At 49.7% G+C, this 118,191-nt stretch overlaps 7 protein-coding genes across 8 annotated transcripts; 5 read left to right on the top strand and 2 right to left on the bottom strand.

Moving 5' to 3' along the window:
- Positions 1-8,920: 8,920 nt before the first annotated feature.
- Positions 8,921-15,786, top strand: TENT5B (terminal nucleotidyltransferase 5B). Its single transcript, XM_081224519.1, has 2 exons — positions 8,921-9,402; positions 13,907-15,786. Exons 1-2 carry the CDS (start codon positions 9,139-9,141, stop codon positions 14,927-14,929), a joined length of 1,287 nt encoding a protein of 428 aa, XP_081080645.1. The 5' UTR covers positions 8,921-9,138; the 3' UTR covers positions 14,930-15,786.
- A 3,155-nt stretch (positions 15,787-18,941) lies between these two features.
- Positions 18,942-25,449, bottom strand: TRNP1 (TMF1 regulated nuclear protein 1). Its single transcript, XM_081225404.1, has 2 exons — positions 24,472-25,449; positions 18,942-19,662 (listed from the first exon to the last, which is right to left on the bottom strand). Exon 1 carries the CDS (start codon positions 25,345-25,347, stop codon positions 24,640-24,642), a length of 708 nt encoding a protein of 235 aa, XP_081081530.1. The 5' UTR covers positions 25,348-25,449; the 3' UTR covers positions 18,942-19,662; positions 24,472-24,639.
- A 24,651-nt stretch (positions 25,450-50,100) lies between these two features.
- KDF1 (keratinocyte differentiation factor 1) lies at positions 50,101-57,951 on the top strand. 2 transcript variants are annotated; one of them, XM_081224241.1, is made up of 4 exons: positions 50,101-50,162; positions 55,146-56,216; positions 56,708-56,782; positions 57,340-57,951. In XM_081224241.1, the coding sequence occupies exons 2-4, from the start codon at positions 55,178-55,180 to the stop codon at positions 57,420-57,422; spliced, it is 1,197 nt and encodes a 398-aa protein (XP_081080367.1). In that variant the 5' UTR covers positions 50,101-50,162; positions 55,146-55,177; the 3' UTR covers positions 57,423-57,951. The 2 variants fall into 2 exon arrangements, with proteins under 2 accessions (XP_081080367.1, XP_081080368.1); XM_081224242.1 differs by having other exon boundaries at positions 50,157-50,223.
- A 2,682-nt stretch (positions 57,952-60,633) lies between these two features.
- Positions 60,634-74,077, bottom strand: NUDC (nuclear distribution C, dynein complex regulator). The gene is made up of 9 exons (XM_081226378.1): positions 73,863-74,077; positions 71,710-71,787; positions 64,211-64,414; positions 64,054-64,119; positions 63,127-63,246; positions 62,853-63,047; positions 61,563-61,646; positions 61,349-61,467; positions 60,634-60,898 (listed from the first exon to the last, which is right to left on the bottom strand). The coding sequence occupies exons 1-9, from the start codon at positions 73,941-73,943 to the stop codon at positions 60,847-60,849; spliced, it is 999 nt and encodes a 332-aa protein (XP_081082504.1). The 5' UTR covers positions 73,944-74,077; the 3' UTR covers positions 60,634-60,846.
- Positions 74,078-84,915: 10,838 nt separating this feature from the next.
- Positions 84,916-86,891, top strand: NR0B2 (nuclear receptor subfamily 0 group B member 2; the record flags this gene model as incomplete). Its single annotated transcript, XM_081225854.1, has 2 exons — positions 84,916-85,456; positions 86,650-86,891. 2 exons carry the CDS (start codon positions 84,916-84,918, stop codon positions 86,889-86,891), a joined length of 783 nt encoding a protein of 260 aa, XP_081081980.1.
- A 9,338-nt stretch (positions 86,892-96,229) lies between these two features.
- GPATCH3 (G-patch domain containing 3) lies at positions 96,230-102,881 on the top strand. The gene is made up of 7 exons (XM_081225280.1): positions 96,230-96,668; positions 98,174-98,577; positions 100,111-100,285; positions 100,620-100,679; positions 101,284-101,405; positions 101,514-101,641; positions 102,143-102,881. Exons 1-7 carry the CDS (start codon positions 96,236-96,238, stop codon positions 102,378-102,380), a joined length of 1,560 nt encoding a protein of 519 aa, XP_081081406.1. The 5' UTR covers positions 96,230-96,235; the 3' UTR covers positions 102,381-102,881.
- Positions 102,882-103,070: 189 nt separating this feature from the next.
- Positions 103,071-116,040, top strand: GPN2 (GPN-loop GTPase 2). Its single transcript, XM_081224133.1, has 5 exons — positions 103,071-103,707; positions 104,294-104,450; positions 107,134-107,294; positions 111,861-111,991; positions 113,492-116,040. Exons 1-5 carry the CDS (start codon positions 103,297-103,299, stop codon positions 113,562-113,564), a joined length of 933 nt encoding a protein of 310 aa, XP_081080259.1. The 5' UTR covers positions 103,071-103,296; the 3' UTR covers positions 113,565-116,040.
- The last annotated feature ends 2,151 nt before the right edge of the window (positions 116,041-118,191 follow it).

Here is a 118,191-nt window from a genome sequence, read left to right on the forward strand (position 1 = left end):
CTACTTCACCAGGCTTCCTTGGCTGGAAACAGGAACCAACTTTCCATGGCCTTGAGGAGGACTCCATTCAAGTCCCTCCTCAGAGATCTGTCTCTAGCCACACTGCACCACGCCCTGCAAGATCAGGTTCTGGAAGAGTGCTCCTTCCTCCTTCCCTCAAGCATCCCTTCACTCGGCCCATGAATATTTATAGACTCCAGGAGCTGGAATACACAGAAAACAAAAACAGACAAAATCTCTGCCCTCCTGGAGCTTCTGTTCCAACAGACGAACAGGCAATAAATAGGTATGATGTGTAGCATGATGTGTAGGTGGTGCTGGGTGCTATGGAAACAATAAAGCAGAGGAGAGGGTGGGGAGGGGAGACTGCCATTCTAATTGGGTAGTTAGGGCTCACTGAGAAAAGGACACACTGAGCAAAAGACCTGGAGGAACTGGGCAGAAGCCATGTGGCCAAGAGGGGATGAGTGTATCAGGCAGATGAAAGCAATTTGCAAAGGCTCTGAGGTGGGAGAGGAGCATCAAGAAGGCCAGTGTACCCGCAGCAGATGAGTGAGGGGAGAGTGGGAGGAGATGGGGGAGGGGTGTCCCATGGAGCCTTGTGGTGAGTGGAGGACTTTGGCTTTTACTCCAAGTGAGATGGAGGCATTAAAATGACATGATCTGACTTGTGTTTTAAAAGGGTTGCTCTGGCTGTTGGGTTGAAACCACACTGTAGGAGACAAGTGCAATAGCAGGGGGGCCAGCAGGGAGGCTCCAATAATCCAGGGGAGGGGGGTGATACCCACGGAGGTGACAGCAAGCTGGGTGGGGGGCAAGATGGGGTCAGAGTCTGCCTGTATTCTGAAGGTAGAGCCAACAAGACTTGCGGACAAATTGGATGTGGGATGTGAGAGGAAAAAGGAATAAAAAATGGCTTCATATGTTCAGCCCAAGAACTGGAAGTTGCCATTTGCTGTGGGAGGAGCAATTCAGTTCAAGAATTCAGTTTTGGGGGCTTCCCTGGTGGCGCAGTAGTTAAGAATCCACCTGCCAATGCGGGGGACACAGGTTCGAGCCCTGGTCCGGGAAGATCCCACATGCCGCAGAGCAACTGAGCCCGTGCGCCACAACTACTGAGCCTGTACTCTAAAGCCCACAAGCCACAACTACTGAGCCAACGTGCTGCATCTACTGAAGCCCGCATGCTCTAGAGCCTGTGCTCCGCAACAAGAGGAGCCACCGCAGTGAGAAGCCAGCGCACCGCCACGAAGAGTAGCCCCTGCTCGCCGCAACTAGAGAAAGCCCGCACGCAGCAACAAAGACCCAACACAGCCAAAAATAATAAATAAATTCTTTTAAAAATTAAAAAAAAAAAGAATTCAGCTTTTGATATTCAAAGTTTGAGGAGACCATAAAGATACATGTAGAGGTGTTGTGTAAAATTAAATAAATGAGCCTGGAGTTCAGGAGAGAGCTCTGGGCTGGAATATATAAATCTGGGATTTGCCAGCACAGAGATGGCATTTAAAGCTTGAAACTGGATGAGATCACCAAGGGAGTGAGTGTAGACAGAAAAGAGAAGAGGGGCTTCCCTGGTGGCGCAGTGGTTGAGAGTCCACCTGCCAATGCAGGGGACACGGGTTCGTGGTCCGGGAAGATCCCACATGCCGCGGAGCGGCTGGGCCCGTGAGCCATGGCCGCTGAGCCTGTGCGTCCGGAGCCTGTGCTCCGCAACGGGAGAGGCCACAACAGTGAGAGGCCCACGTACCGCAAAAAAAAAAGACATATAATAACAAGTGTTGACAAGGATATGGAGAAATTGTAACCCTTATACACCACTGGTGAGAAATGTAAAATGGTGCAGCTGCTCTGGAAACCAGTCTGGCAGTTCCTCAAATGGGTAAACATAAAGTGACCTTATTACCTATGACCAGTAATTCCACTTCTAGATATTTACCCAAGAGAAATGAAAACACATGTCCACACAAAAACTTGTATGCGTACAATACCAAGAGTGGACCCTCATGTAAACTTTGAATGATGATGATGTGTGAATGTAAGTTCATCAGTTGTAACAAATGTACCATTCTGGTGGGATTTTGTTGATAACGGAGGAGACTATGCATATGTGGGGGCAGAGTCTATACAGGAAATCTCTGTACCTTCCTCTCAATTTTGCTGTGAATTTAAAACTGCTCTTTAAAAAGAAAAAAACAGTTAAAAAAAAACTTGTACATGAATATTCATAGCAGTATTCATAATAGCCAAAAGTAGAAACAACTCAAATGTCCATCAGTTGATGAGTGGATAAATAAAATGTGGTATATCCATATATCCATGGCATATTATTTATCAATAAAGAAAAAGTGAAATACTAATACATGCTATAACATAAGTGAACCTTGAAAACATTATGCTAAGTAAAAGAAACCAGTCACAAGAGACCACATATTGTATGATTCCATTTATATGAAATGCCCAGAATAGGGTAATCTATACAGAGGCAGAAAGTAGATTAGTGGTTGCCTGTGAGTTGAAGGGGTTGGGGGAAAATGGGGAGTGACTGCTAAAGGGCACAGGGTTTCTTTGGGGGGTGATGAAAATGTTCTAAAATTGATTATGGTGCTGGTTGAACAGCTCTGTCAGTATACCAAGCACCACTGAATTGTACACTTCATATGGGTGAAGTATACGTTAGCCATCATATACTTCACCCGTATAATTCATTAGCTAAATTTTATCTCAGTAAACCTATTTCCAAAAAAAATGTGATGGAGAGTTCCCTGGCGGTTCAGTGGTTAAGACTGGGCACTTTCACTGCTGTGGCCCAGGTCCAATCCCTGGTGGAGGAACTAAGATCCTGCAAGCTGCACGGTGGGGCCAAAACCCCTTGAGAATTGGATTAAGCAACGTGAAGGTCACAGGTGACCTCGACAAAAAGCAGTCTTGGTCTAGCGGTGGGGACAAAAGCCTTATTAAAGTGTGTTCAAGCAAGAAGAGAACAAGCGAAGGTAGCAAATATGAACATTTTCAAAGAGTTCTTCTATACAGATGGGGCCCAACTTATGGTGGTTCAACTTAAAATGGTTCTACTTACAATTTTTCGACTTCACAATGGTGCACAAGCAATACTCATTCAGTAGAAAATGTACTTTGAATTTTGAATTGTAATCTTCTCCTGGGCTAGCGATATTGGGTCTGATACTCTCTTGTGATGCTGTGCAGTGAGCTGCAGCTCCCATTGAACCATATGACCACATCGCATCAAGGGGAAACAACCGATACATTTACACCCATTCTGTCTTTCACTTTCAATACAGTATTCAATAAATTAGATGAGATAATCAACATTTAATTATAAAATAGGCTTTGTGTTAAGTGATTTTGCCCAACTTCAGGCTAATGTTAGTGTACTGAGCACGTTTAAGGTAGGCTAGGCTAAACCTAGTTAACAGTAGGTTACATGTATTAAATGCATTTTCAATTTAGGATATTTTCAGCTTACCATGGGTTTATCAGGATGTAACCCCACTGTAAGTCAAGGAAGATCTATATAGAGAAATGGGGTAGAGGGGATGCAGATGTGAGGTCAAGAGAGGTTTCTTGGTTTTGTTGTGTTTTTTTCTGAGATGCAAAAAATTATGTCTCAAAACTGATTGGAATGAATCAGTAGAGAGGGGGAAATGGCCCAAGCGAAGTCCTTGAGCAGGTGAGAGGCAGGAGATCCGGTGTATGAGTGGAAGGGAAGCACAGAGAGGAGCAAATGGGGTTCATCCAAGGTAGCAGGAGGGAGGGTAAAAGTGAGGCACAGAGCCAGGGATTGGGTAGAGGAGGTGTTGAGAGTCTGCAGAAATTCTCTTTTGATCACTTCTATCTTCTCAGTGAGGTAGGAAGCGAGGTCAAGAGCTGAGGGAGGGTTGGGGGAAGAGCTGTCCGGGATTGAGGGGAGAGGAGAAGGTAAGAAATTGTCTATAGGACCACGGGAGAGTGACAGGACTGGGTCATATGGTAGGATCTCGAGACAGTGCAAAGGGTCCCCTGGAGGAGGGTGGGTGTGACATTAAAGTGAGACCAGTCAGCAGGGTTGTGTGTCTTCCTCAAGCTTCTGCCAACTGTGTGGGTGCAAGTGCAGAGTTGGATTAACCAGGGTGTGGTTTTGCTAGGTGAGAGCAACTTAACAAGAAAAGAGCAAGGGGGTTGAGGGCGTATGCAAGGAAGTAATTATAATTATGGTCCACAGAATCTAAGCTGGTTAAGGAGGAAAGTCAGGACATGAGGGAGGCGAGGAACAGTAGGGGAAAAGGTGGGAAGATCAGTGGATTGAAGTCCTGGTAGATCTGGAACTGATGGAGTCAGGGTTCTAGAGGGAGTGAGCAGAAGAGACAGGAGGTGGTGTCCGAAGGATGGGATACTTGATATTGAAAATACTCAGGGTAGGGGCATAATTGTTGGTAATGACAAAGTCTAGGAAATCACCTTGGCCATGAGGGACTGAGGCAGGGTGGAGGACAAGAACCATGGGAGGAGGGAATGGGTGTTCTCCATAGGGGAGGATTATCTGTGTGTAACTGAACAAACCAAGTCATCCTCAGGGGCAGGACCCTGGGTAGGGCATGGGATTCAGCCAGACCTGGATATGAAGTGCCACTCGCCAACTCATGCTCAAATTAATTAGTTTCTCTGAGCCTCAGTTTTCTCTCGTGCAAAGTGAAAGATGACTCCTATGTCAAAAGATTATGTTCTGAAAATTGAATGAGAAACTGCGTGGAAAGTGCCTGGTGTGAGTCTAGGAACAATGCACTCAGTAATGTGGGCTGATCCCAGGATGCTCCTGCCTCGGGTTCCAGAGCTGAGGGGCCAATGTAGGGACCAAGACTCTCCTGGGACCTCTTCTCCTTTCCCACCACCTTAAATCATAGAAGGTGTGAATGGAAGAGCCTGACTCCTATTTCTCTCCCATTTTACAGAATAGGAAACTGAGGCCCAGATAGGTTAAGTGTGTCACTTATGAGTCAATTATTATACAGAGTAAGTTCCCTTTTAAAATCAGCTGGAGTCAGAATTAAGACGGGAAATTTGTACAGGGGGGAAAAGGCTCATATATAAAATTTGAAAGCCAGTTGGACTCTTCAGGATGTACTTCAGCTGTCATTATCCCCTCCATTCATTGGAACAATTAAAAGTTGGTCTTGGTGAAACTGAAAAACCCTATGAGTTTACCCCTGCTCTTGTCTTCTCTCTCCTCTTCCTACATCCCCAAGTCACACCCGCCTCCAACACTCTCAGGTCCTGTGATTGGTCAAACATTGGACCAATTAGCTTTGGAAATAGAAGTGTCAACAGAAGGGTGATTCGCAGTGCATGAATTTACTAATTGCTCTTCCTAGCCCAGGCAGAAGGAAGGGGAGAGGAAAAGAGATCTCTAAGTTTCCTTCCTTAGAGAACTTAATTCAAGTGTATGGGGTGGGCACAGCACCAGCCCACACTACAAGGCGCTGCCCCTGTGTAGTTCCAGCCCTAGCCAGTCTCCTTGGGGTAAATCCCTTCTGCTTTTTGGACCCCAGTTTCCCCATCTACAAAGTGGGAAGAGAGTAAACAAAATGATTGCCAAAGGGCCTCTCAGCTAAAGCCTTCAGAGTTCTAGGAATATGTAGCTTGACACCTTCTCTGCTGCTCTGGCTGTCCAGGGACAAGCATGGGGAGATAGGGCAGAAGTGAATCCAGCAGACACAATGGAAATGTCACCTCCTTAGGGAGGACTTCCATGATTACACCATCTAATGATGTATATTGATCTCTCTAGTTCTCTTCCCCTCTCTTGCTATATATTTTTCACACTCACATACACCTGTGGCTGCTCTCTCTTCCATTTCCCTGTTTTTTAAATTTATTTATTTATTTATTTACTTATTTACTTATTTATTTATTTATTTATTTAGGCTGTGCCAGGTCTTAGTTGCGGCATGCAGGATCTTTAGTTGTGGCACGTGAACTCTTAGTTGTGGCATGCATGCAGGATCTAGCTCCCCAACCAGGGATCAAACCCAGGCCCCCTGCATTGGGAGGGCACAGTCTTACACACTGGACCACTAGGGAAGTCCCTGTTTTATTTTCTTTTTAGCACTATTCAAAATGTCTTATTTATTTACTTACTTGACTATTGTCTTACTACACTTGAATGTCAGTTCGAGAAGGGCAGGGACCTTGCCTATCATATCCCAGGGCCTAGCCCAGCCCCTGGTACACAGTAGGTGCTTAGTATATCTGTGTTGGTTGATGAATAAATAAATGAATGGATCTTGTGGGTCCATTCATCCAGGGTTATGCCAAGCATGACTCTGTGATCTGTGCCAACTCTTTTAAGAAGAGGAGGGAATTAGGGCTCTGGAGTCAGGAGACCTGGGTTCAAGTCTCACACTGCCAATTAGTAGTTGTATGACCTTAGGCATGTCGCTTGACCTCTCTAAACCTTAGGTTCTTCATCTGTAAGTTGAGGATAATGATGCCACTTCTTGAGATGTATTTTTAGGAATTAGAGATCACATATATAAAGTATCTGGTACATAGTAGGTTATCCAGTAAATGTTAGTTTCCTTTCTTTTCCTTCCTCTGCTGGGGCATGGAAGTGATAGGTCAAGGGTTTGGAGACTCTGGGTTTGGTTGAAGTATATTTTTATCTATTTCTTATCTTTCAAGAGGAGGTAAAACAAAATAGCAAGCAACTGCGCTGAGGACAGTGCAAGAGACTTGCCCGAAGTCACAAAGCCAAGCAGTGGAGCAAACAGCAGGTCCCCACCCTGGGGGCCAGAGGAAGTCCCTGACCCAGATAAGATGGAGGGAAGGAGGGAGGGGACAAGGGCAGGATCTTGCTTGGGCTGGCCTCCAGACAGAGGAAGCAGCTGCTCTAGTCTGAGAGTCAGGCTCCTGGGATCTAGTCCTAGGTCTGTCTGAGACAACCTGGTGACCTTGGAATATAGTTTACCATTTCTAGGTTTTGGTTTCTCTGTCTGTTCATTGGACACATTGCTCCTTGCCCAGCCTACCTTATGGAATGAGGGTGTTAGGAGAATGATATTTAATTAATTGATAGAAGAATGATGTTTAATTTAAAAGAGAATATTGCAGAGATGAATCAGACTCAATTTCTAAAATTTTGCCACAAGCACATATATTTAAAATAAGAAAAAAAGATTAAAAGTAACAATAATAAGCCTCATCCCACTAGGCTCTGTAAAGTGCAAGAGAAAAACACGTAAACGTATTATTTCAATAGAACATATGAAAATGTTTTGCCAACTATAAATAATCAAATCAAATTTTTATAATTTTTTTTTTTTTTTTTTTTGCGGTACGCGGGCCTCTCACTGTTGTGGCCTCTCCCGTTGCGGAGCATAGGCTCTGGACGCGCAGGCTCAGCAGCCATGGCTCACAGGCCCAGCCGCTCCGCGGCATGTGGGATCCTCCCAGACCGGGGCATGAACCCATGTCCCCTGCATCGGCAGGCGGACTCTCAACCACTGCGCCACCAGGGAAGCCCAAATCAAATTTTTTTTTTTTTCTTTTTTTGGTGTGTGGGCCTCTCACTGCTGTGGCCTCTCCCGTTGCGGAGCACAGGCTCCGGACGCGCAGGCCCAGCGGCCACGGCTCACGGGCCCAGCCGCTCCGCGGCATATGGGATCCTCCCAGACCGGGGCACGAACCCGTATCCCCTGCATCGGCAGGCGGACTCTCAACCACTGCGCCACCAGGGAGGCCCCCAAATCAAACTTTAAAAAAAAATTTATTGAGCTCCTTCTCTGGAGCAGATGAGGAAACTGGCTTAGAGAGGTTTAGTGACTTGCCCAAGGTCACACAGGACCTAAGAAAGGTAAGAGGCTGGCAGGAAAGACTTCCACCAGCTGCCCAGGAAGCTCCTGCCAGAAGACCAACACCCCAGTTCCAGCTTCCCTCCAACCTCCAGCCCCGTGAAGGCCCTGGGTCTGCTCAAGTGTAGTGGAAAGAGCATGCGCCCACAGATTCTATAGCGCAGATTCAGCACCAGGGCCCCGTCTCACCTACTGTGTGACCTTGAGAGAGTCAGGCCCCTTCTCTGAGCAGGTTTCCTCACCCCTAAACCAAAACATTAACGCTGGCCAGGCAGTGATGTACTCAAGAGAGTACATTTAAAAAGTGTTATGCTTCCCTGGTGGCGCAGTGGTTAAGAATCCGCCTGCCAGTGCAGGGGACATGGGTTCGAGCCCTGGTCCGGAAAGATCCCACACATCGCGGGGCAATTAAGCCTGTGCGCCACAACTACTGAGCCTGCGCTCTAGACCCCGCGAGCCACAACTACTGAAGCCACTGCAATGAGAAGACCGCGCACCGCAACGAAGACCTACGCAGCCAAAAATAAATAAATTAAAATTTTTTAAAGACGCTATTTCCAAATAAAGTCACATTAAAAAAAAAAAAAGTATCTACCACAGTATACAAGTTTGTTACCTTTTCTCAACTCTGGAAGATTGCCAGAGAGCAGGAGGGGCACTGTGTGGAGTTGAAAAAGTGGCACAATCTCTCTGGGCTTCTGAAAATAGCGTATGACCAGCACCAGGCCGGGTGATTTCGAAATTCCTTCCAGCGGGGGTGGGGGGGATCTTAGTGGTCCGACTCCACTACAAACTCCACAGGTCACTTCCCTCACGTCTGCCCCTGGAGGGCGCAGTCCCTTTAAATTCAGGCCCTGCCTTCTGCCCGGGCCAATCACGGAGAACAGAAGTTCTTTAAGGACCAAAGGAGGGAATTCTGCCGGAGAAGGTGGGCGGGGCAGGGGCGTGCCTTCCAGCCAATCGGAATCTTCCTGGTGACCAGTGACTCACGTGCAAAGCTCTGCTGACCAATGGTAGGAGCGTCGAGAGGCGGGGCGGTTCCCGCTGTGTGACAGCAGCCGGGACCAATGGGCGTGTCGCCCGCGGCCTATAAGAGTCGGCTGGGCCCCCAGGCCACAAGCTTTAGGGTCAGTTTTGGTCTTTGCCGTCGGAGGTGTGCCCTGGGTTTGCCTCGCTGTCGCTGCCGTCCGGCCCCGCGCCCTCCGCGTTGGCCTCGGCCCAGCCGCTCTCCCTGCCCTCTTCCCCTTAACCGCCCCCCGGTTTCTGCCGTCGGGGCCCCGGGGCCGGGCTAATGATGCCTTCGGAAAGCGGAGCGGAGAGCCCGGACCGAGCGACTGCACAGGTGGAGACCGCTGCGGCCTCGGTGGTGGCTACGGCCGCCCCGGCAGGCAGCGGCCCCGACCCGGAGGCCGCATCGGCCTCCCTCGGACGGCACCTGAGTGGGCTGAGTTGGCCGCAGGTGAAGCGGCTGGATGCGCTCCTGAGCGAACCGATTCCCATTCATGGGCGCGGCAACTTCCCCACGCTGAGCGTGCAGCCCCGGCAGATCGTGCAGGTGAGAGGCGCTGGGAGGGGATATGGGGCTGAGGCTCTCGTGGCTGGGAGGCTCCCGGAGTCTGTTCGATTTGCTGGAAAGCTAAGAAAACAAGGCTCAGAGAAGGACAGGGGCCGTAACAAAATCGCACGACATTGATGGTAGTCCATACCCTCCTCCCCCTGCACCTCATACTCTCTCCCCACTTGACTTTCCCGTCCCCCGCCCCTTAAGGAGCCCCAATTCCGCTCGGACCATTCACCTAGGCCCTGGCTGGGAGAGGGGCGGGAAATGGGGAGGGACCTGGCCGTGGAGGAAGAACAACCCCGACAACAGATGCCAGGCAGCGCTGGGTGGGTAGATGTACATGCTTGAGTCCAAAATAGTTCTTTTCGTCTCTAAATCGTCATCCCCGGGTCTCACCCTCTACCTCTTCCCTCTCTCAAGGTTCTAGGAGCAGACTGTGTCCTGTGGTCCCACAGCGCATGGCTCAAGAGCCCCCTCGCTAGGTGGGAAAGCTGAGAAATTTCAGCAAGGACTCCCTCCCTCTCAAGTAGGGTTGTGGCAGAAGGAGATTAAGCCCCAGTCCAGACCTGATGCCTGCATGCTGGAGGGCAACATCAGGTGTCCAGTTTAGGTGTTTCTCTCCCTCCCCAAGATTGGAAATGAGGGCCGAATCTCTGGCCCCAAGCCCCACCTCTCTCCTGAGGAGCAGAAGAGAATTCTGGCAACTGTTCTCCTCTTTACAGACTCCCTCTTCCCTTTACCTGACTCTCAACAACCCTAAAATTGCTCTTTCACCTGTTAGCCCAGGCACTGTCATGCCCTGAAATACCAGAAGATGGTAATTATTGTATGCATTTTATAGCTGGGGAAGCTGAGGCCCCAAGACGGGCAGAGAGCTGCCTAAGATTACCTAGAGGGGAAAATCAAACCTAGAGAATCTTGGGTCTTCCCAGGAGCCGGTTACTGCAGGTTCAAGGTTTTCCCACCTCTTCCCCAGTTCCCAAGACTCAACTTCTAGGTGTTAGCAGATAGAAGGAACCAGAATATCTAGCCACAATTCCTGCATATTCCTGCCAGCAGATTGACTTTCTTTCTGGGGAAGTGAACCATGCAAGCCAGGTGAAGCAGGCCACCCCCCTGCTCCTTCTGCCTTAGCTTCCACAGAGGGGGAGTGGTGCTTGCTGGGGGATTACCTCGCCCTCTCTCCCAAGGAATGGGAGGGGGTGGGGACAGATTCCCCAGGGCTGACTCATCAGTGGTGCTCACTGAGGCATTTCTTGGCTGCCCCACTGTCATGGGGTAATTAGGAAACCAGTTGAGGCTTTTCTCCCCTTGACAGTCAGGTCAACCTTGGGGCCCCAAATGCTGTCTCTAGGACTATTGTCCCAGGCATGAACCCAGTGTGGCAATTCACCTCTGCACCATGCAGTGCCCTGGAGGGGAAGTCCCTGCCCCTATCAGTATGGTCCAAACTGCCTTTACTGGTGTCTGCTCTGTGCCAGGCCCTGTTCAGCACACTAGGGGCATAGATGTGACTGGGACCCAGCCTCCCTGCCTTCCAGCCAGGTGGGGGAGACTGCAGGTCAATAGGAGCTGACTCTACAATGTGATAATAGTACAATGTACTACTATCCTAGACTAGGGTCAGAAATATCACAAAACAGGGAGCTGCCGGCTGTGGTGGGGAGGGGGAAGTGGTGACTTCAGAGTTGGACTGGGAGGTTGGACATCTGGCTTCAGGGCCTGGACAGTTGTCAATTCCCTTTGCTGGGCCCAGTGTCCCTATTTGTTCAATGGGGATGGGTTGAACTGCTCTCCAACTCCCCTTCTGCTTCCAGAATCCAAAGGAAACAGGTGCCTTCACCTGGTGTGAAGAAAGTCCATCTCCTGGCAGGAATCTGCAGCTGGCAGCTTCACAAACTATTGGGATATGTGTATGTGTGTGTGTGTGTGTGTGTGTGTGTGTGTGGCAGGGGGGTGGAGGTACTGGTTTTGTGTGGGGGCGTGCTGGTTGTTGATTTTGGGCTTCTCACTAGTGCTGAGTTGTCCAATGGTTCAAGAATTGGAGCCTTTCTCCCTCTCTACCCCCACAAGGTTTTCCTACAGCAGTGATCTGGGCAGTTAGAGATGCTATTCTTGCTTGTCCCCTGGGCTAGAGGGACCACACTCCTGTAGGAGGCCCCCTGCTCATAGCTCTAGGAGGACTGGTTTTAATTAAGTTCAGCCACTTATTGGCTGTGTGACCCTAAACAAGTCCTTTGCCCTCTCTGGGTCCAGAGGATTGAATTAGACTCTGATCTCTCCAGCTGCACCTAGAGGGCCTGCATCAAGTGGCTCTGGATTCAAGTTTTGTAAGCCTGCTGGCTGACAGCACCTATGGTCTCCCTGCAGGTCTCAGCAGCAGCCTGGGAGCAGAGTGGTTTGGGGGAGGGCCTTGGCACAGAAGAAAGGAAGGTGCAGCCACTGCCCCCTCCATGGCTGGAAAGTCTGATTCAGGAGGCTCCAAGCTGCCCTGCAGTCCTTGGGTGTGGCGGTATCTATCTGGGGACTGCCTGCCAAGCTGGCTGTAGTCACACCTGGGAAAGAGACAACAGCTGCTGGCTGGCTGGCTGACACGGCCGGCCCTACGGCCTGACACAGGCGATTTAACAAGGGTACTCCTACCTACTCACCAGGCCAGCTGCCATGCCCTAGGGTGGGCATCAGCCCGGGGGCAGGAACTGGCACTGAGTAAGGCCCAGTCAGCTCTAATGGGACTTGGAGAGGGGGCTGGTCTACTTTGCAGGTCTGCCAGTGTCCTTAGGACAAAGTCTTTGGCCCAGTTCTCCCCTTGGCCTACATGGGCACAGCTGCCAGCTGCCAGAGTGTGGGTTAGAAGTCCCACAGGCTGGACTGCAACAACTGGCCCCTTACTTCCAGCCTCCCCCATCTGCCTGGCCAGTCTTCCCCAACCCCCACCCTCCTGCTCCCTAGCTACTCTGGCCCTGGGCTTCAGTGATTGGAGGGTTGCCCTCACTTTGAAATTTTGAAAGGGAGAGAGGATTAGAACCCTACTTTCTGGCCTCTGCTCCTTCCAAACCCTGGGTTGGTAATGTGGTAGAAAGAAGATAGACTTTGGAGTCAGCCATACCGGGATCACCTCTGGGTGATCTTGGGCAGGTAACTTCACTCCTCAGTTTCCCCATCTATAACTTGGAGATTTTAAAGATCTATTCCCCATAGATTCTGGTAAGAAGGTCCAATGCCTGGCACCCAATAGGTGCCGAGCCAATATTCCTCTTCTCCTGCCCCAGCTGCCTGGCCCCGCAGGTCCCTGATGGCCAGATGTTTCCCCCCACCATAGCCATGATAATACCTTCCCCTAGTCAGGGTCCTCCTCCTGGAAGCTTTCTGGAGGGAGTTGCCCGCCTCAGATTGCCCCACTGCAGCTTGCCTCCTCAGCACTTACGTGCATTCTTTGTAGTAATTCCCTGGGAGGCCAGTAGAGCAGCCTGGTCTGGAGCTGACTTGGCATCAAGGCGGGGTTGCAGAATCGCTCAGGGTAGGAATGCTGCCTGGTCACTTTCGGTGTGTGAAGTACTCTGGGCTGCTGAGAAAACTGAATGTCTGGGTCCAGGGATTTGGACCCATCCCCTCACCCAAGAGCAGAAAGAGTTTGGGTTTCAACTTCCAGCCCTGCCATTTCTGAATGGCTTCCTCTCTGAGCCTTAAGTGTTTTACCACTATAAGCCTCAGTTTCCTCATCTGTAAAATTAGTCTAATATTTGCCTCTCTGTGTCCTTGTAAAGATAAATGAATGTGTCATAGTCAAAAGAGCACGCATGGACTTGAGAATCCAGCTGTCCTGGGTTCTAGTCTCAGCCCGACTACTCTCTGACTTTGGACATGACCTCTCTGTGCCTCAGGTCCCCCATCTGTAAATTGGAGTAATAATACTCAAACAGGATTATTGTGAGCATTAATGTAGTAATGCATGTAAATGGCCAGTTACATTCCCAACACATTTGAGCAGTTTGCATCATGTCTGGCACAAAACGAAGTGTTTTACTTGAAGCTTTAGAGAGGTGGGATTGCATACTGGTTAAGACATGAACTCTGAGTTTAATTCCCAGCTCTGCATTCACCAGCTGTGTGACTTTGGGCAAGTTACTTGGCCCCTCTGTGCTTCCATTTCCCCATCTGTAGAGTGGGAGTAATAATACCCACCTCATAGAGTCACTGTAAGATTTACGTGAGTTTATATCCTAATGTATAAAGTGCTTAGATCAGGACCTGGCATTTAGTAAATTCTATGCACGTATGTGCTTTCATTATTGCTGAGTCATTCCTCCAAACGGGTCACTCTCTAGATTAGGAAATAGAGGCTTAGGCTTAGAGAATTAAATGATTTTCCAAAGGCACAACAGCTGATAAGTGGTCAACAGTGGTTGATGTCACTGTGATTATTACATGGAAGCCCACAGCGGGCCCCAGGGGCCCAGGTTGCTGATACCTGTCCCTCCTGCCATCCCCTCTGCAGGTTGTCCGCAGCAGCCTGGAGGAGCAGGGGCTGCGCGTGCACGGTGTGCGGCTGCACGGCTCGGCCGCCAGCCACGTGCTGCACCCCGAGAGTGGCCTTGGCTACAAGGACCTGGACCTGGTGTTCCGCGTGGACCTGCGCAGTGAGGCGTCTTTCCAGCTGACCAAAGAGGTGGTGCTGGCCTGCCTGCTGGACTTCCTGCCGGCCGGCGTGAGCCGGGCCAAGATCACACCCCTGACACTCAAGGAGGCTTATGTACAGAAGCTGGTGAAAGTGTGCACAGACACGGACCGCTGGAGCCTCATCTCGTTGTCCAACAAGAGCGGTAAGAACGTGGAGCTCAAGTTCGTGGATTCGGTCAGGCGCCAATTCGAGTTTAGCGTAGACTCCTTCCAGATCCTCCTGGACTCCCTGCTGCTCTTCAGCCAGTGCTCCTCCACGCCCATGTCCGAGGCCTTCCACCCCACAGTGACAGGCGAGAGCCTGTACGGGGACTTCGCCGAGGCCCTGGACCACCTGCGGCACCGCGTCATTGCCACACGCAGTCCCGAAGAGATCCGAGGGGGCGGCCTCCTCAAGTACTGCCACCTGCTGGTGCGGGGCTTACGGCCGCGGCCCAGCACCGACGTGAGCGCCCTGCAGCGCTACATGTGCTCCCGCTTCTTCATCGACTTCCCGGACCTGGCGGAGCAGCAGCGCATGCTGGAGCGCTACCTCGAGGCCCACTTCGGCGGGGCTGACTCGGTGCGCCGCTACGCCTGCCTGGTGACGCTGCACCGGGTGGTCAACGAGAGCACAGTGTGCCTCATGAGCCACGAGCGCCGCCAGACGCTGGCCCTCATCGCCACGCTGGCGCTCCAGGCGCTGGCCGAGCAGGGCCCGGCGGCCGCGGCCTGCCTGGCCCGGCGCTCCGCCGTCCCTGACGGGGTCGTGCCCGCCACTGTCGGTTACTACGTGACCCCCGTGCAGCCTCTGCTGTCCCGGGCCCATGCCTCCTATCCCACCTGGCTGCCTTGTAACTGACTCAGACCCTGGCCAGCAAGGACTAGGCCTCTGCAGATGGAGTGGGGCCTCCAGAAGTGCATGGAGAACATGACCAGAGACAGGCAGCCTGTGCCAGGTAGCCCAGCACTGCTGCAGGGTTGGGCCTTAAACTGAACAGACCAGACTCCTCCCCCGAGTGAAGCCCCTGTGGGCTGAAGGCCAAGCTTAGATTCTTGGTAAATGGACCTTTTGGTTATTTGCACTACACTTTTGGACCAGCATGATTGTGGGGTGCAGGGGAAATTCGTCTTGGGGGTCAATTGCCTTCAGGAGACAAAGAATGTTTGGGATGGTAGCTTCAATGCCTATCTCAGGTTGATTTCTGTGGCCTAGAAGGGGTCTTTTTTGGGTCGGGCCAGCCCGCAGTGAAACCAGCAGCCTCCGAGGGCCTGCAGCCCACACAGTGGCTAAAATATGGTATGTTATGGGAACTGTCACTTTGGGTCGGGCTGGGCCACTAACTAGGAGGAGGGAAACTGAAGCATGAGGCAGATACCTAGGTTTGGAAAGGGATAGGTTTAGCTCAGTCCCCTAACACCCCTACCCCAAGCTGTCGGTTGAGGTGTGCGGTGGACAGGAACTAAGCAGCCCGGGGTGGGACACAGCCCATGCCCCTGTCGGGGTACAGCTCCCTTCCCCCATGTGCTGAGGAGTCCTCCTGCCTGGGAGCTTGTTCTCCAGAGGGTGCTGGGTCCAAAGTAGCCACAGTCAAGTGCTCCCACCCCACTGGCCTGGTTACAGGGTCCTTACATGGGGGAGGAGAGCCACGCCCCACTTCCCTTCCCATCCCTCTGTATTTGCTACTATTTAGCACTCTTAACACCTGCCAATAAAGATTGTCTACACTGAACCTAGTACCATGCTTTCTCCTGGGAGAAGGACCTTCCACAGTCTGTGGGATCTGTGGCTGCTTCCCCCAGCCTGAGTCTGGCTTGTATTATGGGAGGGGACATTTGGAGGGCAGGGTCTGAGTCCTGGGCTGTAGCTGGGGAATGCTCCTCCTTCCCCCAACACCAGCCCAGCTTGGCAACTGTCCTAGGAGCCCCTGTCCACATAGGTGTGACTTGCCCCTGGACATCACCTCAGCAAGTCTCTTGCTAAAGAGCAAATATTTCAGTGTTTCCTACCTGGAGTCCTAATGACCCTGGACCTGGCCTCACACTCCAGTGCTCAGGGCTGCTTGACCCCAGCCCTGCTCACCCTTCCCTAACCCTTCCCAGGAAGCAGGTGGAGAACAAGCAGGGTGATTCTGGACTGGAGACCCACCCCCTAGTGGTGGCAGCTAGGACTAGGGGGCTTCTAGGGCCCTCAGAGCCAGAGCCGAGGCTTGGCCTCCTTGCTGGGAAAGGCTCCCTCAATCCTCCAGCTTCCTCTCTCACCCCCTACTGCTGATGGACATACTCTGGCTTGCTCTAAGCAGGTCCCCTAGAGGGGCAGGGACTCTCCTTTCCAAACGCATCTGGGGCCATGCCTGGCTGTCTGGGAGTGAGTGCCAGATGCCAGCCATAAGCTCTCAGGGAGGCTGATGCCTCAGGGCATCAGCTAGTCACAGGCCTGGACGCTGCCCACTGTTCACCCAGCCTCTTTGATCCAAGGATTGCAAAGTCCTTAACATATTCAGCCTCATTAGTGGCCTCTGAAGTGCTGGCTTTGATGGTTCCAGCCAGGGTGGAAAAAACAAGGCCGCAGAGGAGGCCCCTGGTCAGCTGGGTGAGTCCAGCCATCTCACCTGCTCACTGGGTCCCTGCTGGGCTCAGAATGGCTGGAAGGATGAGTGGAAAGGCTTTCTTTGCTTGGTGACTGAAAGCAGCCTCCCACCCCACGCTGGCCATGCCTACCCAAGTAGGGTCCTGGGATGGGGGGACTAAATTTGTCCCAACTCCTGCTTTGGGCATGAGGGGAATGCTCACAGTGTAAGCACACAGGCTTAGCTTGTTGGGGTGGGGAGTGGGGTTCACCTGGACATGCTCGTTTCAGAGGAGAGAGAGCCAGAAAGCCACGGCACACGCATGTGTGCACTGGATTCAGCCCACGTGTGCCAGCCACCCCTCCAGGGGTGGGAACACATCAGCAAACAAAGGACCAAGATCCCTACCCTTGTGAGGATTACATTCTAATGGGGTAGAAAGAAACTAAATTATATAGCCTTAGAAGGTCAGCAATGCCTAAAAATATACATAGCAAGGTAAGGGATTGGAAGTGCTGGGTTTGCAATTTTAAAAAGGGTGAACCTCCTTTAAAGGGTGACATTTGATTGGACAAAGACTTAAAGACAGTGTGAAGCAAGCCATGTGGATGTCTGGGGAAAGAGCATTCTGGGCGGAGGGGACTTGTCAATGTACACATGCTCCTGGCAGGTGTGTCTGGGGAAGGGCACACGCGCCTGACGGTGTTCTGCTGTCAGATGTTGTGCAGGCGCGTGTTCCCCACGAGACGTGGGAGACAGGAGTTTCCCACTAACAACTATCACTTTGCTAAGTGCTCCCCGACCACACCCTCTCAGTGCACCCTCCCAACATCTCCATGAGAGAAGAGCAAGAATTTCCATTTTACAGACAAGGAAACTGATGCCAGAGAGGTCAAAGAGGTTTGTCTGCCCCCAGAGCCATTGCTGTTAACCCCTGCACCATCCTTCCCCTACACTCTGATTTCACATGGATGAGAGTGACAGTATGTCTCCTGTACATACATGTGACAGAGAAAAAGAGTTTGCATTACTGTTTGCCAAGTTTGTACATTTTCTTAATGCAACTGTGACACCAGCCATGGCTTGTGGTGACTATGTCAGAGGCCCGTGTGGCAGCAGGTGTGCCCGGGGGTGTTTGGGAGAGATGTAGTGTTTCAGGGTGTGAAAAAAACACTGACTCAGTGGTTAGCATTGTTCTCTCATGGACAGTTCCTGCAGCCATCTAAGATGCCAGGACAGGAAGGAATCAAGAACTGGGAATCAGAGCCAGAGAGGGGAAGGCTGAGGGAATAAAGACCCATCCCCCATCCCTAACCCCACAGTGCTCTCCAAGCAACAGTCCACTCTCCCCCTGTGACCCGTGGTGGGTGGGGGGCGCTCCAGAGGGGGAAAAAGCCTTGCAGTGACCTTTAGGGAATGGAAGATAATGCCCTCAGGCAGTTGCATGATATGTCGGCCCTTCCAGTCCCACTCTCTGCCCTTCTTCAGGCTCTGTGCCCTTGGGAGGCTGACCTCTACGGACTGTGCATCAATGACCCCCTTGTTCCCTACCTCTCTGTTGGGTTCAGCCAATGAGAGTCCCCAGCAGGAGATACTGGAGGGAGGAGGAGAATAAGGTGTTTATTCCCCCTGCTCTCTTCCCATCAGGTCCCCATGGTTGCCTACATCTCTCAACCAAAGACCACTGCTCCTGTCAGGGGCCCTCTCCACACAGCTGCACTCTCTGGGTCCGTGTGCCCTCCCCTCTCCTCTCCCCTCTTACCCCTTCGGGCCCAGGAGCTGTAATGGCTTCTCCCTGTTGCTAGCCCTGGAGAGCTGCATATACCTTGTTAGTTTCTTAAGCCCAGCCCCCATCTTTGGAAATAGTCCCTTTTTAAGTCTCTGCCCAGTTTGAGGGTGCTGTGTCTCCTGCTGGGAGGCTGAGTGACAGACAGGTCCGTCCATTCACCAGCACGGTCACACACAATCCTCCAGGGATCACCATGCTGCCATGTTATCACAAACGCACTCGCATCCCTTCGTGTCACACAGTCTCACACGTGCATCCCATCCCCTAGTTTCCTCAACACATCCTTATTTGGGGAAGACTCCATAAAGAGGGTCAACTTTGAGCCAGGTCAAGGGAGAAGTCAGTCTACAAATCAGTAAGCAGGCCCAGAGTGCCAAATGAAACTAAACAGAAGCTGCTCAAGGAACTGCCAACTTAAAAGAGCCGTGACAGACACACAAAAAGGAAAGGCGGCAACGCCACTCACAGAGTAAACCTCAAAGCCACGCGTGCTTGTCTCACATCACTGAGATTTATTCAAGGAACTGACTCTATATGCGTTCATTTTGCGGACTCTACAAGTTTTCTGGGTTATGTGTGAGTCAGTGTGGCCCCCTTCCCTCTACCATCAGAATATTTGAATAAATGTGCTCCCTTTTTTCATTTAAAACTTAGAATTATGTTGCCAACACCTCTTCCTGAGAAAGAGGTGTGTCCCCCGGGAGCCAGCAGCCCATTACCTTTCTGAGGGGCCGCAGGCACGTGCCCACCTGGAGAGGGCAAGGACGGTGAATGAGGGGAACTGAGGGATTGCTCAGAGCAATGTTTCCCCTCAAACAGGCCTCCTGGTGCTGTTAGACTGAGAAGCAACAGCATCTCCAAAATGGGGACCCCAGCTGCACTGTGACTTGTTTAAGAATGATGACATTTTTAAAAGAGATCCTTTTCACTTTCACATTGGAAAGCTTTGCTGCACTCTTAAACAATCTGATTGCGTCTCAAGGACTTGTCGTAACATCTTCAGTTGTACAGTGTGAGCCAAAGTCAAATGCAGCATATAGAGAGAAATTAATAGTATCGGCAACTTCCCCAGAATCCAGCCCCTTGCTACTGTGAAGTGAAAGGCTCCTGTGAAGTGAGGAGGGTGCCATGCTTGTGTAGGGTCAATGAGAGGAGTCTTCCTGAAGGAGGTGCCCAGGGAAGGAGCAGAATCCAGGAGTCAGATCCAGAGTCGAGGCTCGGAGGAGCTGGGAGGAGCTGGAAGAATAATTTCAAGAGCTTTAACTGTCTCTCTCCCATAGCCACCCAGTCCCACCCACACCCTTCGACATCTACCTCCTTTAGAGGGGCCATTGTGGAGAGAAGGTGCAGGGGCAATATTTTGGAATCAGGCTCCACTCACTCCCGCCCTGGAAGGGGTGGGGGCTCCTGGGGTGAGCTGCCTTGGGCCTCTGTCCTTGGCTGGGATCCCCACTGGTCTGAGCAGCTAGAATGGAATGTTCCTGGGATAAAAAGCCTGCCCCCTCCTCCACCTCTTCCCTTATGGAGTTCCTCAGGGACTGTCATGGGGGGAGAAGGGGGACTGTTCCAGGGATGCCTGATATGGTGATGCTCTGGAGAAGCAAAGGCCCACACTGCCTGGGGGCTCTGTCCTGGCAGCTTCTCCTGGGCTAGGTAGGTTGGCTCCACCAACCATTTACAGATCTCCTCTATGTGCTAGGCACTTAGTGTGACCTCTCATTTAATACTCAAAAATTATCTCCTCCCTAACTCCCCATAAAACACACACACACACACACACACACACACACACACACACACGAAACTGGCTCAGAGAAGGGAAGTCATTTGCCCAAGGTCTCCCAGCTGAGAAGCTCCAGGTCAGGACTAAATCCCAGGTCTGTCTAGCTCTGTTTTTTTTTTTTTTTCCGGTACGCAGGCCTCTCACTGTTGTGGCCTCTCCGGTTGTGGAGCACAGGCTGCGGACGCACCAGCTCAGCGGCCATGGCTCACAGGCCCAGCCGCTCCGAGGCATGTGGGATCTTCCCGGGCCGGGGCATGAACCCGTGTCCACTGCATCAGCAGGCGGACTCTCAACCACTGCGCCACCAGGGAAGCCCCCTGTCTAGTTCTAAGACAGGACACTTTCTGCCCCACCATGGAGCCTGTCACCCTCTTCCTCTGCCATCCCAGGCTCTTTGTTCTCCTTGGCACCAAACAGGCCAGCCCACGTATGCAGGGAGAGGAGGCAGCCTCCAAGGCAAGCCCAGGCCCTGAGCATCCTTGGCCTGCCCTTGCCTGAAGCCAGGTGTGCTGACTCAGCCTGACTTACCCCCCAAAGCCCAGACAACCAAGCAGGGGAGCCAGCCTCTGGGGGTGTGCCCAGACCTTGGAGGGGTGGCAGAAGATGCCACCTTCTGCCACCCCTCCAATGTCTGATCACATTGATTGTGTCTGATCACAATGTCTGATCAATGTCTGATCTCATCCCTCCCCAGAACCAAGGACCAGGGTTCACTGTACCCAGACTCAAAGGGTGAGTTCAGAAACCCTCATTAGCCTGATAAATGGAGCCCTCATTAGCCTGATAAATGAAAAGCCACATAGCCTAATGTTTAAGGTGTCCCCCACTTAGAGGTTCTGTGTCCTTGGGCAAGTCACCTGCCCCCCCCGACCCTCAGTTTCCTCATCTGTGGAAATGGGGCTAACTCCTACTTTGCAGAGTAGCTGGGAGGACTGAAAGAGATAATGGGTGTAAAGTGCTTAGCACAGTGCCTGGCATAGAGGTGGTGGTTAATATATTATGCCACAACCAAGGAGTCCCTTCCCCCATCACTCCTAGCCAGCGTGCGGTCAAGGTCTAATGTGGGAAGACATAGGCTGGGGATCTCCCAGCTTTCCCAAATACCTCCTCCCATGCTAGCTGTAAAGCAGGGGAGGAGGTAAAGGCTCTGCTTCTCCTTCAGCTCGGAGGAGACTGGGACCCTGGGTTTTTCTCCAGGGACCTGGCTGTTAGGGGAAGGGAGCCTCCTAGAGACTGCCCACTGCAGGCCTGGAGCACTTTAGCTGTGAATTGTCGCTTCAGCCTAATCTCTAGGAAGCCACCTTGATTCCCAGGTGGCGGCGGGGGCGGCGGCAGGATGGGGTGTTCTAATCAATTATCAGTGTAACAAATCTGGGAGGAGTGAAACTACTCTGGGGTTTTACTCAGACGGTGTCGGCCAACAGGGGCAACCTCTCTCTCCAGGAAAGTCTTTCCTGATGGACCTTCCCTCTGAGGTCAGAGGCCCGCCCCTTCTCTAAGTGACCACCAGTACCCACACATTCTGCCAGACCTTTAAAGCTCAAAGCCTGAGAAGCCTGGGCAACAAGAGAAGAGGCTGGCTGGAGGCGGGGACACTGTGGGTTCCCAGCCTGCTCCAGGCCTTGCCCACACGCCCGGAGAAGCAGCCCACACTGCCCTCTGGTGGCGCCGCCCAGCGGCGCCTCACTTGTCAGGGACCAGCCAAGAGAGCGAAAGGGCTCATCCAGGGGAGGGGCAGGGCCTGACTAAAACCCTGACCTGGCCTTCCAGCCCCTCACTTCCCTCAGCTGACATTCCAGATTCACTGGTGGCAATCAATGTCCTCAGGGCACAGATCCCTCAGGATCCCCTGTACTCAGTCCAGTCCCCAGGGCTAGAATGCTGGGCCATCTAGAAAGTGTTCAGGAAGGCACGCAGGGTGGGGATGCAGTATATAACCAGGGGCTACAGTCACTTGTGAAGGCCTAAAAACAGCCCTCCAACATCACCAGGGCAGGCTGCCTAGAACAGGGCTGAGGGACACAAGTCCTTGAAAACAGAGACCCTCTGATTCAGTGCTGCTTCTTGAGGCCCTGGACTGAGCAGAGATCAATGTTTGTTGATTGAGGAGAATATGAAGCCTTCTAGAGGGGCCCTGGGTGCGCCAGACAGTGGTGGGAAGGTGACTTTTATTAATTGGCTGAGGAGTAGTGGAAAGACCACTGAACCAAGAGCTGGGGTTCAAGTCACTGAACACTGTGTGCCCTGGCCGAGGCCCTTAGTGAGAAGCGTGGGACATCTGGAAGTGGAGGGAGGGGACAGAGCTGCCTGTGACACTAGGACCAATCTCCATTTCCTACATATACCACTTTCTCCAGCAAGAGCCATCTCTAATTCCCTACCTGCCCCCCCCACACACACAAAATCAGGACAAAGCTGATTACCAATAAATCCCAGAGAAAGGCAAAATTGTGGTGACACAGAGCACTTTACACCATTAGCTAAAAGCTTCTCTGGACCAAGTGTCCCTCTCCCATGCAACCCAGAAAACAAACAGTCCTGGCTGCAGCCCAGCGCTGAAGCCTGAGCTCCTCACTGTGTCACCTCCAGGGAGTCCTTGTCCTTTCTGGGCCTCTAGATCCCAAATGACCCAAGTAGCTTTGGAAGGTCCTCTCTCTCTCTCTGGGGAGGCCAGAGGATGCCAAGGGCCTCTCACTGCTCTCCCAGTCCACAAGCTCTCAGAGTCTCTGAGACCTCCTCCTGGTCTTCCCTTCCCCAGCTAAGAATGGGTTCAGGAAGTCCTGGCTGTTAGCTGAGAAACCAGGCAAAAAGTTTGGTCTGGGAAGAGGAAGAGCTAGCTGGGGGAAGGACAGGTGAGGGCCCCTGGGTCTCTGCCTTTCAGAGCAGTGCACCTGACCCTGAGGACTCTGGGATTACACCAGATTCCTGTGACTCTTAATTATCTCGTTCTACACCCTTCTCCCCATTCCTAAGCCCTGACATGAGGAGGGACAGCTACATTCAGAGAGGGACTGAGGAAACGGGCCCAAAGACAGGGCAGAGTTGTTCTAGGTCACACGGCAGACAAGCGGACACCAGTTCTATCTAGCCCCTGCCCCTGGACAGCGGAGAGAGACTGCGAGGACACACACAGGCCTAGGACCTAGTTCTGTCCCTAGCTGACCTTGCCACTCCGTAAAATGAGGACTTTAAATCAGCTCCTAGGCTCCGTCAGCAAAAGCAGTGCCTGTTTCTAGGTGTGATATAAGAGAATGAAACATTCTTCCGTGATTTATGGGAAAAGACAGACCTCTGCCCTGTGTTAACCTCACTACAGCCCTTCCAAGAGGTGAAGATACCCACATCACAGACTGATAAGTGAGGCTGTGGTCAACTCAGCCAGTGAGCAGCAAAGCAGCGGCCAGGCCATTCACAGCTGAGTGGGGCAGGGGAATGGGGGGCCTGAAGGGCACGTGGAAAGGAAGAGAAGCAGATCTCCTTTCAGGTCTGGCCCTTTAAGGCCCCACTTTCTAGAATCTAGAAGCCAATGACATACCTGCCCCCCTGGGGCCTGTTAAAGGATGTCACCTGGCTCCATCCCTGGCAGAGCCATCTTAGTGACAGGTTGGGAGGGAGCCCCTAGGAGAGCCGGCAAAGCTTCAGGCAGTCACCAAACACCCCACCCTGGTCATCTGAGTCAGACTGTACTCTTAGCGAAGCTGCATGAGGGCCTGAGAAAAGACCTGTCTCCTAGAAGTGGAAGGTCCTAAGTATAAGTATGATGGGAGCAAATCCGTAGCCTCTCTGGGATTCCATCTCCCCGAATGGGAAACAGGGGCTTAGGAGAGGAGAACTCAGAGGTACATCGCTGTGCCAGCCCCCACCCCATCCTGGGGCCTCATTATTCTGGCCTCCCGAAGGGTAGTGCCAGAAAGCAGCAGCCTCAAGGGCAAGACTCTTCTTACAGCCCCAAGGGACCCAGGAAATGCAGCGCTGGTGGAAGGCGAGGGTGGGGTGCTGCGTCTGTGCAGGAGGCTCCAACGGGTAAAAGTTTGCTGGCAAACCCCTTCTGGGATCTGAGCAGCCTCCACTTGTCCACCTCTGTAATAGGGACTTGGTGCTACTACCACACTCCGCCGGAGGTCTGGGAGTGGCGGCAACAGAAAGCGGACAGCTTTATTAAGGACCCAGCGGACTCCAGAAGCCCTAGGGAAGGAGGTCTGGAGCCCTGCACCGCCCCGCCCCGCCCCGCCCCACGGATGCACCAGCCGCTAAGACCGCACCTCAGTTTAGCCTTCTTTACTGGGCCCTCGGCCCCCCGACTGTCTCCTGGGGTCGGGCAATCTGTCCATCCGCGTCGGTGACGCCGTCCATCCAGCCGGCGTCCACAATCCGTCGGTCGGCACCTCGGCGATGGCCTGTCGGGGTGGCCAGAGGTCCCGGCGCGGAGGTCAGCGCAGGGGGGAGGCGGGGCCGCGGGGCGGGCTCCGGCGGAAGGGTGAATCGGGCTCGGGGCAGTGGCCCCGCCGCAGGCGCCCGGCGCCCCAGGGCACGCAGCCGCCCAGACCGAGCGCAGAGGCAAGCAGCGCGGGCGGGCGACCGCGGCGGCCGCGGCGCGAGCCCTTCTTGAGGCGTGACCCGTGCGCCGCCAGATAGAGCTCGGCCTGCGCCACGCCGCCACCCAGGCGGCCCAGGCTTTCGGCGCGGTGCGCCAGGCGCAGCTCGGCTGCCAGGAAGACGCAGTGCAGCTGCAGCACGCGGCTCTCCAGCTCCGACACCAGGCGCCGGCGGCCCTCCACCTCCAGCAGTCGCCGCCGCGCTTCGGCCAGCTCAAGCGCGCGGCCCCCTGCCGCCGCCGCCGCCGCCGCCGCCGCCGCGCCCGGGCCGCCGCCCGCGCCCCCTGCCGGCCCGGTGCGCCCCGCGCCCCCGCTAGCGCCCTGGCGCCAGCGCTGCAGCTCCTGCCCCTCGGCCGAGCCCGCCGACCCCTGGGCCACTTCGGGCTGCGGTGAGGCCTGAGCCGGGGTCGGGGTCAAGGTCGGAGTTGGGGACGGGGGCTGAGGGGACAATAGGCGCTCCCCGGGCGGCAGCGACGGGGACCCCGGTTCTGCTGACCCTTCCTGGGCCCCCGGGCCGCAGGCGCTGATGCGGCAGCCCGGCATCCCCCGCCCCCCGGCGGTCCGCAGCAGTAGGTCCGCGGGTCTGGCTGGCTGTCCCCCACGCTGGGAAGGACGGATGCCTCAAATCAGAAAGAGACGCGGCCACAGCCCCCACACTAGCGCCAAGGCAGCCGCGGGTGCGTCTTATAGACCATGGGGCGGAGCGAAGGGCAGCACAGCCAATCAAAGACTAACATGCCCTGAACCCTCCTCCCCTGCCCCGCCCCGTCAGGACACTGCCCAAACCCTTCAGGTCCCTGGTCCTTCGACCCAGGCTGCTCTGCTAGGGCATCCAGTCCCTATCCACCTCCTCCAAATTTTGGGTGGAAAGGGGACCGCATCTTCTCTGGCCTGGCCCCTGAGTCATAAGCTCTAGTAGCTAGTGCTTAGAAATCATGGACTCCTGTCCCCACCTGTGGTAGGCTTTTGCCTGAAGCCACACTATGTGACAGTGAAAGCCTGAGACACAACTCAGGAGGCTTGTCTCCTTGCACAGTACCAAACGCTGCCCCTTGGCTGAATCGGCTCTACCTGGTCTCCTGGGCCGCAAACTTCACCAGGACCACCTTCTCCAATCTCCCTGCGGCCATGGAGAGGTTAACACAGAGGGGCGACTGGCCTCCTGGTGGGGATCTGGCAGTGTTGGTTCCTCAAGCCCTTCACTTGCAGAACAAACCTCAGCACTGCTGCTGAGCTTGGCGCGGCTTTCGCAAATCTTGGTGGCCCCCCAGGGGAGCCCCACCCCTCAGTGGGCAAAATTCTTTCCAAGCCCCTGCTCCTGTCTGCTCCTCCCAGTAGGTGCCCCCACACCTATCACACAGAGCGGGAAACAGACCCAGAAGGTGTAGTGGAGCCTTGCCCAAGGTCCGTGGCTCAATCTGGACCGCCGAAAGGGACAAGCTCATCCATTCATGCCCTCTGGGAACTCAGATACCTGGGTCTCCTCACTGTCATTGAGGGGACCCTGCTTAACTGGGACTTTAGTCATACTGGCAGAACGATAGAACTGAGCTCTAGCCATTTTTCCCACAGCGGAAGTGATCTTGCCATACCCCCTCCAAACATTGACCCAGACGCCATGGCACTGCCATCCACTTGAAAGTGCCATCAGAAATGAAAGGGCTCTGTGTTGGGCGGTGGCAGGGTCTGGAGGGCCAGAAACCAGCCGAGACCAGTTGGGAAGAACTGCAGCAGACGGTGGGCTCAGGGGACCTGCCGAAAGTGTGGCCAGTGTGATTACCGCCCCAGGCTGAAGAGGAGGCTGATGGGGGCGCTGCACTGGCTTGATGTGGAGGAGAAGGAGGACTTTGGAGCACACCCCACCCCCACACCACCCCGCCCCACCTCCGCATCATGTTCTCTAAGTGCTTTTAAGTGCCTTAGATTGAGTGATTGGGACTCGTGGGCGAGACAGCTCGGCTCCTGAGAGGCAGCTTAGAAGGGGCTCGGAGAGGACGTTGAGGTCCATGAGGGGGCGTCAAGCTCAGTGAAGGGTAAGGGAGGAGGACTTTGAAGGAGGGAGTGAGGGGGAGGGTGTTCAGTGACGGGAGTAGCGGAGGCTCAGGGCAGGGCGAGGGGAGGGGCTCAGTGAAAGTGATGGGCTCAGCGAGGGGAGAGGGGTTTAGTGGGTACATTGGTGCTAGAGGCTCACAGAGGGAAAAGAAGGGAAATTCAGTGAGGAAGATGGGGTTCAGGGAGTCAGAGGGGCTCAATGGGGATGACGGAATGCCCTGCTGAATGGTTCATCCCTTTGAATGGTCTCCTTTGTGTCATCAAACTTTGTGTCTTTCTCTGTGCAGAAGATCCCTCCCCCATCACCGTGGCGAGATCTACAGGTGTTTTGCCTCCATCAGGCAGATCACTGCTCCCAACTTCTGGGGATGAACCAAGGGGAACAAGACTAGGACTTACGCCCATCTCCCACCATCAGCCAGATCCAGAGAACCAGTCAGATCTGAGTTCAAATCCCACACACACTGCCCATCTGGGTTACCTTGGGCAAGTTGTTTCTCTGAATAGAAGGAGATACTCAACCTATATTTGTTGAATAGATGAACATTCTCTCTCCACAGTACCCCTAAAGGAGGGGCATCAGCAGCCTTTGTTCCTGATGAGAAACCAAAGCCCAGAGAAGTGAAGAGACTCGCTCAAGGTCACACAGCAGATAAGTGGCCAAACAAAGATTCAAACACAGATGTGACCCACCCCAAAGTCATAGCTCACCTCCCTGCTGTTCTCTGATATGTCCCCTGTTCCTATCCTCTATGGCATTTCCCACTAGTCATATATAAATATGTATTTGTTTATAGTTTAGTTACTTAACAGTCTCTCCTTAGACTGGTTTTGCTTAGCATGAGATTCCCTGAAGTTAGATAGAGTGCCTGGCCCCATAAGGCCACTGAAACGATATTTGTTTGAATTGAAAAATAATACAAGGGTAGACAGAGCTAGTTGAGAATAGAGAAGTCCCCTTCTTCATTCATTCATTTATCCATTCATTCTTTATTTCACTCACTCAACAAATTTGATCATTACCTTCTCTGTTGAGCTGGCTGCTAAAGGTACAGCAGTGATCAGATGGGGCCCTGCCCTCAGAGAGCACACAGCCTAGGGAGGACACAGGTGACTGCAGTTCAGTGAGGTATCTCCTGGCATAGGGGAAACACAGTGGCTGTGCGAACGCAGAAGAGACACTGAGCTGGGTGGGGAGGGGATCAGAGAGAGTTCCCTGCAGAAGATGATATTTAAACTGAGACCTGAAGGATGAATCAAAGTGTGAGATGGATGCACAGATGGTGGAGGGACAGGAAGGGAGAAGGATTCAGGGTAGGAACAGCATGAATACAGGATCAGAGGTTAGAGAGCTTTGGCATCTCCCAGCTTCCTTCCCAGCTTCCTTAATTGCCCTGAGCTCCATGCTCCCAAGAATGGGCAGGGGACACAGCCAACCACCTCTTAGGGCACAACCAGCCTGGGAGACACAACATTAGGAATTAGAAAATACACTTTTACTTATTATTATTTTAAAATTTTATTTATTATTTACTTTTGGTTGCATTGGGTCTTCATTGCTGCACACGGGCTTTCTCTAGTTGCAGCGAGCGGGGGCTACTCTTCGTTGCAGTGTGCAGGCTTCTCACTGCAGTGGCTTCTCTTGTTGCGGAGCACGAGCTCTAGGTGTGCGGGCTTCAGTAGTTGTGGCACATGGGCTCAGTAATTGTGGCTCGCAGGCTCTAGAGCACAGGCTCAGTAGTTGTGGCACACGGGCTTAGTTGCTCCATGGCACGTGGGATCTTCCCGGACCAGGGCTCGAACCCGTGTCGCCGGCATTGGCAGGCGGATTCTTAACCACTGTGCCACCAGGGAAGCCCTAGAAAATACACTTTTAAACTCTAATGATTATTCTTTTTTTCTGATCTTCATCAAAGTTATGCATTCCTTTTGTAGGAAAGATAGGAAATAGAGAAAATACTAAAATATAAAAAAAAGAATAGAGAGGAAAGGCATGTGGAATTGGAGAGACTTGAATTTGAATTGAAGCTCAGTTCTTTCCTAGCTGCACAACCCTGAGAAAGGCACTTTTTCTCTGTGAACTTCAGGACCTGAGGAATGGAACCACTAATACTTATGGCACAAAGACATACAAAGATCAAGGATTTGTCCAAGGTCTCACAGCAAGTCATGTCTCTCTGTGGTCTGAGTCAGAGGTCTTGAAAGAGAAGAGGCAGCCCAGGGGGGACCTGGTTTCAGAGTCCTGTCCATTATACACACTCTCCTTCCAGGACAGCAGCCGGCAGAGACAGAACCTTACGGAGGGGATGGCAAGTGCAGCTGTGGCCCAAAGCAGGATCCCCTCCATCAGCTGAGAGTGGAGTGGGGCAGGAGGTCAAGGCTTGAAAAGTCGACTTCTATCCCAGCCTAGAAGATTCAAGGCCTCTGCTCAGAGATCCAACCCCTCCCTTTCAGTCTCTTCCTGGCAACCTGGGCTGGCACCCTCTAGGATGTGATATCAGTTTAATAATTTAGCAGATGCAGACAAAGATAGCAGCTCTGAAAATAACCCAGCTAGGCCCCAGCCTCCATCTCCTCTTTCCTCAGCAGACTCCCCTGCCCTCCCCACAAGGTCTCTGGTTGCCCCACATACCTGTCAGTGCCCCTGCCCACCAGTGGGCACCTGATCCAACACCTCTTCCTTCTTCCAAACTTCTCCTCCCCCTCACCTCTCCTTTCTCTCCATTCTCATATTAAGAGCTTTTATATTAATTAGAGCTTAAAGGAATCTTGGGCTAGAAGTCAGAAAAGTTGAGGGTTTTTTTTTTTTTTTTTTTTTCTGTACGTGGGCCTCTCACTGTTGTGGCCTCTCCCGTTGCGGAGCACAGGCTCCGGACGCGCAGGCTCAGCAGCCATGGCTCACGGGCCCAGCTGCTCCGCGGCATGTGGGATCTTTCCGGACCAGGACACGAACTCGTGTCCCCTGCATCAGCAGGCGGACTCTCAACCACTGCGCCACCAGGGAAGCCCAGAAAAGTTGAGTTTAATTCATCATGTGGACTAGAGCAAGTCCCTTTTCCTTGCTAAGCCTCAGTTCCCACATTTGTCAAATGAGGCCACTGGATCCCTAAATGTGGCATGAACAACATGTCTGGGTGGGGGGAGGACAGCAGCTCAGACAGGGCACTGGATATCTTTCCCAGGAAGGCACAACTGCAGTGTCAGCCATCTCAGTCAACAGCACTGCAACCCATCCTGCTACTCCAACCAGAGAGCTCACAGGTTTTCTTTTTCTTTCTTTTCTTTTAAAATGTCTCTTGTGATGAAAAATTTACCCTGGTTCTTATTCCTAGAATAAAAGGCTGTGACTTGTGTTTACAACGGATGTAGGGCTCTGTTGGTTCCACGTGCTTTTGGTGCTTCAGCACGTTTCTGACAAGTAGGAGTTTTACTTCCCTCTGGAAAGTTGGAAAGAGCAATACCCCTTCCCCCTTGAAGCTTTACTCAAATCACCCCACCTTTATGGGTCTGTTTTCACAGCTCTAAAATGGCCAGGTGTTGAAGGGTAAGAAGGACAAGGTTAGATTCCATGCTCTCTAGATTGTAAGCTTCAAAAGGGGTGAGTTCGAGTCTGCCTTTGTGCATTCATTCAGCAATGTAATTAGGCACATACCATGTACCAGCCACTGTGCAAGGTGCTAGCAGTAAATAAGAAAAGCACAAACCCTATTCCCACAAAGCTTACATTTCAGAAACCAAACTAATTAAATCCCAAGAAATGTGCCATGAAGGAACAATAAAATACCTGCCAATGTTTACCTAACACTTACTCTGTGCCATGTACAGAGTACCTATCCTTTGAGGCATATTATTAACACACCGCATTTTACAGATAAGGAATCTGAAGGACAGAGTGGTTAAGTAAATGCGGCCAAGGCCACATGGTCAAGGAGTGGCCAAGCTAGGATTCAACACCCAGGCAGTCTGCCTCCAGAGCCTGTTTTCAACCACTAGGCCGTAGTGCTTCCCTAGAAATCATGAACAAGGTCTAATCTGGTGACATGACGGGCTTCCCCGGTGGTCCACTGGCTGACTCCACACTCTCAATGCGGGGGGCCCGAGTTCAATCCCTGGTCAGGGAACTAGATCTCACATGCTGCAACTAAGAGTTCGCATGCCGCAAAGAAAGATCCCGCATGCCAAAACAAAGATCCCGCGTGCCACAACAAAGATCCTGCGTGCCGCAACTACGACCTGGCACAGTAAAATAAATAAATGTTTTTTAAAAATCTGGCTACATGATAGAAAGGGGAGTCAAGGAGAGCTTCTCCTTAAGAGGTGACATTTAAGCTGAAACCTGAAAGATGAGCAGGAGTCAGTTATGTGGAATTGAGGAGAGAGATTTCCCAGCAGAATAAATAGTATGGGCAAAGGTCCTGAGACAGAAAGACCAGTGTGTTCAGTGCCTGGTAAGCCAGAAAATGGGGAGAGCTGAGATCAGAGGAGCTGGGTCTGGAGGCCAGGGTGAGGATTTGGGGTTTTACTCTAAGTGCAGAGGAAGCCTTTGAAAGGTTTAAGTGGGGATCAACATGATCTGATTTGATTCTAAAAGGTCATGCTGTTAGCCATGTAGAGAATGAACTGAAAGGCAGCAAGAGGAGGATGAGGGAGACCAGTTAGGAGATTACTGCAGTAATCCAGCTGAGAGAGGATGGAGGCCAGGCCAGGAGTAATGGCAAGAGGTCGGAGGAGAGACGATTTGGATTTTATTTGGAGATGAACTGAGAGGACTTGTGGATGATTAGTCAGGGGGTGAGTGAGGTACCGTTAGGTGGGGTACTCTTGACTGAGATGGGAAAGACCAGGGGAGGAACAGGTTTTGTAGAGAAATCAAGGTCAAGAGGGTTTTTTTCTTTTCCCCCTGCATGATAATTGCTTCAGTACAAAAATAAGAACAAAAGAAGTTGGGACTTCCCTGGTGGCACAGTGGTTAAGAATCTGCCTGCCAATGCAGGGAACACAGTTTCAAGCCCTGGTCCAGGAAGATCCCACATGCTGCGGAGCAACTAAGCCTGTATGCCACCACTACTGAGCCTGCTTTCTAGAGCCTGCGAGCCACAACTACTGAAGCCCACACACCACAGCTACTGAAGCCCGCGCGCCTAGAGCCCGTGCTCCGCAACAAGAGAAGCCACTGCAATGAGAAGCCCATGCACCGCAATGAAGAGTAGCCCCCACTCACCGCAACTAGAGGAAGCCCGTGTACAGCAACGAAGACCCAACGCAGTGAAAATAATAAACAAATAAAATTAAATTTTAAAAAATTTAAAAGAAGAACAAAAGAAGTCTATAGTAATAGCCCATTGTATCTTCCCATTTTTTAGTCTAACTAAGAAAGAGTATACCTTGCAAGGGGTATACATTCAGTTGCAAAGGTGGAAAGAGGACTTCCCTTGCAGTCCAGTGGTTAAGACTCCACACTTCCATTGCAGAGGGCACGGGTTCAATCCCTAGTCGGGGAACTAAGATCCCGCATGCCACACGCACAGCGCGCCCCCCCCCAAAAAACATGGAAAGATTATTTAAAATAATTGACATTAGCACAGCAGCATTCAGATGTTATGGTTTGAGTTACTGTGCACTGGAAAATGAAAGTCTGACTTGTAAAATCGTGCTCTCTGTATCAGTCTGATGCAGAAAAGCAAAACTCAGTTAAAAAAAAAAGTAACACAGAAAGGGAAAAAATATATATTTTACTAGTTAGTAAAGCTCTACACACGTGGAGAATAGGTAAACCTTTGGAAAGAATTTTGTTTTGGATGCCTATTTTGGAAAATCTTTTCTGTTTTTCTTCTCTACTCTCAATCCTCTATTCATAGAATCCTTCACTTCTGACACTTCTGGTCATTAAATGTGTGTGTGTGTGTGTGTGTGTGTGTGTATGTTTTACCGCACCAACCAGTTCTTCAACCCTAGCTGGGTGTCCTGCAATTCAGTGTGATTCGATTCTGACACTAACTTGAGTTAACGCAGACCCCACAGGTTAAGGACCTATTCCCACAAGCCTGCCCTTCACTTCAGACACCAATCATAAGTAGTAGATTCCCCCCAAGTTATCCACAACTTCTGTCTGACTTACCTACAAATCAGAGGTTCCCACGACCCCCTCCTTGGATTCAATAATTTGCCAGAACAGCTGGAAAATTCAGGGAAACACATTTACCAGTTTATTATAAAGGATACAGATGAACAGCCAAATGAAGAGATACGTAGGGTAAGATCTGGAAGGGATCTCTGAGCACAGGAGCTTCTGTCCCATGGAGTTGGGGTGCACCACCTTCCCAGCATGTGGGTATGTTCACCAGCCCAGAAGCTCTCCACACCCTGTACTTTGGGGATTTTTATGGAGGCTTCATCACATGAGCATGATGGATGATTAACTGAATCTCCAGCCCCTCTGCCCTTCCCAGAGGTTGGGGTGGGGGTGGGGCTGAAAGCTCCAAGCTTCTAATCATGGCTCCGTCTCTCTGGTGACCAGCTCCCTTCCTGAAGCTATTCAGGCACCTGCCAACAGTCACCTTGTTAGAACAGAATTTGCTCCCATGACCCAGGAAACTCCGAGGGGTTTAGGAGCTCTGTGTCAGGAACTGGGGGGAGACACCAATATACATATTTTTTCTATTATTTCACAACACCCAAGTTGGATATCCATGATAAGTAGGCAGGTGTATAGAAGCTTCTGGAAGTCAGCAGTGGAGAGTCAGAGCTGGAGACTTGAATTTGGGGAGTCATCCATAGATGGTACTTGAAGCCGTGGGATAAGATGAGTGGCCTTGGGAGAAAGTATTGATGGAGAAGTGGACAGAAGTCTGAGGCACCACATTTAGAAGCCAGGATCATGGGAACGAACCAACAAAGGAGCCTGAGCAGGGATGGTTGTCAATAAAGGGGGGAAACAGAAAAGTGGGTTGAGCAATAAATTGAGATTAAGGAAGCAGTTATGGCAAACACAGACCATTCTTCTGTGTAAGCTTTGTTTTGACAAGCAGACAAATAGAGTGGTAGCTGGCAAGAAAGGGGGTTGAACAGGGGTTCTGTAAGATGGGAGCCGCTAGGAGCACCTTTGTGTGTGATGGGATTGATCTAGTAGAAGGGGAAATGTGGCTGCCTTGCACAAATAAACTCACGTGGGAGATTCTTTTTTTTTTTTTTGGCTGCACTGCCCGGCTTGCAGGATCTTAGATCCCCAACCAGGGATCGAACCCATGCCCCCTGCAGTGGAAGCACGGAGTCTTAACCACTGGACCGCCAGGGAAGTCCCTGCATGGGAGATTCTTAAGACAGCAAGAGAGGATGGGCTGTCCAGCAAGCTCATTCCTACCACAAGCCTTCATTAAGCACTTACTATGTACCAGACACTTCTAAGCACTAGAAATATAGCAGTGATCAAGACAAGTAAGGTCCCTGCCCTCTGAGCACTCTCAATCCAGAGGAAGAGAGAAGGCCATAAAGAATCAAAACAAATAAGATCATTTCAGATTGCATTACATGTATATTTTGAAGGAAGAAAACAGGGTGATATGATAGGGCATAACCCCAGCAATATACTTTAGATAGAGGAGTCTAGGATGTTGGAGTGGGCAGCTGTGGGCTTTGCCTTCCCACCATTATTTGTCCTACTTTTGATAACAGTGCCTTTATATTTTGGGGGGAACCACTTCTCTTATATACTCAGTGCATGTTTCTTGTGGGGCTGACCCCAGCCTATCTCCAGGAATGGGATTATGATCCTGGCCTGGCCAGTGAAACTCAGTACTAGGAAGTTTACTAGAACTATTGAGAAAGAGAAACTTTCTTTGCCCAGGAATTTTTGACCAAGTAGACTATAGACCTGGAGCTGCAGGCAGTCATCTTGCCACCACAAAGGAATTGTGTGCCTGGTGCCTGGCAGGAGAGCCCAGAAACAGAGACCTGATGAGCGTGGAAATCACTTGAGCACCTGATTCCAGCTGTACCTGAAGGTACCCTTGGACTTTTCACTTCAGTGAGACAATAGATTCTCCTGTTTTTCTTAAGCTATTTTGAGCTATTTGAACTTATAATTGAACAAATCCTGATTGATGAAGAAAGCAAAGGAGGGCTTTAGAAGTGCTAGGGAGAAGCAATCCAGGTGGAACGAACAGGAAGTGCAAAGATTCTTTGCAGGATAGTTTGGCGCATTTGGGGAACACAAAGGAGGCAAGTGAAGCTGGAATATAATGAGCTGTGGTAATGGAATGAGATGGGATAGGCCCTCAGGAAGAGAGCTCCATTTCCAGCAAAATGGCAGAAGAGGGGAGCAGAGAAATGCTTCCTCATATATGGCACTTAAAAATGACAGATAAATTTTTTAAATTTTTCTTGTAAAGCATCAGTGAGCTGGCTACAAAGTAAGGGAATTAACAGAGCTCAGAAATGACAAGAAAGGGCAATTCCTCAAGAGTAAATGAGTCTTGTAGCTGGTGTTTGCCCTGAAAGCACCTGTTGAACCCTGAGACCTAGACCAGTCAAAATTTTTAAATTTAACCCACAATAAAACAGTTCACAACATAATCATTTCGTGACATATATAAGACAAATCAGGACTTCCCTGGTGGCACAGTGGTTAAGAATCTGCCTGCCAATACAGGGAAAACGGGTTCAAGCCCTGGTCCGGGAGGATCCCACATGCCACAGAGCAACTAAGCCCGTGCACCACAACTACTGAGCACGCATGCCACAACTACTGAAGCCCGCGCTCCTAGAGCCCGTGCTCTGCAAAAAGAGAAGCCACCGCAATGAGAAACCCGCGCACCGCAACGAAAAGTATCCCCCGCTCAATGCAACTAGAGAAAGCCCACATGCAGCAACTAAGACCCAACACAGCCAAAAATAAAAAACATTCTGCTGTACACCTTAAATTTATACACTGTATGTCAATTATATCTCCATAGAACTGGAAGAAAAAAAGACATTTTTACAACAGAACCCAGGACGCAGACAAAAATTTCACAAGCAATATTCACCCTAATTACATGTGAGGCATGCTGATATTCCTTGGTCTAGTCTATTCCATACTATTCAATTTCCTTTTTTTTAAATACTGCTTTAGTTCCATTAAACAATGGAGTGCTAGGAGCTGAAGATTATTCTATTTGGGGAGGGGAAGCTAAGTTGCAATCAAACTGCAAGTTGCAATCAGGAAACATTCAGAAGAAAGGGACCATTTGGGTTCCCAGCTCCAGCATTTTGTTGGATTTTTCTTTTCTAGGGAGTTAAAGTATGACCATGTTGAGTTTGAAATGTCAATTAGATATTTGAGCAGAAATTTCGAGTGGGCAGTTGACTTTATATGTCTGGGGCTCAGGAGAGAGGGCTGGGTTGCAGGTGTGAATTCTGAGTCATCAGCAGATAGGTAGTATTTAACTGGATGAGATGACCATGGGAGGAGAGAAGGCAGAGGAGAGGCAAGGACAAAGAACTGAGCCTGGGGCACTCAGATGTTAAGCAGCCAGTGAGAAGAATGACCCACAACCTCTACCTTTTTCTTTCTCCTTTTCTCCATCTTGCTGTCAGAAACACAGATGTGGTGGATGCCATCAAGGACCTTAAGACCAGGGCCTCACTCTAGGGATGGTAGAACAGTGAGCTGCTGTGCTGTGTGTGTGTGGGGGGGGGGGTCTGATACTTCCAGCTGAATCTAATTCCTAACTGACACAGGAACAATACTGAGAAACTCCTGGCAAGATTGACCAAGAGAAAAATAAAAAAGAAGGAAGGTGGCACAAATAAACAATGTTAAATTTGAAGAGTGGGACTACAGAACTACAGCTATAGCAGAGATTTAAAAGATAACTGGAGAATATTAGAAACAATTTTATGACAACAAATTTAGAACAAAGGTAAAATAGACAAATCTGTGGAGAAATAAAAATTTATATCAAAAATGATCAAGTAGAGTATGAGAAAGAAAAATTACAGAACAATATTACTTAAGAACATAGATGTCAATGCCCTAAACAAAAAATTAACAAGCTAAATCTAGCAATGTATTTACAATATAATAAACACGGGAATTCCCTGGCAGTCCAGTGGTTAGGACTCAGCACTTTCACTGCTGAGGTCCGGGTTTAATCCCTGGTCGGGGAACTAGTATCCTGCAAGCCACGTGGTGCAACCAAAAAAAATAATAATAACAAAAAAAAATGATAATAAATACATCATGACCAAGATGAGTTTATTCTAGGAAGTTTGATTCAACATTAGAAAATCTACTAGTGTAATTAATCATATTAATGTTAGAGAAGGAAAACCAAGTGAATATTTCAATCTATACAGAAAATGCACCTGATAATTCAACAATTTTTTATGTTAAAAATTCTTAGCAAACTAAAAAAAAGAAAGAAAAAAAATAATTCTCAGCAAACTAGGTATAAAGCACCATTAAGCTGATAAAGTGCCCCCTCCTGGAGGGGAGGGTATCTACATATATTTGGAATTCAATAAAGAAAATGTTTCTTCTCCCCATTTATTCAATCATTTTTGATTTTTTTTTAGTTTTATTGAGATATAATTAACATACAGTTATGTACAAGTTTAAAGCGTACAGCATAAATCAGCTCTCATTATAAAAGAAATTAAAACTTTTTTGTGGACCCCTAAAAGTATTGAGACTCCTAGGTACGATGCTTATTGTGTCCAGTGGATAAATCAGCCCAAATGATTAGCACCATTAAGGGAATGATTAACACTATTTTCAGGATGTTTTTCTCTGGAAGGATGAGGAAAGGGGAGGCCACAGAGGAGGATCATATAGAGAGCTTCAAAAGTACTGAAATGTCCCATTAAACTAGTGGTGTGTGTCTTCATTTTTACTGTTTAAACAATACGTATATTTTATATTTTTATATGTATGTATATATACATGGATATACACACATATATTCTTCTATATGTATATTTCATAGTAAAATTTTTACAATAATATATGTAAGGACCAGGTCATGGGTGGGTGGGTGGGGGGTCTTAAAGACCAGGGTAGGTCCTGGCCGACCACAGGCACATGTAAATTTGCTCTGAATACTTTAATGACCATCTGGCTCAGGATCAAGTCCCTCCTGCTCACTCACAACGAGGGTCCTGCTCTGCCTGTCTGCCATCCCCACCACCACAGGGGTGGCTGGTGGAGGTTCTGGGGATCATCCTCCAGGCTCCAGAAGGACCATTGCATTGGCCTCAGCTGCTCAGCTGTAGGATGCTAAGGAACAAGGACTCTGTTAAGGGACAGATTCCCAGACCCAGGGTCCAGGGGGATGCAAGGGTATGGCTCTGGGACAGAAAACTGCCCAGAGCTTCCAGGGACCACAGTGGGAGGCTCTTTCTCAACCTCTTAGATAAGGGGTGGGAGTGGCAGTTCAGGCTTCCCGATCCTAGGAAATGGATAGATCTAGGCCCTGGATTCAAGGGGACAAGTGGCATTCAGAAGACTGGACCCCACATTGAATGTCCCTTAGATCACCAAAGATTCCATGTGCCAAGCATGGCTGGCACTGAATGGCACAGTCCCTGACCTGATAGGGTCATGCTGGTCAGGTGACCAGGGAGGCCTGGTGACCAGACTGAAGGACGTTGTTCATGTCTGGTTCTGTAACACCTCTGGGCCTTGGCCCAACCCTATGGGCTGTCATGGGTTAAGAGTCCAACAATAATGGAAACTGGATTTCCCGCCAGCCAGATGGAATGAGGGCTCTGAATGGGTTTTTAAAAATAGCCTGTATCTTCCCTACCTGATTGTGGGCACCCATATTCATACCCACTACACCTGCTTCAGCCTTTTTTCTCGCTTCTGTCTCTTTCTGACTCTCTCTAGGTGTGTCTCTATGTTCCTTTCCAGGTCTTTCTCTGATTCTGCCTTCCCCTCCCCCCAGCCTCCCCCCCCCGACCGGCCCCACCTGCTGCAGAGCACTGTGGCTCCAAGGAAAAGAAGCTTTTGCTGTGAGCGCGTCAGATGCCAGGACCTCCCCTCCCACCGCCTCCATCTCCCCCACGCACCCCCTCCTCCTGTATCTGAGGCCTGGCCTCAGCAGCCACTCCCACCACTGCCGCCCCCAGACAAGCTGGGAGGAAGGAACAGCTTGGACGTGGGGCTTGGATGGGGGTCGGCTTGGAGGCAGGGCTGCCTTTCCCTTCTGCAGGGAGGCCAGAGCCCAGCTGGCTCGTGAATTATTGAGCTCCTGTGCTAGTGGCTCTACTTGGCGGAGCGCTGGGACCCGCAGCACCAGCCTAGAAGAGTGGGACAAACTCAAGGTCATTCAGGTTGAAGCAAGACTCTAAGCTCCCAGCCTCCCTCCTATCCCCTCACCTGAGCCCCTAGGGCTAAACCTGGCAACTCCCCACCTTTCTTCACTTTATAGGGAACCCATCCCAGCCCTAGTCAGAGGGAACCCATGCTCTCCCCTGGCCCTGGCCTCTGACCTCCACACAGTTGCCCTCCATCCTTCATCCCTCAGACAGGGGGCCCCTGAGGGTGGGACTCCACAGGAGGGGCCTGAGGGCAAGCCTGCTCAGACTGAGGGCTCCAAGTCTGGGTATGCCCATCCCCAGTCTGTGTCACCACCTCCCTTAATGTCTCCTCACAGGGCTCTACCTTACTTAGGGGAGGTGGTACAAAGCCAGGACCCAGGGAGGGGCACTCCACAGCAGCTCCCATGCCAGCCTCTGGGCACATCCCTGCCAGCTCAAGAGAGAATCCTCCCCTTCCCAACCATCCCTATGATTTCAGCAAGAATTGAACAGTGTGGAAAGAAGCCCAGGATGTGAAGAGCTGGATCTCGGTTGAATGACTTACCCGCTCTGAGTTTCAGTTTGCTCATCCATAAAATGGGAAGAATAATATCTGCAGGTGGTCTTCCCAGAGCCTACTTGTGGGCCTGCTTTCACCTCTTCACTGCCACGGCTAGAAGGCAGCTATAGGGCCCAGGCTGGGGCCTAGTCTGGCCTCTATCTACTCCAGCTCCACTGTCTTGTCTATTTATTTTTCTAGTACTCCTCCATTGGGAACCACTCCTGGAATCCCTCCCCTGAGACCCCAAAATGCCCTGGATTACCTTCCACTGCAGCACTAAGCTGCCACCTCTCACACCGTGTTGGCACCTGTGGGTATGATCTGTCTTCCAAGGTCGCATGCCAAGTCTTACTCCTCTCTGTGTCTGCAGCAGTCAGACCAGGGCAAGGCACAAAGTAGGGGCTTAGTGATGCCTGTTGAGTGAGGGAATGGCCTAGAGGCTTTTCATGTTCTCTACCTTGATTACCACCCCCTCCCCTGCCTCACCATACTTGCCGGGGACTTTGACTGTCCACTGCTGCTGGCTCTCCCAAGCCTACTGTCCTCCTCAGTGGCTCACTTGGGAGATCTGGGGCGGGACACTGCACCACCACCCTACCACTTCCGACAAACCCTGTTCTTTCCCCTCTACCCTTGAATTTCACCCATTTCCTTAAACCACAAACCCAGGGGGTTGTGCTAAACTGTTACTTTGGTGGCCTCCAATGAAGCAGGCCTCCATATATCCATGCCCTTGTGTGTCCCCTCCCATGCTAACTCTGGGCTTGGCTATATGACTTGCTTTGGCCAATGGGATGCCAAGTAGTGTGAAGCAAGCAAAGAGTCAATAAGCACTTGCACAGTGGGTCTAGTCCTCTTGGAAGCCAGGTGCCTCGCTGTGAAGGTCAGCTAGACTTCTTCTTTGTTTGCTTGTTTTTTGAATTTTATGACGAATTTTATTCCAAAGTGGCTCTAGTAGTAAATACCAGAGACATTTATGTAGAGTTTGAATACTGTTTCAGGTAAAGTGAAAATGGATAAAAGCAATATTTCTAGTTAATATGTTTTGAGATAATATGATTTTAAATGTGACTTAAATGTAATAAATATTAATGAACTTATTTACAAACCAGAAACAGACTCACAGACATAGAAAACAAACCCATGGTTACCAAAGGGGAAAGGAGAGGGGGATAAATTAAATAAACAACAAGGTCCCACTGTATAGCACAGGGTACTATATTCAATATCTTGTAATAAACTATAATGGAAAAGAAAAAATGTAATAAATATTTAATATAGAAGTTTTACTATTTTATCTATTTTGAAAGGTTTATGTATTCAGAATCATAGGGGAGTTTTTTTTTTTAAGGAGAACCACTTTATTTTGAGTAGTAAACAAAACTCCATTTATAATAAACAAACCTTCCATCAATTTCTTCACAGTTAGTCCAAAGAACAAAACCTCTGGCTTAATTAGAATTTACATTTAACCTTAAATATTCTAAAATCCATCCATGTCAATTTTGGAATTTTAATCTTGCCTGATACTATGAAATAGAGCAAACCTTGATCGATGGTCAAATTTCTAACTTTTGCTGTTAAGCCACTTTTCTTGACCTTGCTCTTGATTCTGTAACATTCCAAAATGTTCAATGGATTTGTAATAAACTTCCAAGATGAAGGGGAATTTCTTGTTCATTGTTTGCCTGAAATCTTGGCTTGTGTTCTTCTCAAACAAAAAATATGTTCCAAAAAATGCTCACAGTTCAGCTACTAAAACTCCCTTATAGATCTTCTTTGCCAGAGGATCCATAGTATGGGCCATCCTGAGGCACGTACTCGTGGGGCTGTGCATCAGACTTCTGAATGGTGAGAGACCAGGTGAAGAGAGGTCCTGAGAGAGACGATGCCCTCGTGGTAATCGAGCCCCCGCTGCTCCCAGCTGAATGCAGCCGCATAAGCGACACCAGGCAAAACCAGCAGAATTAGCCAGCTGACCCCCGCTGAACCACAGAATTTTTAGAAATAATATATCATTTTAAGCCACTAAGTTTTGGGGTGGTTTATTTCTCAGCAATAGATAACTGAACCAAGGGCCATCCTGAGCCCTCTCTGCCCGTGTCTGGCACATCCGGTCCTGTGGGATCCACATCCAGAATATGTCATGTATCCGACCACTTCTCACCTCATTCCCAGGCACACCCTGGTCCGGGCCACTGTCACTCTCACCTGGATTATTCCCAAAGCCTCCTCACTGGACTCCCTGCCTCCACTCTTACTCTCCGGCAATCATCATACAGGGACCAGGGTGAAGCTTCTGGGGTATTAGTCAGATCAAGTCACCCCCCACACACACTTGAGACCCTCCAGTTACTTCCTATATCACTTAGATTAAAAGACAGACTCTTCAGTGGCCTTTGAGCCCTGTGCAGTCCAGTGCCCGCCACGTCTCCACCCCCGCCACCAGTCACTCTCCCCTTGCTTAATGCGCTCCAGCAATGCTAGCTTCCTTTCTGTTTCTCGAACATGCCAAGCTCATCTCCATCTTGCGTCAGCTCTTTACTCTGCCCAGAAGACTCTTCCTCTAGGTCTTTCTGTCTAAGTCTTCCAGTTCTCAGCTTACACATCCGCATCCCAGAAAGGCTACTTATAGAAGAGGGAACTGAGGCTCGAAGAAGTGAGGTCATTTCCCAAGTACCCACAGTTAGGAAGAGTCTGGGCTGAGTTTTCATCCTAGGTCTATGTAAGCCCCCACTCCAGGGCTCTTTCTGCCACATCAGTGGTTTGGAAGGGTGAAGGTCATGGGCTCCCGAGAAAGGGGAGGGGTTGGAGGGGCTTCCTTCACTTACTCCTCCCACAAACACTCCCAGCCATAGCCCTTGGACCCTGTCCTGAGCTGGGTGCTGGGGACTCAGAGATGAATCAGACCAGACTTTACTCTCCAGGATCTCCTGTCTGGGGAGAGGGAAAGCATCAGAGGAGGGCTCAGACAGCCTTCTGCGGTAACTCAGGGAGACAGCCTTCTAGCTGGGGGCTCTCTGGGAAGGCTTAACAGGGGATGTGAGACTGGCTGGGGGCGGGGGGAGAGAGCCAGAAATTGGGGGTGGTGTTCAGTGGCCAGAGCTGCCTATTCTTCCCTGTGAGGGACCGGGAGACTCAGCATCGGCTATGTGTGTCCAAGCTGCTGTGTGTGTGTGTTGTGTGTGGGTTGTGTTGTGTGTGTATGTGTGTAAGAGAGTGAGGGAGTAGTACTGGAGGTGAGGTAGAGACTAGGCAAGAAAAGGGCTGGGGCTTCCCTGGTGGCGCAGTAGTTGAGAGTCCGCCTGCCGATGCAGAGGACATGGGTTCTTGCCCCGGTCCGGGAAGATCCCACATGCCGCGGAGCGGCTAGGCCCGTGAGCCATGGCCACTGAGCCTGCGCGTCCGGAGCCTGTGCTCCGCAACGGGAGAGGCCACAGCAGGGAGAGGCCTGCGTACCGCAAAAAAAAAAGAGAAGGGCTGAATGAATAGATTTTACTGATGTGGAAACTAAACCCAGAGAGGCTGAGTTGCTGCCCCAGCTCACAAAGCACTAGGTGGTAAAGGCAGGATTTGAACCGAGCCTGTCTTGACACCACCTCCTCCAGGGCCCACTGTTTATTCACTATGTGACCTCAGCTAAAGCTATTCTCTTCAGGAGCCTTATTTCCTCATCAGTAAACTGAAGGAGTTGGATGAAGTTTCTTCCAGCATGAGGAAGCTGCAGAAAATACCTCTACTAGAGCTTAGAACCAAATTCAGAACCAAAGAAGCAGCCACCGGCTCAAGCTGGTACAGGATGGCTTCTCAGCCTGCAGCTCCCTCCAGGCCTAGCAACTGGGTGCCATGCAAACTAAAGCCAGGGAGCCCCAGTAATTTCCCCAGTGTCAGGTGGACCTGGGGTCTCCCTCTCAACAGCCCAACCTAGAGTTCCAGAAGTGCTTATAGCCCAGCTCCTTAGAACTCCAGGGCTCCAACTATACCTCTAACCACATTAGCAGCCCAGTCCAGAGCCCAGCTTACTTGTCCAACATTCCCCAGCATAACTCCAGGACTCCCCTGGTTCTCTCCAGCCTCCAGGAACACCATCCTTTAGCCAATGAAGGAAAGGGGAGAGGCAACTCTGAATGGTCATTGGCCCACTGTTTGACAAATATAGACAGACTGACCAATCAGAAGAGCCAAAACAGCCTCAACTTCCATGTTCCAATTCTGTTCATCCTCCACCATTCTATTCCCACAGGGTTCCCTTTCAGGTGGTTCCATTCCATTCATTCCATTCAGAATTCCAGGAAATTATATCTGGGAAAGAGAGGTATGGTAAGTAGAATTAGAGCTGATTACAGAAGAGAATTCTTGAGGGGAGAATTCCCCCATTCTGCTGGGGCCTGGGGCATTCTCCAGAGCCCAGTTTCAGTGGTATCCAGAGGAGCCACTGCAAAGAGCTCAGGCTCTGAACAGAAAGAACTTGGGCTCAGTTCTGGGCTCTGCCCCTTAACTAGTTATGTGAACTTGGGCAAGAGGCTTAAATCTCTGAACCTCTGTTTTCTTAGCTATAAAATAAGGATTTGGGGCTTCCCTGGTGGCGCAGTGGTTGAGAGTCCACCTGCCGATGCAGGGGACACAGGCTCGTGCCCTGGTCCGGGAAGATCCCACATGCCGCAGAGCAACTGGGCTCGTGAGCCATGGCCGCTGAGCCTGCGTGTCCAGAGCCTGTGCTCCGCAACGGGAGAGGCCACAACAGTGAGAGGCCCGCATACCGCTGAAAATAAATAAATAAATAAAATAAGGATTTGGGATCTATATTCACTGAGTTATTGTGAGGATTAAATGGGAATAAGGCTCATAATATACCTAACACATAGTAGATGCTTGTGGTCAGTCATAGTAATTTGTTCTCCTGCTTATTCTCAGAGGCAGTGGTCTGGCCTCTGAGAATCCTGGCCCCAGAATAGCTGGGGAGGCAGAGAGGGGGCAGGAAGAAGGGGTTAAAATAAAATAGCTGTCATCTAATTACCATGTGCTGGCCTCTGTAGTAATCACCACATGAAACTATTACTACTTTAACATTGTGGACAAGGCGTCTGAGGCACAGAGAAGTTCAATAATGTGGTCAAAGTCACACAGCTAGCAAGTGGCAGAACTGGGACATAAATTCAGGCTCCCTGTCTCCAGAGTTCAAACTCTGAACCACCGTTCTGTCCTCCCTCACACTAATCCCATTTTAGGATGAGAAACGCTGAGGTTCAAAGAGATAAGTTCACACTGCTGCTGAACAGGGGTATATCTAGGACTCCAACTTAGATCCTGTGACTCCGAAGTTCTGGCAATTTCTGCCATTGAGTGCTGCCCCCTAGTGCCCCCTATGGGAGAAGCACACCAGAGGCAAGGAGCACATACCCATGGATCCACACTCCACTGCCCACACTCCCCTGATCCACTGCTTCTCCTCACTCCCAAAGCTGCAGGTCTTATAGCTTCTAAGTATCACTGTGAATGTCATCCATATATACAATCATGATATTTCTTGGCCATCTCACAAATCCTTAAATTCAACAGGTCTAACTCCATGTTTATACTTTTATACCCCAAACCTGCCTTCCCCAGTCATCTCCATCCATCCACTAGCACAAGCCAGAACCCCAGCCATCCTTGACACCTCCCTCTCCCCTTCATTCTTTCACCAGTCCAGGACCCTGAATGGTGGCCGAGGAAGGAGACCAGAAAAGTAAACATCGATCAGAACAGAGCAACAGTGGTGGAAGCAGAGGATCAGGACAATGGCCCCCAATTGTGGCCAAGAGGAAAAACTGAACTCAGGTGGTTAGAAAGGCAGGACTTTCTGCTTAGAAAGAAGCCCAAACACAGCTTTAAGGGCCAGGAGGAGGACACAGTGTTTCTTACTGGGAGCCAGAAGGACTGGGTTCCCACCCAGCTCCTCTACTAACTCACAGTATGGCCTTGGGACCTTGATGTGCCTCAGTTTCCCCATCTGTAAAATGAATATGACCATGGCTACCTCTAGGGCTGTTGTAAGGATCAAATTTAAAGGTGTTTGCTTTGTAAACTGTAAAGAGAAGTGCACAGGAAAGGTGGACTATTATCTGGAAACTTCACTCCAATAGACTTCTCTCCTTTGTTATGCTAAATGCTGGACCCATAAGGTACCTTGTTTTGTTTTCAAAGAATGTCATCAGTTTGGGGGCTTTTTTTTTTTTTGGCCAAGCCAGGATCTTAGTTCCCCCTCCAGGGATTGAACCCAGGCCCTCAGCAGTGAAAACACCAAGTCCTAATCAGTGGACCTCCAGGGAATTCCATTGGGGCTTTTTTTTTTTTTTAATCTTCTCTTTTCTTTTTTTAAATTGATTTATTTTTGGCTGCATTTGGTCTTCATTGCTGTGCGCGGGCTTCAGTAGCTTTGGCACGCGGGCTCAGTAGTTGTGGCTCACAGGCTCTAGAGCACAGGCTCAGTAGTTGTGGCACACGGGCTAAGTTGTTCCACGGCATGTGGGATCTTCCCAGACCAGGGCTCAAACCTGTGTCCCCTGCAGTGGCAGGCAGATTCTTAACCACTGCACCACCAGGGAAGCCCATTGGGGTTTTTTTAAATTGTGGTAAACAAAGAAACAGAAACAACAACCAAAATATATATATATATATATATATATATATATATATATATATATATATATATATATATACAGAAAAATTGCCATTTTGCCCATTTTTAAGTTACAATTCAGTGGCATTAATTACATTCACACTGTTGTGCAACCATCACCATTTTCTACTTCCAAAATTTTTCATCATCCCAAATAGAAACTCTGTACCCATTAAGCAATAACTCCCAATTCCTCCCTCCCTCCAGCCCCTGGAAACCTCTAATCCCTGTCTCTATGAATTTGTTTATTCTGAATATTTAATATAAGTGGAATCACAATATTTGTCCTTCTGTGTCTGGCTTATTTTACTTAGCATGACGTCTTCAAAGTTCATCTATGTTGTAGCATGTATCAGAACTTCATTCGTTTCATGGCTAAATAATACTCCATTGTGCGTATATACCATATTTTGTTTATCCGCTCATCTGTTGATAGACACTTGAGTTTTCCACCATTTGGCTACGGTGAATAGTGCTGCAATGAACACTGGCGTATAAGTACCTGTTTGAGTCCCTGTTTTCAGTTCTATTGGGTATATACCTACACTGTCATCAGTTTTTGACAGTTTTTCAGTATACACTGTGGCAGGGGTATGGGCCCTTGGGAACAAGGCCCAGTGTATTTGAGTGTGGGAGGAAGAAGGGCAGATGAGGAGAGAGGTTTCAGTGTGGCTGTGATTAAAATACCAGCTAACTTGTGCCTTTTGCAAAGTACTCCACAAAACACTCTGGAGGAGGAAATATTATCATCTCCATTTTACAGATGAGAAGGGAAGTGGCTTCTCCAAGGCCCCACAGCTGGTGAGAGGCAGGGGCTCCAGAGAAAGATTCCCTCACACATCAGCAAGTGCAGGCAGAGGTTCAGAGATCATATTTCCCTTCCTTCCCCTTTTTTCTTTTTTTTTCCTTTCTAGACAAAGAAAGTAGTTCTGAGCTGCTTCAATCATCATGTTCCTACTTATTAATCTACAGCATTTTAGGTACTACAGAATCAGAATTTTGTAATGTACTTTTACTAAACATGGTCTGGAAAAAGCAAAACTGTGAAGACAGAAGAAAGATCAGTGGTTGTCAAGGCTGAGACAGTGGGGAGGAACTGATTGCAGAAGGGTTTAGGGAAATTTGGGGGGGTGATGAAATTGGTCTATATTTTGATTTGAGGTGGTGGTTATGCAACTGTATGTATTTTTCAAAACTCACAGAACTGTACCCTAAAAAAGGTAAATTTAACTGTATGTAAATTATTCTGTAATCTTTAAAAAAAAGAATGAATAAATGAATGGGGGAAAACTAAATAAGATTCCAGATGCTTGGATTTTTGCTACCTTGAAAACCTGGCAAGTAACCGTGCCCTTAACTATTTAGTTACAGCATAAGTTGCTATCTTTTTCATGCATTCATCCATTCATGATAAAATGAAAGTCCTTGAATCCAACACAAGAATCAGAACATCACTAAAAATTAAATCTACTTATGGTTCCCCACAATTCCTGACCCCTCCACTACCCCATCCCCAGGCAATCACTATTCTGAATTCTGTGTTCCTCATTCTCTTGCCTTTTTTTTAAAGTTTTTTTTTCACACATAAATTACGTTTAACCTTCTGAATTTGCCCTCTCCCCCTTTTTTTTCGGTTAAAACAGGTCAAAAACAGCAACTTCGGGCTTCTCTGGTGGCACAGTGGTTGAGAGTCTGCCTGCCGATGCAGGGGACATGGGTTCGTGCCCTGGTCCGGGAAGATCCCACATGCCGTGGAGCGGCTGGGCCCATGAGCCATGGCCGCTGAGCCTGCGCGTCCGGAGCCTGTGCTCTGCAACAGGAGAGGCCACAACAGTGAGAGGCCCGCATACCGCTAAAAAAAAAAAAAAAAAACAGCAACTTCATATGGTTCAACCCAATATTATGCCTAAATATAGTACTTCTAGTTGTATTTGAACTTTATGAAAAGGATGCCATTCCACATGCACTCTTCTGGGACTTGCATTTTTTTCACTCAGTATTATATCACCATGATCCAGCCGTACTGCTATTTTTCACTCATTTTCTACTGCTATGTAATTATTCCACGTTTCTTTACCTCCTGTCAATGGCATTTGGATGTTTTCAGTTTTGGGCTACTGTGAACAATGTTTCTACCACCATTCTTGTACATGTCTCTTGGCATATGTGTGAAATTCTTGTGTCTGTAACACAGGAATGTACTTACTGGGTCTTAGGGCACACAGATGTTCAATTGTACACTATGTGACTCACTTTCTGAGCTCCAAATGAAGGTAAAATGGCCACTTGCCCCAGGTGAGAATGTGAACAAGATGTGGTGGGAGGGACTGCCAAGGAGGGTCTCTGGTGGAAATTGAGCATCTACTCTGTGCACATGGCAGGACACCTGTGGAATGAGACAATGGTGTCCTGAGAGGTGAGATAGGGAAGGAAACCCCCCAGTTGCCATGGGAATTAGCTTCCAAGGAGTGTCCCACCCTGGCTGGGCAAGGAGAGGACTAGGCAACTCAAACAGGGCAGACAAAGATACTGTCCTAATTGGCAGTATCTCCATCTAGGCTTAGGAGGTTGTGTATCTTTGGTACACCTGGAGGGAAAGGGGCTAGGCAGTACTGAATTCCTCCCACTTACCAATCCTTACCCCAGTGATCTCTTCCCATATCCTTTATCTCATTTTGCATCCATTATCTTTTTTAATTCTCCCAGTTGGAGAGAGGTACTATTATCTCCACAGATGAGGCTTAGAGAAGGAAGTGTCTTGCCCAAAGTCACACCATTTGGGCCAACTGCCTGAGCAAATAATTTCCCTGTCCTAAGTCTCAGTTTCCTCACCTGTAAAATGGGAATGATAACACCCGAGGTGTTATCCTCAGGTGTAAGGACAAAATAATACTATGCAAGTAAGGGGGTTAGCATGGATCCTGGAGATGTTCCCTAAAAGTCACTTGTTTATTGGTGCTATTGTTGTTATTAAGTTGGTATTAAGGGGAGCAGGAACCCAGAATAATCCGACCCCTGACTCTTGCCACCCAATGATGTTGCCTCTTGCAGAGACCCCATGGGATGCGGTGATCATGGACCATTGTGGCCACATCTGCTGATCTGGGATGTTTCAGGACTGCACAGCCCAGTCTCCTCTTCCACCCGCCCCAGAGCAGAGGCCTCTGTCTTCCTCTGCAGATTTCCTGGAAAAGAGAAGGTGAACTGATCAGAGCAGAGGAACCAGGCCCCCAGTTCTGCCTCAGGACAAACGGAGAAATCAGGTCCCAACGATTCAATCAGTAGAGAATATCTGCTGAGCGCCTAGGATGTGCCAGGTCCTGCTCTGGGCACCCGGGGCATTTGGGAACAAGAGCATACCCTAGTCAGAGGCTAAAGGAGGAGACGGAAGACAAGAAAACAGTGTGCTGAGTATTATGATAAAGAGTACAGAGAAAACCAGACAGGCGTAGGGGTCAGGGAAGGGGTTTCAGGAGACAGGCCCTTTGAGCTTAGCCTTTAAGGCCCGGCAAGTCCTCCGCAGCAGCTCAGAGATTGCTGGGCCCATCTGTCCATTTAATAGAAAAGCAAACTGAGCCCCAGCGTCTGTCCACCTTGCCCGCCACACCTCACTTACCCGGACTAGGCCGAGCACTGCTCTCGCAGTCCGCGGACCGAGGGCCAGAGCCCGGCCGCAGTGCCCGCCCAGCTCCCAGGGCGGGGCCTCGGCCCAGGTGCGCGGCGGAGGCGCTTCGCGGAGGCAGGAAGTGTGTCCCCAGCGGCGACCCGTGCAGCGCTCCCGCGAGACGCTCACCTGCGCCCCAGGTGAGCGGCGAAGGGGGCGGGGGGAGGCGCCGAGCTGGAGGCGGCTCACCTGGCAGGACAGGTAAGCCCCGCGCGGGCCCGAGGGGGCGCGAACCAAGGCGGCATCGGTGTGGACAGACCCCCGAGGCTACGCCCGGGCGAGCGAGGGTCCCGGAGCCGGTTCCATCGGTGCCACCCTCCCACTTCCGGGGTGCGCGGGCCGGGCCCGGCCAGGGAGCGGCCTGAGCGGGCGCCTGGGCTGGGCGGGCAAACTGGGGTGAGGGTGCCGTGTTCGCCCTTAGGGCTGCGCTGGCTTGGGGTGGGAGCTGTGCTTGCCGGGGAGGCGGGGGCGGGAGGGGAGAGGGGGCCGTGCACACCCTGAGGAACAGTGTCGAGAGGCTGGGTCCGCCCGCGGGAAGAGGGCCCCTGCAGCTGGCGAAGCTGGTGCTTGCCCCGAGGGCATCGCTGCTGTAGGGTCTATGCTAGTCCGAGCGGCAGTGCCGGGGTCTGCTTCTCCCTTGCCCCCGGGACTAGGTGCCCGCGGATGCGGGAGTCCCGGGCTGAGCCTTTGGGGCAGGAGATCAAGGGTGCACGGATGCCGGGCACGAGAGCCGACGGCTGTTTCGTGAACAGGGCTGGGGTGCCCCTCTCGGCCGGGTGTGCAAGACTCGAGTGGGTGGGACACAGGCTGGTGCGACCGGTCGTGACCTGAGCACCTTCGGAAGAAGGGGATGGGACGGAGACAGACCTCGGAGTGTGTGTGTTCTCAGGGACTAAGGGGGAGTGGGAGAGCATCAACTAGAAGTTTGAGGGGGGGTGCCCGGGGCCTGGGAGCTTCTGACCCTGAGGAGGATCCCTGCAGTGCCTTGGGACGCCCAGTGACCCAGCCCCTCCCAGGTGCCAGGCACAGCTCTAAGGCCCCTGCGCAGTAAGATCTCATTTAAACCTCAAGGTGGCCCCTGAAGATACTCCTCACTCCCCTTGTTAAAGACGATAAAACTGAGGCCAGGAGTCTTACCCCAGGCCACAACAGGAGCCCCTGCTAAACCAAGAGACGGGTGTTCCTAGGATTTTGGAGGTGGGGACAGCAGCAGTGAGGGGGAGATATAGCCAGGACAAAATGGGCTGCGATTGACTTTAGGAAGGTTTAGGGCCTAGAAAGGAGGGGGAAACTGAAGCCAAGCACTGTCCTTACCCCAGGTCTTGTCCCCCTTTCCTCCATCCCACCCCGCCCCACCCCCCGAGATGTGTGGCACAGAGCAAAGTACAGGGGCTCCAGAGTCTGGCAGACCACAGTACAAATCCAGCTCCATTCCTTTCCAGCTAGGTGTCTCTGGGCAAGTCACTTCACCTCTCTGAGCTTCAGATTCCTGACCTGTAAACTGGAGATATAATACTTACCGAGCAATTGTGAGTGTTAAATAAAGCAAAAGTCCTCTTGAGCTGGAGCCTATTTCTGGCCCATTTGCTGCTGCTTCCTCAGCATTTAGTACAGTGCTGAGCACATGGTAGGTGCTCAGAAAATATATTTGTTGGATGAATTTAATGAATGGTAGCGACTGCTAAAACCTTGGAGGTAGAGGAGGAGAGAGTAACCAAGACCATGAACAATAACCTCTTGTTGTTCTTACAAACCCCAGGTACCCCAGAGCTCAGTGTGGTTCAAACAGTGTAGATGTGCCCACCCTCCTGATCCAAGGGCTGAGCCTGGAAGACTCAGGGCTCTCCCTGTGCAGCCCCTCCTTGGGCACAGGCTCACCCATGGAGCTGGCAGCTGACCACTTTGCCCCCTTCCTCCCAAATAATAGATGGGATGGGGTAGTGGATAAGAGTATGGGCCAGGCCACTTGCATTCAAACAGCTGTGTGGCTTTGGACAACTTAGTTAACCTCTCTGTGCCTCTGTATAACAACAACAATAATACCTACAAGGGTATTATTGTGAGAATTAATTAGTTGAATACATTTAAAGCACTGAGAATAATGTAAGCTTTCAATAATTAACTCTTTCACTAGAAGGCAAACTCCTGGGGTTAGGGAATTTTGTCTGTTTTACCACTTTATCCACGGAATTTAGAAGTGTCTGGCATACATCAGGCTCTCAGTAAATATTCATTAAATGAGTGAATGAATAAATCCATACCCACCCCAACATTGCTCAAACCCAGGCAAAGGTTTTTAACCACTTGCCTCTCTGGATTGTGAGGGACTTTCAAGTCACCTATTACAATTTCAGTTTGCACACCTTTGGAGGGGGACTTCACCTTACTCTCGCCAGACTGCTGCTCCCCCCACTCTGGTCAGCCTGGAGCCTAAGTCCTTTCTCTTTCTACCTAATGGTCCTGGTTCTACCCAGAGGTCACACAGAATGTATCAGTCTCCTGAAGTACTTACTGTACCAACCCTGTTCCAGACACTGATGCAGAAAGGAATCAGACACAGTCCCTGCCCCTCGGGGTCATATAGGCTTATCTTCAAACAATGGGCTCAAAGCCAACTCAGCTGACCAAGAGCCCAGCAGAATGCTGTGGGGAGAGGGGCTCCCATCTGACTTGAGGTTCTGGAGTGTCCTTGGAGAAGGACCGCTGAGTGGGGCTGGGGGAATGGGTTGAAGAGTTGCAGGAATAGTTAACAAATTCCTGTATCCTCCTCATCTGCATTCACCATGGCTAACATTCCCTCCCTTTCTCTGTCTACACACATATACCTTCTGTTTTGGGGGGAACCCTTTGAGGTTAGGTTGCAGACATCATGCTTCTTTACCCCTAAATGCTTCAGTATATGTTGCCTAAGAATAAGAACATTGTCTTATTTAACATTGAATTTAACATTGGAAATTTAACATTGATGTAATGCTATTAAATAATATACAGTCTATTTTTAAATTTTACCAATTATCCAATTTCTCCTTGTGATCACAGGATTCCTTGTGAATCCTGTGATTCAATTCAGGATCACACAGTCCATTAAGTGTCATGTCCCTTAACTTGGGCTTGTCTGATGTTTCTTCATGATTACATTCAGGTTATACATTTTTGGCAGGACTACTCCATAAGCGATGCTGTGTCCTTTTTAGTGCATAGTATCAGGAGACACATCATGTCAGTTTGTCCCATTATTAATAATGTTAACTTTGATCATTTGATTAATGTAGTGTCTGCCAAGTTTCTCCAAATTTGTGTTTTGTTGTTGTTGTTTTAAATTGTCTACTTATGGCTGCCATAAGTAGAAGGGAACAGAGGTGGCCAGAATGGGGGCCTTGACAGTATGTGGGTGAGAGATGGTGGTGGGCCAGTTTAGGGAGGTAGCATTGATTTGCCCAAAGCACATTGCCTATTAGAGCCAGAACTGGGACTAGGATACAGATATCCTGATGCCCAGTCCCAGGTTCCTTTCACATCACCAGTTCTAGGACACTAGTGCCATTAAATCAGGGATAAATAAAAAGTTAAGAGATTAATGTCTCAGAAAATCCAGGCTAACAATAGTAACTCCCCAGCACACCCCTACATGTGATCAAGGACCCTCCCAAGTACATCACTACATAATGTTCCCGCAGGCAGAGTTGTTTACTCCCATGATGCCCCATATATCCTATGCGTTCCAGCTCATGAGCTTTTAAACATCTGTTTTCCCTACAAAACCATGTGTGAATCACAGGAACAGTGCCTATAGTTCATCCATTTTTGGTTCTTCTGTACCTAACACAGGGCCAGGTTCAGTGAAATCTTAGCTCTGAGCTTGCTAGCAACCAAGTCGAAAGGGAAAGAAGATGTATTTTGAGTCTTGGCTTTCTTGTCTAGTCAAAGGAAGCAAAACAGTGCTTGATGTTAAATGTTGATAGGAGCGCAAATCTGAGCCATACTGAAACATTGACCGGGGACCTGTTGATTCCCATGTCTGATTTGAAAGGGAGGGGAAGAAAGGGAAGGTGGTAATGATCAGGTTCTGTAGCAAGTCAATGGAAAGGCATTTGCTGAGCAGACTCAGAGGCTCTGTACTGCTGGGCTTACCAACAGTGGGAAGAAACTCAGGGAGACCGTTGCCCAGAAAGTGAGATCCCAGGAGATTTTTCTTTTTATATGGTAAAATATGCATAAAATTTACCATTTTAATGCTTTAAAGTAATTTTAACGTTATAGTCCTGTGACATTAAACACATTCACACTGTTGTATAACCATCACCACCATCCATCTCTAGAACTTTTTCATCTTCCCAAACTGAAACTCTACCCGTTATATACTAACTTTCCATTCTCCCCCATCTCCAGCAGCTACCATTCTACTTTCTGTCTCTGTGAATTTGACTGTTCTAGATATTTCATGTAAGTGGGACCATACAATATTTGTCCTTTTGTGTCAGGCTTATTTCATGTAGCGTAATGTCTCAAGGCTTATCAATGTTATAGCGTGTATCAGAATTTCATTCATTTTTAGGGCTGAATAATATTCCATTGTGTGTATAGAGCACATTTTGTTTATTCATTCATCCATCAATGAACATTTGCGTTGTTTCCATCTCTGCCTATTGTGAATAATGCTGCTGTGAACATTGGTGTACCAATATCTGTTTGAGTGCCTGTTTTCAATCATTTTGAGTATATACGCAGAAGTGATATTCCTGGATCAGATGGTAATTTTATGTCTAACTTTTCGAGGAAACTCCACACTGTTTTCCACAGCAGCCATACCACTCTATATTCCCACCAGCAATGCACAAGGGTTCCAACTTCTCCATATCTTCTCCAATGCTTGTCATTTCTGTTTTTAATAGTAACCATCCCAATGTGTGTGAAGTCCCAGGAGATTCTGATACATAGTTAGACCACAGAGAGAACTTCCTCTCTGGGGAGCAAGGGGACACTAGACAGGATTCTTGGGCATACTTGGGCCCATCCACATCACAGAGCTCTCAGAAACCAGAAGTCTGAAGCTCCTCAGGTCATAGTGCAGGAGCTCGCCGCTGACCTCTGATCCTGACTCCTTCCTGGCCTCTCCCCCACAGGTGCCTGGCTACGGCAAACCATGCGGTGAGCCATGCCCCGCCCTGGACACCCCCGCCCATCATCTGGGCCCCCACGCTTGGGACCCTGGGAGCGGCCAACGGAGCTATGCCTGGAGACATACGATGAGCCATCCCGGGCCCCACCAAGCCGCCGCACCCGTAGGCCAGACCCCAAGGATCCCGGCCACCATGGACCCGAGAGCCTTACCTTCATCTCTGGCTCTGCTGAGCAGGCTGCTGAGCCCCCAGCCTGCTGCCTGCTCTGGCGACCCTGGGTGTGGGACTGGTGCCGGGCCGCCTTCTGCTTCCGCCGCTGCCGGGATTGCCTCCAGCGCTGTGGAGCCTGTGTGCGGGGCTGCAGCCCCTGCTTGTCCGCTGGGGACTCCCCTGAAGGGGCTGCTGAAGCCAACTGGGTCAAGGAGCACAACGGAGTGCCCCCCAGCCCTGACCGTGCCCCTCCCAGCCGGCGGGATGGCCAGCGGCTCAAGTCGGCCATGGGTAGCAGCTTCAGCTACCCTGACGTCAAGCTCAAAGGCATTCCTGTGTATCCCTACCGCAGCACCACCTCCCCAGCCCTGGACGCGGACTCCTGCTGCAAGGAGCCACTGGCCGACCCCCCACCCATGCGGCACAGCCTGCCCAGCACCCTTGCCAGCAGCCCCCGAGGCTCTGAGGAGTACTACTCCTTCCATGAGTCGGACCTGGACCTGCCCGAGATAGGCAGTGGCTCCATGTCCAGCCGAGAGATCGATGTGCTCATCTTCAAGAAGCTCACAGAGCTGTTCAGTGTACACCAGATCGACGAGCTGGCCAAGTGCACCTCAGACACTGTGTTCCTGGAGAAGACCAGTAAGATATCGGACCTTATCAGCAGCATCACCCAGGACTACCACCTGGATGAGCAGGACGCTGAGGGCCGCCTGGTACGCGGCATCATTCGCATCAGTACCCGAAAGAGCCGTGCCCGCCCGCAGACCACAGAGGGGCGCTCAACCAGAGTGGCTGCCTCTGCTGCCCCTGCCCCTGACAGTGGCCATGAGACCATGGTGGGCTCAGGGCTCAGCCAGGATGGTAGGTGGGGCCCCACAGGGCTGAGGGGCAGAGTAGAGGAGGCTCTGGACAGGGAGGGTTGCACTGGGGTCTTTGGCCACTGTGGGTCCACCCTCAGCCGGTCCCAGCTCTTCCTCCTCCTTTTTCTCCACTCTCCCACATCCCCTAACAGGTTCTTTCTGTCCCCTGCTACCACCTGCCAGAGTAGCTTTCAGGCCCAACCAGCTAGCCTAGTTAACAGGACCCAGGAACCCATGCGAATTTGGATCTCTGACCTGGCCTGGCCTAACCAAAATCCCTACCCACCCACTCATCCCTGCACAGATGGACCGACACACACACACACACACACACACACACTCACACACACACACACTGTTTGTTTTAAACATCGTTTCCCTAGCCCAGCCCAGGGGTGAATGGCCCCTCTCTCAATGGGCTGGGGGCAGAAGTGGGGAATAGGGTTGAAAGGATGTGATAATGACCACTGCCCCTTCGTGTTCCCTCCCTAGAACTCACAGTGCAGATCTCCCAGGAGACGACCGCAGATGCCATCGCCAGGAAGCTGAGGCCTTATGGAGCCCCAGGTTTGGTCCTGACATGAAAGTGTGGAGAGGAGAGGGGACTGCCCTAGCAGCCCCCCACCTGCCCCTCTCCCAGCTTCCTCCTGGGGTGGGTGAGGATGGGATCAGAAAGGGACGAGAAGCCTGAGCAGCCTTATACCCCATCCCAGTCCTGCAAACTGGCTTAAAGGTTCAGCTGGGAGAGATTCAGGGGGATGCCCCTGAACCAGAGGGGAGGGGGGCAGGTGCCCAGAACCTGCATCTAAACCCAGGTCACTGGAGAGGAAAGTGGAGGGCGGGTGAGGGGGGCCATCCATTGGTGCTGAGAAGGCACCATGTGTGGTTTCTACTGCTATCCTCTTGGCTTTTGCAAGCCCCTGGGAGCAGGGTCATTACCCTTTAGAGAGCGAGACTGGGGTTCAGAGAGGTCAAGAAACTGAGTGGATCACCCAGCCAGGATCAGACTGACCCAGGCTCAAGTCCCCCTCTGCTCCTTCTCAGCAGGTTTCTCCCTGCCTGAGGGACTTGCATGAGCCCCTCCCCATCTCTGAGCCTCTGTTTCCTGCTCCCTTTCCCCTCAGGATACCAAGCCAGCCACGACTCATCCTTCCAGGGCACCGACACAGACTCTTCAGGGGCACCCCTGCTCCAGGTCTACTGCTAACCCGCACTGGGCCCAGGGACCGCAACCCCCTTCTGAGAGAAGCACATCTACTGCATGAAGAGAGGGACCAGAACCCTCTTTGTGGGAGGGAGGCCATGAGCCCAGAAGCAGTGCCCACTCTGGCTCCTCCTGCCTTGGCTGACTGGTTCCTGGACCACATGCATTTCACTGGGCCATGGTGCCCACATCCCCCGGGTCCTCCGCTGGCCTGACCCCTGCCTGGGCCTGTTCTTTCCTGCCCACAGTCTTCAGGAAGCCTAGGTCATGGAAAGCAAAGACTGAGGGGTTAACTTCTGGAACTGAATCCTGACTCTGCCCCCATAACATGCTCCCCCTGTAACATACACCCCATAACCAATCATGCAAACCTCCCCCTCCCCAGGACAGCGGGGAGGGAAGGTAACAGCTAAAAGAAGCTTGTCTTAAATGGATTGGGTTTGGGGGCAGGCAGGGCCTCCGGAATTCTGTGGGCAGTGCCCAATCCATGTTACGTTCTGTTGAGCAGTTAGGTTCTCCGCTGATGTTCTACATGCTAACGTGACTATAGTACAAAACTTAATAGACATCTTTCTGCTCATCTTGGCTGTGATACTGTCCTTTCTGTCCCATTTGCCTGACTGCTGCCCGGAGCAGGAGACATCATAGAGTATCCAGCCTGGCTTAGTGTCGTGGGGTTGAGGTCAGAAGGCTAAACTGAGAGCAGTGATGCCCATCTCTCAGGCTCACGGTGAGTTCTAGGAGATAGAGCCAGTCACAGTGTGTGTGCCTGAGAAGGGTTTACCAAGTGGTTTCTGTCATTGTTGAGAGGTCCTTCTAGGCAGAGAGGTCCTTCTAGGCAGGCCTGCCTGGACTCCCTCTGTTGCCCCAATTCACTGCCTGTAGGCTGGCCTGCTTCTGGCCATCCCTGCAGTTTCCCCAAATCCCTGAGCACGTGTCAGCCCACCCCACCTCAGACCTGCTGCTCCCTCCACCTCCCCCTGGTACGGACAGCACTCAGGGTCACTGGTGTCTGCTCAGCACTCCCAGCAACCCAGGAGTGTGTGTGTGGGGGGGGGTCATTCTTCTTTCACAGGTGCTGGCGCTCAGAGGTGTCAAGGAATTTAGTGGGTCATGCAGCTAGTAACTGTGGCTCTGTATCCGGAAGCTGGCCTCTTGGCAGTTGTGCCCCCAAGCTGGCAAGCTGACTTGCTTGGGGTAGAAGCAGGCTCCCCGTTTGGACATCAGAGCCCAGCTGGGTTCAGAAGGATCTTACTTGGCTTCTCCTCGCACACAGGGGTGTGTTTGTTCTCTCAGTGAGACCAGAGCAGGCCCAGCAGCCCAGTCTTGACTGATGCTAAGCTAGGTGTCCAGGATCCCTCACTGCCCCACTTCACCTGCAGCACCCCCCGCCCAGACTTTCTATTGCCCTCATGGGCACCCTTTGGAAAGTGACTGGACAAACTGTACTTGTCTGTTCAGTTTCCTATTGGACACACAGGATGGTCCCTTGTGGCCATGACCACAGGGCCCAGTACCAGTGATAAAACTGGCCCCTTTCCTTAGGCTCTGCTGTCTCTTCCAGGTCAAGGCCTCTGCGATTGAAAATGACCACAGGCCGGGAATTCCCTGGTGGTCCAGTGGTTAGGATTCTGCACTTCTACTGCAGGGGGCATGAGTTCTATCCCTATTCGGGGAACTAAAATCTCATATGCCATGCCACATGGCATGGCCAAAAAAAAAAGAAGGTAAAGAAAATGACCGTGGGACTTCCCTGGTGGCTCAGTGGTTAAGAGTCCGCCTGCCAATGCAGGGGACACAGGTTCAAGCCCTGGTCTGGGAAGATCCCACATGCCGCAGAGCAACTAAGCCCGCACACCACAACTACTGAAGCCTGCACGCCTAGAGCCTGTGCTCCGCAATGAGAAGCCACCGCAATGAGAAGCCCGCACACTGCAACGAAGAGTAGCCCCGCTCGCCGCAACTTGAGAAAGCCCACGCGCAGCAATGAAGACCCAATGCATCCAATAAATAAAAGAAAAAATTACCACAGGGGCTTCCCTGGTGGCGCAGTGGTTGGGAGTCCACCTGCCGATGAAGGGGACACGGGTTCGTGCCCCGGTCCGGGAAGGTCCCACATGCCGCAGAGCAGCTGGGCCCGTGAGCCATGGCCGCTGAGCCTGCGCGTCTGGAGCCTGTGCTCCGCAACGGGAGAGGCCACAACAGTGAGAGGCCCGTGTACGGCAAAAAAAAAAAAAAAAAAAAGATCACAGGACACTGAAGCCCAGGGATATTGCTGGACAGAGTAGGAGAGTGATGCCACAGTCCTTCCATCTTAGCCTTGGCCCAAGAGCACCATTTTCCAAGCTTAGCCTTGGGAACTACTACTGGCATTCCCGGAAAAGAGGGTCTGTAAGTGTGGTAAACAGACAAAGCCAAACACTGCATACCTTCCTTAAGTCTTTAACAAGCTATTCTGAAATGCCAAAAGGACAGACATGCTGTGTTCCAGAAATTCAGGGGTCACCCACGGCCCACAGAGCATAGCACCCTGGCCAAGCCAACCTAGACATTCTTGCTGTAACCATGACCTCTGTGGCACCCTGCACTGTGACCTGTACTCTCCCACCAAAGGGTCAGCTCTGGTGGCTGGATTTAGGCAGAAGGGAACACCTCTCCAGCCCTGGCACTCCCTCAGTGGCTCACTCTGTGAAGCCCTAAAATCTGCAGAGGTCCAGGTCAGAGACACGCAATAGGCTCCACTGGGCTTCACCCTGCCTTCCCGGCCAGATCCCCACCACACACAGAGCCAATCTGAGGCCTGGGCGGTTCCCCAGCCTTTGCTGCTCTCTGCCCCTGGGAAATAGTGTAGTTTTAGAAACACTTGCTCCAAGGCTAGAGGACAGACCCAGTGCTGTGGGAAATTGTCTTAAGAGATGAAAATGGAATCAAGCCGGGCTGGTCTTAAACTTTGCTGAATCATGGGCCCTTCTGAGAATCTGACATATGTTCTGGTCCCTTTAGCCACTTTTGCTCAGAATCATACACAGACTAAAAGACTTGTTTGAATCCCCCATTTAAGTAATGAGAAACTGAGCCCCAGGGAGGGGCAAGGACTTGCCCTAGATCACATGGCAGAACCTGGGCTAGAAGAAAAGCCCCCAGATCCCAGCAGCAGCCATAAGAGCCCTGTCCCCCAGGGAAAGGCCAGAGGGAAGAGAGGACACAGGTGGAATTGGGTAAATAGTTTTAATGTGTAACAGCAGACTAAATGGGACAAAACATCCCCAAGGCCCCAGCCCTTCTCCCATGATGCTCTTAGACCTGTGTGTGGGCCAGCCCCATGCCTGCCCCAGCCCTGAGGCCCACAAGTCCCAGGGAAGGGTGGCAAAGGGAGGTGGGTAGCTGGGAGCTCAGCCCCAGGAGTTCAGGGAGGCAAACACAGGGGCTAGTTGAATTTGGCCTTGGAGAAATCCATCTCTGGATGCTGATCCATGAACCTGGGGAGGGAAAGTAGGAAGAAGGTGAAACAGGCCATCCATCTCCCCCAAATCAGTCCCTTTCTCTTAGCTCCCCACATGAGGTCTAATCTCTTTAGAACTCTGAGCAACTTGGAGCCAGGCCAGGCAGGAGTGGGGCCCCAAGGACTCTCTCTAAGGCCCATTTGAGGACCTGAGGCTGGAAGCTGAGGTGCCAACACTGGCACTGTTTTTCTGTCGGTGACAATGACCGCCTGTTACGCCTTCCTACCCTGAGGTGGCCTTGCCCTCAAGATGACCTGAGCAATTGATTAGGGGAGGCAAGCCAAGGCTATAAAGCCATAAACTTGGCTGGCTCATCCTGGAAGGGGCAGGGCCAGCTCCTGTGTTCCGCTCAGTACACACTCGCTGCTGTCACCCAGGTCCAAGCCCCAGACACCTTCCCCAAACCCCCATCTCTCAGTTGCTCACTTCTTCAGAATCTCCTGTTTCTTCTGCTCATCTGAGGTGGGCAGCCCCATGGACTTCTGTCTCTGGTCGTACATCATCTTCTCCACCATGCTGCGGGTCTCACTGTCCAGGTCTGACAGCTGGGGGACAGGCAGTGACAGGGATGGGTGAAGCTCTGGGGCCACCTAGGCCCCTCACCTCCCAACCGAAGCTCCTCCAACCAGCCAGGGCTCACCTTGGAGTTCTCAGGGTTGATCTTCTTGGTATTGATCTCGGGGTCACTGGACACCAAACGGCTCCACCACTCCATCTTGTTGATCTGAGAGGAAGAGGAGGACCACCGGGGGATGGGTGGTGGCTTGCTCTGTGCCCTGGGAACCACCACCCAACCCTTCCAGAACCAAACTCTCTCTCATCCACATCCTGCACTGGGGACCTGCGAAGGCCTGTACTGGGACCTAGGGTGCCAATGAACAAGACCTCTGCCCTCCCCAGTGGCTGGGGGAGACAGACACGGAGACAGTCACAAATCAGCATGATAACGGAAAGAATAAAGTACAGAGGGAGGACTTCCCTGGTGGCACAGTGGTTAAGAATCCGCCTGCCAATGCAGGGGACACGGGTTCGATCCCTGGTCCGGGAAGATCCACATGCCGCGGAGCAACTAAGCTCATGCACCGCAACTACTGAGCCGGTGCACCACAACTACTGAAGCCCAGGCGCCTGGAGCCTGTGCTCCGCAACAAGAGAAGCCACCGCAATGAAAGAGTAGCCCCCACTGGCCGCAACTAGAGAAGGCCCGTGTGCAGCAACAAAGACCCAGAGCAGCCAATAAATAAATAAATAAATAAATAAAATGTATACCAAAAAAAAAGTACAGAGGGGGATATTCATCCAGAGTGGAGGGAGAGGTCAGAGCAATACATGGAAGGGCTAGGCCTTTAAGGACATGCAGTAAGCCACATTAAAAAGCAGAGGAGGACATTCCAGGTGGGAGGTGCAAGGGCACAAAGGCAGCCAAGGCCAGTCAGGTAGGCTGGGTCAGGTGGTATGTGCCATGGGATGCTTTCCTTGGACCCCTGGCACTTTACAGAGACCACATTCATTTACTGGTGTCTGTAATCCCAGCTCTCTGAGGGTGTAAGGGAGGGAACGTAGGCTTCCTCCGGGCAGTTTTCTACGTGTTGTTCACTGTTCTCTCTCTAGCGCTTAGAACAGTCTGTGGCACGTAGTAGGTGTTCAAGGATTTGTTTAATTGAATGCATGTACAAACCTAATGGAAAGGAAAAGGCTTTGGTACTAAGGACCGTTCCAATCCCAACTCCACCTCCTCCTAGAGGCAAAAGCCTGGGCAAATCTCTGAGCTACCCTTTTCCTGACTCTAAAACTAGACAGACCTACTTTAAAAGTCTCGTTGTGGGGATTAAAAAAGGTATGTCCATCAGGCCCCCAGCACAGTCTCCGAGTTCATGAGCACCCCCCTCTCCCTCTCACAACACAGGCCAGGAGGTGGGGCCTCTCGCACCTTCTCCAGATGCACCGTCACCACCTTGCCATCCTCGATGAGCCACGAGCTCTCCTCCACCTTCACCTCGTTGTAAAGCTCCCCGTCCACGATCGCCGGCTGCCCCTTGAGCCCCACCCGGAGGCGCCTCCGCTGGATGTCCACCACCACGTCCTTCCCCTTCAGCCGGAAGTTCACGTGGAAGGGCACTGCCAGCTGCACGGGGCAGGAGCAGTCAGGAGAGGCCCCAGGCTGGCTCCCTCACCTCAGCCCCAGCCCCAGCCCCTGCACTCACGTCCAGCTCCGACAGGGTCTGGGTCCAGCGGTAATTGGGCAGGTCCGCCCCATTGCCGAAATTGGGCTTCAGCTTCCCTTTGTCCTTCTCGTCCTCCTCCTCCTCAGCCTCCTCAGCCTCCTGCTCACAGTTGGGGTGCTCGGCTGCTTACCTGACAGACCCAGACTGAACCCCACTGGGCCAGGGCCAGGGCTGGCACTGGGCATACAGCCACAGAACAGTACAGACCTGGTCCCTGCCCAGTCCACGGCCCACTAGGAGCCAGAGGTAAAACCTGTTCTGATCTCTGCCTGAGCTCAGACTGCTAGACCATGTGACAGCTCGGGGACGGTGACAGTCAGAGATGGACCCATGGGACCCACCTAGCTGGCAGTTCAAGCCAAAGGACTTAGGAAGAAAGCCCAGCACAGAACAGGTCATAAGGTGGCCATCAGGAGGACTGTTCTAAAATAAAACCAGGCTGACAAAAAATGATCAACTTCCTTTTTCTGTGTCTCTAGGGTTGAGACCCTAGTCTCAGACCAGAACCTCTGCAAAGCCAAATGAGTGCCCCAAGGATTATTTGGGAAGCTGGACTCAAGTCAATGGGAGGAGCCCCGAGGGGAACATGCCCCAGGTGTGTCAGAGTAATCCACCATGAAGGGCCAGGCTGGGCCCACGGACCCAAGCCCACCCAAATGGTGCCTGTACAGGAACTGCCCTCCCTGGCTCTTGGGCTTTCCTGCCAAGGCTTAAAGCCAGCGGGTTTTGGTTTTTTTTTAACCCACTTTGGTCCAGTGTGGAATCTTGAAGTATGGGGAGGATTCCCAAAGCTAAGGAGGGGTGGGATGGGGAAGGGGAAGGCTTTACAGAGAAAGGGAAAGGCTGAAGAGTCCCCGGAAGTTCCCAAGCCCCCTGCTAGTCCTGAGCAGCCCCAGTCCATCTCACCTGCTTCCCTGGTGAGCCGAGACTGCCATTCTTGAGCTGGGCTTCATGATTCTCTGCATCCTTTTTCTGTGGCAAAGGGCAAAACATTTGGCAAGAGGGTACCCACTTCTAGTGCCAATGGGGATCAGGGGGGCAGGGGAGAGAAGCCGACTCCTACTTGGTCAATTTCCAGCTGCAGCCTCTCAGCCTCCTCATCAGTCAGTTCCTTGATCTGGGGCCCAGAGGTCTCTGACTTGGCCTCCTTGGCCAGCCTGGCTGCCCGCTCCGCTTTCTCCCGCCGCTCAGTCTCCTGCCGAGCTCTCTTCTCCCGCCTGGCCTTCTGTGCCAGCTGGTTGTGGTGGTTGAAGGTCTGTGTGATAAGCTGAGGAAGGAAGAGAAGGCAATGAGGCATCAGGGGACAGGACATGTCCCAAGACGTGAGGCTAGTCCTATCTCTATTTGCTGAGTGCCTGGGCAAGGCACTGCACTCAGGACCTCAGTTTCCACATCTACAAAATGGGATTTAATACATACCTATATCACTGAGTTGTAATAAGAATACCTGCAAAGAATCTGCTTCAATAAACAGCGACCACTTTTAAAAAAAAACAAAAAAAACAAGGCAGTCCAGGGACTAAGACCCAACACTGAAGTTGGACAACCTGCATTCTAATCCAGGCTTTGTCACGCACTAGCTATTGTATTTTTGGCAAATTACTTAACCTGTCAAGAGCTTCAGATTCCTTATCAGCAAGGATGAGTCCCTACCTCACAGGGATGTTGTGCAGACCAAATGATAAGTGCTCTGAAAAGTCCTTCATTATGGGTGTGAAGCTTTTAGAAGCAGAACTCCAGCCTCAGCCCCTCTGAGAAGCTTTTCCCCAGCTCTCGGGCCATGGAGACCTTTCTTGAGGGAAAAGGTAGTCTCCTCCTCTCCTCAGCCTGCAAGCTATCCATTTCAAATCCTGCCTCTCCCATGAGACCTTCCCAGGATGCTTCCAATGCACATCCTGCTAGCTGGTCTTCCTGTCTCCCGAGAGCAACCCCAATACTGGTGCCACCTGTCTGGCTCTGTGGCCTTGAACAAGTAAACAACTTTGACACTTTCTAAGCCCCAGTTTCATCAGCTCTCATGACATGTGTCACCTGGCTGAGGCTAACTCAGTGTCAGCTGGTGGAGGGTGGGGAGAAGCACCTTCTCTGCTATGAAAATACAATGGGAGAAATGGTTCTACCTCATGTTTTACACCAGCAGCTCTCAGAGTGTGCTCCCCTGACCCACAGCAACAGCGTCACCCAGAATTTGTTAGAAATGCTAAATCTCAGGCCCCACTCTAGACCTACTGCATCAGAAATTCTGGGGCTATGGCCCAGCAATCTGTATTTTTAACAAGCCCTCCTGGCCAATTCTCGTGCATACGTGAGAGTCACACCTACATCTGAGATCCTGGTCTACTCCTACCTGTGTGACCCTGAGGTCATCTCTCTGTGCTTCTATCTTATTATTTCTAAAAACAGTCTTACACAGCTATTCTTTGCCTATAGGGTCCTTGCCCCTACTCCCAGGTTGCCTGGCAAACTCCTACTCATCCTCCAGGACCAGCTCAAGTGTCTCTTGAATTTCACCTCTTCACCTTTGGCAGGCTCAGGAATTTACCCAACTTAGGAAACCCAACTCTGTGTCAACCCACACACCTGGAGGAGGCCTCACAGGGCACCCACCACATGATCAGCGGTCAACAAACCATCTTTCAAGAATCTCTGAGCCATGGCTGGAGGGAGAAAGGGATCTGCAAGAGCTGAGGGGAATCACGTGGGGCTCAGGGTCACCGGAGTCAGCATGGGCTCCCAGATCTAGGGTTCTGCCAAATGCCCTGTGGCCTCTCATTCATTTGAGGCCAGTTCCTCCTCTTACCCTCAAACCTCCAACCTCACGCCACACTGCAGTAGCTCCACGCTCTTCAAGGTTAAAGGGTACCAAAAGAACCCCCAAACCAAATGGGTTAACAAAATGAGGTGTGTGTAAGAAAGAAATGAGCCACCTGAAGGCCATCCTGCTATCAACAGAAGGGATCAGTCATGGCACAATTACGCCAGCAGAGGCTGTTCCACCACAGGGCCTTGGTCCCAAGTCCCTAATCAGGACCTTGAACTCAAGCCATTTGCCAATGAGTGGCTAAGGGGAGGCAGGAGCAGGGCCATCCCCTCTTCCAGCTCCAGTGAATCATGTTACGTCCATTCATCCTGTCCTTTCCTAGCTCCTGGAGGTTAGATGAGGGCAGAGCTGAACCACCAGGCACAGTCAAGGCCAATCACAGCAGCCTCTGACCCCTCCTCCCAGTCTCCTCCCACCAGCTTTACCCAGGCCCAGCCCCAGGTAGAGACCCCTGGGAGCGTGTAGCCTACGCAGAAGTACCAACTGGCAGGCTGTCAGAGCCAAGCTTCTGTCACTGGGCACATCTTTGGGAACCACAGACCAGCAGAGTGGGGAAGCGGTGAGGAGGGTTGGGCCAGTTCTAAAAGATAGCCCCAGACTGCTCAGTGGGCATACCTGAACACAGCGCTCCCTGACCTAGGCTGGGTGATAGGGGAGCAAAGGGTGGTTCCCACCAGCCTGGCCGGGAGACCCCAGAGGGAAATTTAAGCTAAATCCAAAGGCATGAGGTCCTGAACCTGACCATAGGGCGGGGGGACACATCTGAGGGAGAAGACACACTCCTGTTCTAGAACTTCATATAAATGGAATCATTCAATATGTGCTCTTATCTGTCTTCCTTTAAAAGGCTGAATAATATTATATTATGCGTATATATGACATTTTGTTTATTCATCCATCAATGAACGCTTGGGTTGCTTCCACTTCTTGGCTATCATGAACAGTGTTGCTATGGGTGTACAAATCTCTCTTCAAGACCCTACTCTCAATTTTGGGGGGTATACACCCAGAAGTGGGATTGCTGGATCATATGATAGTTCTATTTTTAATTTTTTGAGGAACCGCCATACAGTTTTCCACAGCAGCTGCACCATTTTACATTCCCACCAACAGTGCACCAGAGTTCCAATTTCTCCACATCCTTGCCAACACTTGTGGTGTGTTTTCTGGGGTTTTTGATAGAAGCCATCCTAATGGGTGTGAGGTGATGACATCTCATTGTGATTTTGATTTGACTTTCTCTAATGATTAGTGATGTTGAACATTTTTTATAATAAAAAGGTTTTAAACAGCTATGATAATTCACTTTTACCAGCGATGTCTGAAGAGTACCCATTTTTCCACATCCCTGTAAGCAATTTTTAAAAAATATTTGTCAGGGCTTCCCTGGTGGCGCAGTGGTTGAGAATCTGCCTGCCAATGCAGGGAACATGGGTTCGAGCCCTGGTCTGGGAAGATCCCACATGCCGCGGAGCAACTAGCCCCGTGAGCCACAATTACTGAGCCTGCGCGTCTAGAGCCTGTGCTCTGCAACAAGAGAGGCCGCGATAGTGAGAGGCCTGCGCACCGCGATGAGGAGTGGCCCCCACTTGCCACAACTAGAGAAAGCCCTCGTACAGAAACGAAGAGCCAACACAGCCATAAATAAATAAATAAATAAAATTTAAAGAAAAAAAAGTTTAAAAAAAAAAAAAAAAAAAATATTTGTCAGTTTGACCAGAAAAAAAAGGGCATCTCACTGTTTCTTTCTCCTACATTTCCTTGATTACTACTGAATTTAGGCATCTTTTCACATGTTCTTCATGGAATTGCCCGTTTTTCTGTTTATCCTTTTCTTGTCAATTTACAAGAGTACCTGCATATTAAATCGGCTATTAAATTTTATCTGTCCTCTGCAATGCATCTTTTCCAGATCTATTGCTTTTCAACTGACTTCATATGTCATTACGTCTTTTGCCACACGTGTTCTATGTTTGAAGAAGCAAACAGCTACCTTTTATTCTGTAGCTTCCAGGTTTCTATCCTTGCAAGGTCTCCTCCACACAAGGTTATACATAGTTTCCCAGCTCTCCTTACTAAGCCCTTCTTTTTTTTTTTCTTTTTTTTTTTTGCGGTACGCAGGCCTCTCACTGTTGTGGCCTCTCCCGTTGCGGAGCACAGGCTCCGGATGCGCAGGCTCAGCGGCCATGGCTCACGGGCCCAGCCGCTCTGCGGCATGTGGGATCTTCCCAGACGGGGGCACGAACCCGTATCTCCTGCATCGGCAGGCGGACTCTCAACCACTGCGCCACCAGGGAAGCCCCCTTACTAAGCTCTTCTTGATCTGCAATTTATTTTTAGATATGAGTAAAACAGATGGTACAGTATAGTACACGTTTTGGTTTTTTACCAGTAGCCAGTTGTAGCAGCATGAATTATTAAATCATCCTTTGCCTACTGAACTGAATTACCTACCTTACTGGACACATCTTAAATCCTCATGCGTGCTAGACTTTTTCTGGATTCTCTATTCTGCTTCACTAGTCCATTCATCTCTTCCTATGTCAATAACATACTGATTAGATCATTATGGCTTTATCCGAATCCATAATGCCGAGCCCCGAAGCTATAAAAACTAAAAGTAGGGCTTCCCTGGTGGCACAGTGGTTGAGAGTCCGCCTGCCGATGCAGGGGACGCGGGTTCATGCCCCGGTCCGGGGGGATCCCGCATGCCGCGGAGCGGCTGGGCCCGCGAGCCATAGCCGCTGAGCCTGCGCGTCCGGAGCCTGTGCTCCGCAACGGGAGAGGCCACAGCAGTGAGAGGCCCGCGTACCACAAAAAAAAAAAAAACAACTAGAAGTATTTTTGTATTTCTCTAAGTTTGTAGCATGAAGGTATTTACAGTCATTTACAGTGGGAGTCATATCTCCCACTTGGTATAAATATTGATACACATTTCTCTGTAGAAATATTAATGTTTCATTACATGATGCTGCTCCTGACCCCTGGACTGGGGTACTGTACGTAATGTACAGTATACACACTGTATTGCCTCCTAAAATCCAATGAATTCTAAATCCCAAAACACATCTGGCCCCAAGAGGTCCAAAAAAGGGTCTGTGAACTTGTATCCTCATGTGCCAGCCACACTACATGACCTCTTTTTATCCTTAAAACAGCCCTGTGAGGGAAAGATTATCCCCTCTTCCAGGGAAGAAAAATGAGGCTCAGAAAGTGATTCACCCAACACCACAAAGCTGTCAAGCAGGAAGAGGGGGAGACTAGGATTCACTCACATCTGCCTATAGCTCCAGAGAACATGTTCTTAACCAACGCACTTGGAGATGATGCATCTGGTGGCCCGGTGCACAGTAGGTCCCCAATACAAAGAAGTTACTGGTGTTACAAATGGAGACCAGGCAGGAAAGCTAGGCTGGTTTCTGCCTGCCTGAGAGTCGGACCAACCTCCTGGGAAAGAGCTGACTCTAAGGGAACAAAGAGCCGAGGAGCACAACAAGGTCTAAGAGGGACCAGCAGGTATCCAATACACAGCAGTGACACCATCATCCCCGTGACACCTCTGAGACACCACTTCTCAATATTATTCATCTTTCTCCCTTCTGCCTGCTATCTTACTCATCCTTCACACCTCAGGCACCTCTTCCTCATCAAGTCTTCCTTGAGCCCCCAACCTAGGTTAGTCCCCATTTTATGCTCCCAGGACTTCCGCCCTAACACCCGTCACTTCTTCATTGTCTTTTTTTTGGGGGGAGGGGGTGGTTTGTAAGGGGGCTACACTGTGAGATCCATGAAAACAAAGACCATTGTCTGTATTCACCTCTATAATCTCGAAGGGTTTGTCACAGTAGCTAACACAGGCAAAGTGTTAAGTGCTCAATAAACATTAGTTTACAAATGAATGAATGCGGATATTACAAGGTCGTGGCCCACAGAAAAATGGGAGGTACTAGTGCTAATACAGAAAGAGCATTTGAGCCACAAAGGGTCCTACAGGTCAGTGAGTCCACCTTCTCCCATTTTACAGATGTGAAGATTAAAAGGACCAGAGAATTGGTGGGAAATCAACCGGGCCACACAGCTAGACCAAGAACCCAGGACTGCTACTCCAGGCCAAAGTGTCTATAACAGAGTAGCCTCAGAGCATCAAGACACATTATCAAGCATTTCAGCTTGTTAGAACCCTGAAGCCACAGAAAGCAGTTTGCAAAATATCTCCTTCTTGTTATTGTGTCTCTTAAATTTAAGTGAAAACAAATATCAAGGTTATAAAAATCACGGTTCAGTGAGGTGACATGATTTACCAATCTTCAAAAATATAATCACAACCTAAGGAATTAGAAGATGTTCAAGGTATCAGAACCCATACCACAAAACACAATTCTCAGGAATCACCTCACACCAGTCAGGATGGTCATCATCAAAAAGTCTACAAATAATAAATGCTGGAGAGGGGGTGGAGAAAAGGGAACCCTCCTACACTGTTGGTGGGAATGTAAATTGATACAGCCACTATGGAGAACAGTATGGAGGTTCCTTAAAAAACTAAAAATAGAGCTACCATATGATCCTACAATCCCACTCCTGGGCATATATCCAGAGAAAAACATGGTCTTCAAGGATACATGCACCTCAATGTTCATTGCAGAACTGTTTACAATAGCCAGACATGGAAGCAACCTAAATGTCCATCAACAGATGAATGGATAAAGAAGATGTGGTGTACACACACACACACACAGAGGAATATTACTCAGCCATAAAAAAGAATGAAATAATGCCATTTGCAACACCATGGATGGACCTAGAGATTATCACACTAAGTGAAGTTAGTCAGAAAGATAAATATATGATATCATTTATATGTGGAATCTTAAAAAATGATACAAATGAATTTATTTACAAAACAGAAATAGACTCATGGACACAGAAAATAAACTTATGGTTACCAAAGGGGAAAGGCGAAGAGGGATAATCCAGGAGTTTCGAATTAACAGATACACACTGCTGTATATAAAACAGATGTTTAAAAAACAAGGACCTACTGTATAGCACAGGGAACTATATTCAGTATCTTGTGATAACCTATAATGGAAAAGAATCTTAAAAAGTATATATATATATATATATATCTGTGTGTGTGTGTGTGTGTATCTATCTATTTCTGACTCACTTTTCTGTTCACCTGAAACTAACACAAGATTGTAAATCAACTATTTCAATTTAAAAAAAGAAAATTTTTAAACCCTGCAATTCTCAAATCCTTTAACTTTTGCTTACAGCATCTGGGAAGACTGGGATAGCCGGCTTTGAGTTTTCCTATATCTCTGTCTTCTAAGCTCAATTTCTAACATTTGCCTACTCTCATCTCCCAGCTAGGTAATTAGATAAAACCTCAATGGAAAAGGAACCAAAAAGCATGGTGTCAGGGGCAGAAGGCAGTTTTACAACAGACTCTGGCTCCAATCCTGGGTCTCCCATAACTCAGACCAATTTCCTCACTTGTAAATGGGGATAGTAACATCTGCCCCTCTCAAACTTCTAGAGGGCCATGGGGATAGGGTAGATAAAGCACTTGGCAAGGAGAGGGGCTTCAATAAATGACAGCTTGCTTCCCTTCCCCGACTCTTTGCCCTTGGCATTTTACTTCTGCTATAGGTTATTATTATGCCAAAGGAAGGTCAAGTAAGCTCTTCTTCTGGAGAAACAGAGCTGCCCAAGGGACAGTGGTCCCCAACACTCACCTTCTCTGCCATCCCTTCTTCTCCTCCAACGAAAAAGTCTGTTTTGCGTCGAAGGAAGCTGAAGAAAGTGTTCACGAGCTGAAAGAAGACAAAGACCAAAGCTGTAGAGATGCCATACTGGGAGCCCCTCACCTACACAGAAGCTAACTTCCTTAGTCTAGAAGGGAACGTGGCACTGGACTGTTTCACCCTGAGCCTCCCAAATGAGAGAACCGGCCCTGACTTAGTCACTTCTGCCAGGAAGCCTAGCCTAACCTTACCTAGATCACCTGAAAGGCAGATTTCTCATTTCTTGTCTGCATGTGTATATGTGTTCCACATTTTTTGTGGTGCTAGAAGCAGCCTGAGGATATCGGACACTCCTCTGCATCCAGGGCTTGAAACGCCTGGGATCCAGCTTTCCTCTCCACAAAATAAAAAGCCCATCCAGAGTGGCACTGGCTGAGTTACTAGGGCAGAGCTAGAAGGAGGGGAACAAATGAAGCCACTTCAAAGAAGGTTAAGACCAACTAACTCTGGCTGGGGTATCAGTGTAGCCAAGTCATTTAAGAGCGTTGGTCTGGGTATCAGACTGACATACATTAGCTCTGTGGCCTTGGGAAAGTTTCTTAACTCCATAAAACAGAAACAGCAGCAGGACCTATTTCTAGGGATATAGGTGAGGATCCTCTGTGAGGACCAAAGGAGGTAATGGAGGTGAGGTCCTTAGCAGTGTCTCGCCCAGAGCAAGAGACCCTCTGCGGGAGAGTGAACTCCTCACAAGCAGGCACTGTGAACCATGACTTTGTCTACATCCCCAATGCCTAGCACCAGATCTGACTCAGAGTACATGCTCAATAAAACTTTTGCTGAATGAAAAGCCCTAGTAGTGACCTAAGATTAGCACATATAACTAAGCCTTTTTATTTGCCCAAGTGAGTGGTTCTAAATCTGATGCTAGAATTTATCTCAATGGTTTCAATTCCAGCTTCTAGACACTTTTTCAATTCACTCAGAAACGAACTCACTCCCAAATCCAACTGTGTCAACAATTTAGGGGGGTGGGGTATGGGAGCCTTTCACATCTCCAAATTAATAGCACTCTTCCCACCTCAAAGGGCTTAGGAGTCCTTGGTCACCACAGGCACCTAAATGAGAGAATGGGAATGGAAAGCTCCATGAAAACTTGTCCCCAGAGAAACAGAATCAGAAATGGTCTGTGGAAAGCACACACTGGCCTAAGGATTCTGGTCCCCTCTAGGTTAGGACCCTTTTGGATGATCTTGGGCAAGTTCCTTCAGTTTCTTTATAGAAAGACTGATCTTGATATGCTTTTCTACCTTTTGAACTTTCCATGGTTCAAAAAAACCAACTCTAGAATCCCGACTAGTTGGTCTTTATCCTTCATACACTACGTGTTATTGGGTCTGGTCACTACGCATGAATTATGTTCCTGCACACATCGATCACTCAACAGATACTTGTTGAATGTTCAAGCCTGATTACTGAGAATTCCCCACTGTCCTTCACTTCAAGACACTACTCTCCTACAAATTCAGGAAATAAGGATTCGTAAGCTCTGTCTCAAAGAAAGAAACTGAGGCCTGGAGATGTGGAACGGTCTCAAGTTGGTAGGTGGTGTAGAACGCTTGTGAACACAGGTCTCTTAGTCCCCCATTCATGCCCTAAAAAGACCACGTGCTAATATAACCACCCCACCCCACCCCCACACACACACCGCCCACATTCTTCCGCTCGTTCCAAGTCTTGGTACATGCAAATCTCAATGTCTAGAATAGTTCATCCTAAAGGATGCTCTTCGGGAGCGGCCAGCAGAAAAGAAACGGGGCCAGAAGTATGTGGGAGAATAAGCGGGGGGGGAGCGGGGAGAGATCCCAAGACTCTGGGTCTTTTCCAGGGACGGGTGCAGGGACGCCGGAGCTGCTAAGACAGGAACTACTGAGGGGCCCCGGGGTCCCATGACTGATACGAGTGCAAGACTTGAGGCAAGGAGGCCAGGCCGGAAGCTGGAGTGCAGTAAGAATGTGGGGGGGATCCCAAAGCTCGCGAGGCCCAGGGGTGTATCTCGGCCCTTGAAGCAGAGAAGGACGGAGAGAGCGTGGCTGGGGCACCCCCGGGGGGCCAGGCCGAGCCAACGCCGCACGGGCCGTTACCTCCTGCACGCCGCCCTCGTGCTGCTGCGCCATGGCCAGCAACATGCCGTCGAACCGATCCTCCTCCTGCTCTCCGCCCATCGTGCCGGCCACTAGCCACGCTCCAAAATCTGAGCTCCGCACACGCGTCCCGCGCTCTCCGGTCTTTAGGGTCGCGTCCGGTCCAACCGCTGTAGTCCTCGGCCTTCCGCAGCAGAGCCGGAAACACGCACACGCCCCGCCGCCCAGGCCCCCCCCCCTGCTAGCTCTCTCTTCCGGCCTCTCTTCCGGCCTGCAGCCATTCACCGCGCGGCAAACAGCCCGCTTCGCCGGCCATTGGTCGACTTGCTAAGCCAATCAAAGAGCTCATCAGTGAAGCTGTGGGCGGAGACGAGGGCCCCTGAGTTTGGTGTGAGTTGCTACGGTCACCAGACGCTTTTTATGGAGCCTTCCAGAAAGCCCTAGGTCTAACTCCGGCGGGATTGGAAGCTAAAAAGGCACGAACTTTGTTCCTATGGGAACGACCTCCCAGCTTGTAGGACAGTGAAGCGGAAAGTGTTCTTAGTCATCTCTTCTAACCTAGCTTCAATGAGTCAATTGCGGCCCAGAAAGAAGGGACTTGCCCAAATGACAGACCACCTCCGTCATCATCACATACTCCATACAAATTTGAACGGTCCCCGAGCTTATAAGGGCTCTGTGCTTGGGTTAATGCTCTTCTGCTGAAGTCCTGAAATTTTTTTTTTTTTTTTTTTTTTTTTTTTGGCCCCGAGGCATGCGGGATCTAGTTCCCTGTCCAGGGATCCAACCCCTGCTCCCTGCAGTGGAAGCGTGGAGTTTTAACCGCTGGACTGCCAGGGAAGTCCTCTTAAATTCTTAATAATTTTTGAATAAGAGACTCCACATTGTCATTTTAAACTGGTCCCTGCAAATTATGTGATTAGTGCTTTATTCAACCTTCACTTCAATTAATGTGCGGGACGGGTACCAGCCATCTAAGGCCAACCACTTTACTTTTGTATTGAATTTCATCATCTTAGTCTTTTCAGGGATTCTACTCTTCTTATTATCCTTTTCTAAATCTCCTGCATCACTATCTTCTTTCTTCTGGATCATCCCTTTCAACTTATAAACGCAATTCAATGTCACTTTTTTTAAAATAAATTTATTTATGTATTTACTTTTGGCTGCGTTGGGTCTTCGTTGCTGCGCGTGGGCTTTCTCCAGTTGTGGCGAGTGGGGGCTACCCTTCGTTGAGGTGTGTGTGCTTCTCATTGCAGTGGCTTCTCTTGTTGCAGAGCATGGGCTCTAGGTGCGCGGGCTTCAGTAGTTGTGGCGCACGGGCTTCATTAGTTGTGGCTCGCAGGCTCTAGAGCGCAGGCTCAGTAGTTGTGGTGCACGGGCTTAGTTGCTCCGCGGCATGTGGAATCTTCCTGGACCAGGGCTCAAACCCATGTCCCCTGCATTAGCAGGCGGATTCTTAACCGCTGCGCCACCAGGGAAGCCCGTCACTTCTTTTTTTACTATTCTATGACCCCACTTTCTCCTCCTGCCACCCCAATTTTCAGTTCTCTTTCGCAGCAAAATTTGAAAAGATTGCTTGTTTCTCCACTTCCTCACCTTCCATCTCTTCTTTATTTACTCTAATTAGTCTTTTTTTAATACTCTGACCAAGGTTACAATGACCCACTTATTGCCAAAGCCAGTGGACCACTATTACTTGACTTGACTTAGCTGCATTTGACACAGTTGACCCCTTTTTCCTTCTGGAAATAATTTTCTTTTTCCTTAGGCTTCTGTGATGGACAGAACTGTATTCCCCCCAAATTCCTATGTTGAAACCCTAACTCCCAGTGTGACTGCTTTTGGAGATAGGGCTATTTAAAGAGGTAATGAAGGTTAAGGGAGTTCGTAAGGGTAGGGCCCCTAATCCAATATAACTAGTGTCCTTACTAGAAGAGGAAGTGACCCCAGGGACTCATAAGCAAGCAGAGGAAAGGCCATATGAGGCAGCTATCAGCAAGCCAAAGAGAAAAGGCTCAGGAGAAAGCAAACCTGCCAACACCTTGATCTTGGACTTCCAGCCCTGAGAACTGTAAGAAAATAAATTTCTGTTGTTTATCACTCAGTCTGTAATAGTTTGTTATGGCAGCCCTAGCACACTCATAGAGCCGCCATGTCACCACACTTACCTGGTTTTCTTCCCACCTCACTAACAGTCTTTCACAGTGTCCTGACTTACTCAGATTTATAACTGTTGGGGGCTCTGTCCTTTATCCCCTCCTCTTTTCCTCTATCTATACTTTCTCTGTAGGTGATCTCTCTTTTTTTTTTTTATAATTTGGCTGCATTGGGTCTTAGTGCTAAGATCCCTTAGTACACGGGATCTTTGTTGAGGCATGCAGGATCTTTCATTGTGGCACGCAGGCTCTTCTTTGTGGTGCGCAGGCTTCTCTCTAGTTGTGGCATGTGTGCTCAGTAGTTGTGGCACGCAGGCTTAGTTGCCCTCGGCATTGTAGGTGATCGCATGATGCCTCTGGCCCAGATCTCTCCTGAGCTCCTGGAGAGCCCCACTTGGGTCGATTAACAGATATCTCAAAACTCACATGGCTGGTGATGGATGGTGGTGACGGTTGCACAACAATGTAAATGTACTTAATGCCACTGAACTATAGACCTAAAAATGGTTAAAGTGGTAAGTATAATGTTACGTATATTTTAACACAATAAAAAATGTATAACTTTATGAGACAATCTGAAATTTGAACTCTTAATAGATATTCTATTATATTCAAGAATTATTTTTATTTTTAAAAACCAACATGGCCAACACTGATGCTCCCACACACACACAAATTCCTCCCAAAGTCTTCCCCACTGAGCTAAATGGCCCCTTCAAGGACCAATTTGCAAAAGCCCAAACCTCCACTCATCTACGCATTTGGACGAGCCAACATCTGACCTCATCTAATCCATTAGTAAGTCCTGTTAGCTCTCCCTCCAAAATATATCTTGATTCTGTCTCCTCACCTTGCTGTGTGAAGCAAGATGCTGTTACTACTCCAGTCTAAACCAGCATCATCTCTTGCTTGGCATCTACTCCGACAGCTTCCTCTCTGGTCTCCTTACCTCCTTTCTTGTCACTTTATAGTCCATCCTCCACCCAGCAGCCAGAGCAATTGCTCTTAAGGATAAGCCAGGTCTTGTTATTCCCTTGCTTAAAATTAGCCCTATTGCCATTGCATTCAGGATAAATTCCAAGCTCCCAACCATGGCCTCCGAGGAGCAACAACATCAGGGCCCTGCCCACTTCTCCAGTCTCATCTTGTCCCACACTCCCCTTCACACACCAGGCTCCCTCCTCACTGGCTGCTTTCACTTCCTCAAATGCCCTGTCCTAGTTCCTAGGCCTTTACCAGCAACTCCTTTTCACCCATCAAGTCTCAACCCAAATGCCACTTCCTCCGTGAGGTCTTTACTGACCTTGATATAGAGATTAAGTCTCCATCTCCACCATTTTTGCTTTCAAAGTACCTTGTGCTTATCCTGTGTAATTACTTACCACAATTGAAATATACAGTTAAGAAATTTTGGTTCTAGGGACTTCCCTGGTGGTCCAACGGCTAAGACTCCATGCTCCCAATGCAGGGGGCCCAGGTTCGATCCCTGGTTAGGGAACTAGATCCTACATGCATGCCACAACTAAGAGTTCACATGCTGCAACTAAGACCCGGCGCAGCCAAACAAACAAACAAATAAATAAATAAATATTTTTTAAAAGAAAGAAAGAAATTTTGGTTCTATATCCATCCCCTTTCCCTGGAATATAAACTTCAAGAAAGATAGGAACGGTCTGATTCATCCGAGCATTCAGCTCAGAGCCTCAAATGTAGAACCTCAATAAATATTTGGGGAATGAATAAATGGTCTGTGCCTGATACTGTTGACTCTCGTTATATAACTTTTCAATAAATATTGGTAAAATTTATTTTACAAATTGGTAAAATTTAAGTGCCCAGTACCATACCAAACACTTTATAAACATTATTTGACTTAACATAATGCCCCTATGTTGTTATCCGCATTTGGGGGAGGAGAAAACAGGGCCAGAGAAATGAAGTCATGTGCCCAAGGCCACACAGCTGAAAGGATAGAGCCAGGATTCAAACCCACGCAGCCTGACTCCAGAGCCCACACACTTACCCACTTCTTATCTCAGAGTTCTGCCTCCCTGAATTGGCATTCTGATTTTATAAATCAGATCCAGGTGCTTGTTTGATGTGACTCCCTGCTGAGTGACCTAGGCCTGATCTTGAGGCCTGGTAAATTCACTGAAATAATAAACGTTGCCCAGGAAGGCCTCTTGGTCATAAGTCAGCCTCCCCTAGTCTGACCCCATCTACATTTGAACCCCATCAACAGCAGGTAAGTGCATGATTACACCACCATGTGCTAAGTGCTCTACTGGGGGGGTGAACCTGATGATCTGGGAACTCAGGGAGCAAGCAAATTGTTCTGCCAAAGAGGTGGAGAGGGAAAAACTGTGAAGCCTGTGCTAGACCATAAAGGGTGACCAGGAACTTAGCAAACAGACAGGGTAACAGAAAGACATCCCAGGCACAGCAAACAGCTTGCAGGCACAAAATTGCATGACATGTTCAGAGTATGGAAAGGCATCTAGTCCTGACTCTGCCTCCCAGTTCCAGTCCTTAACCCAGGCCCTCTGCTGCCCAGGGTCTCCCAGCTGCATCCTCAAGTAGTCAGGCCTCTGTACAGAACAAGAGCATACGTGTGCACTGTGGTCATAGGATTGCAAAGCACTTTCATCCACATTGCCTTGTGGGGCGCCCTTTAATTTACAGATGATGCCCAGCCCAATGCCTGACACTGAGCAGTAGGTGCTCAGTTAAGTGTCACTGTTTAGAATGATGATGGTTGTTGTCCCTGTTTGAATAGTAACACCTTCGTCCCATTGTCACATGACGATTAAATGAGATAATTATTGGGAAAGCACTTTGTAAACCATAGAGTGCTGTACAGATGAGAGAGTGTTGTCATGACCTTTTCCTCCAGAAAGCCTTCCAAATTCAAGCTACTCAGCCCCATGGCTCCACTGTAGGGTTCCCGCCCCCCACCGACACAGGCACCCTGGCTCCCCTGTTAGAGCTACTGGGAGCAGGGCTGTCTCTCCCTCCTCAGAATGGGGCCTCCTCAGGGCTGGCCTGTGTCTCCCCATCACACTGAAGGCCCCCAAGAGCCAGGCTTATCTCCTCTATCAGACTAGGGTCTCTGGGGCCTGGCCTGTGTCACCCCAATTAGGTCTGGGGTTCCTAGAGCTGTGTCTTCCTCTTGAGACTGGGGACTCCTGAGGGTTGACCTGTGTCTCTCCCTTCAGATAGAGGGCAGCTGATGGACCATCTTCCCCCAAGAGGCCTCCTACCCCTCTGAGTGAATGGCCCCAGTCAGGCTCCAGGCTGTGGAGATCCCAGCTGAGGTCTTTCCTCACCCTCCAGGGCCTCCAGGGCTGACCCTGGCCTTCAGGCCACACACAGGGCTCAGAAAACACAGTTCCTCATAGTGCAAAAACATGCAAGACTTGAAACCCGGGGGCCCAACTTCCAGACCAGCTTTTCCATGACCCCCAGTGAGGGTTCTCCTCCCTCCTCTGGGTCTCCTCTTCCTCAACTTCTTCCTCAAACTCTTCCTCTAGAAAACAAGGGTGAAAGCAACAACAATAACAATAACAACTGTCCTCTTTTCCAGAGCACTTGCTGTGCCAGGCACTCTGTGTTCTCACAACACCTAAGAAACGCATTATTAGAAGCAGGTTTGCTGTGAAACTAATGAAGCTCAAATTCCAGAACCTTGCATTTGCATCGGCTCTTCCAAGGCAGCAATGTCTTCTTAGGTCCCAGCAATGTCTTCTTAGGGTCAAATACGTGTATATTTTTTTCTTTTTAATTTCCAAAAAATAAAAAATTTAAAGTACAACTAGTCAAGATCACTGTTTTTTCCCACTCTATCCTTCTTCCCAACATGAATTATTCCCAAGACACCTGGAAGTATGCGGGTGGTGGAGGAGAAACAAAGATTTGAATGGAGCAAGAAGCAAATCTGTGCAAAATTTGGGGGCTTCCCTGGTGGCGCAGCGGTTGAGAGTCCGCCTGCCGATGCAGGGGACACGGATTCATGCCCCGGTCCGGGAGGATCCCACATGCCGTGGAGCGGCTGGGCCCGTGGGCCATGGCCGCTGAGCCTGCGTGTCCGGAGCCTGTTCTCCGCAACGGGAGAGGCCACAGCAGTGAGAGGCCCACATACCACCAAAAAAAAAGAAGAAGCAAATCTGTGCAAAATTCTTTCAATCATTCATCACTAAGTTGTCATTTCATATTGACACCAACTCAAAAAGGAAGTTCCCTCCTATAAGGAATAGGCAGTATATGCAATCATAAATGTTCCATGCATGTTTTTCTTTTCCAATAGGCATTACACAATGTAGAATTTATAAAAATTCTGATTACAAACCTACAAGCAGTACTAAAGGTAGCAAATACTGGGTTGGCCAAAAAGTTCATTTGGGTTTTTCTATAAGATGTTACGGAAAAACCCAGATGAACTTTTTGGCCAACCCAATACATCTATGTGTGAAGGGGCATGTTTTACATCTCCTTACTATCAAGAATAAAACTTAAAAAAAATTAACCTTGCAAGAGGAAAGACAGAATCATCTCTCTATTCCCACTGTAGAAATTTATTTTTAAAAATCATTGACAGCTCTACCTCCTTCTCTTCCTTTCTCTTCCTGAAAACGTCCATCCTAAAACTATTGGGTAGAAAGGAACAAGGTAAAAGCACACACCAGTGAAAGATGGCACCACAGTGGCCTCAGCAGGGGCAGGAGGGTGTCCTCAAAGAGCAGCGACCTGGCGTAGAGAGACAGGCCCAGCAGGGTGAAGAAGAAGTCCATGAGTGGGAGGGGCAACCTGACCCGAGGTATCAGAGCCCAAGTTGGGAGAGGAAGGCATCTTACATCAGAGAGGGTTGTGGCGGAGATGGCAGATTGGTTACAAATGGAGGCTTGATCCAACGAGTAAGTAAGTTAAAAATAATGAAAACCAGGGCTTCCCTGGTGGCGCAGTGGTTGAGAATCTGCCCACCAATGCAGGAGACACGGGTTCGAGCCCTGGTCTGGGAAGATCCCACATGCCACGGAGCAGCTGGGCCCGTGAGCCACAGCTACTGAGCCTGCGTGTCTGGAGCCTGTGCTCGGCAACAAGAGAGGCCGCGACAGTGAGAGGCCCGCACACCGCAATGAAGAGTGGCCCCTGCTCGCTGCAACTAGAGAAAGCCCTCGCACAGAAATGAAGACCCAACACAGCAAAAATAAATAAATAAATAAATTTATAAAAAATAATGAAAACCAGATTTCTCAACGTCAGAGAACAGAGGTATAATATAGAAAGGGCGAAAACTAGAATGAATCCCATTATAGTGTATTAAAATTACAGGTAATAGTATGAACTCATGTTTTTCAGTACATATAAATAAACATAGGTATAAATGTGTGTGTGTGTGTGTGTGTGTGTGTGTGTACATTCCCTAACTCTGGGAGGGCTGGGAAGCAGTGGCACCCTAATAGCGATTAATAGATCTTCATTTCTAAATATGATTCTGGTACCCAGATCACGGTTTGTTTGTTTGTTTTTGCGGTACGCGGGCCTCTCACTGTTGTGGCCTCTCCCGTTGCGGAGCACAGGCTCCGGACGTTCAGGCTAAGCGGCCATGGCTCACGGGCCTAGCCGCTCCGCGGCACGTGGGATCATCCCGGACCAGGACACGAACCCGTGTCCCCTGCATCGGCAGGCGGACTCTCAACCACTGCGCCACCAGGGAAGCCCCCAGATCATGGTTTTTAAATACTATTCTCCACTAAAAGATTAAATCAGAGCTACGTGTAGTACTAGTTGATTCCAGGGGCTGGAAAAGTGATATCTTCATATACCAGGAAACAAAGGATGTTCAAAGAGTAGTGGGGGCATGTCAAAAGGACATAGACTCCAGCTTGAAGGGATTCCCATTGGCCAAGTCTGTGACAATCTGAGCATCAAAATAAATAACGATAGTAACAACTACAAGCCACTGAATAAAATAGGAGGCCATGAATTCATAGTTAAATACAAACACACACAAGTACATTCAATGTATGAGGAGGAATGTTTACATAGTTTCAAAGTACCTCCTCAAGAAATATTGATTCAGGGACTTCCCTGGTGGTCCAGTGGCTAAGATTCCTCACTCCCAATGCAGGGGGCCCAGGTTCGATCCCTGATCAGGGAACTAGATCCCACATGCTGCAACTAAAGATCCTGCATGTCACAAGGAAGATCCCGCATGAGCGGCAACAAAGATCCCGCGTACCACAACTAAGACCCAGTGCAGCCAAATAAATAAATAAATAAATATTTAAAAAAAGAAAGAAATACTGATTCATTAAAAAGGGGGAAAGAGTAACCGGTATACAGAAGAGTCTGACAGAAATCCCCTTAATCAAGTGACAAAGTGAACCCTGGGACAAATGGAAATGTGTCCTCCCTGATATATCAGGGTGTATCAAGAACACAACATCACTTCCAGGGACAGTCCTACTAAAGATACATAACCCGAGTCTAATCACAAGAAAGCCACAGACAAACCCCAATTGAAAGCCATGAGACAAAATAACAACTCTTCAAAAGTGTCAAGGTCGTGAAAGGCAAGGACAGGCTAAGGATAGTTTTCCTGACCAGTAGGGGCTAGAGTGACATGGCAGAGAAATGCAATGTGCGATTCTGGACTGAGCCCTTTTACTATAATGATTTCACTGGAGCATTATGTGAAACTTAAAGGCGAAAACTAGAGATTAGATATTAATTTCCTGATGTTCAATGAGATTAGATGTTAACTTCCTGGTTTTATTCAATGTTAATTTCCTGATGATGATTATGTTGTGGTTATGTAGGAAAATGTCCTTGTTTGTAGGAATTACACACTGAAGTATTTGGGGGTGATGGGGGCTCAGGTTGGCAATTTACTTCCAAAGCGTTCAAGGTAAAAAAGAAAGTTCCCTGTACTGTACATGCAACCTTTCAGTGTTTGTGTCAGTTTCAAAATAAATATCATTAACATGTGAAGAGGCGAGCAAAGAGTGTGCAGCTAAAATATGTAGGCAAATATTGTCAGGCAATTGATCAGTAAAAGTACTTTGTTATTCTCCTGGGTTTGTGATGTTTGTACTTCGTACTGATTTGTTTTATAATTTATTAAATGTTCACTTTCACACCTGATTTTCTATTCTTAATGAAAGCCCTACAAAATTGTATCAGCTTCATGCCCTGTAAAACCAATATTCATGAGTGGGCTTTCTTACTACCCTTTTAAAGATGAGAAAACTGAGGCACAGAAATATAAAGTGACTTGCCCAAGGTCTCTCAGTTAAGTGATGAAGAAGAATTTGGACCCAGCCAGTCTGACTGTAGACTCTCCTTCCACAGGATGTTGTGAAGACCCAGTAAGATAAAAGGGCATTAAAGGAACTTTATAAACGTAAGAATGAAGATTATTATGCAATTGTAATTGCATGAAAGATGCGTGCCTGTCTGCTGGGGCCTGTTTGCCTTAGTTCCTTAGTCAGAGGGAAGGAGGAGCAAAGTCCTCCTACTGTATGCCAGAAACTGCTTGGAATTCAACACGTAAGATCTCACTTTGTCCTCAAAGCACCCCTGCAAGCAGGCGTTGCCCCAGATGGAGCTTCTGAGGCCCACAGAGATTTGGGGTTCAGCCCACAGCCACATAACTGAAAAGTGATAGAGCCAGGAGTAGAGGCCAGGGATGGCGATGGCTGCCCAATAGCGTGTTAGCAGAAGGCTTGCCAGGCTGGGCTTGCCGAGGTCTACAGACATAACGCAGCCAAGGACCTTCCCACCAGCTCTGACAACCCATGCCCCAGCATCTGAGACAGATGCCTGGGACAGTGGAGCCATATAGCTGGTGGCAGAGCAACATTTCTTCCCAGATCATAAGTGGGCAACATCCGCAGATCAGGAAGCAGCAGCAAGGCGGGGGCCCAGGTAGTCACCAGCTCTGGCTGCACAACTGGGGCAGTGGGTCCAAGGGAAAAAGCAAGGACTTTGGAGTCAGACTGATGTGGGCTCTGTCTCTTCTTAGTGGTGTGAACTTGGGCAAGTCACTTTACCTCTTTGAGTTTCAAAAAGTAAGAATTGTGCCTCATAAGGAAGCTCTGAATATTAGAGTGGGAAGTGCCTGGCACATAGTAGGCGCTCAGTAAACAGCAGTATTTCATTGTAATTCTGCAAGGGTTTCTCAGCAGATATGGCCCCTCAGGAGCTCCAGGAGTCCAGGCTGGGGAGAAAGAGCTCTTAAGGACCTTATTCGTGCAGGGCCCCCCAGAACTGGAGTCAGAGGAAGGCAGCCTCCTAGACTGCACAGTGGGCAAAGTCCTCCCAGCCCCCCAGGATCCTGGCTTCCTTCCCTGCAGCCTGTTCCTCACCAACAGGAGTAGGGCCCCAAGGTTAGGCAAACAAGTGAGTGATAAGGTGCTTCCAGGCTGGGCCTTGTGTTCAAGGCTTGTCCGGCTCTGGGGCTGGCTTCCTAGCTGAGCGAGAGTCCTGCAGGCACCAATAGGGACACCTGCCATGGCCACCTGCTGATTGTGCACCTGAGGCCTTGGTGCCCTGGTACAGCCTGGGTTAATGACCCTGTTTATCCACTTGAATCATCTGATAAGGGGCAGCAGGGCCAGCAGGCAAGTGACCCTGTGCCCTGCACCCGCTGCTTCATTGACTGAAGTGATATCAGGGCCACGTGGAGCTTCCAAGCCTCCCTCCCCCGCCACTTCCCCACCGGTCCTGCCAGGGTCAGTGTGAGTTTCTTTTTTTTTTTTCAATGAACATGACTTCTGGAGTCAAGGTTGTTGGGCGGTTCCCCCCTCCCTCCCCCATTTGGGGATATAAATAGCACCCACAGCACAAAGCAGAGAGCGGGAGAGCCTGGAGGAAGGAGGAACAGATCCTCAACCATGAGCTCCAGCCAGCCAGGGACCTGCCCATGCCAGGGTGCTGCAGGCCGCCCAACCATTCTGTATGCACTTCTGAGCCCCAGCGTCAGGGACTGGCCCTCTGTGCCCCCAGCCCGTGGCCGCTGCCTGTGCAGGCAGCACCGGCCCGTCCGGCTGTGTACTCCCCATCGCACCTGCCGGGAGGCCTTGGATGTTCTGGCCAAGACGTTGGCCTTCCTCAGGAACCTGCCATCCTTCTGCCAGCTGCCCCCCCAGGATCGGCGAAAGCTGCTGCGGTGCTGCTGGGGCCCCCTCTTCCTGCTTGGGTTGGCCCAAGACACTGTGACCTTCGAGGTGGCTGAGCTCCCAGTTCCCAGCATACTCAAGAAGATCCTGCTGGAGGAGCCCACCAGCGGTGCAGGCAATGGCCAGGTGCCGGATCGGCCCCAGCCCTCACTGGCTGCGGTGCAGTGGCTTCAGTGCTGCCTGGAGTCCTTCTGGAGTCTGGAGCTGGGCCCCAAGGAATATGCCTACCTGAAAGGGACCATCCTCTTCAACCCTGGTGAGCTCCCAGACATTCCTGGATGGGCCAAGGCTGGAGGGGGGCAGGGACCAGCCAGGGACAGCGCCTTCTAAGGGCTTGACATCTGTGATCACTTTGGGTCCTGATTATCACCAAATAGTCATCTCACAAAAGAGGCTCAGAGAGGCTAATTGACTTGGTGAAAGCCACACAGCCAGGTAGGGGCAGAGCAAGAATGGGGACTCAGGTCTATTCATATCAGTATCTAGTCCTTGCCACTCTGCCTAAGAAATTGCCCTGACCCTCAGGGAAGGTGGGAATTGGGAAGGGGAGGGTGGGCAGACACAGCTGTGCCTCAGTCACGCCTTCACGAGCGGACTGCATGGGGAAGTTCTGAAGGTGAAACTCTGTGGGTTCAGAAAGACCACATAGAGAAGAGGAATAAAGATGAAGGGGGGGGGCTTCCCTGGTGGCGCAGTGGTTGAGAGTCCGCCTGCCGATGCAGTGGACACGGGTTCGTGCCCCGGTCCGGGAGGATCCCACATGCCGCGGAGTGGCTGGGCCCGTGAGCCATGGCCGCTGAGCCTGCGCGTCCAGAGCCTGTGCTCCGCAACGGGAGAGGCCACAGCAGTGAGAGGCCCGCGTACCACAAAAAAAAAAAAAAAAAAAGAGGAAGGGGTGTGGGGGAGGAGAGGGAGGAGTCCCCATAAACTTCAGCCGGGAGAGCAACGGATAGAGGAAGTGTTCTTTGTAATCTGGAGAGCATCTAGATGAGAATTCCTCACCAAAGGCCCTCATAGAATGCATTATTATAATTCATTATAATCATAGCGAATACTCATATTACACTTACCATATGTTAGGTCAAGTTCTAAGGCTTTTACATATACTAGCTCATTTAAACCTCAGAACAAGCCTAGGAGATAGGTACTATTATTTATCCCGATTTTACCAATAAGGAAACTGAGGCACAGAGATTGAGTAACTTTGTCCAAGGTCACACAGTTAATAAGTGACAGTGTGGGATTCAAACCCAGGCAGCCTGGGTCTTAACCATTGCTCTATACTGCCTCTCCATAAAGGATGGATAAATGAAGTGATAAATAAATAAATGAAGGAGGTAGTAATGGGGCCTCAAAGGCCAAGCCGGTGGCCTCTGGTCTTGGGCCAGTCTTGCCCCGTGGTGTCAGAGTAGGCTACTCACCAGCCATCTGTGCCTTCTCTGCCCGCAGACGTGCCAGGCCTCCACGCCTCCTCCCACATCGGGCACCTGCAGCAGGAGGCACACCAGGCCCTGTGGGAGGTCCTGGAGCCCTGGTGCCCAGCAGGCCAAAGCCGCCTGGCTCGTGTCCTCCTCACGGCCTCCACCCTCAAGTCCGTTCCACCCAGCCTGCTTGGAGACCTGTTCTTTCACCCTGTCATTGGAGACGTTGACATCGCTGGCCTCCTCGAAGACATGCTTTTGCTGAGGTGACCTGCTCCAGCTCAGGCAGAGACTGGGTGGAGGCTGGCAGCACTGATTCAGCCTGGTTGCTCCCTGGGTGACCCAGTGCTCCCAGAGGCTTCCCATGAGCAGTTGGTCCCGGCCCAGCCAGGTGGGCTATGGGGCCCTCACTCAGCCCCACCCCTTCTTGGCCTTCCTTGGTTTGGACACAGTGCTCCAGCTGTCTGGCCAGCCCTTGGTGGTCCCAGAGCCTCTGGGCCAAGACTCCTATCCCCTCCTGGGATGGGGTTGGAAGTTTCGACTGCTCATTGGGCCAGGAGTCCTATTGACTTTGTACAGAACTGACTTAAGTTATTGGGTTTTGTAATAAAAGGTGTGATACACTTGGAGCCTGACACTGTAGTTTGTACATGTGGAAGGGACCCGTTCACCTCCAGAGCCACCCTGCCCCTGTCAGAGGGAGACCAAGATGAAGGAACTATAAGTGGCACAGAAACCAGACCTCAGGAAACTGGAATTTTAATTTTTCAGAGTGGGATGATGATTTCATTTCTGGGGGTGAGATTTATTTCACGTGGGTCTGAATTCAGGGGGCAGTGTCAGTTCAGGACCCTCTCATGTCCTTGCCTTTATCTTAGGGGGTAGGGAGTGTCTCTCCTTGTCTTCAAATCCCCTGCTGACCCCTCCCTCAGCTCCTGCCCCGTCCTCCCTCTCACCTCAGTGAGAAATGCCAATTACAGCCAATAAGGAAAATGAAGCAGCCCATTTCCAAACTGAAACAGACAGGTTACAGGAATTTCTGCAGTTTGGGGTCATTCACTTCCCCCCATTCCTTCAGCGGACAGAGGAGTCTAGTCCACAGTTCTCCCAATGGGAGGAGGCAAGGGCAATTAGGGCTGGCCTGGCGGCTGCTTGGAAACCAGAACAGACCGAGGCTTAGTTGCCACACCAGCTGTTAAAGTCTGAAACACACTTCCATGACCATTGGCTCATAGCCACTGCCTGGAGTTCCCCTGCATTTCCTTCCACTGCTCCTCTGTGCCGGCCCTTCTCCTGGAATCCATCCCCATGTCCAGCAGCTAGAGGGCAACGCTTGGCATAGCCACGGCTTCCGGGGCTGCTCCATTCAGTGCATGGCTTGTGTCTATTCTGATTAGTCAATGTCTGTGCCTCACTGTTTGTTAAATATTTTGAATATCACTCAGGTCAAGGTCACTGACCTGCAGGGTGGGCAGGAGGGAATGATAACAACACACATGCCTATAGGACCCCCTTTCAGGTCTCCTCCTTTCTCCAGCAATGAGGCCTGTCCCAACCAGGCCCCACCCCCCTCACCACCACAGTTTGGGTTCTTCTCACGGGGGTCCAAGTTAATTATTACTCAAATTAGAGGTCATTCACTCAGGGACAGCAGTCTAGGAGTCATCATCACTCAGACCTTTCCCTAAGGCCACAAAGAAAGGCACCACAACGGAACCGGCCATGTACCCATTATGGGCACCCAGTGCCAGCAGCAAGGGCACCCCTGTCCCTTACCCAATCACCCACTCACCACTCAGACACCCAGAATGAGACAGAATGGCACAGCTCAGACCCCACAACGAAGACACTCACACAACTCAGACCTACAACTCTCTCTCACAGACACACTAAGTTGAACAACTCAGACACGCTTACATAGACCCACAAAACAGACCCTCCATCGGCCCACACACAGCACAGGAATGCACAGCCCAGATACACTCACCCAGCAACATACGGCAAACACATTCACAGAGAGGAGATGTGCCCCCAAGCCAGACGTTCACACCTACACCCCTCCACCCATGGGTGGGACACACCAGAGCATGCTCTCCACCTTCTGTATGTCACAGTAAAAGAAAAAGTGGCCCCCAGCGTAGGGAGACCTGAGTCCGTACACTTCAGGTTCTACCCAGAGGCTGCAACTACAGGCCAAACTGCTCTGTCCAGCATTTAGGGCCTCAATCACTCCCTTTTCCCATGGCGACCCCAATATCCACCCTCCTCTCAGAAAGGCCATGTCCTGCTCAGCGACACCCCCCAGCCAGGACCTAATCATATCCCCAAATAGAGATGTCCTCTAGAGCCCAGGAACAAACCCTGCACCCCTCTACCCTTTCACCCTCCACCAGAAGCCCAGACCCAGACCTCAGTCCCTGACACCTGTCCCTGCCCTGCCCCTCCCACCCCTTGGGCCCATCTCACCTTGCAGACGCATGAGTCAACGCAACGCTTTCAAGAGCAGATGACTCATCTCCCCACAGGAGCCAAATCCTGCAGATTCAGGGATTTGGGGTCATTCTATCTTTTATGTCCCTTCACCAACTGCCCCCGTTAGTTTACTGTTGCTCCTCTCTGAACCTCAGACTGAGTCTTCCTGTCTCTCACCTGCCCTCCCTAAACCTGAGCAGGCATTATAAAGCATTCCTCTCCACTCTCCACCCCAGCCTTTTCCCTCAATTTACCTAATGTTTCCATCATCCAAACAGCTTCCCTATTAGCCTACCTTGTTCCTTTGCAAATTTCTTCCCTACCCCTCCACATGATTGGGGAGCTACACTTCTATTTCTTGTCTGTATCTTTTGAGTCACACCCTGTGCCCTACCCAAGCCTTCTAGAGGAACATAAAGACAAAGTTAGCAAAACTAAAGAGAAAATTATAATACAGTTTTTAAAAATATTTTTATTTATTTATTTGGCTGCACTGGTCTTAGTTGCGGCACAAGGGATCTTTGTTGCCGCATGCGGGCCCTTCATTGCGGCATGTGGGATCTAGTTTCCTGACCAGGGATCGAAACCAGGCCCCCTGCATTGGGAGTGTGGAGTCTTAACCACTGGACCACCAGGGAAGTCCCTATAATACAATATTTTTAAATAAATTTATTTTAGTTATTTATTTGGCTGTGTTAGGTCTTTGTTTCTGTGTGAGGGCTTTCTCTAGTTTTGGCGAGCAGGGGCCACTCTTCACCGCGGTGAGCGGGCCTCTCACTGTCGCGGCCTCTCTTGTTGCGGAGCACAGGCTCCAGATGCGCAGGCTCAGTAGTTGTGGCTCACGGGCCTAGTTGCTCCGCGGCATGTGGGACCTTCCCAGACCAGGGCTCAAACCCGTGTCCCCTGCAATGGCAGGCAGATTCTCAACCACTGCACCACCAGGGAAACCCCTCTTATAATACAATTTAATAAGGGCAATAATGCTTTCTCCATGAGACTGCAGGGTTTCCAAAGGTGGGAGGCTGTCTTCACTATCAGTATCTTAACAGTGGGAACTGTGTCACATCAACCAGAGAGGGTAGAGGAAGAAACAGGCTTAGACAGGGTATGTAAATTATTCAAGGTTTGGACTGATCACCATCTGTGCTGGGATTTGAACTCAGGCTTGTGTGACTGTGGAGGCCGGGGTCTGGCCAGCACAGCCTGGAGTGAGTCATGGCCAAGATCAGGTTGTCTGGAGCCAGCTCAGCCACTGTTTACTGACTGTCTCTCAGCCTGATCCTTGTCCTCAGGCCCAGCCAGGGCTGACACACTAGGAAGCAGGAGAGTGGCTGTGGCTCTGGGTCAGCCTCAGGTACCATTTTATTATCATCATTATTTCTACCTTCATTAGCCAAATCATTGACTGCTGTTGACGGGTGCTGTGCCCTGTGCTGACACACCCTGCCCTTGGTACAGTCACGTAACCTAGAATTTATGATGCCAGCAAAAAGCCAACACCCACTATCCATCCATCCATTCACGCCATTTTCAACATCTTTCTTGATGTCCACTTGTACCAGATCCTGTGCTAGATGCTGAGGAGCACAGAATAAATAAGATACAGTCCCTGCCTTCATTGAACATCCTGTCTATGGCAGAGAGAGACACACAAGTAACTGTAACATGGAGTGATCTGAACTGTGATAGAGGGACATCCAACAGGCAGCAGGGGCTCAGGAGAGGTAGTAATTAAATCTGCCTGGAGATGGGAAAAATGCTTCAGCCAAGTGGTAGCTGCTGTGAGCTAAAAAGATTGAATAGGGAGTTGCCAGGCAAGAGGGAACGATAGGTGCAAAGGCACAGAGGTGTCAGAGTTCAAGGGTGTTTTGCTAACTGCCAGTGGTCTGGGGCAACTGGGTCCCAGGAGACCTAAGAGCAAGAGAGGGTCCTGGAGAGTTGAACAGGGGCCATGTCACAGAACAGGGCAGCAGAGAGAGGCAATCCCAGTGAAACTGGTGGAGGCAACAAGGTTAAGGTCTCGGGGAATCAGGGTTAACAAAGGGGACCATCCATTTCTGGCGGGTCATTCTGGGTAGTTACTAAACAATAACCAGCTAACAATTATGGAGAGCTATGCTCTAAACACGTTATATGGATTATGTTATTTAATTCTTACAACTCTATGCTGGAAGTACTATCATTATCTCCATTTCACAGATGGAGAAACCGAGGCACCAAATTAGGTAACTTGCTCAATGTTACACAGTTAATAGTAGTAGAGTCAGGATTTGGACTCAGCTGGTCTGGATTTAGGGCCTATGCTCTTAAATGCTACGCTATCTTGAGTCTTTAACGGTCAGAGATGATCAAGTGGAGAATAAATAACAGCATCTAGACTCCTTCTCCCCACCTCACTGTAAGGTAGAATGAGAGTGAAAATGTAGTCTTGGGACTTCCCTGGTGGCGCAGCAGTTAAGAATCCACCTGCCGGGCTTCCCTGGTGGCACAGTGGTTGAGAGTCTGCCTGCCAATGCAGGGGACACGGGTTCATGCCCTGGTCCAGGAAGATCCCACATGCCCCAGAGCAGCTAGGCCCGTGAGCCATGCCCACTGAGCCTGCACGTCCGGAGCCTGTGCTCCACAATGGGAGAGGCCACAACAGTGAGAGGCCCGTATACCGCAAAAAAAAAAAAAAAAAAAAAAAGAAAAGAAAAAAGAAACCACCTGCCAATGCAGGGGACAGGGGTTCGACCCCTGGTCTGGGAAGATCCCACATGCCTCGGAGCAACTAAGCCCGTGTGCCGCGACTACGGAGCCTCCGTGCTGCAACTACTGAAGCCCGCGCGCCTAGAGCCCATGCTCTGCAACAAGAGAAGCCACCACAATCAAAAGCTGGTGCACCACAACGCAGAGTAGCCCCCACTCACCACAACTAGAGAAAACCCCCGTGCAGCAACCAAGACCCAACACAGCCAAAAATAATAATGATAAATAAAATATACAACACACAAAAAAAATTTTTTAATGAAGTCTTGGTTACCTTTGGGTTTAAGTTTTTGATGAGAAATCTGGCCTGTTTGTTCCCCCAAGGAAGTGGCCCACTTTCCCTGGAGAGAGTCCCCAGCCACACTCAGCAGCACATCCCCATGTTAGTGCCAGGAATATTCATTCCATCAATGATGATTTACTGATAATCTACTACACACTGAGCATCCTGTGAGTCTTGGAAATTTCATCCCACAAATGGCAATTGTGTGTAGTCATAAGTGCGTAACTTCTTGGGTCATCTAACTGCTTTTCCAGAGCACACCATTTTTATTTCAGTTCACATCATTTGCTACGTAACACTTACTTTTCAATTTTCAGATTTTTAAAAAGATAGCTTTAACTAAACCTTTTCTGTATAATAAACATAAAAGTAGGCAAATCAGACCTGTATAGCTTGGTGAATTATCACAACATGAATACAACCCTGTAACCACCACCCAGCTCAAGAAATAGAGCATTAGCAACACTCCAGAAACCCTCCCCATCATTACCACTCCCTCCTGCCCAAAGGGTATTACTAACCCCTGATTTCCAACATGATAAATGAGAGTGCTTGTCTCAAACTTTATATAAATGGAATTGTATAGCATGTACTCTTTTGTGTTTGTCTTCTTTTACTTGATATTGTATCTGAGATCCAGATATAATCTATGCTCTGTGTAGCAGTAACCCATTCACTTTCATTGTTGTAAAGTATCCCATTACACTACAATTTATTTATCCATTATACTGCTGAGGAACATTTGGTTCATCAAATAATAATGCCAGCATTATTCTTGCACACATTTTTTGGTGCACGGATGTTTGCAGAACTGGTGCTATATGACAAGAATCGGAATTACCGAGTCATAGAACGTGTGCTCAACTTGAGTAGATCTTGCTAGTTTTCTAAAATAGTGTATCACGCTTCCCTGGTGGCGCAGTGGTTGAGAGTCCGCCTGCCGATGCAGCGGACACGGGTTCGTGCCCCGGTCCGGGAAGATCCCACATGTTGCGGAGCAGCTGTGCTTGTGAGCCATGGCCGCTGAGCCTGCGTGTCCGGAGCCTGTGCTCCGCAACGGGAGAGGCCACAACAGTGAGAGGCCCGCGTACCGCAAAAAAATAATAATAATAAATAAAAAATAAAATAAAATAGTGTACCAATCTAAACATCCATCGGCAGGTTTTAAAATCCAGACATAACGTTGTCCCTTTTCACAATTACCCAGATGCTCATTAGAACTGTTTTTGTTTTTTATTTCTTGAATAGGTGGATATTTGTGATCACCACAAAGTAATTACTTGCTTTACTGCTTTTTGAAATATTATTTTCCCTTTTAAGATTTTAAAAATATTGAGTAAAATATGGGACTTCCCTGGTGGTTCAGTGGTTAAGAATCTGCCTTCCAATGAAGGGGACATGGGTTTGATCCCTGGTCAGGGAACTAAGATCCCACATGCCACGAGGCAACTAAGGCCACGTGCCGTAACTACTGAGCCCATGCACTCTGGAGCCCTCGTGCCACAACTAGAGAGAAGCCCGCGCACCACAACGAAAGATCCCGCGTGCTGCAACTAAGACCCAACACAGCCAAAAATAAATTAATTTTTTAAAAAACTTTAAAAATATTGAGTAAAATAAAATATTTATAGAATATATGTAATATATAAAGAGTAACAGTACTGGGAATTCCCTGGCATTCAGTGGTTAGGACCCAGTGCTTTCACTGCCTCGGGCCCAGGTTTAAGGAAAAAAAAAAAAAAGAGTAGCAGTACAAGAATCCTCATCATTGTTTCACAGGTCACTATTACTCATCAACTTTTGACATCTTTCAAAATCTATCACCCAAAGGTAATGACTACCCTGAATTGGGGGTTAATCATTTCTTGATCCCTCCCAAAGGCAGCAAGGCCTCCAACAACCAACCAGCTTTCCCTAAGCACCTACTATGTGAAAGGCGTACAAAGATGAAAAATTAAAATAAGTAGGGAGGGACTTCCCCAGTGGTCCAGTGGCTAAGACTCCACGCTTCCACTGCAGGTTCGATCCCTGGCTGGGGAATTAAGATTCCCACATGCCACAACTAAGAGTTCACATGCTGCAACTGAAGATCCCGCGTGCTGCAACTAAGACCTGGAGCAGCCAAATAAATAAATATTTATAAATAAATAAATAAAATAAAATAAGTAGGAAAAGTCCTCTCATATTTGTGGCTCCCCATTCTCAAGAAAATAACAGGTAATGTCTAAGGAGGGCTTACTGTACGCTAGGCATTTACTGAGGACTTTTATATGCGTGATGACATTAAATTCTCACCACAGTCCTCTAAGGGTAGGGACTATTATTCCTATCCAACAGATGAGGAAATTTAGGTTCAGAGAAGTTAAGTAATTTGCCCCAAGTCACACTGCTAGCTAAGGATCAAATTTCTAAGCCTTGACTTTTTTTTTTTTTTTTTTTTTTGGCAGCGCCACGTGGCTTGCGGGATCTCAAGATTGAACAGGCCCGGCACTGAAAGCCCGGAATCCTAACCACTAGGCCACCAGGGAACTCCCTTTATGATCTTAAAGCATACTTATATGTGTATCCTTAAAAAATGTTGATTTGTATTTTTTGAACGTTATACAAGTGGAATATTCTGTTTTCTGACTTATTTTCACTCAGTATCATATACCTGAAATTATTGGTACTAAATACCAGTTTTTGCTCTTACAAACACTGCAGCTATGAATATTCATACATACTGTCAAATAACAAATCTGGACTTAAGAAGGAGGGCCTTTATTTGAAGTGATTATTGCAAGGAAGGAAAGGAACTACTGAAATAGGGAGAAGAAAGCTATTGCAAAGAGAGACGCTCTAACCATAAGACCTACACATGTCTCAAGGGTTAGGCAAAGAGGTTTTCTTTCATAGGGAGGAGTAAATAAGGCTAGAAAGAACTGGGTGTGAGGAAGTGGGATGACCAGGAATGGCTTATGGCACAGTAGATCAGAGAAGGTTTTACCCTGAACCCAGCCTATTCTCAGGAGGGGCTGTTAAGGAGGGGTTGTGTACAGCTCAAGCTGGGGGAGGGGGACACGGCGCAAAGTTCATGGACCTGGAGGAAGGAGAGAAGCTTAACCAAAGTTTAGTAAACAAGCATTTTGTTCTCATTGTTCTGTGGGGAAAAGCAGTTCATCTAAGCGTTTATGAGGCAAAGAATTGAAATTTGGAGTCTGTGTCTAGCCTTGCCATAGGTAAACAAGGGGGCACCCATGAGTTTTATCTGAGTAATATAAGGAAGGGTGTCTCTTTGCAGTAATTTGGGTTCCTGAACACAAAAGGGTAGGAGGGGTTTCTTAACTTTTTCAGGACCACAGGGCTTGAGCGTTGGTACATCTCCTGATAAACATACGCAAGAATTTCCTTAAAATATGCAACTAGAAGTGGAATGGCTGGGTCAAAAGGTATGTGTAGTTTCACTTTTACAGGGTAATGCCAAATTGTTTTCCAAAGTGGTGGTACCAGTTTACACTTCCAACAGCGTATGGGAGCTCCAGTTGCTCTACATCGTCAGGATTTAAAAGAGGATTTGAGAATTTAACATTTTTTGCCAACCTGGTGGCTAGGAAGTGGGTCTCATTACACTTCCTTGATGATTGAGACTGAGCATCTTTCATTGTTAATTGCATATGTTTCTCTTCTGTGAAGGGTCTTCGGCCCACTTTTCAATTGGATTATCTTTTTCTTACTGATTTGTGAGAGTTCACCAATATGTTTTGATAGCATAAATGGATTTACGACTGAAAAGGCTCTAAACTGATAAAGAATAGCGATTAGGTTTGGGAGATATCCAACAGCTAAAATTCTTAAACACTGCCTCTCCCTCAGGCTTCTGATTTGATCCTCACTAGCGTCTTATGAAAGAGAGCCGTAACCCCAATTCTCAGGTCAGTTTTACCCATCACCACCGGCTTCTGTCTGTGGGAGAGGGACCTAGCGACTTCCTTCCGTGCTTTCCCAGCTCTTGGTTCCACGTCCTCAACCCCGGCGAACTAATCACCGGTTACGCAGTATTTATTGCAGCACCTCAGCGCCCCTCGCAATATCCTCGCGAGTGTTGGTTCCAGCCGATCATGTGACACCCAAGATGGCAGCGTCCAGCGCGGCGGAAGAGGCGGCAGTTTACTTAATAGTGAGCGGTATCCCGTCGGAGTTGCGCTCAGCCCAGCTACGGAGCTACTTTAGCCAGTTCCGGGAACAGTGCGGCTGTGGCTTCCTTTGTTTCCACTACCGGCATCGGCCTGAGCGGGCCCCTCCCCAGACTGCTCCCGACTCTACCCTAACTCCTATCCGCCAGGGTCTCGCCCAGACTTCACTCAACGATGCCCGCACTCTCTCCACTCAGGACTCTGCTCCCGCCCAGACCCGCACCTGCTGCTGCGTCGTCTCGGTACGGGGGCCAACTCAAGCCCAGAGGTTTCTCCGTATGTACTCGGGCCGCCGGTGGCTGGATTCTCAGGGGACTTGGTTATCTGGTCGTTGTTTCATCCGCAGACTTCGGCTACCTACTGAGGCCTCAGGTACGAGTAGGAGAGATAATAGACTGGGACTACTAGAGGCACTGGAACAGAGGCACCGTTCCTGAGGATGGTTGAGGATAAGTCAGGTCTCTCGTTAGGGCTCTTTAGGAGTTTATATCATTTCTGGACAAAGTTTCAGGCTCAACTCGCACGTTAGAAAAACTCGGGGGGAAAAAAAAACAAAGAGGCCTATTCAGATGATCTTTCCAATTTATTAAGTCTATTCCGAGACCCTTTTGATTTTGCACTGACATAGAAGGGGAAAAAGGAAATCAGGTATTGTCTTTGTTGCTCCCCACCCAGTCCTCTGTTGACAAGATGCAAATGAAGAGACAAACTCTTTTCTCTGGACGGCTCCCATTTTCATGGGAAATCACTTTGATAGGGAAACAGGGAGCACAGTGCAGGGCCCTCTAATTTATTCATTCAACAAATCTAGCCTGTATTGCTAGACGTAGTGTGACTCTAGCTGGTATGCAGAGAACAGTTGGACACAGTCTGTGCTTAGAATCCAGAGAGGAAGACAGATTTGTAAAAAGGTAAGTGTCACAGAGATGCCATTCTAATTGTTAACGTTTACTGAGCACTTCCTGTGCACTTACTGGGCACCATTCGAAGTCTTTTCGTTTTCTTATTGACTCCTCACAACAATCCTATAAGGTAGGAGCTATTGTTACCCATTTTATAAGTGAGGAAACTGAAGAATACAGAAGTTATGTTATATTACAAGGTGACAGAGTCACAATACTAACTGGGCATTTTGCTCCAGAGCCTGTGCTCTTTAACACCAACTGTTGTGAGATGACAGAGGAGGGAGAAACCCATTTCCTAGAAGGATTAGGAAATGTGGCTTTGCATCTGGATCTTGAAAGATAAACAGGAGTTGGTGGGAAAGAATGGTGTTCAAAGTAAACGGCATTTGCAAAGACACAGGGATGTGAAAGCCCATGAAATTCTCAGGGCATGTTAAACTGTTTGATGTGATTGGAACACATGGTATGACGTGTGCAGGGGCTGAGGGTTGGTGGCAGTTGAGAATCAAAAGGTCATCAGGGGGGGCTTCCCTGGTGCCGCAGTGGTTGAGAGTCCGCCTGCCGATGCAGGGGACGCGGGTTCGTGCTCCGGTCCGGGAAGATCCCACATTTCGCGGAGCGGCTGGGCCCGTGAGCCATGGCCGCTGAGCCTGCGCGTTCGGAGCCTGTGCTCCTCAACGGGAGAGGCCACAACAGTGAGAGGCCCGTGTACTGCAAAAAAAAAAAAAAAAAAAAAAAAAAAAAAGGTCATCAGGAACCAGATCTGGAAGAAACTTGTGAGCTTAGCCTAGGTGATGAGAAATGGCATGAGATTACTAGGTGGTTCTGGTCAGGGAACAGAGGAAGGGACTCTGGAAAAGTTTGAAAGGGAGAAACAGCATTAGGCTAAAGGATTTAAACCTTGAACAGTTTCTGGCTCAAGTGTTGGAGACTTCTAGGTTTCAAGAGCGATTCTTCTCCCTGCTTCCCAAGGTTTGGACTCCTTTCCCTTCAAGACCCGGAAGGAACTGCAGAGTCGGAAGGCTGAGAGTGAAGCCTTCACACTGGCCGACCTGAAGCAACTGCCAGAGCTGAACCCACCGGTGCTGATGCCCAGTGGGAATGTGGGGACTCCCCTGCGGGTCTTTTTGGAGTTGATCCGGGCCTGCCGTCTACCCCCTCGGATCATCACCCAGCTGCATCTCCAGTTCCCCAAGACAGGTTCCTCCCGGCGCTACGGCAATGTGCCCTTCAAGTATGAGGACTCAGAGACTGTGGAGCAGACAGAACTTGTGTACACAGCCGAAGGTGAGGAGATACCCCAGGGAACCTGCTTGGCAGACGTACCAGCCAACCCCTGTGGAGAGCCAGAGGAAGAAGAGTCACACTCAGATGACGTGAGTACAGAGAGCCACCTTGTCCTTGCTGGCAGCTTAGAGAGGCCAAGGCATTAACAGTACCACCCTTCAATTGTGTATTACCAGAGTTCTAAACCTGGGGTTCTCTGGAGGCTTCCAAAGACTTTGAACTCCCTGACATTGAACGTAAAACTGCATTTGCACGTGCAGGTATACGTGTCTTTGGGAGAGGGGCCAGAGCTTTTATCAAAAGATTCTCAAAGGGGTCTTCTTTTCATTCCTTCAGAAGAAATGTAAGGGTCCCTTTCATTGATGAAATCTACTGACCAAGAGGTAAGATCACCTAAGGAAGCAGAGGCACAGCTGGGATGTGAACCCAGTCCCCTTCCCTGCTTGTCTAACTTCTGTGCTTTCATTATGTGGTTGAGAAGTCGCCTCTGTTTTCTGACCTTGAGTCTGTGGATTGAACACTAGCCTCCACTCTAACTTTATCAATGAAATAGACATTTTTCTACCTCTTTCTCCAAACTTGGTTGTTCATCCGTACAATCAGGAGAGGTGTGATTTGTTGGGAAACTTTTTTTTTGAAATGCATACTCTGGGTAAGAAGTAATTGACCTGTGTCTTCGAAGTTCCCAGCTCAGAGTTGCTAACACATCTGGACCACATCCTTAGTGTGCGGTACTGTCCTGCCTTTTCTCCAGCACCTGCTCTGTAGCAGTGATTCCTGAGACCTCCTGCAGTTTAACTGGGGCAGGAGTCCCCAAGATTTCAAGCCAGGAGTCATTCTATCATTCCACAAGTCCAGTCAAGCGGTTGTAAACACAGGGGCTAGCACAGGATTCCAAAGACATTCTAAGACTCATTTCCTTCCCTCAGAGAGCCTTCAAGCTCCCTGAAGGGAGAGAACCAGCATCTGGAAAGGGGATGTGGTATGGTATGGGTTTGAACGCTGGCTCTGCCCCTCTCTTAGGCAAATCACTTTACTCCTCTAAATCGAGGTTTCCTCACCTGTAGAATGGGAATAATGGTACTAACCTCACAGGGTTGTTGGGGTGATTAAAGGAGCTAAGGTATGTGAAGGGCCTGACACAGTAGGTAGGTTTAGTTCCTGTCCCTTCTTTCTTTGGGACATAATGTAGAAAGGCATAAACAGGGTGTATTGATTAGCAGTGAGAAATTCAGAGACCAGTGAGAGTGCTGTGGGCCTCAGTGTGGGGGACCTCATGTGAGCTGTAGAACTTGAGGAATGAGGAGGATTTAACCAAGGGAAGAGGAGGTGGTGGTGGGAGAGGAGGGCAGATATTCAGGCAGGGAGAACAACATGGCCAAAAGCCAGGGATAAGAGTGAGTCAGGCTTGTGGCGGAAGGGGCCAAGTATGTTGAGAAACGGGGCATGGAGAGATGTTTTGGTCACGACTTAGGGGCCAGAAAGTGCTGCTTCTCAGAGAAACTTGGAGGAAAGGAACTGAGGTCCCATCCATGGGACCTCCTGTGCACTGAGCTGCCCTCCTCGTGGGCCTGAGGTCAGGAAGCTGGACAGGCAGGTCACCTCTCCCCACCTTCTCCCAGGACGACGACCAGGGTGAGGAGTGGGAGCGGCACGAAGCGCTGCATGAGGACGTGACCGGGCAGGAGCGGACCACTGAGCGGCTCTTTGAGGAGGAGATCGAGCTCAAGTGGGAGAAGGGCGGCTCAGGCCTGGTGTTCTACACTGACGCCCAATTCTGGCAGGAAGAGGAAGGAGGTAACACTGGCACCCGGGCAAGGGCAGGGGTGATCCCTGCTGCATTCGCTCAGGTCTCTCTGCTCCACACGGTGGGTTCCCTGGCAGTGAGCCCAACTAAAGGGCTAGGGAAGAGGCTTACGTTGGTCGTGTATGAGAGACCAGCGATCCTTTCTAGGGGTGAGGGATCAGTGGAGTGGAGAGAAAATGCCCTCCTACAAATTCTGCATGATCCCCCTTCAGAGGAGAGATTTGAAGATAAAATCAAAAGCCCCAAGTTCTAGAAAGTCTGATTTAACTCTTGACAGAACTGAGAGTCTTTGGCTTACTCTGCTTGATGCTTTTCTCTCTGCAGACTTTGATGAACAAACAGCCGACGACTGGGATGTGGATATGAGTGTATACTACGATGCAGGTACTGGGCCAGAGGTTGCAGTACTGGGAGGTGGAATGGTGCCCTGGCCTTGCAGTGACACTTTACCAGACTGGCTTAGCAGAGGCTGAGACAGGGCACCAGTTCCCTTGGGGTAGCCCGCTGAGAGGGTTCCTCTCTTAAAACATCGCTAGTTGAGTGCATGTATGTGCTGGTTGTGGGCAGAGCCTTTTTCCTTTCTTTGTGGAGGAAGGACATGTGGCGACAGCCCTCAGGGAGCTCTGGTTGTGATGGGCAGACCCTAGTAGAGTGGGAGGGTCAGGAGTTCGGGCTCTGGTTAAGCATTTAGATTCCGGAGTCGGAAATGACCTAGGGTGGTTGGGGGGTGGGAAGGGGAGACCTGGGTCCTAATTCCTTCTCTCATCTTTTGGCTTTGACTTTTCTGTACTTCAGTTTCCTCATCTGTAAGATGGGACAGCTTGGTTCTTATTCTTGGCGAGCTCCCAGTCTAATGGGAGAAATAATAATACAGTAATAACACACCATAAAAATGAATATTTAAATCTTGTGAGGAGGGCCTAGAAACCTGATTTTCCCCCCTTCTGCTGAGAGAGACCCTTCCACAAATTGGGCTTTACTTCCTCAGATGGTGGAGACAAAGATGCCCGAGACTCTGTCCAGATGCGTCTGGAACGGAGACTCCGTGATGGCCAGGAGGCCGGCTCCGTGATCGGACACCAGGTGGGCACCTTCGAGCGCCACACCAAGGTGAGCACTGTGCCAGCCCGCTGACCCCTCTCTTTTCCTTCTTTACCCTCATTCCCTTCCCCACCCCCACAGGACCCCCATCTCAAGTCTTCTCCCTTCCCTCTGCAGGGCATTGGGCGGAAGGTGATGGAGCGGCAGGGCTGGGCCGAGGGCCAGGGCCTGGGCAGCGGGTGCTCAGGGGTCCCCGAGGCCCTGGATAGTGATGGCCAGCACCCCAGGTGCAAGCGTGGATTGGGGTGAGTATGGGTGAGGGACTTCCCTGGGAGCCTAAGTGAGCCTTTCAGCTGTACCCTCTTCCCTCTGGTTTTGGATTGGGTGCTAGAGATCCCTAGGGAATGAACTTCAAAACAAAATTAGAAGGAAAAAGTATGCCTGGCGCTAATTTTTTCAAGACTGAGTCCTCAGGCTTGACAGGATCATTAATCTCCTGGGGGAGTCATTCCCCCAAGTCTGAGGAGCTCGGACTTGATGATTGCTATTAGAAAGTGACTGTAAGTCACAGAGTGGTGACAGTTGTTCTAAATTTCGTGTACTATTTAAAATGAAAGCAGTATGTGAGGCCTCGGGTTGCTGGCACTGTCAATGGATGGATAAGGGGGCTGGAGAGCAAAGATCCAGATTTAAGTGCTCAGTCTTTGGGACAAACCAGATACGTAGTAGCTATTACCCTGTCCTTTCTCAACCCCTTTACTGCGGTGAGATAGCAGCCCTCTCACTGAGAGCTCTTTTTGATCCAGGTACCATGGAGAGAAGCTCCAGCCATTTGGGCAACCGAAGAGGCCCCGTGGAACTGGCTTAGGGCTCATCTCCACCATCTACGATGAGCCCCTACCCCAGGACCAGGGGGAGTCGCTGCTCCGCCGCCAGCCACCCACCAGCATGAAGTTTCGCACAGATATGGCTTTTGTGAGGGGTTCCAGCTGTGCCTCGGACAGCCCCTCAGAGCCCGAGTGGCAGGTTCAAGGGCTTCCTTAATCAGGATCACTCATAATTGCACAGTGGTGGCCCTCTGCCTGGCCTTATCTCCCACAGAAGCAGAAAGAACTCTGGGAGCAGCAGCCTGCGCGGCTTGTTCAGAACCTGCCTTCTGCCTGTCTACCTCAGGGGCATTTTTACAAAAAGCCCCCTATCCTCCCCTTTGATGATAGGGCTTAATGACTTGTCCTCGGTGGTCTCCTAACCCTAGTCCCTGTTTGGGCTTGCTCCTGTTGCCTCCCCCAGCACCTTGAAAACTGGATTGACTGAGGTTATCGTCACAACCTTCCTGGAGGCAAGGGGAGGGTGGGAGTGGGTTCAGCATGAAGCCCAGAAAGAGGGGAAAAGGGACATGGAAGAGGAGAGGATCTGTGGTTGGAAGAGACGGTCTTGGGGCGGGCCCTCCATCACCTCTACCCTTAACTGGCTGGGACCGGGCAGCGGAGAGTCCGCTGCAGGTGTCCCGGGTCTGCGACCCGACGAGAGAATAAAAAAGTTTACTACCGAATTTCTCTTTCTCTTCTAATTCGGCCGGGAGGAAGGTGGGGAAATCCCCAGAAAAGTAACCGCCCCCTCCCCCAGGCCCCCACGTCCGCCCCACGCACCGACGTCACTACGCCCTTCGGCGCCAAGCTGTGTCGTCGCCGTGTGGGCGGGACTTCCTCTCCCGGCCCTGCTGTTTCCGACGTCGTCCGGAAGTCGGGTACTGGTCCTGTTAGTACCTGGCCATTTGGTCGCCTCACATCGCGCGGGTCCCTGCTCTTCCTCCTTAGGCGACCGCCGGGCATCACCGCCGGCCCCCGACGAAGTGCACGTCGGGGATCCCGTTGCCCTCGGCTCTCGTCTCCGGCTTGGCTCCCGCCCTGCTTCCCTGCAGAGCTTACCTGCTCCGCACGGGGCCGTGTGCCGGCTGCCCATGGCGGGGGCCGCTCCGACCACGGCCTTTGGGCAGGCGGTTATCGGCCCTCCGGGCTCGGGGAAGACCACGTACTGCCTGGGCATGAGTGAGTTCCTGCGCGCGCTGGGCCGGCGTGTGGCGGTGGTGAACCTGGACCCGGCCAATGAGGGGCTGCCGTACGAGTGCGCCGTGGACGTGGGCGAGCTGGTGGGGCTGGGCGACGTGATGGATGCGCTGCAGCTGGGGCCCAACGGCGGCCTGCTGTACTGCATGGAGTACCTGGAGGCCAACCTGGACTGGTTGCGTGCCAAGCTCGACCCCCTCCGCGGCCACTACTTCCTCTTCGACTGCCCTGGCCAAGTGGAGCTCTGCACGCACCACGGAGCCCTGCGCAGCATCTTCTCCCAGATGGCGCAGTGGGACCTCAGGGTGCGTCTGGGGACGGGCAGGCCCATTTTGCAGGTGGAGGAACTGAGACAGGGAGGAGAACAGATGCCACGCCCCCATGTCCCACAGCGAGGTAGGGGCCAAGACGCTTTAGAGTAAAACAGATGTGAGTTCGAATTCTGGCTCTGCCACTGCCACTGCCTCGCTGTGTGGTCCTGGGCAAGTCAGTTTATCTCCCTGAACCTCAGTTTTCTCATCTGTAAAATGGACGTGTCAATACCCAATTTGGGATTATTGGGAGTATGGAAGGGGTTATGTGGAAAGTGGCGTGGTAATTGTTGTTGTGACTTGTGGGCAAAAGAAAATGAAAGAATAGAGTCAGGTGCAGTGGGAATTGAACCAGTTGCCCACTGGGAGGCTCAGTGCAAGGCATCTTGTAGGAAAAGATGCCCCACATCTGGAATAAGGAAATGACTGTGGCTATTAGAATGAAACAGAAGCAGGAAAAAACTAATGGGAAGACTTTCCCTTTGCCCTCAGAAGTCCCCAATCTGATGGGGGAGACACAGGCCCTAATGTTCCCTGCCTCCTCAGGCCACTCTCACCCTGTCTCTTCCTTCCCTCCCAGCTGACTGCTGTCCACCTGGTGGATTCTCACTATTGCACCGACCCTGCCAAGTTCATTTCGGTACTGTGTACCTCCCTGGCCACCATGCTGCATGTGGAGCTGCCCCATGTCAACCTCCTCTCCAAGATGGACCTCATTGAACACTATGGGAAGCTGGGTAAGAGATCCTGTTCTGACAGGCAAAAAGTAGGGCAGCGGCTGGGCTGGAGTGAAGCAGAGATCTCAGCTGAAGGAAGCTGCTTCCAGGGACCATGCATGGCCTGGTGATAGTAGCCACAGTCAGGTCTGACCCCTGCCCATTTATTTTGTGCCACTCTGTGCCAGATACTGTTCTGGGTTTTGGAGACAAGAGAGCTACAGATGGTGATATGTATTATGAAGGAATTAGGAGAAAGTGATGGGATAGTGAGTGGTTGGGAGTGAGGGGAGTGAACAGTACCATCTGAGCTGAGACCAGAATAGTGATAAGGAGCCAGCCAAGGCAGAACTGTTCCTAGGCAGAGGGACCAATAGGGGTCTCTATTTCCCTAATCCTTAAGGAAAGAGTTTTGTTTGTTTGTTGGTGGGTTGGTTTTTTTTTTTTTTTTTGCCATTTCACATGAACCACAATTTTTTTTTTTAAATTATTCTTTTGGCTGCGTTGGGTCTTCTTTGCTGTGCACGGGCTTTCTCTAGTTGCGGCGAGCAGAGGCTACTCCTTGTTGCGGTGCGCGGGCTTCTCATTGCGGTGGCTTCTGTTGTTGCAGAGCACAAGCTCTAGGCATGCGGGTTTCAGTAGTTGCAGCACGCGGGCTCAGTAGTTGTGGCGCACGGGCTTAGTTGCTCTGCAGCATGTGGGATCTTCCCGGACCAGGGATCGAACCCATGTCCCCTGCATTGGCAGGCGGATTCTTAACCACTGCACCACCAGGGAAGTCCTGGGAAAGAGCTTTTTGTGTTCAAGGAAAAGGGGATGGGGAGTGAAGGGAGCCCAGGGTAGCTGAGATAGTGCCCAGGGGAAGGGTGGGCAGGGGCTAGAACCTGTACTGTTGAAACACAGAGGAAAGCCATTGATGAATATGAAGCAAGGGAACACCATGAACTAAAAAGGCCCTTCTGGCTACTTTGTGAATTGAAAGGGGCAAGAATGAAAACAGAGATCCTGTAGGAGGTGTTTGCAGCAGCCCAGGCAGTGGTAGTGGGAATGGAGAGAAGTAGATAGATTCAAAACTTACTCAAGAAGTAGGATTTGCTGGTGGATTGGATATGGAGACAGAGGAATTAAGGATGACTCTCAGGTTTCTGACTGAACCAGTGGACAGATAAAGGTGCCGTTCGTCAAGGTGGGAAAGACTGAGAGAGAAGTAGGCTGGCATGAGGCAGGGGCGTTGCCTAGGGGTCTATGGCCAACATTTTTTTTCCTGAAAAATTAGTGCCCTGCTGACTGGGTCATTAGTTCCCTAAATAGCATCTTCAGCCACAAAGGAACCTAGAGAAGAATAGCTGAAATGACCAGCAGTGAGCAGGAAGGGAGGTTGTAGGGAGAGTGAAGTGTCAGGGCCTTGTCCAGGGAGGGTGACTGGCTGCCTGTTGGGACATGGAAGGATGGGGATAAAAAGCCCCATTTTATCTGTGTCCAGATTTGTGTCTTCCCAAGCCTGTCTCCCCCTTCACAGCCTGCAGCCCAGATGGCCACATGCTGGTCCTCTACACTGCTAGCTCTGACTCTTGCCAGTCATCCTCACAAGAGACTGAGGTACAAACCAGATCAGGCAGTTGAGGCCCAGAGACATTACATGAATAGCCCAAGGTCAGTCACTCAGCTAGCCTGTTAACTGAGATAAAATTTAAACCAAGTGTACCTGGCTGCAGTTTCTGCATTCTCAGTGAGAAATGTACCTGTCAGGCAATCCAAGAAGTTTGTCATTTCTTCCTTGCAGGCACAGGGGTGTCAGTTTCTAATCAGAGCTGATAAGAACACAGGAAGCAGAGCTCAGGGAGTGAGTCAGTCGATCCCAATAGCCTGATTCCCTCGGCTCACTTTGGGACAGACCTGCTGAGTAGCCCAGCTGCTTGAGTCTTCCAGGCAGAAGTGGACAGTGCAGGGAGGCCCACTTTCCTTCTCTTAGTGCGAAGTTTGTATTCATAGAACTGAGTCAGGGACCTCTGAGTCATCTAGTCTAATCTTCTCATTTTACACTAAGAAGGAACTGACCTGGAAAGGGAAAGTGATTTTCCCAAGAGGCCATCCTGCTAGATAGAGGCGCTAGATAGTGTGCCAGGTCCTGGGAGCTCTGCCTGGCTATGAGCTTTTTGAGGCAGGGACCAAGCACTGTTATTGGTACATGTTCTACCTTACTACCACTGATCAAGCACTTCTCTGAACCAGACACTGGGGTTTATAGCACTTAATCCTCACAGTAGCCCCATGAGGTGGGTAACTGCCCATAGAGCTAGTAAGTGGCAGAGCCAACAAGTGAAATCAAGTATTTTCTTCTTAGTAAGTTCATTTCACTGCCTCAGCAAATGTTTGTTGAATGAATGAATGAATGAATGAGTGAGTGAGTGAGTGAGTGAGTGAGTGAATGAGTGAATGAAGGCAAAGGAAGAAGGAAAAAAATACAGTCCCTGTCCTCAGGTCTTTAGCCTGACGCCAGTTGCTCCTGAACACCAGTTTCTCTTCTTTTTCTTTTCTTTTTAATTAAAGTATAGTTGATATACAATGTTGTATTAAGTTCTGCTGTACAGCAAAGTGACTCAGTTATACATATATATACATTCTTTGTTTATATTCTTTTCCATTATGGTTTATCATAGGATATTGACTATCGTTCCCTGTGCTAACCAGTTTCTCTTCTTAGCCTTCAACCTGGACTACTACACAGAGGTCCTGGACCTCTCCTACCTGCTTGACCACCTGGCTTCTGATCCTTTCTTCCGCCACTACCGTCAGCTCAATGAGAAACTGGTGCAGCTCATCGAAGACTACAGCCTGGTCTCCTTCATCCCTCTCAACATCCAGGTACAAACACACCTCATTTTATTGCACTTTGCTTTATCGTGCTTCACAGATACTGCTTTTTTTTTTTTTTTTTTTTTTAACCAGTTATAGGCTTGTGGCAACCCTGCATTGAACCAAGTACATGTTCCAACAGCATTTGCTCACTTTATGTCTCTATGTTACATTTTGATAATTCTCACAGTATTTCAAACTTCTTCATTATTATTACATTTGTTAATGATGATCTATGATCAGTGATCTTTGATGTTACTATTATAATTGTTTGGGGCACCATCGACTGCACCCATATAAGACGGCGAACTTGGGAATTCCCTGATGGTCCAGTGGGTAGGACTCTGTGCTTTCACTGCTGAGGGCACAGGTTTTCTTTTTTTTTTTTTTGAGGGCACAGGTTTGATTCCTGGTTAGGGAACTAAGATCCCGAAAGCCACATGGCGTGGCTGAAAAAAAAAAAAAAAAAAGATGGTGAACTTAATCCACAAATGTTGTGTGTTGACTGCTCCACTGACTGGCTGTTCCCCCATCTCTCCCTCTCCACCAGCCTCCTTATTCCCTAAAACTCCCTAAAACACAACAATGTGGAAATTAGGCCAATTAATAACCCTACAACGGCCTCTAAGTGTTCATGTGAAAGGAAGAGCTTCACATCTCTCACTTTTTTTTTTTTTTGGCCATGCAGCCTGCAGGATTTTAGTTCCCCAACCAGGGGTCCAACCCATGCCCCATGCAGTGGAAGCACAGAGTCTTAACCACTGGACCGCCAGGGAAGTCCCATGACTCTCACTTTAAAAGCTAGAAATGATTAAGCTTAGTGAGGAAGGCATGTTGAAAAGCCAAGATAGGCCAAAAGCTAGGCAGGCCTCTTGTGCCAAACAGTTAGCCAAGGTGTGAATGCAAAGGAAAAGCTCTTGAAGGAAATGAAAAGTGCTACTCCAGTGAACACAGGAATGATAAGAAAGCAAAACAGCCTTATTGCTGATATGGAGAAAGTTTTAGTGGTCTGGATAGATCAAACCAGCCACAGCATTTCCTTAAGCCAAAGCCTAATTCAGAGCAAGGCTGTAACTCTCTTCAGTTCTATGAAGGCTGAAAGACATGAGGAAGCTGCAGAAGAAAAGTTTGAAGCTAGCAGAGGTTGGTTCATGAGGTATAAGAAAAGAAGCCATCCCCATAACATAAAAGTGCAAGGTGAAGCAGCAAGTGCTGATGTAGAAGCTGCAGCAAATTATCCAGAAGATCTAGCTAAGATAATTAATGAAGGTGGCTACACTGGGAATTCCCTGGCGGTCCAGTGGTTAGGACTCTGCGCTCACTGCTGAGGGCCTGGGGTTCAGTCCCTGGTTGGGGAACTAAGATCCCACAAGCGGCCAGTGTGGCCAAAAAAAAAAAGGTGGCTATACTAAACAACAGATTCTCAATGTAGACAGAACAGCCTTGTACTGGAAAAAGATGCCATCTAGGACTTTCATAGCTAGAGAGAAGTCAGTGCCTGGCTTCAAGGCTTCAAAGGATAGGCTGACTCTCTTTTTAGGGGCTAATGCATCTGGTGACTTTAAGTTGAAGCCAGTGCTCATTTATGATTCCGAAAATCCTAGGGCCCTTAAGAATTCTGTTAAATCTACTCTGCCTGTGCTCTATAAATGGAACAACAAAGCCTGGATGACAGTACATCTGTTTACAACATAGTTTATTAAGCCCACTATTGAGACCTGCTGCTCAGAAAAAAAGATTCTTTTCAAAATATTACTGCTCATTGACAGTGCACCTGGGCATCTAAGCTGTGATAGAGATGTTGTTTGCATGCCTGCTAACACAACACCCATTCTGCAGCCCATGGATCAAGGAGTCATTTTGACTTTCAAGTCTTAGTATTTAAGAAATACATTTCTTAAGGCTGTAGCTGCCATAGATAGTGATTCCTCTCATGGATCTGGGTGAAGTAAATTGAAAACCTTCTGGAAAGGAGTCACCATTCCAGATGCCATTAAGAACATTCGTGATTCATGGGAAGGGGTCAAAATATCAGTATTAACAGGAGTTTGGAAGAAGTTGCGTCCAACCCTCGTGGATGACTTTGAGGACTTCAAGACTTCAGTGGAGGAAGTAACTGCAGATGTGGTGGAAATAGCAAGAGAACTAGAATTAGAAGTGGAGCCTAAAGATGACACTGAATTGCTGCAGTCTCATAATACAACTTTACGGATAAGGAGTTGCTTCTTATGAATGAGCAAAGAAAGTGGTTTCTTGAGATGGAATCTACTCCTGGTGAAGATTCTGTGAAGGATGTTGAAATGGCAACAAAGGATTTAGAATATTACGTATATATTACGTGATATAGTAGCAGCAGGATTTGAGAGGATTGACTCCAATTTTGAAAGAAGTTCTACTGTGGGTAAAATGCTATCAAACAGCACTGCATGTTACAGAGAAATGATTCGTGAAAGGAAGAGTCAGTTGATGCAGCAAACTTCATTGTTGTCTTATTTTAAGAAATTGCCACAGCAACACCACCCTGATCAGTCAGCAGCTATCACCACGGAGGCAAGACCCTCAACCAGCAAAAAGATTACGACTCCCTGAAGGCTCAGATGATGGTCAGCATTTTTTAGCAATAAAGTACTTTTTTTTTTGGCTGCGTTGGGTCTCCATTGCTGCGCGCGGGCTTTCTCTGCTTGTGGCAAGCGGGAGCTACTCTTCGTCGCGGTGCGCGGGATTCACATTGCAGTGGCTTCTCTTGTTGCGGAGCATGGGCTCTAGGCTCCCGGGTTCAGTAGTTGTGGCTCACGAGCTCAGTAGTTGTGGCTTGCAGGCTCCAGAGCACAGGCTCAGTAGTTGTGGCACACGGGCTTAGTTGCTCCACAGCATGTGGGATCTTCCTGGACCAGAGCTCGAACCCATGTCCCTTGCATTGGCAGGCAGATTCTTAACCACTGCGCCACCAGGGAAGTCCCAGCAATAAAGTACTTTTAAATTAAGGTATGTACATTGTTTTTTGGGGCATAATGCTATTGACTATATGCTTAATAGACTACAGTATAGTGTAAACATGACTTTTATATGCACTGGGAAACCAAAAAATCTGTGTGACTCACGTTATCATGAAATTTGCTTTACCTTGGTGCTCTGGAACCCAACCCACAGTATCTCCGAGGGGTGCCTGTACTGGGCACTGAGAAGCCTTGTCCCTTGGCTCTTGGCTCTGCAGTGCCTGGGAGCACAGCAGGCTACAGGCCCAGGAGGCTTTGAGGCCTCAAACAATGGTCTTTGTCCTAGGTCCAACTATCGTTCAGTCTCCTTGGTTTCGAGACCAGTGGTGGGCAGGATTCCAGTAAAGAGGGTAGACCAAATTTTGGCCCTATCTGTTCGGTTTTTTTGTTTTTTAATTTATTTTTGGCTGTGTTGGCTCTTCGCTGCTGCGCACGGGCGTTCTTTAGTTGCGGCGAGCGGGAGCTACTCTTCGTTGCGGAGCACGAGCTCTAGGTGTGTGGGATTCAGTAGTTGTGGCACACGGCCTTCAGTAGTTGTGGCTCACGGGCTCTAGAGCACAGGCTCAGTAGTTGTGGCGCACAGGCTTAGTTGCTCTGCGGCATGTGGGATCTTCCCGGACCAGGGATTGAACCCGTGTCCCCTGCATTGGCAGGCAGATTCTTAACCACTGTGCCACCAGGGAAGCTCCCCTGTTCTGTTTTGCTGGGTTCTCTCTACACGTGTTCCCTCCTCGGTGCGAAAAAGGATGAGTTCAGAAAGTCATCAGCAAGGGACTTGACCAAGGCCAGGGACAAGTCTTTCAGCCTCCTTCAAGATGGGCAGCTGCCTGTTGACTTTGCAAAGTAGTACCCAGCCCTTGTGCCTCTCACCTTGCACCCTACAAAGGTAACCTGGGAGACAAAGGTGCGTGTTAGATTCCTTTCTGCTGGGGGTGAACTTAAGGGAACTTGTCTCTTCTCTGTTTAATGCCACACTTTTCTCCTCTAAAACGAGGAGGTGAAACCTATAATATTAATCATACAGTTACCACTTATTGAAGGCTTTCTGTGCTAGGCATTGTGCTGAGGACTGTAGGTGCATTATTTTGATCTCTCTTTCCCATGATGTGATATAGGGACCATTCTTACCACTTTTATGTGGACGAACAAATAAGTTACGTGCATATTTATTGGGTGCCTACTGTTAGATAGGTTTTGTGCCAGGCACTGGGGATGCCTGGACAAACAAGTTCCCAACCTCAAGGGGTGCACAGTCAAGTAGGAGAGGCAGATGAGTCAATAACTTGCTAATAGTAAGATGGAAAGGGTCATAGCCACAGTGGAGATAAACCCAGGGGACTGCAGGTGTGCGTAGAGGTGCTTATCTGTTCTAATTTGGGTGGGTTGGCAGTCAGGAAAGATGAGGTGTAGCCGGGCCTCTGGGGACAAGTAGAAGTACTCCAGGCCAAGGGAGCTGCATGGACAGAGGCTTCATGAGGCAAGATCAAGGTGGGTGTTTGGAGACTGCAGTCGGTTTGGTACAACCTTAATTCCACATACCTCTATTTCACTCAGAGCTGTTTCTCTCCTCCCTGCCCAGGACAAGGAGAGTATCCAGCGGGTCCTGCAGGCTGTGGATAAAGCCAATGGCTACTGCTTTGGGGTCCAGGAGCAGCGGAGCCTGGAGGCCGTGATGTCTGCCGCGGTGGGAGCTGACTTCCACTTCTCCTCATATCCTTGTTCGCTAGCCTCCGCCACAGCCAAGAGCGGGAGGCCAGGGGCTCAGGAATGGCCATGTCTGCCCTTGCAGATGACTGATTTCATGTTGACCAGTGGGCTCCCTAGTAACTGGTCCCTTGGAAGGCTTCAGGGTTGTTTGTACCTGAGGACAAGGGAGGCTTTGATCAGAAGGAGCAGCAAATACAGAGGCCCAGGCATGAGCGAGCACTGGCCACTTAGGAGGAGAGATGCAGGGGGTTCGGTCTGCCTGGTGTCTTGAGTGTGAAGGGGAAAGGGAGATGCAGTGGGAAGGGGAGGAGGTAGGCGATGGAGGAGTGTGGACTTCGGCCGCGGGTGACCAGTGGGAACCAGCATACTGTTGTTGAGCGGAGCATGACGCAATCAGATGTACGTTCTTGAAAAGCACCTCCAAGTGTGGAAAATGCATTTAAGGGATGTGATTGGGAACAGGAGAGTCTCTACAGCCTCCAGGTGAGATGGGATGCAGCATTAGCAGTGAGAATAGCAAAAGGTGTGGACTGAAAAAATGTGAAGGAGACAGACAGCCAGAGCTGGTGACCAGGTGGTTATGGGATAGAAGGAGGTGGAGCAGAAGTTAGACTCCCAGGTTTCTGGTTTAGTCAGTGCTAGGGGGTGGTTGTGGTCACTGAGGCAAGAAAAGGAAGAGGAGAGGGCAGGTTTGTCACGTGGGTGGCAGGGATGGGAACTGGCAGCTGTGCTGTGTTTGAGGGGGCCATGGGATGTATTGGAACCTCACTCTCCCTGGTTGTAGAATCTCAAGTTCTGACGCTGGAGTCCTCTGGTATAAGAGCCATGGTGGCCAGCCTAGCCATAGTCAGACCCCAGACCCAGGCCTTAGGTCGGCCAGCCTCACACAGCTCCATGGGCAGTGTCGTGGTCTTTTCCTGTGTGACTCTGATTGATGTCCTTCCTGCCCCACTTTCCAGCTATTCCAGAGAGAGCTAGAAGGCACCCTATAGCCCAAGCAGAAAGTTGTTGTTTTCTTTGAGCTCCCTTGAGTTCCCTCCTTTAGCTGAAGCAGAGAAGTCACAGAGAAGTCATTTGCTGAGCACCTACTGTGTGCCGGTTGCCATGCTGGGCGCTTTATATTCGTTGTCTCATTTGACAGAGTTCCTCACGACTCTGTATTACAGATAAGAAAAAGGAAGTGGCAAAATCAGGGTTTAACCCCACGGCCTGGCTCCAGAGCACGTGCCACAACACAGAGCTGGAGGGTTAGTGCTCTCTGGTTCTCTGCTTCTCTGCAGTGTGGGCAAGAGGCAAATAGAGGAGCACTTGGGTCTGGTTACTTTGAGGGACTTCTCAGACCCAATTGTTCCCTGTTGCCTGAAGCTCTAATTATGAGGAAGGGAGTGGGATGGGGGGAACCTCCAGACGCAGCTAGAGGGCACGCATCACAGAGGTCAGATCCTACCCAGACCAGTTCTCCATCCTTGCCTGTGCTATCAGCCTTGACGAGCCCTCCCTCAGCACCCTGGGCCTGCAGGAGAAGTACCTGGCGCCCTCAGAGCAGTCAGTGGAGCAGGAGGCCATGCAGCTATAGCAACAAGCTGAGCTCTGGAGAACAAGACACACGACCCAGCACTGGGGAGAGTGGCGGCTCCCAGTGAGCAGCGGACAGCTCAGTGGCCTGCGGATCCAAGGGCAGCCCCTCCAGCTGGAGCTGGGAGACTGGCAAGGGGATACTCAGCCTCGCAGAGGACTTCTGGCCAAAAGCCACACATGTAGCCAAGCAGAGCACTAATCACAGCCTCATGAACTCTGGGCGCTGCCACCAGGGATTCAATACTGGTCCCACTCGGGCTGTGACGGAATGTGCTACAATACAAGAGTTTATCTTCTACTTTTTGTGGCTTCCAAACTTTCTTCAATCATCCAGGCCGAGTGAGTTGGGAATATGGGAATGTCCCCTTTCCTCAGAAGAGTCCTATTTCTTCATACTACAGGGCAGTGTTTCCCCCAAAGCACGGGATCACACTAGAGGGTTGACTCTCAGTCCTCAGTTATGCTCTTTGGTTAATCTTCAGTTTTAACAGTGAACCTCAAACTTGAGGGTCTCACAGACAACACTTCCTAGCAGATCTTGTAATGTTTTATTTTCATTGTATTTATGTCACGGTTTTATTGTTTTTTGAGGTTAAGCGTTAACTAGTTTTCCATTTATAGTAGTGATTAAAAGTTGACTTTAACATGAAATTATTTATACAAAATGAGTTGCTTAAAGGAAAATATCAGTATATAATCTGATATCATGAGGGCTGTGGGAAAAATCAAGATGGCTTGAAGCTGGAAATACTGGTGTTTGCTTCCTTTGCTCTTCTTGCAACTGGTTGGATGCAATTCACATTTTCAACCAGTAGGTAGCATCCCAGGCTTATTTTTTAATTTTGATTTTTTTTTCCGGCTGTAGCCTGGAGGCAGAAGGGGACAGATGGCTGTCGTGCCAGTCATCTTATTTGCAGACACTCAGTGCTGTTAATACATGGGAAGAGCTTCGCATTTTACAAAGAGCTTCCACACACACAGTCCTCGTGTGGCTTTCACAGTCGCTCCTAGGGATATAGACAAGATGGGGAATAGTACTAAGCCCCACTTTACTGTGAGGAAACAGAAAGATGAGGAGTTTGAACTTCAGTCAGCCTGTGTCTCTCATAGTTCACTTTGCTGAATACTTAATGGTGAAAAGTCAGGGCCCTCCTCCCACAGGGTTTGTAACCAGTCAGGAGAAAGAATTTAGACACCTGTAGGGTATTACTGAATCATAAATCAGGGGGAAGATAGATGACTGGTGGTTCGGACAGTTGGAGAATTCAATTTAGGAAAACTGTTCTGAAGTCACATTGAGATGGGGGTGACTGGGCTTTGCTTCTCACGTTTGGTCACCAGAGCAGAAGGCAGAAGAGTAAGAGGCTGTGAGGAGGCCCCTCGGGCTGGAACGGTGTGAAAGCAGCCGACCCCCACTCCCACGCCTGGCGGGACAGGGGATGGTAACTGGGTGCTCCTTCCTCTGACTCTCATCTAAGGAGTTCAGAGCACGTCATCCCTGTTGACACTGTACACAGTGGGTGGGGAGTGTCAACAGTGCAAGCCAGGGAAACTGAGGCCAGGAGGCCCTGCCTGGGGCTGGCTGTGAGTCACCTATGGGGCCTGGAGCCCAGGAATAATGACACCCAGGCTGCCGGACAGATCCCTCATCAGTTAGGGCATGAGGGTGGGTGCTGTGTTTTTGAAACTAATACCAATAGCTGTGGTCATGGGTTTTGATGCTTACCCCATCCTGGAGGCCCCAGCTGTCACCAAAGCACACCAGCTGGAAGGAAGCATCATTTAGAACGTTATGGCCTCATATGCAAGCACCCTAAGCATTTATTCTCTGCAGTCATCAAGTGAAGAAGGATGGACAAATTCCACACTTTATTCAGGCCTTGGTGTGACAACAAGGGTGTTTTCTCCTCTAGTAAATGGAGCTCTGTCCACTTCCCACTGATGCCAACGTGATTTTCTACCCCGTCAGGATTGGGAGGGGGTAGCACAGTGCAGCACAGCAGCGGTGTCTGGCTTCCAGGTGGGGTCTGCTCGGCATGAAGTGCGCAGGGTAAGAGAAAGACCATCCTCGATTTGTCAGCATACGACGACTGTCCTTACGATTTCTTTTTCTCCTGATAGAAAAGTGAAAAGCTTGGAAAATGAAAATCAGTCACCTGTAATCCCACCACAGATAAATAATTTTTAAATATTTATAATAAATTTTCTATTCAAATGTATATTTTGTGTTTTTTCTTTCAGTCTTATTTTTCTATGCATTCAGAGGGATAGCTATAGCATTTATATACGTGGGATATCTTGTTAATGCTTTGTAACCTGCTTTTTTCAGTTAACATTATTTCATGTAACTAAAACTATAAGGACCTTTTTAATGTCTACATGATAATATTCTGGAGTATGGCTATAACATTGTTTATCCAGACTCCCATGGTTAGCCTTTAAGTTGTTAGCAATTTTTTTTTGCTATTGTAAATGGTGCTGTGATTAACATCTTTGTCTGACTCTCTCTTTTTTTAACATCTTTATTGGAGTATAATTGCTTTACAATGGTGTGTTAGTTTCTGCTGTAATAACAAAGTGAATCAGTTATACATATACATATGTTCCCACATCTCTTCCCTCTTGCGTCTCCCTCCCTCCCACCCTCCCTATCCCACCCCTCTAGGTGGTCACAAAGCACCGAGCTGATCTCCCTGTGCTATGCAGCTGCTTCCCACTAGCTAGCTCTTTTACGTCTGGTAGTGTATATATGTCCATGCCACTCTGACTCTCTGACTTTTAACTTATGATAAAGTCCTAGAAATCAAATAGCTGATGTTTTCTAGGTTCTGGATTCATATTGCCAAAGTGCCTCCCAGAAAGGTGCCACTTTACGTCTCACAGGCACTGTCTGGAAGTGCTCTTCTCAGCCCCGACCTCACTTGGCAATCGTGAACTTCCGGAGGGAGGAAACCATCCCTGAATGCTTTCCAAGAGACCTTCTTGGTCTTCTCTGCTAACCACTGACACTGGGCTGTACTATGCATATCTTGGCTCTGAATTGGGGACTTCCAACAACTGGAAGATAGTGTTTGGAAACTATCAGTGACCACAGCTAATTGGAAAGGCTTCCAGCCCAGACAAAGAGGCTTAGGAGTGAGGGTGACACCCTAAAGCCCACAGAGCTGAAGCACAGCCAGTCTGCCCTCAGCTGTTTCTGAAGTAGCAAAACGCTCACCCACAGCTGGCTGAGAATAGGAAGCCTGATCCCATTAGGGTCTGTGGGAAGATGAGGATCCCGTTAGGATCTGAGAGATTCTCTGTCCTTTCTCAAAGCTCCTGAGGGAGGCAGGGAAGTGACTTCCCAGCACTACTAAGGCCCACCCCGTTTTTTAAAGAAGCTGGGAGGCCCAGCTACCTCAAAATCCTGGAGGGAAATTCTCTATCAAGCTGAGTAGCTCCCCTCCTCCCCCTTTTCCTCTCTCTTGCCCCTGGTTGTTGAGCCTTTACCCAGCCTCCTCTGGGCTGCTCACCTCCTCTTCCTGTCCCCTTTGGAAGGAAGAGTCTCAGATTACACAGACCTCAGTGGCATCAGGCTTGCTGAGGGTAGGGGAGAGCCATATGCCTCATTTCCAACCCACTGTGTCCTCCATGTCCAGCCAGGGAGCCAACTTCCCATAGCCCCAGAAGCCCAGGTGTCCAAGTGGCTCTGAGCCTTAGTCTCTTCATAAGCAAAACAAAGATGATAATATGTATTGCCGTGAGGAATAAGGTGTGAAACTGCCTGGCACATAGCAGTCATGCCATGTGCTCTTATTACTGTATTCTGTTCTTTAGGAAGAAGCAGGAGTGGGGCACTTTTGGTCAGAAGAGCAATCTTGGTGCAAGCATCTGGAATCAGGTTTTCCCAAAAAGGCACTGGACACTTGGACATTTGTGTGTGTGTGTGTGTGTGTGTTGGTGTGTAGGAATATCGTGCCTTTCTGTCTTTCTGGAAGGAGACACTGGCCTGCCTGACCCCAATGCCTTGGCCTAGGGTTCCCGGTTAGTTCTGAGAAGGTACCTTAACCCCAATGCCTTGCTTTCCATCACCTACTTCTGTGGATCTACAGAACCAATTTGGACTTTGCTCTCTGAAGTAACTGCATATAAGAGAGAAGAGTAGATACCTTCTTTAGAGAATTTTAGGTTTCAAATTTTCCCCATACAACTCAAATTCTTGGGAGAGGAAAAGCTCTGTAAGCCCTGGGCCTCTGTTACCTGGGGGATAACCTGGCAGTGCAGAAAGGACAGGACTGTGGTTACTTGACTCTTTGTGAGCCCAATTTCTATCTAGACAGCTTTGCTTTATCCCAGAACTAGCTATATTTCCATTTCCACAATAGAGGACCTGGCACTAACCTGGTTTCCAGGCATTTGGAAAGACAGTTTTAAAACTTAAGTTTTGAGCTCCTTCCTGCACACAAAAGCTTGCTGGAGACACTGTGGGAAGAAGGAGGAATAATGGGACAAAGTTACCATTTTTAGGGAGCTCTCTGGGGAGATAAAAAATAAACCCAGGACATAGTTGCAAACCTAGAGGTAGAATCAAGTAGGTATGAAATCATGACTGAATAAATATATTTACATAAGTGAAAGAAGTTGGA

Source organism: Mesoplodon bidens, assembly GCF_964165515.1.
Source record: "Mesoplodon bidens genome assembly, chromosome: 2".
Classification (NCBI taxonomy): domain Eukaryota; kingdom Metazoa; phylum Chordata; class Mammalia; order Artiodactyla; family Ziphiidae; genus Mesoplodon; species Mesoplodon bidens.

Coding starts and splice junctions, on each gene's coding strand:
- TENT5B (XM_081224519.1), top strand. CDS start 9,139: ATGATGCCTTCGGAAAGCGGAGCGGAGAGCCCGGACCGAGCGACTGCA. Junction 9,403..13,906: donor AGCCCCGGCAGATCGTGCAG/GTGAGAGGCGCT, acceptor TCCCCTCTGCAG/GTTGTCCGCAGCAGCCTGGA.
- TRNP1 (XM_081225404.1), bottom strand. CDS start 25,347: ATGCCGGGCTGCCGCATCAGCGCCTGCGGCCCGGGGGCCCAGGAAGGG.
- KDF1 (XM_081224241.1), top strand. CDS start 55,178: ATGCCCCGCCCTGGACACCCCCGCCCATCATCTGGGCCCCCACGCTTG. Junction 56,217..56,707: donor CTCAGGGCTCAGCCAGGATG/GTAGGTGGGGCC, acceptor TTCCCTCCCTAG/AACTCACAGTGCAGATCTCC. Junction 56,783..57,339: donor GAGGCCTTATGGAGCCCCAG/GTTTGGTCCTGA, acceptor CTTTCCCCTCAG/GATACCAAGCCAGCCACGAC.
- NUDC (XM_081226378.1), bottom strand. CDS start 73,943: ATGGGCGGAGAGCAGGAGGAGGATCGGTTCGACGGCATGTTGCTGGCC. Junction 64,120..64,210: donor TGCAGCTGGAAATTGACCAA/GTAGGAGTCGGC, acceptor CCTTTGCCACAG/AAAAAGGATGCAGAGAATCA. Junction 61,468..61,562: donor TCAACCCTGAGAACTCCAAG/GTGAGCCCTGGC, acceptor CCTGTCCCCCAG/CTGTCAGACCTGGACAGTGA.
- GPATCH3 (XM_081225280.1), top strand. CDS start 96,236: ATGGCAGCGTCCAGCGCGGCGGAAGAGGCGGCAGTTTACTTAATAGTG. Junction 101,406..101,513: donor CCTTCGAGCGCCACACCAAG/GTGAGCACTGTG, acceptor TTCCCTCTGCAG/GGCATTGGGCGGAAGGTGAT. Junction 101,642..102,142: donor AGGTGCAAGCGTGGATTGGG/GTGAGTATGGGT, acceptor TTTTTGATCCAG/GTACCATGGAGAGAAGCTCC.
- GPN2 (XM_081224133.1), top strand. CDS start 103,297: ATGGCGGGGGCCGCTCCGACCACGGCCTTTGGGCAGGCGGTTATCGGC. Junction 103,708..104,293: donor TGGCGCAGTGGGACCTCAGG/GTGCGTCTGGGG, acceptor CTTCCCTCCCAG/CTGACTGCTGTCCACCTGGT. Junction 111,992..113,491: donor GCTGACTTCCACTTCTCCTC/ATATCCTTGTTC, acceptor GCCCTCCCTCAG/CACCCTGGGCCTGCAGGAGA.